We start from the raw sequence: 143352 nt of genomic DNA, 5'->3' as shown, positions 1-143352 counted from the left end.
GTCACTCAGTCGTGTCTGGCTCTTTGTGACCTTATGGACTGTAGCCCACCAGGCTTCTCCGTGCGTACATTCACAATTACAGAGGCAGCTGGCAGAGTGCAGGAATACAGCAGTTGTCCAGGAAACAAGAAATCTGGGTTCCAGTCCTAGCTCTGTCTTCCCATTCCTTGTGTGGCTTCAGCCAAGTCATTTCACGTCAGATGGCCTCAGTATCACTATCTGTGAAGCAAAGGATGGATCAGATGAGGTCTCAGAATCCATATAGCACTAAACATTTGTGCTTCGGTCTCCAAGACAGAGCTAAGAAAAGAGCCTGAAATTACTGAAACGTAAATTAAAACAGTGGGGTGAATCAAGCCAGCATGCTCTGAAGCACTGAACTTTCACATCTGGCCCTCCGCTTCTTCGGAAGACAATCGTCGGTTGCTATTATTAGGTTTCCTGAGCTGGAAGACAAGAAGACTCACTACTAGTGAACATTAGCCACATGCTGGGTGTTACATGTATCGTCTTTTCTCAGTTTCTCAACCCCACTGTGAGCAGTTATCATAACCAGCACTCCCACTTTACAGATGGGGACCGTTGAGTCCTCAAAAGCTTGGGTCAATGCCAAAGGAGATAGATGGGCTCCAGGTTAGACATTTACAACTGGCCTCCTATTTGCATTTCATGGGCCACAAAGAAGTGGGCTTCAGGCTGGATGCTTACAACTCTGAGCACTTCCTACGACAAGCAATTTTACAATCAGCCTCCTGTTTTCCCTCCAAAATGAAAGTAACAACAGAAACAAGGTAAGCAGCCAGTCTTTGTCTCTTGTAAACACCTTACGGTAACAGTCACGACACGGACCACGAGGGACAAAACCCTGTTTGAGTAAAGGATTACGATCTCCGATCCCCCCACCACCACCTTTTTTGGGGACAAAGAAGACACTGCTGCTGCTGCTAAGTCGCTTCAGTCGTGTCCGACTCTGTGTGACCCCATAGACGGCAGCCCACCAGGCTCCTCTGTCCCTGGGATTCTCCAGGCAAGAACACTGGAGTGGGTTGCCATTTCCTTCTCCAATGCATGAAAGGGAAAAGTGAAAGTGAAGTCGCTCAGTCGTGCCCGACTCTTAGCGACCCCATGGACTTCAGCCCACCAGGCTCCTCCGTCCATGGGATTTTCCAGGCAAAAGTACTGGAGTGGGGTGCCATTGCCTTCTCCGAAAGAAGACACTACACATATGTAAATTCTCCTTGTGGCTCAAAAGTCAGGGGATAACGCCAGTCCATAAGTCTTGTTCCTCCCAGAAGCTTTCACTTTAAGATCCATCTTGGCTGAGGGGTGCATGCATACTCAGGGGAGTTTCCTAGGGCAGGGCAGGGCAGGTGTAGAAAAAGAAACCAGATAATTGGCTAAAGGTAAATAAAGACCTGGAAGAACTGACCTATATCAATGACTTAACCACACTTTACTGCGCTCCCCCTCACTAGGGGGACACTCACACCCTTTCTCTTTGGGTGTACATCTCTATCTTACTTCTGTCTTAACTAAACAAGTCATTTCTCTGTGTGCTCTCATAGCACACAACAAATTGTTGTTGTGCTATGTGTCTAGTAATAAATTTTATACCTGCATTTATAGTTTTTGCCTCTGTGATAAATGTATTTTTCACTGGGGGCATTTGCCCCTGGATCTTTAGCCTATATCCATGGTTGGTCTGGTGGCTAGGATTCCTGCTTTTCATCCAGGCTACCCAGGTTTAATTCCTGGGTAGGAAATTAAGATCTCACCTCATGCCTCCACTCACTGCTGCCTCACCAAGATCAAATCCAATAGCTAAGACTGGAACCAAATGGGTAAATCTAGAGTCTGCACTTTGAGCGACATCGGCCATGAACGGGCCCCTTGGTGGGCAACAGGACTTCCCTGCCACACTGTGTGCCCACCCCCACCCCGTGGGAGGGGAACCAGAGAAATCAAGACAGCCCAGGTTTAGAAGCACTCCTGCACAGTACGGGTTGGGCCCCAAATGCTTCCTTCCCACAACACAGGATTCTGTCTAAACTATTAAAGACTACAGACTTCATTTTCAGCAGACACCTCCTGAGGCCTCAGTGTGGCGAGGCCAGGGGGCTTGCCCATGGCCCCTCAGACGGGGGGTAGTCAGCAGCTCCCAGGGCAGAGGAGGGTGTGGACACGGCCACGCCTCTTCCAGCTTCCTCAGTGGGGCTTGGGAGTCTGGCCCATTAACCAGGCTCCTCAAGCCAACTCTGGAGTACAGCCACTTTGCCAATCCCTGGGCCAGGCTGAGGGGAAAACAACCAAACAAAAGACTCAGATTCTAGCCTGTAACGGAGGCTGGAATGTGTGTGTCCCTTTTTCGTTATTTTCTCCTTTCCTGGAGTCCCTTCCGCAGCCATCCTCAGGCCCCGGTGGCCGCTGGCCGTGGCACTCTGAGGTTGAGATGGAAGCTAACCTCCCCTGAGAGGTCCAGCTCCTCAGGCAGCAGCCAAGGGCATGAGGAGGGCAGGTGCTTACTTACTGGCTCCTAAGAATCTCTGCAAAATTCCAGGCCTCTCCCTGCTTCAGAGACAAAAGCCTAAACAGAGTTTCTCAGAAAGCACCCCAAATGGCTCTGGGCAAGTCACTTTAAAAAAAAAAAACAAAAGGACATTCATCATCTGCTTTATCATTTTGCCTCAGATTGACCCTGATGAAAAATAAGAAGGAAGGAACCTCCCTGCCGGTCAGTGGTGAGGACTCTGCACTTTCACTGCCATGGGCCTGGGTTCAATCCCTATTCGGGGAACTAAGATCCACAAGCCACAGAGCACGGATGAAAAAGGAAAAAAAAAATTTTTTTTAAAGAAACAAAAAAGAAGAGTTCAGCTTCATCCTTGGAATTTATTTTCACCGATGCCCTTATAAACTCACAACACACATTCATCTCTATCCCAAGTGATTTTTCAAGCTGAGGCTGACAATTGCCCCAAGTGGCCTCCTGGTGTGAAAAGTTGGTATTCCACATGGAGCCTTCCCGTTCTATAAAGCTCATTTAATGTATGAGCTTAATTACATGGAGAACAAGGGCCTCAGAGGTAAAAGGCTAAGGAGGGCATTAAATTCTGAAACACTTCTGAGCAGCCCCTTCACCTGGCACAACTGCACAGACAAATCACACTTAAGCTCCTGAGCACACGGAGGTCTGGAAGAGCCACCTTCTGTAAGGAATGGAGAGGAGAGAAGAGTAGGGGTCCCCAGGGTACCTGCCCACTCCTGTAGGGCAGTCCTGTAGTCCAGGGCACTGACTGCTGTGAGTAGCTGAACTTGAACTGGTGGACTTTATCATGAGACCAATTTTGGCTAGTTCGTTTATTCAACAGATATTTGAACAGCCCTCAACTCAGCACCAAGGAGAAGGCAATGGCACCCCACTCCAGTACTCTTGCCTGGAAAATCCCATGAATGGAGGAGCCTGGTAGGCTGCAGTCCATGGGGTCGCTAAGAGTTGGGCACGACTGAGCAACTTCACTTTCACTTTTCACTTTCATGCATTGGAGAAGGAAATGGCCACCCACTCCAGTGTCCTTGCCTGGAGAATCTCAGGGATGGCGGAGCCTGGTGGGCTGCCATCTATGGGGTCTCACAGAGTCGGACACGACTGCAGCGACTTAGCAGCAGCAGCAGCAACTCAGCACCAAACCCTGAATTCGGCACTGGGGATGATAAGCAAAATGCAAACATGGTCTCTGTCTTCCTGGCCCCTTGAGTCTAGCACAGGCAACAAGCACTGGACAAATGACCAGGGTAGTAAATGTAAACTGTCAGCTGCCAGATGGTGTCCTGAGAATGGCAAGGTAGGAGAACTTTACTGGTTGAGTGATATGAACAAGCTGAAAACTACAGGGTAAATTATTAGAGAAGTAGGGTGTGTGGGTGCTTAGTCACTCAGTGGTGTCCAACTCTTTGTGACCCCATGGACTGCAGCCTGCTAGGCTCCTCTGTCCAGAGGGATTCTCCAGGCAAGAATACTGGAGTGGGTTGCCATGCCCTCCTCCAAGCAATCTTCCCAACCCAGGGATCAAGCCCAGGCCTTCCATGTTGTAGGCAGATTCTTTACCAACTGAGCCACCAGGGAAGCCAAGAATACTGAAGTGGGTAGCCTATTCCTTCTCCAGGGGAATTTCCCGACCCAGGAATCAAACCAGGGTCTCCTGCACTGTAGGTGGATTCTTTACCAGCTGAGCTACCAGGGAAATCCTGAAGCAGGGTGGGGAAGGTATGTGAGGGAAGAAGGGGAGAGAGATCATCACATGCAAAGGCCCTGTGGGGGGACCAGAAGGGCAGGTTGGGGGAATCAAAGTGTGATGACCACCATGATCCCCAGGTCATGATGAGGGGATGGAGGGACACTGAGAAATAATAAGGTGAGGGGGCCGAGCTCAGAGCTCGAAGGCTGTTAGGTCAAATTCAAGACTTCTGCCCTGACTCTGAGAATAAAGGAAAACAACAGAATGATTTTAAGTGGATGAGTCACATAAGCAAACTTGGATTTTGAGAAGATCACTCTTGTAGCCATTGCAATTTAACCTAAAGAGGAGCTTTGCAATGGAATGCTTAACCTTGGAAAAGTAATAACAATAAACACATGAATTGGGTTTTGTTGCATAGGAGCCTGGAATGTTAGGTCCATGAATCAAGGGAAATTGGAAGTGGTCAAACAGGAGATGGCAAGAGTGAACGTTGACACTTTAGGAATCAGTGAACTAAAATGGACTGGAATGGGTGAATTTAATTCAGATTACCATTATATCTACTGCTATGGGCAAGAATCCCTCAGAAGAAATGGAGTAGCCCTCATAGTCAACAAAAATGTCCAAAATGCAGTACTTCGATGCAATTTCAAAAATGACAGAATGATCTCTGTTCGTTTCCAAGGCAAAACAATCAATATCACAATAATCCATGTCTATGCCCCAACCAGTAATGCTGAAGAAGCTGAGGTTGAACAGTTTTATGAAGATCTACAAGACCTTCTAGAAATAACACCCTCAAAATATGTCCTTTTCATTATAGGGGACTGGAATGCAAAAGTAGGAAGTCAAGAGATACCTGGAGTAACAGGCAAATTTGGCCTTGGAGTACAAAATGAAGCAGAGCAAAGGCTAACAGAGTTTCGCCAAGAGAACGCACTGGTCATAGCGAACACCCTTTTCCAACAACACAAGAGAAGAGTCTACATGTGGACATCACCAGATGGTCAATACTGAAATCAGATTGATTATATTCTTTGCAGTTGAAAATGAAGAAGCTCTATACATTCAGCAAAAACAAGACCAAGGGCTGACTGTGGCTCAGATCATAAACTCCTTATTGCAAAATTCAGACTTAAATTGAAGAAAGTAAGAAAAACCACTAGACCATTCAAACCACTGGACCTTAGAAATTCAAATCCCTTACGATTATACAGTTTAAGTGACAAATAGATTCAAGGGATTAGATCTAGTCTATCAAGGGATTAGATCTAGTCTATCAAGACAGACTGCCTGAAGAACCATGGACGGAGGTTTGTGACATTGTACAGGAGACAGTGATCAAGACCATCCCCGATAAAAAAAATGCAAAAAGGCAAAATGGTTGTCTGAGGAGGCCTTACAAATAGCTGAGAAAAGAAGAGAAGCTAAAGGCAAAGGAGAAAAGGACAGATATACCCATTTGAATGCAGAGTTCCAAAGAATAGCAAGGAAAGATAAGAAAGCCTTCCTCAGTGATCAATGCAAAGAAAGAGGAAAACAATAGAATGGGAAAGACTAGAGATCTCTTCAAGAAAATTAGAGATACCAAGGGAACATGTCATGCAAAAATGGGCACAATAAAGGACAGAAATGGTATGGACCTAACAGAAGCAGATGATATTAAGAGATGGCAAGAATACACAGAAGAATTATACAAGAAAGATCTTCATGACCCAGATAACCACGATGTTGTGACCACTCACCTAGAGCCAGACATTCTGGAATTCGAAGTCAAGGGTCCTTCAGATCAGATCAGATCAGTCGCCCAGTCATGTATGACTGTTTGCGACCCCATGAATTGCAGCACGCCAGGCCTCCCTGTCCATCACCAACTCCCAGAGTTCACTCAGACTCATGTCCATCGAGTCAGTGATGCCATCCAGCCATCTCATCCTCTGTCGTCCCCTTTTCCTCTTGCCCCCAATCCCTCCCAGCATCAGAGTCTTTTCCACTGAGTCAACTCTTTGCATGAGGTGGCCAAAGTACTGGAGTTTCAGCTTTAGCATCATTCCTTCCAAAGAATACCCAGGGCTGATCTCCTTCAGAATGGACTGGCTGGATCTCCTTGCAGTCCAAGGGACTCTCAAGAGTCTTCTCCAACACCACAGTTCAAAAGCATCAATTCTTTGGTGCTCAGCCTTCACAGTCCAACTCTCACATCCATACATGACCACTGGAAAAACCATAGCCTTGACTAGAGGAACCTTTGTTGGCAAAGTAATATCTCTGCTTTTGAATATGCTAACTAGGTTGGTCATAACTTTCCTTCCAAGGAGTAAGCGTCTTTTAATTTCATGGCTGCAGTCACCATCTGCAGTGATTTTGGAGCCCAGAAAAACAAAGTCTGACACTGTTTCCACTGTTTCCCCATCTATTTTCCATGAAGTGATGGGACCGGATGCCATGATCTTCGTTTTCTGAATGTTGAGCTTTAAGCCAACTTTTTCACTCTCCTCTTTCACTTTCATCAAGAGGCTTTTTAGTTCCTCTTCACTTTCTGCCATAAGGGTGGTGTCATCTGCATATCTGAGGTTATTGATATTTCTCCCGGCAATCTTGATTCCAGCTTGTGTTTCTTCCAGTCCAGCGTTTCTCATGATGTACTCTGCATATAAGTTAAATAAGCAGGGTGACAATATACAGCCTTGACGAACTCCTTTTCCTATTTGGAACCAGTCTGTTGTTCCATGTCCAGTTCTACAAGGGTCCTTAGGAAGCATCATTATGACCAAAGCTAGTGGAGGTGGTGGAATTCCAGTTGAGCTATTTCAAATCCTAAAAGATGATACTGTGAAAGTGCTGCACTCAATATGCCAGCAAATTTGGAAAACTCAGCAGTGGCCACAGGACTGGAAAAGGTCAGTTTTCATTCCAATCCCAAAGAAAGGCAATGCCAAAGAATGCTCAAACTACTGCACAATTGCACTCATCTCACATGCCAGCAAAGTAATGCTTAAAATTCTCTAAGCCAGGCTTCAACAGTATGTGAACCATGAACTTCCAGATGTTCAAGCTGGATTTAGAAAAGGCAGAGGAACCAGAGATCAAATTGCCAACATCCGTTGGATCATGGAAAAAGCAAGAGAGTTCCAGAAAAACATCTACTTCTGCTTTATTGACATGCCAAAGCCTTTGACTGTGTGGATCACAGCAAACTGTGGAAAATTCTTAAAGAGATGGGAATACGAGACCACCTTACCTGCCTCCTGAGAAATGTGTATGCAGGTCAAGAAGCAACAGTTAGAACTGGACATGGAACAACAGACTGGTTCCAAATCAGGAAAGGAGTACGTCAAGGCTGCATAATGTCACCCTGCTTATTTAACTTAAATGCAGAGTACATCACACAAAATGCCGGGCTGGATAAAGCACAAGCTGGAATCAAGATTGCCGGAAGAAATACCAATAACTCAGATACGCAGATGACACCACCCTTATGGCAGAAAGTGAAGAAGAACTAAAAAGCCTCTTGATGAAAGTGAAAGAGGAGAGTGAAAAAATAGGCTTAAAACTCAACATTCAGAAAACTAAGATCATGGCATCTGGTCCAATCACTTCATGGTAAATAGAAATGAAACAGTGGCTGACTTTATTTTTGGGGGCTCCAAAATCACTACAGATGGTGACTGCAGCCATGAAATTAAAAGACGCTTACTCCTTGGAAGGAAAGCTATGACCAACCTAGTTAGCATATTCAAAAGCAGAGACATTACTTTGCCAACAAAGGTTCGTCTAGTCAAGGCTATGGTTTTTCCTGTGGTCATGTATGGATGTGAGAGTTGGACTGTGAAGAAGGCTGAGCGCCAAAGAATTGATGCTTTTGAACTGTGGTGTTGGAGAAGACTCTTGAGAGTCCCTTGTGCTTCAAGGAGATCCAACCAGTCCACCCTAAAGGAAATCACTCCTGAATATTCATTGGAAGGACTGATGCTGAAGCTGAAACTTCAATACTTTGTCCACCTGATGTGAAGAGCTGACTCATTTGAAAAGCCCCTGATGCTGGGAGAGAATGAAGGCAGGAGGAGAAGGGGGCAACAGAGGATGAGATGGATGGATGGCATTGCCGAGTCAATGGACATGAGTTTGAGTAAGCTCTGGGAGTTGGTGAAGGACAGGGAAGCCTGGCATGCTGCAGTCCATGGGGTCGCAAAGAATCAGACACGACTGAGTGACTGAACTGAACTGATTGTGTTTTATTAGGAATGAGCCCTCTGTGCCGTGTGTTTATCATGCATGAATATCTTTGGCCTTGAAAACAACATGTAAGGTATTTGTATTACTATGATGCACTTTTCACAGATGAGGGAATCAAGGTTCACAGAGGCTCAGATAGTGGCTTGAGCTCATTCAGTTGGTGAAGTTGCAGAGCTGGAGCTCAAATCAAATTTCATCTGACTTCCGAACCACCGAAAGCTCCTAGGGGCCACAGCCCTGGTCCTCAACCGAGGGTGCACAACGGAATCACCTGAGTGGGGTGTACATATTCAAATCCTCCCCGGTTAGGATGTAATTAGCTCGGAGTGCAGCCAGGACTTTGGGAATTTTTGTGGATAGGTGAGTCTATTGTGAATTCCCTTCCTGCTCAGATTGGCTGTGATTTCACCAGTTCTGCTGTCAGAAGCCTTTCTCCCAAAGTGACTAGGTTTCAGGAACTGACAAATGAAAGCTGAGGGACTTTGGTGACATCAGTTTGGCTTTAATGGGTGAGCAGGGAAAGCCAAGTCCTCCAGGCTGCATCTCTAAGCCCTGTCAGCCACTCACCTTTGGCCCAGACCCAGCCTGCAGACAAGCGGAGAGGAGGAAGAAATGGTCAGCTGATCTCAGGTGGGCCCTGTTACCAGAGACTGATGGACTCCTCTGAGAGCCTCTGGAGCATTAGAAAGTAGTGGGAACAGCTCTTACCTGCCCCCTTGGGCCTGCTTGGCTTCTTGGAGGTTCTGCTGCTTGGAGCAGGATGTGGGTATTTGACCCTCTCCTTTTTCCCTCTCCAGCCACTTGGTCTGCTGCCACTTGAACCTGCCCAGTTCATTCTCTTCCAGGCCTTGATACTTGCTGGCCCCTGGGCTTGGAATGCCTTCCCCTAGCCAGTCACTTGGCAACTCCAGGTCTGGAACCCAGGTGGGGCCCAGACAGAGCTCTGAACAGACTCTGAGTTGAGAGGCACAGAAGCAGGCTCTACCCAAGGCTCCTGCTCCTCCCAGACACCTCCTCTCTGATACCTGGGATAAGTCTTTATCTGCCCCCAGGGAAACCAGCCCCCACCCTGCCCTGAACCACCATCATTCCTGCAGTCCAAAGACTCAAGTCACAAATGCTTACTTGATCCTCTCTGACTCATGACTGCACAACCGCAAGAAGTTAGAAAGAGATGGGGCAGCAGAGAGCAAAAAACAATACCTCACATCTAGGGGCTGCTTTCTGCCTTTTCCAGAACCTCTGGAGCTATTATCTCACTTAGAGACTCAGAATCTGACAGCTTTATGGAGACTGCATATGCCCTGTCCCCATAAGGCAAATACGAAACTTCGGGGGGTGGTTGTTGCAGAGATTTTATGGCTGATGCAAGGTCATGCAGCTTAAACTACAACCACAGATGATGTCGATGCACGTTTGATTTTCAGGATAATTCTGCAAGACTGGCAGAACAGTATCATCAGCCCATTGGACAGATGACGAAATAGAGGTACAGAGATGAACAATCTGCCCAAGGTCACAATGGACCTCACTGGGGAACAGAGACCGGAAATCTGCACCCTTGGCCCTTGCCAGTATGACACCACACAGCTCTGCTTCTGAGAGGGGCAGAGAAAAGGCAGGCAGGGTCCCCATAATGCCAGTTGACGTGAACAGAAAAGTTGCTTTTAAGACTATGAGTTCTCAACTGTTCAGTGTTAGAGTTTGCCTGACAAGCTCAATCACAGCTCAGCTTTTTTCCTTGACCTCTTAGGAGTCTCGGTTTTCTCATTTATTAATGAGGATAGTAATTGTCCTTTGTTCATAGATCATTGTACAGATTAAATGAGATAAAAAGCCCACCAAATGAATAAACTGTACTCACAGGCAACAAAGAATAGTTGCTATTTTTATTTTAATAACCCTTAGTAGAATTTCCATTATAATACTAACCATTCTGGGACTTCCCTATCAGTCCAGTTATTAAGACTCTGAGCTTTCACTGTAGTGGGCACAAGTTCTATCCATAGTCAAGGAACTAAGATCCCATATGCCAGGAGACCCAACCAAAAATAAAAATTAAACATTCTGGAAAACAAACCACTAAAACAGCTTCTCTGAGGATGAGGCCTCCTGGGCTCCCAGCTTGTGAAATCAACCCAGAAGGAGTGTCTCCTTTTTGTCTTTCCTTTTTTTTCCCCTCAAAATACATTGGAATACTGGAGCCAATTTGTACTGGCTTCTGAGGGCCTACTGTTCCATTTTCAGGAACTTTGTGGGCTGGTTGTTAAACACAGCCATTATTAAAAATTAAATTATATAAGCTGTTTGAGGCCAATTCTTTAAGAGTTTCTCTCGTTTCAGTTGGTCCTGTGAGAGGGAGCACTAACAGTCTTTGTTCAGGATTATCTTTTCAAGCTTGTTTGTATCGTGTTTCCCTTAAAAAAAAAAAAAAAAAGGGCAGGTTTGCTTATCGTCCAGAATAATAAAAATAATGTCTGGCTCTGAGCATTATGAAAGATGATTACTCAGCATTATAAAAGATTTGGGTCCCTAAGCTCAGGATTCCTCTCCTATGTACAACTCACAGCACGTGCAAGGGCCAGCTGGTCCATTTTGCATCACCATTTGGGAACTGGGCTCAGGGACCCCGTATAAGACAATGCTGACACTTTAGTTACTGCAGTTGCTGTAAATAATAAAGTCCACTGTCTCTGACCCAGGAGTCTCACGTCTTCCGTCAGCTTCCGTGAAACTAACAATGTATTAGTTGGCAAGTACGGCAAACTCTTAGAACCTCCAAAGTTTTTGACATACACTTAAAATTGAATGTTATATTTAAAATAAAGTTGATAAATACTCAAAACGCATCACCTCCTACCACCTTTTATTATTCTCTATACTTCTGAGGTCATGTGCATCTATTGTAAGTGTGAGTGTATTACATAACAGTGTGCTCCTACGAATGTCTTCGTAACTCTGTGCTCAGGGGCATCCTATTATTTGCTAGCAATCAGCTAGAAGTGTTGTATTTATACCACGGAAACTATCCCTCCCCCACCAAGATCTGGCTGTGAAACATTTACCATCACATCACCATCTAAATCCTACCAATCCCTCCCAGAAATTTCTCAGACCTTGATGTTCCCAAAGATCTGTTAAAACACAGGCTCTGAATTAGACATCCCTAGGAAAAACAAGACAAACAAAAAAATTTCAACCTAATCTCACACTTTATTACACAAAGTAACTCGAAATTGATCATAGATTTAGGGAAATTCCCTGGCAGTCCAGTGGTTAGACCTCTGTGCTTCCTTGGCAGGACTGCAGGAACAGGTGTTTGATCCCTGGTCAGGGAACTAAGATCTCACATGTGACAAGGACATAAAAAGAATTCAGTGAGAGAAAAAGTAATAGGTAAGAAGTGGATTTATTTAGAGAGATACACATTCCACAGACAACAAGCAGTCTGTCTCAAAAAGCAAGAAGGGCTCTGGGAGAAACACATTCCACAGACAAAGTGGAGGCCATCTCAGAAGGTGAGATACCCTGAAATACGGGGGTGGCTAGTTTTTATGGGCTGGGTAGTTTCATAGGCTAAATAGTGGGAGGCTTATACCACTATTTTGGAAGAAGGGGTGGAAATCTGCAGCAATTGGGCCACCACCCACTTTTGGTCCTTTTATGGTCAGCCTTGGAACTGTCCTGGCGCTTATGGGTCTCATTTAGCTTATGCAAATGTAATACAATGGCTTCCAAGGTGGTGCTAGTGGTAAAGAACTATCCTGCCAAGGCAGGAAAAGTAAGAGACTTGAGTTCGATCCCTGGGTTGAGAAGATCCCCTGGAAGAGGACATGGCAACCCACTCCAGTGTTTTTGCATGAAGAATCCCATGGACAGAGGCTAGCTGGCTACAGTCCATAGGGTCACAAAGAATCAGACATGACTGAATTGACTTAGCATGCATAACTATATTACAATGAGCATGTAATGAGGTTCAGGATCTCCTGGAAGCTGAACCTTGCCCCGTCTTGGACCTAGTTGGGTCTAACCAATTTATGTTGTATCCTCAAGGATTATGTCATTCTTTTGCAGGTTGTGCCCAGTCCTCTTGCCTCCTCTTTTAGTTCCAATTTAAAGAAGGGATATGTGAAACATATAAAGACTAGCTATTTTCTTTTTAAATAATTTGACTGATTGATTGATTTTTGACTGTGCTGGGCTTTCATTGCCATGTGGGATTTTCTCTACTTGCAGAGAGCAGGGGCTACCCTCTAGTTGCAGTGTGCTGGCTTCTCACTGCAGTAGCTTCTCTTATTGTGAACTACAGGCCCTAGGGCAAGTGGGCTCAGTAGGTGTGCCTCCCAGGCTCTAGAGAACTGGCTTAGTAGTTGTAGCATATGGGCTTAGTTGCTCTGCGGCATGTGGGATCTTCCCGGACCAGGGATGGAACCTGTGCCCCCTGCATGGACAGGCAGATTCTTTACCACTGAGCCACCTAGGACGCCTAAAGACTAGTTCTTACTGAGTACTCATATGTGCAGCTCTGTTCTGGACAGTGGTGATAAAGCAGCAAACACGACAGAGGAAGATTCCTGCCTTCATGAAACTTGTACTCTAATAAACAGAGGCGATAAACCAGGTAAAAGTATAATATGTTGCGTGTTCTTAATTACTATGGAGAGAGAATAAAATAGGAGAGGACATAGGGAGCTTGTTAGAGGCAGGTAAGGAATTTAACAACGGAAAAGGTGAACCATGCTGTTCTTAGTCATTCAGCTCTGTCTGACTCTTTGCAACCCCATAGACTGTACCTCACCAGGGTCCCTTGGTCCAGGGGGATTTTCCAGGCAAGAATACTGGAGTGGGCAGCCTATTCCTCCTCCAGGGGATCTTCCTGACCCTGGAATTAAAGCAGGGTTTCCTGCATTGCAGTCAGATTCTTTACCAGCTAAACTACCAGGGAAACCCAAGGTGTTACTGCAAAGGTGGCACTTGAGCATTAGCCATCTCACTCTTCAAGGATGAGTTGCAACTATCTGAGGGTGCTACGGGGGAGGGGAGCATTTCAGGCAGAAAGAATGACACAGGCAAAGGCTTGAGCTGGCAGCGCACACCTGTGTTCGGCCAACTGGCCACCTTGGCTAGAGAATCAATGGCAGGAGGTCATTAAAGGCCTTTGACCTCACAGGTTTAGCATGCAGACAGAGAGACTGCAGCCATGAAATTAAAAGATGCTTGTTCCTTGGAAAAAACCTGTGACCAACCTAGACAGTATATTAAAAAGCAGAGATGTTACTTTTCCAACAAAGGTCCATCTAGTCAAAGCTATAGGCCTTCCAGTAGTCATTTATGGATGTAAGAGTTGGACTACATAGAAAGCTGAGCACCAAAGAATTGATGCTTTTGAACTGTGGTGTTGGAGAAGACTCTTGAGAGTCCCTTGGACTGCAAGGAGATCAAACCAGTCAATCCTAAAGGAAATCAGTCCTGTATATTCATTGGAAGAACTGATGCTGAAGCTAAAACTCCAATACTTTGGCCATCTGATGCAAAGAACTGACTCACTGGAAAAGACCCTAATGCTGGGAAAGATTGAAGGCAGGAGGCGGAGGGGACAACGGAGGATGAGATGGTTGGATGGCATCACTGACTCAATGGACATGAGTTTGAGCAAGCTCCGGGAGTTGGTGATGGACAGGGAAGCCTAGCATGATGCAGTCCAGGGGGTAGCAAAGAATCAGACACGACTGAGTGACTGAACTGAACCTGGAGAGTCCCTGGAGCGTTTGAACAGTGGTTTTGCATAAATGATGCACAGGTAAACCGGAAGTAAATGCAGCCTGCAGGTCCCCCTGTGGAGGTGCTGAACGTGTGGGCGAGATCTGACAGGGTTCTGAAACAGGATTCAAGGTGATCAACAAAATAAAGGAAGGGTGGTAGGAAACAGCATCACAGAAATCCAAGTCCCTGAACCTTGTTACGACAAATTATAGATAAGAAGTAACCCTGCAGATGTTTTCCTTCTCCTTTTTCCGCCTTGCTCTGCCAGGTCGCAGCGTAGATAGGATGCCACGGAAATCTTAGCAGCATTCGGGCCTGGGAAGGGCGACACAGAGGGCTACAGCATCCCTTCCTCCCTGGCCCCCAGGTCCAGGCACTCCCTTAAATGCTTTACCTACAACAACTCATTTCTGCTGACTTAATCCTCCCAACAGCCTTATGTGCTGTATCAGGGGCCTCTCTGCTTCACTATAACTCAACACTAAGAAGCAGAATTGCTTTCTGTTTTATTCTTTTTTCATTTAAAAACAAACAGTATTCCTTCAAATGGGTTAATTTTAAGACACACTCTCAATATTAGAAATGTCAAAAAGTGAATGACAGAATTGAGGCAATCTGGAGTCATCCATTTCAGATAATAATGAAGACTCCTGCAGTTAGAAGCGTAAAACCAGAGACTTGAACCCACAATGCTTGGTTCTACCCCGAGATCCCCCATTTAGTAGCTGGCAGAGGAGCCCAGTGGGCTACAGTCTGTGGGGTCACAAAGACTCAGCCTCGACTTGGCAACTAAATAGCAACAACAAAGGTCATTGCATCTGATGCTTGCTCAGGCAGGTCAGGCCGTTCCCTCTATCACAGTGCTGACACACAGCGTTCTTTCAAATCCTCAACTAGCAGGACCTCGGCAGATGGAGCCTCCTACCACAATTCCCATCTGTTGATTTTTTGCTCCATGGCCCAGCTCCTGAATTTTGCTGACATGTTTTAATCTTTAAAATATATGTGACTGACATTCTACTCATTAACATTGTATGAACACAGAAACAATATGTTTTTCTTAGCCAAATCTTTGAATAATATTGAAGTTTGATGGGAAATGGGCCATGGCCTTGGGTGAGCAGAACACATTGATAAAGTCAATCTATTTTCTTGTGTGTTTCCAATTAGTCAACCACAGCTTGCCTCTTGGCAAATATGGGTAACAGATGAAAAGGTACTTTCTGGGTCAGCATTAATGCATCACTGAAAGCAAGTCAGTGACAATTTGTAAGATGAAGCATAAATCTAAGAGAAAGCCACCAGTATCATCAGGCTGAAATCTTTGGTGCATGCACGCTCAGTCGCTCAGTCATGTCTAACTCTTTGCGACCCCATGGACTATAGCCTGCCAGCCTCCTCTGTCCATGGGATTCTCCAGGCAAGAACACTGGAATGGTTGCCATGCCCTTCTCAGGGGATCTCTCCAAGCCAGGGATTGAACCCACGTCTCTTATGGCTCCTGCATTGGCAGGTGGGTTCTTTACCACTAGTGCCACCAGAGTGACTCAACTGATTGACCTTGAAACTGAATCTGGACAAGGTGAGACAGTAGAGAGGTATTAGGATTCAGGACTTCAAGGATTATTGGGGTCTGGGTTCTAGAGGGAGAAAACTAATAAACTGAGTTTATGGATGGGGTGAGACCATGGTAAGGGAGATGGGGTGATTGGAAGATGGGAAGTCAAGGAACAAGAGGCCAGAATCTTGGAAGGTACATCTATCTGCTTGGATATTAAAAATACAAAAATTAAAATAGAAGTTGGTTAGAGAGAGTGACAGTGAGCCAGACAGGCATTAACATCCTCAAGCAAAGAAGTCATGGCCTAGTGGTCAGGAGGTGACTGCCATAAGGAAAGGTGACAGGAGCTGCACTCTGATGACAAGTGGTTCCAAGCCAGAAGGTTTTACAGGAACGACAATGGAGGAAGGTCCGGCAGAGACAAGGGGGAGCAGGGAGAGCCCCCCACCTCCAGGTCCATAAGAAGAGACAGGAGTACCACAACCTCCACCTGCAGAGAGGGCTGAGAAGCTGAGCTCCCTGCAGAAGCAGGGTCGGTGGTTCTCCACCTGAGCCACAGCTGATCAACGTGGGGCACTCTGTGTCTCCGTCAGTGCCTGGACCCCACCATCCAGCATTTTCATTTAATTAGTCTGGTGAGGAGCCTGGACTTTAGTGTGCTTTTGAGTCCTGGCGGTGACTTAAATGTGCAGCCCAGGAATGACAATAGAAGCTAAAGGGGACACAGAGAGGATTTTGAGGATGTGGGGGGCTTTGCCCAGGATTGGCCTGGGGTTAGAGGGAAAACGGTGGACTTTAGGGACAGGTTAGAACAAGGGAGGGTGGTGAGCATGGGGATGAGAGCCTGGGGAAGGGACGGGAGGCCTGGGAGACCTGGGCTGAAGAGGGGGATCGTGTGGTGGTGAAGCTGTGAGTGTTGGGGAGCCGGAGGGGCAGGGTCTTGCCTGGAGCACAGAGAAGGCGGTGGTGCACTGTACCAACGCAGGGGCCTGGAGGCTGAGGGAAGCCTGTCCTAAAGGAACACCTGGGACTCTGGGCCTCCCACTGACTCCCAGCTGCCTCCTTCCCATCAGATTCCCCAGCACGCCACCCTCCCATGAGGCAGGGCAATGTAAGTCCCCCCTTATCCAAGGGAAGGGCTCACTTTCTGCAGTTTCAGTTACTCTCGGTCTGAAAATATTAAAAGGAAAATTCCAGAAATAAGCAATTCATAAGTTTTAAATTGCTTGCTGCCCTGAGTTGTGTGATGAAAGCCGCTGCCCTCCTGCTCCCAGAATCATCCCTTAGCACTCTAGTCTCTGTCATCAGATGGACTATCATGGAATCACGGTGCTTGTGTGTCCAAGTCACCTCATTTTACTCACATGGCTCCAAAGTGCAAGGGCAGTCCACGACGCTGGTGATTCACATCTGCCAAGGAGGAACTGGAAGTGCTTCCTTTAAATGGAAAGATGAAAGTTCTTTACTTAATAAGAGAAAAAAAATACACTGAGGTTGCTAAGATCTGCAGTAAGAATGAATTTTCTATCAACTTGTGACTAAGAAAAAAACACTTGTGCTAGTTTTGCTGTTGCACCTCAAACTGCAAAAGTTACAACCACGGTGTGTGAGAAGTGTTTTGTTAAGAAGGAAAAGGCATTACATTTGTACAAGGCATTAAATTTTGAGAGACTAGATTCATACAACTTTTATTCCGGTATATGGCTATGATTGTTCTATTTTATCAGTAGTTGTTAATCTCCCATTGTGCCTAACTTATAAATTAAACTTTGTCATAGGTATGTATGTGTAGGAAAAAAACGTGTGTGTGCATTTAGTTGCTCAGTCACCTCCAACTCTTTTCGACCCCATGGACTGTAGCCCATCAGGCTTCTCTGTCTGTGGAATTCTCCAGGCGAGAATACAGGAGTGGAGACTTCCCTGGTGGTCCAGTGGCTAAGACTCTGCTTCCAATGCAGGGTGCCTGGATTCAATCCCTGATCAGGGAACTAGATTCTGCATGCCACAACGAAAAAATTCCACATTCTTCAACAAAAATTGAAGATCCTGCAGGCTGCAACTAAGACCCACTCAGTGAGGCCAAATATAGAGATACTTTTTAAAAAGAATACTGGAGTTGTATGTACGTGTAGGAAAAAACATGGTATATACATAAGATTTGGCACTATTCGAGATTTCAGGCCACCACTGAGGATCCTGAAATGTATTCTCCACGGATAAGAGGGTACTGCCACAGTCAGAGCCTAGACTATGGAGTCAGATGAACTTGGTTCAAATCTCTGCTCTGGGTGACTTTAGGCAAATTAATTTCTCTGCACCTCCATTTTCCCAATGGTAAAATGGGGCTAATAATAGTATACAACACAGACGGATTTTGTGAGCATTAAATGAGTTAAATTACGGAGGGGATTAGAAGAATGCCTAGCATACAGGAGGCCCTATTTGTGTTTTTCATTCTTTTCTTTCCTTTTTTTTTGGCCGGGGGCGGGGGGACACTCTGCCTGTGGGATCTTAGTTTCCTGACCAGGGACCGAACCCAGGCCCTTGGCAATGAAAGCACAGAGTCTTAACCACTAGACAGCCAGGGAATTCCCCTGTGCTTTCCATTCTTTATCAAACATATCCCAAATCTCCTTCTCTCTACCTCTGTTGTGATAACACTGGTCCAAGACATCGTCATTGCCCACTGGGAGTCCTATTTTCACTCCCGTTTCTAACCCACTCGCACGCAGCAGCCAGGGTGATACTTCAAAACTGCACATCAATCTGTGTTAGTCCTCTGCTTAAAATCTACCTCTGACTGCTCACCCGTGGCATTTAGAATGAAGTCCCAGATCATTATTCCTGGATTACTACGTCCCTCACCATCTGGTCTTCCTCTCTACCTCATTTCCTTACCTACTACGTCCCAGAGTCACTGACCTTTCCCTTCCTTAACATGCCAAGCACATTCCTGAGTTGGGTCTTTGCCCAGCTGTTTCCTCTGCCCAGGTGATTGTTCTTCCTAGCCTGTGCACGGCTAGATTCTTCTCGTCCCTGAGAACTCAAATGAGGCCTCTTCCATATCCCCAATGTCCCTTTGCTCACTAATTTGGCTCATGCCAATTTCAGTTCTCTGAGGATCCTCGCTACACTGTTTGCTTTGTTTGTGTCTGTTCTACTCTGCATTCCCCCCCCAGACAGAGACTGAGACAGGGATTTGGGTGCAGATGGCTTATTTGGAAGACGTGGCCAAAAAGCAGTAGTGAAAACGCAGGGACAGTGAGGCAGAGAGGGTGCAAATCATGTATGTTTACAGCCTCACTACCAGGGAATTCGATCCCTGGTCAGAAACTAAGGTCCCACAAGCAGGGTGGCCAAAAAGAAGGAAAGAAAGAAAAGAGTGGAAAGTTCAAATAGGGCTTTCTGGATGCTAGGCATTGTCCTAACCCCCTCCACGATAAGTTTACTCACTTAATGTTCACAAAATCCCTCTGTGTTGGATACTATTATTAGCCCCATTTTAAGCACAGAGAACACCTCACAGGGTTGTCCTGCTATATATAGGGGCTACGTCTTCAACTGCTGGCTCTGATGGCTCTTTCACTGAAGGCTGCCTCTGAGGCTTTAATTCCCTGTTCTAGGCTCTGCTTGCCTTTGGGCCAAGCTAGTTTCAGCTGCAAAGCTGTACTGGAGAAGGCTCTGGGCTTCCCTGATAGCTCAGATGGTAAAGAATCTGCACGCAATGTAGGAGACCTGGGTTTGATCCCCAAGTTGGGAAGATTCCCTGGATGAAAGGAATGGCAATCCACTGCAGTATTCTTGCCTAGAGAATCCCATGGACAGAGGAGCCTGGTGGGCTACCGTCCAGAGGGTTGCAAAGAGTCGGACACGATTAAGCAACTAACACCTGCCACCAGAGGCAAGTCAGCACAGGTCTATCTAAACTCAAAGCGAGGCTGAAAGCCTTTACTATAGGCTCAGGTGTCTGCTGCCTGCCTGTCTCCCCACTACAGTGTAAACTTTTAGTGAGAGAAGACTGTTCTTTCTGCTCACTGCTATTTTCCAAGAGCCCAGCATGGTGCCTGGCAGATAGCAGGTATCAATAAATACTAGTTGAAGGAATGTAATCCCTTCATCAATCCAAGTGTATGTATTGCTGTTATCCTCATTTTTCAATGAGAAAATTAAGACTCAGTCTTGCTTACTTCTGGTTGCAGCCATGGTACAGCTGGAATTATCAACCCAAGCACTCTGACTTTAGGCCCCAAAGCTGAGAACTACAAGAACTTCCCTCTTCAGCAGCTACAGTTACTGAGAAAGATCATTAGACTTGGTCATCACATTTAGTTTTGGCAGTATAAGGGTTTTAGGTACTTTTTAGAGATTGTCTTGCTTCTATGGCATAACGGCTTTCATGTGGTATTAGGGTGTGATTTAGAGAATGAATAAGAATAAAAAATGCAAATGACTCAAAGGCCTTGCAGAGCAAGTTAAATACTTGGAGTTGGCCTGGTTTGATATAAGAATAACTGGGGAAGATCTACCACAAACTGGAGGGCACGTGCTCCATTTAGAGGAAGCTCCGGTGGTGGCCCACAGCTGGTGTCTAATAGCAGGGGTCAGTGAACCTTTTATGCAAAGGGCCTGGTAGTAAATAGGTTTAGGGAGCCGTAAAATCCCTGTGGCAGCTACTCACCTCTGCCTTGTAGCAAGAAAGTAGCCACTGAGCATTTGTAAGCAAATAGGTGTGGCTGTGTTCCAATAAAACAACATCCTTTACAAAAACAGATGATGGGTGATGGGCTGTAGTCTACTGACCCTTGCCTTAAAGGAATGTAGTCCAGATCTTCTGATTTTCCAACAGAAGATGGGAATTGGGACTTTACGTGAAATTTCCCAGTTCTGAAAATATCATATAGACTGCCAGTTTGCACTCACCATATACAGTGGCTTCTCATATTGCCTCAAACTTCTGTTCAGGAAGTAAGGCATAAATATCAATAGCCATAATGCAAGTGGCCTGTGAAAGACACTGTCATTCAAAGAGAAAATTCTCTCTGGACTGGGAAGCAGTTACTAAAGCCTTTACGAGAAGGTGGTGCATAGCTGGAGTTAAAAGTTAGGTAATATTTTTCCACGTAAAATTTACAGTGTGGGAGCACTGTAAAGGCAAAGGTAATGGTGTGAACAGAAATATTTGGGGAACCACAAATATTCATTTTGACAGAGAGCAGAGGTCGATAGCCTGGGAGAACAGGAAAGGAGATCAAAGGCTTGCTTGGAGTCTGGTAACAAACTTTGAGCAGGGTGTTCAGAGCTTCCCTTTAGGAAGGTCCCTGTTGGTAGCAATGCCACTTAAAGATCGCACCATGAAGGGACTTCCTGGAGGTTCAGTGGTTAAGAATCCTCTTTGCAATGCAGGGGATGTGGGTTCAACCCCTGGTTGGGGAACAAAGATACCACATGCCACAGGGCAACTAAGTCCTCGCACTGCAACTACTGAGCCCATCACCACAACGAAAGAGCCCGCATGCCGCAACTAAGACCCAATACAGCCATAAATAAACAAACAAAAGATCAGACCATGAAGGGATCGCAAATGGGATTGAATGTTTGTATCCCCCACCCTCAATTCATACATTGAATTTCAAATCCCCAATGTGATGGTGTTTGTAGGTAGGGCCTTTGGAAAGTAATGGGGTCTGAATAATGTCAGAGAGGTGGAGCCCCTACGATGGGATTGGTGCCCTTATAGGGGGACCAGAGCTTTCTCTCTCTGCTTCTTTCTCTACAGCAAGAAAGAGGCCATCTGTAACTAGAAATAGGCTTCTTCTCAAGAATCGGACCATGCTGGCACCCAGAACCTGGACTTCCAGACTCCAAAACTGTGAGAAGTAAATGTCTGTTGTCTAAGTCACCCAGGCTATGGTAATTTGTCATAGCAGCCCGGGGTAAGACAGAGAGTATTGTAATTGGCAATGACGGCTTCTTGAAATGTGGGCTCAGAGGCAAATTTCCAGTTCTAGAACTAGAATCAGAGGATGCCAGAGCTGGGAGGAAGCTCCGAGGTCTAATCGGATCTGCCCCCACAGCCAGGCAGAGACGCTGTGATCTGACAGGTGTCACATGCCTGCAGGTGCACGTCAAGTTCGGGCAGGAAGGGCCTGCACTCTGGCTTCCCAGGTGCGGTTGGAAGCACATACTCTCAGGAAGGGAAGATACGTTTGACTATACGTATCATAAAAATCTAACATAACATTTAAGACAGCAGGAAAAACATTTGCCACAAATTTAACAGTCTTGCTAGTTTTAATATATAACTAGCACTTCCTTTAGCAAAACTCTAATATGCCAACACAAAGATGAATAAAGGGCAGTTTGTAGAAGAAACACAAATAATCACATTTTAAAACTCCAGTCTCACTGGAAAGCAAAGAAATGTGAACTGAAACAGTATTTTCAATTTCATAATCAGTTTGGAGAAAATTTTAACATACTTTCTCTTTAAAAATAATTTTTTTTAATGATAATTTAGTCTTAGTGGGTCCAGGGAAGTAGGTACTTTCTAGCATTGTATTGACAGAGATGTGTTTTGGTAGAACGTTGCTAGAGGCCCATTTATAATCTATTTTAGAAGGCGTAGAACTGTCATACTCTTTATCACAGCAATCTCACTTCTAGGAGTGAATCCTCAGGATAGAATCAGAGAAGTATAAAGACAGTATGTCTTTAGGATTTTGTTTATATTGTACACACACACACACACAAAAGAAAAAAAAAACCACCCCTACAGTGTGTTACCAATACTCTTAGTTGTGTTTTAAATTATCCAAAAATAAAAGACTAATTAAATAATGCTTTGGCAATATGCTAGAATATTATGCAGCCACTGAAAAATATTGTTACTATTTTATTTTTGGCTGTGCTGGGCAGCTTGCAGAATCTTAGTTCCCCATCAATGGATTGAACCCAAGCCACGGCAGTGAAAGCTCAAAATCTTAAACACTAGGCCACCAAAGAAGCCCTTGAAAATGTTTTTGAAAGATATTTTTAACATAGTTCATAAAAATACTCATGAGATAATCTGGGGCTTAGAAGCAGCAGGATGCAAAACTGCATTCAGGTGATTACAACTTCATGATTATATCCTAATTTTGGTTCACACTTAGTACCATCTACATACCAGGCATGAATTGATCTTCATATAACTCTATAAAGGAGGTATTCCTTATTATCCCATTCTACAAATGAGGAATCTGGGGTTAAGTAGCTTGCCTCAGATCATCAACTAGAAAGAAGCAAGGTCAGGATGGTAGCACTGACATGTACACTACCATGTGTAAAATAAATAGCTGGTAGGAAGCTGCTATACAGCACAGGGAGCTTAGCTCCATGCCCTGTGATGACTTAGAGGGTGGGATGCGGGAGGAGTGGGAAGCAGGCTCAACAGGGAGGGGATATATGTATGTATATTTATAGCTGATTCAGATGGTTATACAGCAGAAACCAATACAACATTGTAAAGCAATTATCCTCCAATTAAAATTTTTTTAATTAATTAATAAAAAAAAAAAGATTGCAGTCTGGGCAGTCTCACTCAGGTCTCTGATTGAATCATGGAGCTTTCAGGAGGCAGAGAGGCCAGGGTAGGAGAGGGTGAGACATTAAAAATATCCTGGGTGATAGGATTAAGGTCTCAGGAAATGACAACTTCCACCTTCAGATACTCAGAACTAAAGCCTTGGTTTCATCTTCATTCCCCTCTTTCACACCCCACATCTGGTCCATCAGCAGATCCTATCAGCTCTAACTCCCAAACATGCTCAGAGTCTGGCCCCTTCTCACCTCCCCCATCGCCTCCACCCTGAGCCTCGGACCTGGTTGCTCTTGCCCCCACCATCTATGTCCGCAGCCCAGGACACCATCACACTGATACCGTATGGTTGCCTAGTGGTAGTTGGGGCAGTGGGGTTGTTCAGGATCTTAAACATATTTTAAACATGCTTTAATAATGTTTCATGCAGAGTGATACCTGTGTAACTTAAAAACGTCAAAACAGAAGATTGCCCAGCACCTTCCCCCACACTTGGCCTCAGGGTCCCCAGCTGAGCAACTGCCGCCCTAATTCTTGGCTCTTTGAGCCTGGGTCTCTGAGCACTTGCAAGCTTTGGAAGCCCCTCATGGAAGGAGACTTCGTGGCATCCTGTGGCCCAAGGAAGGTGGTGCAGGCCGCTTGTGGTCAGGACTCTCTCCGCTTGAGGGTGCCATGGGCAGGCCCCAGCAGGCTTGTCTGGTTGCTTTTACTGTCCAGTCTCAGTTTCCTTCCTGTTCATTGTCTGGCAGAGGAGGGGTGTCTGGCAGGCTCAGGGGCTTTTAAGTTAATGAGGGCTTTTATTTCCTCCTGGAATCTGGGCCGTTCTTAGGCTCTTGTTCCATTGTTCCCCACAGACTCCTAGTCAGGCTGGAATGCTCCTTATCACACACCTAGTCCAGAGTTCACAAACTGGGGCTGATTGTGAGTGTGGCCGCAAGCATTAAAAAAACAAAAAAAGGAAACAAGAGATACATGCATCATTTAAAAATGGACATTTAAGTTCGAAATACGTGGGAATTTGTTTAAAGTGTCTTAAATATTAATTTCTCACTTAAATGCTTTCTTCTCTGCAATCACCCTCTGTGTTTTTTTCAGTCTAATTTTATTGAGGATTTTGATGGCTAAGTTGAAGATTTTTCTTGGTAAATCTCACATTGCACTTGAAAATATATTTGGATTATTTTCAAATATCTTTTGATATTGATTTCTAACATAATTCCACAGTGATAAGACTCTATGATTTCGATAACTTTAGACCATGAAATTGTTGCACCTCGTTTTATGTCCCTGGATATGTTCCAGTGTTTCCTAGTTTACAGTCTATGGGAACTTGAATAGAATTTGTATCCTACTGTTGTTTGCTGCTGCTGCTGCTGCTGCTAAGTCGCTGCAGTCGTGTCCGACTCTGTGCGACCCCATAGACAGCAGCCCACCAGGCTCCCTGTTCCTGGGATTCTCCAGGCAAGAACACTGGAGTGGGTTGCCATTTCCTTCTCCAATGCATAAAAGGGAAAAGTGAAAGTGAAGTCACTCAGTCATATCCGACTCCCAGAGACCCCATGGACTGCAGCCTACCAGGCCCCTCCATCCATGGGACTTTCCAGGCAAGAATACTGGAGTGGGTTGCCATTGCCTTCTCCGTGTATTCATTCTATTAATTTTTGAATGTTTGATATTGAAACTCCAACTACAAATCTTAATTTCAGTTCAGTTCAGTCGCTCAGTCGTGTCCAACTCTTTGCGACCCCATGAGTCGCAGCATGCCAGGCCTCCCTGTCCATCACCAACTCCCAGAGTTCACTGAGACTCACGTCCATCGAGTCAGTGATGCCATCCAGCCATCTCATCCTCTGGCGTCCCCTTCTCCTCCTGCCCCCAATCCCTCCCAGCATCAGAGTCTTCTCCAATGAGTCAACTCTTCGCATGAGGTGGCCAAAGTACTGGAGTTTCAGCTTTAGCATCATTCCTTCCAAAGAAATCCCAGGGCTGTTCTCCTTCAGAATGGACTGGTTGGATCTCCTTGCAGTCCAAGGGACTCTCAAGAGTCTTCTCCAACACCACAGTTCAAAAGCATCAATTCTTCAGCGCTCAGCCTTCTTCACAGTCCAACTCTGACATCCATACATTATCTACCTAAAAAAATAATTATTAATATATAGTGGAACTACATGTAGTTCTGTATTTTCCAAGTCTCCTGTAAATGTGTTATCATACTTTCATAATCTAAAAAAACAGGAAGGGAAAGGAAAAAAGCCAGTATTTTAAAAGTCAGATGTCTTAGTTTCTCCTTTGAAAAATCTAACCACTGGTGATAATTGAGCTGGAACAATCAGAGCAGCACAGAGGGGCCTCTCTGGATGTGCCCTGAGCGGTCTGACTCACCTCAGTCCTCAGCACCCTGGTTGTCCTTGGTGGCATGGCTGTTGACCATCAAGCTTGGGCTGCTGCTTTCCTCACAGAGAAGAATACTTCTCCATCCCTCCATCTCTTTCAGAATGAGGAGTGGGGGTGGGGGAGTTACACAGGAGGGCTGGGAGCTTTCTTCCACCCGACAAGATTCTCTCATGTTGATCCCCTTGGGTTTGTGCTCCCCTAGCCCCTGCCAGGATCTAATCCCATCCTCTCCTTTGATTCCCCTCCTTTGACAGAAGGAGAAACTGAGCCCTGTGGAAGAAGTGTTGCTTATCAAGTCCCTACAGTGAGTTTGCACAGTGCTTGCTTCAGGCTCTAAAGTGCCATGTCCTAGGAAGGCTCTGGCATGTTTTGTTATGAGTGACGCTATTAGAGAGCACTTTGTACTTCCACTAACCTTTCTTTTTTTGGGGGAAAAAAAAAAAAGTCTTTAAAATAAATAAATTTAAATTAAAAAAACAAAATAAAAACAAAAAACTAAAAAAAAAAGTTTTCAGTGAATCTTATAAAGAAAAAATTCATTCATTTGACTGTGCCAGGTCTTGGTTGCAGCATGCAAGATCTTTAGTTGTGGCATTCACACTCTTAGTTGTGGCATCCAAACTCTTATTTGCTGCATGTGAGGACTATTTCCCTAACCAGGGATTGAGCCTGGGACCCCTGATGCCATTGGACCACCAGGGAAGTCCCTCACCCCCCTACTTTTCATCATCACAACAGTCTTTTAAGGAAACAAAGTTCCTCCATTCTAAAACCAAAGAGCAGAAGTGTCTGGCGTCACATTCAAAAACTGGGGGTAATGCCTCGCCAAGCCAAAGTCTGAGCCAGGTGATTCCTTCAGACCCTATTAGCTCTGCTAGCTACATGCTCCTCATTTATCTGTTAATTCAGGTAACCTATATTGACCCCCTCCTTTACATAAGGCACTGTGCTTTTCCTCAAGGAGCCTAAATGCTGTAAGGGTAAATACTGAGGGTGAGGAGAAGGGGAAATTTTTGCCCCAACAATTGCCCATGGATGAGGATGGGTGAGTTCAGATTAAGCATTGTAAGGTATACGACTATCTTTGGAAGGAACATAAATGGGTGTCTTACTCCGTTCAGGCTTCTATGACAAAATACCACAGACTGGGTCACTTAGGAACAACAGGAGGGCTCCCCTGGTGGTCCAGGGGCTGAGACTCTGCACTCCCAATGCAGCCACCCAGGGTTCCATCCCTGGTCACGGAACTTGGTCCCACACGGTGCAACTAATCCTGCATTCCACAACAAAGATAGAAGTTTCTGTGTGCAGCAACTAAGACCCAGTGCAGTCAAAAAAACAAATAAACAACAGGAATTTATTTCTCAGAAGTTCAGAAGGCTGGGAACACAAAGATCCACATGCCAGCATGGTCGTGTTCTGGTGAAAGCCCTCCTCCTGCCTCACCGCCAGCACTCTCTCATTGTGTCTTCCACGTGGTGGAAGGGGCCATGGTTCTCTCTGGGGTCTCTTTCATAAGGCACTACCCTCAAGACCTACGTGTATGCCAAAGGCTCCAGCTCCTAACAGTGTCACCTTGGAATGTTAGGATTTCAACATATGAATTTGGGAGGTGGGGGGAGGGGTGGACACAAACGTTCAGACCATAGCAGTGGGTTTCCCCTTAGGTAGAGGTCAGAGGACCAGAGCCAGGAGATAGGCGAGCTCTGGTCCTCTTCAGGGACTAGTGCAAAATGAAAACACAGGGCCCCTTGTTCAAAAAGCACAGAAAAGTGCTGTTAAAGTTATTAAAATATAGTTTTTTTCCACTTCATCTGCCATCTCTCAGCTTGTCATGGTTTTATTTGCTATTTAATGTTCTAAGTTAAGAAAAATTGGGAATTCCCTGGCAGTGCAGTGGTTAGGACTCCAAGCTTTTGTTATTGAGTCCAATCTCAGGATGACAGGCTAATGGATCGGAGATGAGATGTTGAGGTGAGGAATATTATTCAGAGAGCTGATTGACGGAGAAGGTGGCAGATAAATGTCTCAAAATCACTAGCTTATGAGGTGAGGGCCAAATGCCAGGTTCTTCTATAGATCAGAGATGGGGAGAGGTGAGGAAAGAAAGTAAAAAGGCCGTTAATCCTGCAAATATATCCTAGAATGGCAAGCCTCAGGCAGGCTACGTGTTGATTCTTCCTTCCTGCCATCTACAGGTGGACAGGGTTCTGAACAAAGGCACTTCAGTTTAACAGTGAGGCAGAGGGACAGTATTCTCTGAGGCAGGCCATTATGTTTGATTATAAGAACAAAAGCAGTGAAAGGCACGTCAAAGAAACAGTTCCAATATGGAGTCAGAATTGGCTTATCCCTGCAACACTCTGACCGCCAAAGCCACAGTCTCAGGTTCATTCCCACGTTGGGGAACTAAGATATCCAAATGCTACCTGGCAGATCAAAAATTTTAAAAGGAAAAAGAAATTAATTTAAATATTACTGTGATTTTTATCATTCATCTTTATATTGTGCATTCTCACTTTTCACCTCAAAAATGAGAATTTAACTAATAATCAGGATTCCTGAAATTACACAATTCATATTTCACAGTTTGTATGTACATATATATTTAGTTTACATAATAGCAGTGGAAATGCTGCACACGACTAACACCAACTTTTTTTTTTCAGATGGCAGCAGGTTTAATCAGATCAGATCAGATCAGATCAGTCCCTCAGTCGTGTCCGACCCTTTGCAACCCCATGAATCACAGCATGCCAGGCCTCCCTGTCCATCACCAACTCCCGGAGTTCACCCAGACTCACGTCCATCGAGTCAGTGATGCCATCCAGCCATCTCATCCTCTGGCGTCCCCTTCTCCTCCTGCCCCCAGTCCCTCCCAGCAGCAGAGTCTTTTCCAATGAGTCAACTCTTCGCATGAGGTGGCCAAAGTACTGGAGTTTCAGCTTTAGCATCATTCCTTCCAAAGAAATCCCAGGACTGATCTCCTTTAGAATGGACTGGTTGGATCTCCTTGCAGTCCAAGGGACTCTCAAGAGTCTTCTCCAACACCACAGTTCAAAAGCATCAATTCTTCGGCGCTCAGCCTTCTTCACAGTCCAACTCTCACATCCATACATGACCACAGGAAAAACCATAGCCTTGACTAGACGAACCTTTGTTGGCAAAGTAGTGTCTCTGCTTTTCAATATGCTATCTAGGTTAGTCATTAACTTTCCTTCCAAGGAGTAAGCGTCTTTTAATTTCATGGCTGCAGTCACCATCTGCAGTGATTTTGGAGCCCAGAAAAACAAAGTCTGACACTGTTTCCACTGTTTCCCCATCTATTTTCCATGAAGTGATGGGACCGGATGCCATGATCTTCGTTTTCTGAATGTTGAGCTTTAAGCCAACTTTTTCACTCTCCTCTTTCACCTTCATCAAGAGGCTTTTTAGTTCCTCTTCACTTTCTGCCATAAGGGTGGTGTCATCTGCATATCTGAGGTTATTGATATTTCTCCTGACAATCTTGATTCCAGCTTGTGTTTCTTCCAGTCCAGCATTTCTCATGATGTACTCTGCATATAAGTTAAATAAACAGGGTGGCAATATACAGCCTTGACATACTCCTTTTCCTATTTGGAACCAGTCTGTTGTTCCATGTCCAGTTCTAACTGTTGCTTCCTGATAGTGGCCCCCAAAGGTATGCCAAAGTTGTAACCCCTAGAACCTGCAAAGATGACCTCCTTTTGAAAAACAATCTTTGTACATGTAATTGTGGATTTTGAGATGAGATCAACCTGGATTAAGGTGACCCCTTGTTTGTTTGTGCTCAGGTGTGTCTGGTTCTTTGCGACCCCATGGCCTGTAGCCTGCCACACTCCTCTTCCATAGACTTTTCCAGGCAACAATACTGGATAGGTTGCCATTTCCTACTCCGTAACACCATCTTTTTATTTCACTTCTATTTTGTTTGTTTTTGTTTCTTGTTTCAATAATCTACCAGTTTTTATGAACAAAAAATACTGATGCATATTAAAAGGTATTTTTGTCTGTCACTTAAATGTCCCCATTTTCTGGATGGCAAGTTGTCTTCTCCATGGATGTGACTGCCTGTTTCTCCCCAGGGCCCCAGCTACCAGCTACGTGGCTCTGTCAAAACAGGGCAGGAGCCGCCTGTGTACGGGAAAAGCTTGTGGCCCACATCTGCAGCTCTAGTCAGCGTTTTCACAGAGTAAAACTGCTTTTGTGTTCTGCCTGAGAAGGCCACCAGTGAGATTAAAATATCTGCTGCAAAATGGACGCCAACCCAGGTTCTTTACATGAGGAAGGCTAATCTTCATCTTGGAGCCCAACCCTCTGCCTGTAGTTCTCAGTTTAGGACAGTTGTTCTCGGATTCACTTTCTGGCCTTTAAGGACCCAGCTCTCCAGCCGTGCAGGTCTGCACCCGGGCAATGCGGAAGGACAGAGAGAGGAGACAGCTCTAGGGGAGTGTATGGAGGTGGGGCCTCAGGCCACCCAGAGTCAGAGGAGAAAGGAAGTGAGCAGGTGAGCTCAGGGCTCCACATCCTGCCTCTGAGGGCAGGTGAAGCACTGGGCCCGCAGGGGCCAGCTGAGGGCGCTCATTCTCATGCCAGGGCCCGGGCGAGGTCAGGCGTGCGGCAGAGTAGGGTTACCAACCACTGCCCCAGAAGTCGGGCGGGCCACAAGCAATGCCCAGCACCAGGCCCTTCCCCTACAAAGAGAACCACCAGCTGGCCAACAAGAGTGTAGTGGGCTGACCCAAGCCTTCAACAGTGGGCACGAGGTTTCCCTAAAATAAATATTAGTTCCAGCTTATCAGCCGTTGGCCATCTGTGCAGGGCAGGGGTTGGGAGAGCTCAAACTCATTGAGCAGCCCCCTCCAGACAGCCAGACCCAGCTCAGACCCTCAAGGCAAAGAGGTCTAGAGCCACTCCAGATGCTTCCAGAGTTGCTGCCAGTAGGAACGGAGGCCCAGGAGAGTCTTGGGCCCTAGGGCACCTGCGTGGCCAAGACTGAGACTGCTGGCCACACGTCGAATCCCCAGCTTAGGGCAGGCAAGCCCTCGTGGAGGCAGAGCCTCGTCCGCTCCTGGGCCGGGGGCCAGTGGACACCAAGGAGCTCTATCTAGTACCATCTCAGGAGGTCAAGGCTTGTTCTCTTTCTGCCCCATCCTGGTCGCCCACCCTCTGCTGCACCTCTGCTCGGCTCCTTTGTTCCCTACCACCCTCACCCCCACACAAGGCTGCCTGGAGGTGAGGAACCGGTGACTGAGGGACTTTTGTTTTTTAATAAAAACTATATAAAGTCTACAACATGTGTTTTGATATACACATACATCGAACCTAGGTCTCATGCATTGCAGGCAGATTCCTTACCCTCTGAGCTACCAGGGAAGCCTTACCTATACACAGTGAAATGATTACTACAGCTGAGCTAATTAACGTATCCATCACTCCCATCAGAATATATAGTTACCTAAGGTTTTGTTTTTGTTTGTTTTGGTGGTGAGAGCACCTGAGATCCCCTCTCTTAGCAAATTTCCAGTATACAATGCGGTTTTTGTTTGTTTGTTTGTTTTTGGACATGCCTTATGTGGGATCCTAGTTCCCTGATGAGGGATGGAACCGATACCCCCTGCCTTGGAGGGATGGATCCTGGTCTACTGGACCACCTGGGAAATTCCTACAATGCAATTTTATCGACTATAGCCACTGTGCTGTACATTAGATCCTCATAACTTATCCATCTTACACAACTGTAACTTTGTACCCTTTGAATAATAGCTTCCCATTTTCCTTAGCTCCCACTCCTGGTAACCACTGTTCTGTTGCTTCTATGGATTCAATTTTAGTTTCCACGTGTAAGTGATACAGTACTTGTCTTTCTGTGTTTGGCTTATTTCACTTAGCATAATGCCTTCCAGGTTCATCCATATTGTTAACCATAACAAGATTCCCTTCATTTTTATGGTTTAATAATATGCCATTGTGTAAATATACTATAATTTCTTTATCCATTCATCCATCAATGGGCACTTAGTTTGTTTTCATGTCTTGGCTGTTGTGAATACTGCTGCAGTGAACTTCTTGAGATGTACACATCTTATCAATACTCTCTACCTCTGGCTCACTCATGAGTAGGGAAGCTGCTGCTGCTGCTAAGTCTCTTCAGTCGTGTCCGACTCTGTGTGACCCCATAGACGGCAGTCCATCAGGCTCTCCCGTCCCTGGGATTCTCCAGGCAAGAACACTTGAGTGGGTTGCCATTTCCTTCTCCAATGCATGGAAGTGAAACGTGAAAGTGAAGTCGCTCGGTCGTGTCCGACTCTTAGTGACCATGGACTGCAGCCTACCAGGCTCCTCCATCCACGGGGTTTTCCAGGCAAGAGTACTGGAGTGGGGTGCCATTGCCTTCTCCAAGGTAGGGAAGAAAGGAAAGGAAAAGGAACGACGGTTGCCCCATCTTTTCCTTTCCTTCTTTGTCATAATATGTGGTTGCTTAATACAAGTAAGCAACACCAGTAAGAAAGACTGTGATAAGCTTCTGTGGTTGTTCATATTTCTCAGAATGCTACTGCCTTCTGTATGGACTGAACTGTGCCTCCACCAAAGTATTTTAATTTTTATTTGGACATAGGGTTGTTCTAGTTATAGTTAGTTAAGATGAGATCACAGTAGTGGGGTGAGCCCTTAATCTAGTTGACTGATTAGTGTCCTATAAGAACACTATGAAGATGAAGGCAGATGAAGAAAATGCAGATGGAAGCCAAGTCACCATGGGCTGACAGCCACTGCCAGAAACTGGAAGAGGCAAGGAAGTATTCTACCCAGAGCCTCCAACGGAGCATAGCCCCATTGACTTCTAGGCTCCAGAATTGTGAGCGAGTACAGATCTGTTGTTTTAAGCCACACGGTTTGTGGTATTTTGTTAATAGCAGCCTTTGGGAAACTGTCACACCTTCTTTTTGCGTTCAAAGCAAGTCTAGTTCAGGTGGAAAGTAAAGCGTCTCAGGGTTGTCAGTTCTTCCCGCCCTGTGACCTGCAGCTATAGATGTAACACACTTACCTTCTACTTCTTTGGATTTCACTGAACTCCTGTGCCTTGTCGGTCCACTGGAATTCCATATTCCCAAGGCAGCAAGGGATAGCAGATACCTATGGCACAAAGTTCCTTTGTTCACATACATGCTCCTCTGTCCTGGACTTCGTTTACAAAACACAGATTCAAAGATAAAACTCTAAGAATTTCAAGGTGTGACAGTAGAACATAAAAAGCACAAGGCCCTTCTGAGCTTTAGCCCGTACAGCTGCGTAAGTCGCACACCCAGGAATTGACCCAGTGAGAGGGAAATTTATTTTTTCTTATTTCTTTTGTGGCTTCTAGATGCCACACACACTACCTTTTAATTGAAAAAAGTAGTATGGGCCTGCTTTATAAATATCCTAGGTTTCAAGTTTTGTTTGCAAAATGGTGCTTTTAAAAAAATTCATCCTGCTGGGGTCTCAGACCTAATCTGTAGAGTTATAAGTCAAGAATTTCTAATGAAGGATCATAAAGGATTTGGTCAATGTTCTTTTGACTCTGTAGAGCACAGAGCTAGAAAGAGTTTAAAGGGATTGAATTGGTTTTTGGTTAAAGACCAAAGTGGTAAACAAGGCTTATGTCTCAAGGTTTATAGCTCAGATGTCTTCCTTCTGTCCCTATAAACTGAGCCAGGCTTCATGCTTTTGGTCCTAAATGGAGCAATGCAAACCATTAAGACACTAAGGAAATAATGGGGAGTGGGGGGGGGGGGATAAATTTGGAGATTGGGATTTACATATACACATTGCTGCTGCTGCTAAGTCACTTCAGTCATGTCCGACTCTGTGCGACCCCATAGACAGCAGCCCACCAGGCTCCCCCGTCCCTGGGATTCTCCAGGCAAGAACACTGGAGTAGGTTGCCATTTCCTTCTCCAATGCATGAAAGTGAAAAGTGAAAGTGAAGTCGCTCAGTCGTTTCCGACTCTTAGCGACCCCATGGACTGCAGCCTACTAGGCTCCTCCATCCATGGGATTTTCCAGGCAAGAGTACTGGAGTGGGTTGCCATTGCCTTCTCCTAACACATTGCTAGTGCTATGCTAATGCTAAGTCACTTCAGTCGTGTCCGACTCTGTGTGAGCCCATAGACGGCAGCCCACCAGGCTCCTCCGTCCCTGGGATTCTCCAGGCAAGAATACTGGAGTGGGTTGCCATTTCCTTCTCCAATGCATGAAAGAGAAAAGTGAAAGTGAAGTCGCTCAGTCGTTTCCGACTCTTAGCGACCCCATGGACTGCAGCCCTCCAGGCTCCTCTGTCCATGGATTTTCCAGGCAAGAATACTGGAGTGGGGTGCCATTGCCTTCTCCGACATATACACATTACCATATATAAAATAGATAACTAGTAAGAACTTACTGTAAAGCACAGGAAACTCTACTCACTGCTCTATAATGGCCTATATGGGAAAAGAATCTAAAGAAAGAATGTGTATGTATAACTAATTCACTTTGGTATATGCCTGAAACTAACACAACATTGTAAATCAATTATACACCAATAAAAATTTTAAAAGAGACAAAGACTCCAAGGAAATACTACTCAAAGTCTACCCTCAGCTTAGGACCTGCAAAGCTGAGTGCCTGAAGAATTTGTATCATGGACCCCCCTGCCACCCAGGATATTTACTGTGGTGTGGTTATGGCAGCAAAAGGCTGGAGACAATGTAAATGTCCAGCAGAAGAAGATTGGGTCCATATATCATGATGGATGGATCTATACTATGTGACTATGGAGTGACTGTGGAGCTTCCCTGATGGCTCAGTGGTAAAGAATTCTCCTGCAATGCAGGAGATGGGGGTTCGATCCCTGGGTTGGAAAGATCCCTTGGAGAAGGAAATGACAACCTCCTCCAGTATTCTTGCCTGAAGAATTCCATGGACAGAGGAGCCTTGTACAGTACAAAGGGTCACAAAGAGCCTGACTGATCTACTGAGCACACGGGGTAGCTGTGCAGCTCCATGGGCACTGCCATGGGACACGGAGAGGGAAAAACAAGATGCAGAAGGATGTGTTCCATATGCTGCCATTCATGTAAAGGGGGAAAAGCGTGGGTATTCATGTTGGTAAGTGCATGGATCACTTCTGGAAGGAAACATCAGGCGCTGAGGAGATCAAAGCCTGGGAACAGGATGAGAACACATCCTTTTCACCATAAATATACATTTATAATGTGAGGGCTTGTATTCTATGAGGGGGAAAAAGACAAAGGAAAGTTAAAGTGACCAGTTGAAAAAAAAAAAAAAGTGAGCAGTTGATAATATTAGATTGATTTGTCCTCTGAGGAAGATTGGAAAGATCAGAGAAAAAAAAATTATTTTCTCATTTTATACCTGGGAAAGTTTTAGATAGGTAGGATGGTCTTGCTCTAAATCTTTGGTTCCCATCCTGTGAGTTTCAGAGATTGGAAGTGGAAAGGCAGTAATTGGTTCATAGTTCATATTTGATAAAATTGTAGGTTTTGAATGAATGAATGAATACTTCTTGGTTTATTTACTTCTCATAATGCAGTGAGTGGGAGAAGTAACTCCAGTTGCATTTGTCCTCTGTCATCTACCATAGGAAGCCTCTTCTGCTAAGGGCACCGCCATCATTTCTACCTGTGGACAGGACTCACTACCAAAACCATCAGTGCAACATGTCTTCATCTTTCAGAGACACAGGGAAAATGAGAGACTCCTGAGAATGATATACAAAAGACTGAATAATATGAATGATGTTTAGTATCCTCTTAAAATAGCCCTGGGAGAAGAGATCAAAGTCTCTGCATCTTGCTCAGCTATTGGGACTCTGGATAACTGAGAACCTGAAGTTAGGAAGAGAGAACTCCAAATCAAAGAACAATAAAGACCTGACCTCCTTTGGTGTACCCTGAGAAAGAAATAATACTGCTATAAAAAAGATAAAACCAAATCAGAAACAAAACAACCCTGTGAATTGTTATTCAATGGAAGGCCACTCTGTAAATATATCAAGTGATTTTTTTTTAAATAGCATTCATTCTTTTTTTCTGATTGTGAAAGTAATGCATGTTTCTTAAAGAAAATTTAGAAAACTCAGATATACTAGAATAAAAACTAAATTAAAATTTCCCATAATATTACCACTCTGATTACACAGGGTAATGTTTTAAAAGATGCTTGCTCTTTGGAAGAAAAGCTATGACCAACCTAGGCAGCAATATTAAAAAGCAGAGACATTACTTTGCTGATAAAGGTCCATCTAGTAAAGGCTATGGTTTTTCCAGTAGTCATGTTATGGATGTGAGAGTTGGACTATAAAGAAAGCTGAACGCCAAAGAATTGATGCTTTTGAACTGTGGTTTTAGAGAAGTCTCTTGAGAGTCCCTTGGACAGCAAGGAGATCCAACCAGTCCATCCTAAAGGAAATCAACCCTGAACATTCATTGGAAGGACTGATGCTGAAGCTGAAACTCCAATACTTTGGCCATCTGATGTAAAGAACTGACTCATTGGAAAAGACTCTGATGCTGGGAAAGATTGAAGGCAGGAGGAGAAGGGGACAACAGACGATGAGATGGTTGGATGGCATCACCAACTTGATGGACATGAGTTTGCGTAAGCTCTGGGAGTTGGTGATGGACAGGGAAGCCTGGAGTGCTACAGTCCTTGGGGTCACAAAGAGTCTGACATGACTGAGCGACTGAACTGAACCGACTGAATGTTTTTATGGACATTTTTTTTTGAGTGTGTGTATGTGAGCATAATGTATAATTGGGATCATAATCTAATCTGCTTTTTCACTTAATATCTTGTGAACATTTTCTCAGATAATTATTTATTCTCTTTAAAAATGTTGAGCTAAATTAATATTTAACCAGTCCCTGTTCACTATAATGGAAAAGCTTTGTGATGAAACCCCCTGTAAAGAAATCTTTGTACTCATATGCTTATTTTTTTAGAGTGAATTTCCAGAAGTGGAATAGTTGGATCCAGTGATACTTTTTTAAGGTGTTGTTTTTGTTTTGTTTTTTAGTTTGAGGAAGTTTATTGTTATATTTTTACAATAATAGATGAGGCACAATTATCGCCTGCTTTTCCAGCATCTCAATATAAAAGACAATAATCGAGTGTATCAGTGAAAGTAAAAAAAAAAAAAACAAAAACGCAAAAGTCTAAGGTTTTGGAGAGAAAAGTGACTATAAGATATGTGTAGAAAGGCTGTAAATGGTTTTAGCTGAGGCTTGCAAATAGCGATCTTTGTCTCTGATGAAGACTTGAGGGCCAGGCACCTTCCAGGAATAAGATGCCCGCTCAGCTCACCACGAAGTGGAGGAAGCCCTGCTGCAGGGGAGAATGTGGGTCAGTTTTGTGGGCCACGCAGGGCCCAGGCCCTTGGGCTGTGTCGTCTGCTTCCCAGTCAGCTTAGAACTGCGTCTGAATACAATTATATTGTCTCTTAGAAGACGTGTTACTTTTCATTCCCACCAACGTTGTATTTGTCAATCCTGTATATTGTGCTTTAAAAAATTCTTGTCAGAGATACACCCCGTTTCTAAAACATGTTTAATGTCTTGGCTAGTGAGTATGAGCATTTAAAAAAAGCTTATTTAAAAGTGATAACTGTCCATCTGAATTTCCTCTTTCATGCATGCATATTCATCCATTCCTGCATCTCAGGTGTTAGTGTCTTACATAGGGATTTACAAGAGGTCTATATGGTAAGATCAACCATTGTCACATTTGTTAACAACATTCTCTCTGGTTTATCATTTGCCTTTTTGGCGATATTTGATGGCTGAGTGCTGAGTGCTAAGTCACTTCAGTCATGTCCGGCTGTGTGACCCCATGGACGCAGGCTCCTCTGTCCATGTGATTCTCTGGGTTTATTTATTCAAATCTATATACACTCATCCTGGCCTTTTGTTTCTTCCTGTGCCTTAACCTCTAGACCTTCTCTTCTGAAATAATTCACCTATGTTTTCTTTCTTAATTATCTTGTGTTTTTTGTTTTTGTTTTTTTTTATGGGGTAGGTTGTCATTTGTTTGTAGTTCTTTGGGTTTGATAAAGTTAATTTGTTATGTGGAGGCCACCCCAGTGGTCTGGCCTACATCACACATTTAAACCTAAGTCAGCCAGCCCACACTGACTGGAAACATCTCACTGTATAGGGAACCTAAGTACAGCAATCAGAGTCCTCCAAGTGAGCTAAAGCTGGCTCACCCTACCCTAAAAAAATAGGACCTCCTCGTCAATCATGCCCTGTTTCCTGCTCCTTCTAACACTCTATAAATAAACTATCTCCCTTTTAAAATTTCTAATTAGAGGATAATTACTTTACAATATTGTGATGGTTTTTGGTATACATCAACATGAATCGGCCATGGGTATGCATATGTCCCCTCCCTCTTGAACTCCCCTCCCACCTCCTTCCCCATCCCTCCCCTCTAGGTTATCACAGAGCACCAGCTTTGAGTTCCCTGCCAATCACCTCAAGGTGTTTGAGTCAGACACCAAAATCCCACCGGCTATCTACTTTACCTATGGTAATATATATGTCTCAATGGTATTCTCTCAAATTATCCCATCTGGTCCTCTCCTTCCCCCACTGTGTCTGTTCCTTATGTCTGTGTCTCCTTTGCTGCCCTGCAAGTAGGATCATCAGTACTAACTTTCTAGATTCCATTATGATGCATATAAAATTCACTTTTGCCCAAAATTCCTTGGGAAGAATCTTCCACTGTTTGTAAGGCACTGTACTCTCCCAATCCATGAATTATTTTCCCTTAAATAAATAACATCAAACCATCACTAAATTGTTTTAGTTTTGTCATTTAACAGGTTCTTATTTTTAATTTGATGATGGTTTAAATAAATCCCTAATTTTACTTTTTTTCCTCAAATTAACTAATTTCCCCTGGCCAGTTTATTGAAGAATTTATCCTTTTCCCCTTAAAAGTGAAATGCCACATTTATCATAGTTTCTAAGTATGTGGGATATATTTCTAAACTTTAGATTATTCCACTGATACTTATCCACCCATTCTTGTGTCAATACCACACTGTTTGAATCATAGATCTGCAATATGTTTTAAGATTTGGCAACATATAGCTTTATCCCTCATTTTTAAAAGATAAAAATCTTAGCTTTACTCACTGATATTCTTCCATTTAAGTGTTAGAAGTGTTGTCATCCCTCCCCCACTGCCCATCTACCCACAATCGTTAGAATTTTATTAAAAAAGTTAATTTGTGTAAAGTTGGTATTTTCACCTTTTTCTATTTCCTCAAACTTTTCTTATTCTGCTCAACCTTTATAATGTCTTTATTAAAAGCCTATACTTATTAATGCTTATTCATTAATATTTTTCATTTTTACAAGGGTTTTTTTTTCTTTTTAACATTAAAACTTCTCTTTAAGCACCTATTGAAGCTTATCAAAGCTGATTTAAAAATTTCTTTCCAGGTGGGTACCTGCCTGTAGGAAACTAGTCAGAAACCAAAGCCTCCTTAGTAGCAGTTAGTTATTGAGTGTTTTATATTTGCCATGGGGATTATCCCTTTATACGAATTACCTTATTTAATGATGCAGTATCTCCAGCAGATTGGTGTGGTTTTTATTCCCCGTTTCCACGTGAGGGTTCCCAGAGAGTCTGAGGAACATGGCAAAAGTTATCCAGTCGGTAGCTGGATTTGAAACGAGTCTGTCAATCTCCAAATGTATCACAAAAAGCAATCAATCTGTTGCTCCATCAGAGGGGCTGATTCAAGGGAGTGTCTTTCCGAAAACAAATTAAAACTAAATTAAAAAGACAATGCTTTCCATCCACCTGACCATCCAGAAACACTGGTTTTCTCTCAATGTAATGAGTAGATCTATACTTTGCAGGAGCACAAAACAAAACCCGTTGATTTACTGAGCCTCCTTTAGAAACAGGGACTCGTGGATAATCAAGAGCGGGTTTTAGGGGCTTCCGTGGGAATTTTACATTTAGACATTCACCTCCGCATTGCAGGGCTAGTTAAAAAGAAAAAGCAGGTGGAACCGACTAAAGGTAGAACAGCGCACGCGAGAGATAGAACTTTCTGGGGGCATCCTGCCCGCGCCTTTCACGAGTGGCGCGCGCAGGTGGCGCCGCGGTCCCAGCGCTGCCCGCGTGAGCACACGGTGGTGTCCAGGAGACCACCGGGAGTCCCCGCGAAGGTGAGAAGAAGCTTTCCACCCAGGCGGGGGTGGAGTGCGGACAGGAAAAACAGCCAGCTCGGGCGCAAGAAAGACTCCAATTCCCAGCCCCCAGCCCCGCGGGGTGCGGGGGCCGGCGGCGCATGCGCGAGGCCCGGCCCCCAATTCCCCCAGAGAAGGAGGGAGGCCCCCGGCGGCCCAGAGGCTGCGAGCCGCGGCGGGACCCGAGCGCACGCAGGGCGCGGCGGCGGCAGGGGTGAGCAGGCGGCGGCGGTCGAGAGCTTGGAGCGCCCCGCGCCAGGGGCCCCTTCGCTTGCAGGCACCCGAGGGCACAGCCGGCTCGGCCCTGGGAAGGGCCCGGCGCCCGCAGCCCCCCACCTCCGGAGAGGGATGCGTGAGTTTCGCCCCGGCTGGAGGGCAGGATGTGGGAGCAGGACAAAGGCTGGGCGGCGGGGGAGGAGTTGGGGACGGCGAGCCGGTGGCCGCTGCCGGAGCCCCGGCCTCTGGAGAGCTAGCGGAGTCTGCAACTTTCTGTGCAACTTTTGCAAAAAGGAAGATAAAAATTCTGCAAGTTGTTGCAGAGCTCCAGGTCGCCTCAGGTCCCGTGAGTAAAGGGGAGGGGACGCTGCAGCCTTCTTGGGATGGGAGGCGACCATCCTCCGCTGAGTGGGGCAGAAGGGGGCGCCCGGCGGAGGCCCGGGCCGAGGACAAGAGAGGATGGGGATGCCGGGGTAGGAGCTGGGGGGCGCGCTGCGGGCTCTGAAGTTGCCTGTGTCCACTCAGGGTGTGCCCTCAGAGCCCGGTAGCCTCGGAGAGCGGCGCTGCAGACGCGATGATGGATGAGCCGTGGTGGGAAGGGCGCGTCGCCTCGGACGTCCACTGCACCCTGCGCGAGAAGGTCAGTCCCTCCTCGTCCTTGTCACTCGCAGGACTGGGCATTTAAAGTCCCTTTCGCTCTTGACTCCATATCCTCGGGTCGCCCTGCGTCGGAGCTAGGAACTCCTGGTGCCTTTCTTTCCTTCTGCTCTTAGCCTCCTTCTGGGACATTCGCGGGAAGAAGGGGAATGAGAAACGGGACTGGAGAGCTTAAATTGATTTTTCTGCATAGGAGCCCAGAGTTGTTAGACAACTAAACTGTACTCCTTAAGGTGGTATTTCCCATAGTATTGTCACCCGAGATTATTTTAAAGGATACATGAACGGACTTAAAAAAGTTACCATGTATTTAATGTACAGTTTAAAAACATGTATCTAGCAAGCTCTGCGTAGAATAAATGATGCTGATTTTCCATTTATTGTAACGATATAGCAGTTCCTTTAAATATAAGTTTATTTAAGTAAGAGTAGTAACATGGTATAAAGAACAGTTAGGTTAATGCTAGACTAAGGCGTATGTAGTTATGCCCCACCCCAAATGTATCTAGGATGGGACTGAGATTTTAGTGTTTCTAAGATTTTAGAAACACTAGTCTAAAGGAGAGGCTACAAAACTAGGAGAATGTGGTGAGAAAACCAGCACTCCCCTGCCAGTGTGCCTCCACTGGCAGAAGATGGGGACAGCTGAGAGAGATCTCTGCTCTCCCCAACCCCTTAAAGGGAGAGGTGCTGATGGGCTCTGGGAAGGTGGCGGAGTCCAGGTGGGTTAGAGGTATGGCCTGTGTATCTTGTCTCCTGCCCCTGAGCTGAGACTGGGAAGGGTGGTTTGGGGAACAGGTGTGTAGTAAAAGGTGTATATTGGTTTCCTAGGGCTGCTGGACAAGCTACCACAAACCTGAAGACTTAATAAAAATGTGCTCTCTCACAATTCTGGAAGCTGGAAGTCCAAAATTAAGGTGTTAGCAGGGCCATGTTACTCCTTGGCTTTCCTTGGCTGGTAGATGCATCACTCTGTCTCTGCCTCTTGTCACACGGTGTTCTGTCGGTATGTCTGTCTGTGCCTCTGTTTTCTCGCTTTATAAGAACACCATTCGTTGGAATGAGGGCTGCTTGACCTCATCTTAATTTAACTAATTACATCAGAAAAGACCCTATTTCCAAATAAAGCCATTCTGAGGTTCTGGGTGGACATGAATTTTGGGGGGACACTATCCAACCTAGTACGGGGAGGGGGAGGTCTCCTTAGTGGAGTTCCTGGGTCCCTGCATAGACAGGTCCCACATCCAGTGCATTTGCACCCAATGTCTGTGGAGTTCTGCTTAAAAAGTCATTAGCTATTCAGAGTTTTTTCCTCATGAGAGGGTAGCTGTATTCCAGTCCAATTATCTTATCTTTGTTCCTGTACCTACTAGGCAATCTCTGTTTTGCATTGCTTGTCAGGGCTGTGGCTTTCCTCTGCTTCCCTTGGTTTCTCTCCCCAGAACAGTATGGCCCAAGGTGCAAGCATATCAAGGCATATGGAAAAGAAATCCAGATCTTGATGGTTCAGTTAACATGCAGGGAGTGGGAGTGGTAGACCAGGTAATAAGGATTGGTCCTTTTCTGGAGGTGGTGGCTAGATGAATTAGTGAGGCCTGCTGTAAAAACTGGGTTTCCCTGTTCTTTGCAGGTGCCAGTGGTTGTCAGTTCTGCTTGTAGCTTAGGGGAATGGCTTTGACCTCATTGGTTCCTTTCTGGCAGGAAGGATTTCTGCTGCTACTGCTAAGTCACTTCAGTCCTGTCCGACTCTGTGCGACCCCATAGACAGCAGCCCACCAGGCTTCCCTGTCCCTGGGATTCTCCAGGCAAGAACACTGGAGTGGGTTGCCATTTCCTTCTCCAATGTATGAAAGTGAAAAGTCAAAGTGAAGTTGCTCAGTCGTGTCCAACTCTATCGACCCAATGGACTGCAGCCTACCAGGCTCCTCTGTCCATGGGATTTTCTAGGCAAAAGTACTGGAGTGGGGTGCCATTGCCTTCTCCGAAGGATTTCTGAGAGCAGTATAAACTCAACCAGCTCAGTTACCTGAGAATCCTAGACCTTTTGTATATAAATAAGAATGTTCTAATCTCTCCTTCAGCAACTCAAAGGAGCAGGGCAGGCAGTTCCCCATTAATTGTGCCTCACCCATGTTGTATTAGTTCACTGTTGGGCTGCCTACCTTGAGGGAGGATGGGTTTGTCCAGGTCTTACGTGTTAGAGGTTGAAAACTCACTTGAGTTAGTGCTCAGAGTCACCTGTGACTTGAAACTGGTCTTATTAGTTCCTTTTTCTTTTTAATTGAAGTACAGGTGATTTACAATGTTGTGTCAGTTTCTAGTGTACAGCAAACTGATTCAGCTATGCATATATATATACATATTGTTTCATATTCTTTTCCATCATAAGATCGGAGAAGGCAATGGCACCCCACTCCAGTACTCTTGCCTGGAAAATCCCATGGACGCAGGAGCCTGGTGCCCTGCAGTCCATGGGGTTGCGAACAGTCGGACACGACTAAGCGACTTCACTTTCACTCTTCACTTTCATGCATTGGAGAAGGAAATGTCAGCCCACTCCAGTGTTCTTGCCTTGAGAATCCCAGGGATGGGGGAGCCTGGTGGGCTGCCATCTATGGGGTCAAGCAGAGCTGGACATGACTGAAGCGTCTTAGCAGCTTAGCAGTGCTATACAGTGGGACCTTACTGTTTATCTGTTCTCTATATAAGTTTGCATCTGCTAATTCCAAACTTTTAGTTTATTTCTCCCCTCCCATCTTCCCCCTTCAGTAACCATAACTTTGTTTTCAAAGTTTGTGAGTCTGTTTCTGTTTTGTAAGTAAATTCATCTGTATCATATTTTAGATTCCGCATGTAAGTGATATCATATGGTATTTGTCTTTTCCTTTCTGACTTAACTTCACTTAGTATGGTAATCTCTAGGTTCATCCATGTTGCTGCAAATGGCATCATTTGATTCTTTTTATGGCTGAGTAGTAGTCCATTGTATGTATATCACATCTTCATTCATTTGTTGATGGACATTTAGGTTGCTTCTATGTCTTGGGTATTGTAAATAGTGCTGCTATGAACATTGGGTTGTGAATGGTGTTTCAAATTTGTGTTTTTTCTGGGTATAAACCCAGGAGTGGGATTGCTGGATCATATGGCACCTCAATTTTTGTGTTTTTTGAGGAATTTCCATACTGTTTTCCATAGTGGCTGCCCCAATTTACATTTCCACCAACTGTTAAGGAGGATTCCCTCTTCTCTACACTCTTTCCATTATTTTTATTGTTTGTAGACATTTTAATGATGGCCATTCTGAGCAGTATGAGGTGATACCTCATTGTAGTTTTGACTTTCAGTTCTCTAAAAATCAGCATTTTTTCATGTAACTAATGGTCATCTGTCTGTCTTCTTTGGAGAAATGTCTGTTTAGGTCTTCTGCCCAATTTTTGATTGGGTTGTTTGTTTTTTTGTTATTGAGTTGTATGAGCTGTTTGTATATTTTGGAAATTGAGCCGTGTAGGTCACATCATTTGTGAATATTAAAGTACTCCTTTGAGCATCCTACCTGGCCCTGCTGCTTCTGTTGAAGCAGCCTTAGAGCCCTTCCTCATTTAACTACTTTTCTGCTGGGGCCTGGCGGTGCCAGCCAGTACAGGGGAGTCAGGATTCTTCCCCATCACACCTGTGCCCTTGAACTTCTTCACTGAACATGAGAGAGGAGCAGATCATCCCTACCAGGCTAGTGGTGACAGTGAGGCTGTTGGTGATGTTTTTCAGGCATATGGCTCAAGGAGTGTTCGGATTAGACTGACTTCCACTTTTTTTTTTTCTTTTTTTTTTTTGCCAAAAGATGCATCCAGCCATTTAAAATGAGCAGGTTCTGGATACACATGATGGAATTAGGGCTGGGGATGGCTCTCAGCTTGAGGCCCAACTTCGTGGTCCTTCAAGCCTCTCTCCCCTCCCCCAAGTGCCCTGGCCCCAAACTCATGCTTCCCTCATGGTCCTGTTACCTGTGTCCCACTCACCAGACTGTGAGCCTCTCACAGGCGTGTGGTGTGTTGTGTGATATCTCAACTTTACCAGACCAGCGTGTGGTATGGAGGGAAGACAAGGGGTGTCCACTGCTTCACCTGCTGCAGGCACAGCCATTGGGGGAGCACAGAGGCGAAGGATCAGGCTCAGGTGGACTTCCTGGGGCACTCGAATGGTGGTGCAGGAGTGCTTCCCAGGAACCCTCTGTCGGGTCTCGAGCATGCCCCAGGAGGTCGCCCTGGCCTGGCGGGGGCTGTCCATGTGAGTGGCTGCAGTGCTGGCCGTGGTGCCAGGGACAGGATCAGGTGAAGGCCGCCTCCTGGCCTCCTATGGACTTAGACAGTAGATAGTCTCATTCTCTTCTGGGATAATGTGGGAGTGGGAGTGGGGAGGAGAGGAATAGAGGAGGGACTAGGAAAAGAATTCCCCACAAAGACAGATCTACTGACCTGGACCAAAGTCCTGCCTTGGGATTGTAGGAAAAGACCTACAGGTTTAGCCCGAATAATAGAAACCTAGATCATTCCTCCCACACTTCTGCTGGGAGGTTCCATTTTCCTCCCTGAATTTTGTTTTTGGACGAGCAGGACAATAGATAGAACTCACTCTGGTCTCCTTTTGACTTATGTCCATTTTATACATAATCATCATTCCAGTTAGGAGGAAGTGCTTATGTTAGTAAAACAGAATGTTTAATAGCTCTCATCACTGTGATTTAAGGCTTCTTGGGTATGTGGAAGACTTTCTGGATATGGGGATTTCAGAGGAGTACTTGGGGAAGAAGTACCCCCACCCTCCCGAAGCCACGTGGACAGCGCTGGTAGCTTTCTCTTCCAGGACTCTGGGAGCCTGTGTGCCAGAGGCCTCCTTCTCCTCCAGCCCTCTCTTCCTCCATCAGGCATTCACCTTCTCCCAGGATCGGAGTCACGTGGTACCATTGGGGTCTTCTCCATCACCCTCGATTTGAGATCTTCAGAGCAAACAGCCACGGAATGTATATTCCCTAAAACAGCCAGTTTTCTCTTCCCAGCCAGTTTTCCTGAAGCTGGGTTTCTTGTACACATAAAGGCCTTTAACTGTGTGAGACTGTGTTTTTTGAACCAGTGGAGTGTTAAAGGACATTTGTACTGATCTGTGACTAAATTTACCCAGAGAAATTCTGAAACACCAACAGAAATGATGTTTAGTGATGATAATGTTGGTGGCTACCGCTTCTTGAGCACTTCATATGTTTCAGACAGTGTGCCAAGCACGCCCCTGTGTGTTATCTCACACTTCATATTTGCCCCAGTTCTGGGACTGACCCTGTAGATGGAAACTATAAGACAGAGTGTGTCAGTAACTGTCGTGAGATCAAATCCCTGCTTGTATCAGAGCCTGAACATAAATTTGTTTGGGAGAAAACCACCCATTTTAGCCAAGAATGGAAGTACAGCGCCAGGAACAACCAAGGCTCTGCCCTCCGTAACGCTGTAGGCTCTGTATCTTAGTTTGTGGTCCGATGGCTCTCCAAGGGCTGGGTTCTCCCTAAACCATCCTGAGAAACCTGGGCATTGGGAATTGCTGACTCCCAGGGCAGGGCCTCGCTTATCTGGTCCTGGTGGGTCCCCTGCCCCACTTGTGCATGGCGCTTCTCACCTTGAAGTGATCTGGCCTCTGCTGTTTCCTGCCCCTGGGGTGCACCTGGGGGGCTGCTCCTGTTTCTCCTGGCTGGAAAAGGGTGAGGTGCCTTGGGACCTTCCTCTTCCTGGAACTCTGACAGCTGCGTGTGGTAGGGTCTCACCCCAGCTCTGTCCTTCACCTGGATTAAAACCGCTGTCTCCTAGTGACTCCTAAAGTGCGCACATTGTTTTATTTTTCTTTTCCAACATCCGTGGTCCCTCTTCTCACTCCTTCCCTTACATTGCTTGAATGTCCCCACTGCAGAGCTGAACATCTGTCTCCTTATAGAAGGTGTTGACCCAGGTTACCTCTTACTTGGTTTTTCTATTCCCTTCCCCCTCATTTTTGGGTTTCTGCACCCCCAGGGAGCAGTTCTTCCTAAATCATAAGGTACACCCAGGTCCACCCATGAGAAAATGTACCATGTACTGGGATGTGTCTGCCCAGCTTAGTTCCAGGAATGTGTCTCCCAGGCCTTTCAAACCCGAATGCTGGCTGGGACAAGCCCTTGGGGACTGACAGGGGCGCCTTGTGGTGGTGGTCTTCAAGTGGGAAGACAGCCAGCCAGAGGTAAGGGTGAAGCTTTTAGCGGAAGCAGAAGTCTCTGGCATGCATCCTCCAGGCATGCTGCAGACTGCTATGGAGGTGTGTGCAGCCAGAGGATGGAAGGTGGATTGAGAAATGGGGTTCAGAGGCAGGAGGAGATGGCCTTCAAAGTGGCATCTGGCTTGCAGACTCACTGACTGCTCTGCCTTACCTGTATTCTCTAGAAAGCTGGGGACAAAACGGAACCAGAACTTGGCATTTTCTCTCAAGTCCTAGCAGCCTTAGACTGTGGAAGGCCCCAGTGTGCCCTCAACACTCAGCTGAGACTAGATCTTTGCATGTTATCCGTTTTCTGTGGAAGAAGTAGATTATCTCGAAGGCCCCGTTTCATCTGTAAACCAGGAGAGTGATTCCTGCTCCCTGCCTCCCAGGTATCCTGGGAGAAAATGGGTATGGGTATCCTCCTTCCGTCTCCCGGGCCTCTGATTGTGGAGTGGGGAAGGGTCTTGGCGGGCATCCTAGTTGGCTGGGGAAGTCTGTGCTCCCTAAGTGAAGGGAGGACAGTTAAGACTTCGGGTTGGCTCTGTGCCCTTGCCCTTGACTTGTTCTTTGTCTTCTAAACCACACAGCCCCTTGGGTAAAGGGAGTGCAGCCAGCAGTTCTCTCTGAGAGAACCTGCCAGAAAGAGGTGACATTGTTGGTCTGCTGTTTCTTCCTTTTCTTTCTCTCTCTTCTTTTGGCCATGCTGCGCAACTTGCAGGATCTTAGTTCCCTGACCAGGGATTGAACCCATGCTCCTGCAGTGGAAGCACTGAGTCCTAACCACTGGATGGCCAGGGATTTCCCTTCATTTTTTAAAAAAAGTTATTAAACACACAAAGTACTTTTTTTGTTTCTCTAGGAAACTACGAAAATAAATACAAGCAAACAGAAGAAAGTAATATTCCCCCCACAACCCCACTCCTCAGAGTAATCTGTTAACATTTTAGTGTAGGTTCTTCTGTTCTTGTGTGTGTGTGATCACATTTCTGTAGAGCTTTTATTTAGTGAAGATGGAAAATATCTTTTCTTAAAACACTGTTGATTTCATAATATATCATGCTCACATTTCCATATCGTTGTTCTTCACCCAGTCCTGATTATTGGACTTTTGCAAAAAATTTGAAACAATGCATTGTGTTTATTTAGAATAGACAATATAAGAACATTGTAAGAAAGAAACAAACACATATGAAAGGTTGGATGGTGAAGAGGCTCTAGTTCCCTCCCTGAAAGGTACCACTGACTCCAATTTCTCCTGAATCTTTCCAGAGTTATCCTGTGTATGAACAAACCATGTGTGTGTGTTCTGACACAAGTGGTAGTAGAATTTATACACTTCCCTGTACCATTTGATTTTTTAAATGTTTACATTTTAATAATTTAAATGTTTTATGAAACCACCAACAGAAGCCCCATGACCAAAGGGAATTTTTTTGGTCTTTTCTGCTCACTGTAACGATAAAGGTATAGTGTAGATACTCAGTATATATGTGTTGAATGAATGAATGAAATGTTTCTTTTTGGCCATTTTTTATCCAAATGTATACATTTTATTTTATATAAATGTTTTCATAGTGTATTACAGTATATTATAGTTTCATAATTTTTTTGTTAACTGTATATACTAAATAACTTTCTAAGTTAACTATTGGTCTACAGGTTTCATGCATAATGTTCCATTGTATGGATATACCATGATTGGATTAACTTGTTTCTTTGTTGAATACTTAAATGGAGCTGCTTATTCATTTTTTTAAGCTGAAGTTAGTTTATATATGATACAACACACAGATCTTAAGTGATTTTGCAGTTTTGAGTATGCAGCAAGTTTTGACAAATGTATATACATGTAGCAACCACCATAGTCAATAGATAAAACATTGGCATCAACCTAGAAAGTTCCCAGGTACCTTTTCTCAGTCACTCACCCCGTCTTGCTCCCAACACCAGGCAGTCACTGAGCTGTTTTTTGTCTGTGTGGATAGTTTATCTTTTCCAGAGTGGAAATGGAGTTACGTGCATATGCTCTTTTCTGTCTGTCTTTTTAAAGTGTTAGTTTTTTAACACTTTTGAGATTCACCTGTGTTGTGTCTATTAGGAGTTTGTTTCTTTTTTATTGCTGAGTAATATTCCACTGTATGTATATTAGATAATTTGTCCATCCCCCTCTTGATGGCCTTTTGGGTCATTTCTCTTGTTCCATTTGATTTTATGCAACACTGAAGTGGTGATCCTACTCTGCTGTCTATGAGTGTGCTCATGAGAATAAATGCCTAGAATGGAATTGCTTGTCACAGGGTATGATTTTAAGAACTTTGTATTTCACCAGTTAATAATTCTCAAAAGTTGCACCAGCTTTCACTTGAACCAGTGGTGTGGGAGGGTGTCTGCTTCCCAGTAACTTTGCCAACCCTGGTATTAGCCTTTTCTAAAAGTCCAGGGACCTCCCTGGTGGTCCAGCAGTTAAGAATCTGCCTTGCAATGCAGGGGACGCGGGTTCAATCACTGGCTGGGGAATTAAGATCCTACATACCTGGAGTAACTAAACCCACACACCAGAACTACTGAGCCTGCGAGCCAAAACTAGAGAGTCCATGTACTTCAACGAAGAGCCCACATGCTGCAACTAAGACTAAAATAAATGGTAAAAAAAGAAAAAGTCTGTTCCGTTTTAATAGGTCAAAATGGTGTCTCTTGTCTGTGTTTAAAAAGAATCAGGAACTCTGAATAGGAAAAGTACTAAAAGATGCAAAGGAAGCAGTAGAGAACTCTGAACACTTTCCAGGATCTGGGGAGGCCCATCTGCAGCAGAGAACCATCCTGAGACTCATGTCATGCTAGGGGAGGCCTGCTCACCTTGGACTCAGGCCACAGAACTCTCCAGGCTCCCCCTGCGCCCCGCCACCGCAGTGTGTGCATGGAGTCACTTGGAAACTGAATCCTGAGGCTGAATTTGAATTGTCCTGAGGCACTGGCCCCCTTGTAGGTCACTGGAGCAGATGGTACCAGAGCCTGGATGTTCTCTTGGTAGGGACATCCCTGCTGGTAGCACCAGCTACTTACTTACTGAGCTGAAAAATGATCGTCTGGTGACTTGAGTGGGTGGGTTGGGATGACAGGGAAGGGTAGGGAGGATCATAAGAACAGCAAGAAGCATCAGGAATTGGATTGATGGAACTAGTGTAAGGAAAAGTTGTAGAAAACCTCAGTGCGCATCAGAGAGGAATTGGTTTCACTGTGGTTCATCCATGCACTAAAATAGGTGGAATTATTAGATGTGAAGAGGTACATAACTTTATACTTAATAACAATTGATTTTTCTGATCATTGTAAAAGTGATCAAATGACTTAATAGGTCTGACTCTTTGGAGTGAACTTGTCCTTAATTTTTTATTATAGAAATTTAAAAAGATACACAAAAGTAGAGAGAATAGTGGAGTGAATCCCTGTGTACTCTACACCTAGCTTCAGTACCTGCTTCTTCTTTGGACAGCATGTCATTTCACCCATAAATATCTACTGAGATAAAGGCCATTTTAAAAAGACATAACAACTATGCCATTCTTACAAAACTCACTATCATTCATTAATAGTCTTCTATGACTCAGTTCCATGCATTGGAGAAGGAAATGGCAACCCACTCCAGTATTCTTGCTTGGAGAATCCCAGGGACAAAGGAGCCTAGTGGGCTGCCGTCTATGGGCTCGCAGAGAGTCGAACACGACTGAAGCGACTTAGCAGCAGCAGCAGCAGCATGGCTCAGTTCGTGTTCAGTTCTCCCAGCTGTCTCATAAATGGCTTCTATAGTTGTTTCATTTGAATTATGATCTAGATAAGGTCCATGCGTTACATTTTCTTAATGGAATGACAAATGGCAAAATTTCCTTTTCCCTGGTGCTGTATTGCCAGATGACACCACCCTTAGGGCAGAAAGTGAAGAAGTAAAGAGCCTCTTGATGAAAGTGAAAGAGGAGAGTGAAAAAGCTGGCTTAAAACTCAGCATTCAGAAAACTAAGAGGGTTCTTTAAATTCTATAGTGCTATAAAAGTTTCAGAAGTTTCACATACATGATTTAATATAATCCTGTAATAACACTTTTTTAAAATCTGCCTTCTCCTATATTGTCCCTCCTCTTTTCCTCTCTCCATTGGTAACCAGCAGTTTGTTGTTTATATCTGTGAGTCTGCTTCTTTTTGGTTATATTCACTAGTTAACATTTTTTACATTCCACATATAAGTGATATCATACAATATTTGTCTTTCTCTGACTTATTTCACTTAGCATCCATCAATGTTGCTGCAAATGGCAAAATTTCCTTTTTAGGGCTGAGTAGTATTCCGTTGTATATATGTAGACACCACATCTTCTTTATCCATTTAGCTTTTGAAGGACAGTTAGGTTGCTTCCATACCTTGGTAGTTGTAAATAATGTTGCTTTGAACACTGGAGTACACATATCTTTTTGAATTTGTGTCTCTGGTTTTTTCGGCTATCTGCCCAGGAGTGGAATTGCTTGGTTGTATGGTAGTTCTATTTTAATATTTTGGAAAATCTCTATACTGTTTTCCACAGTGGCTGTACCGGTTTGCATTCCCACAAGTAGTGTAGGAGGGTTCTCTTTTTTTCTCCACCTCCTTGCCAACATTTGTTATTTGTATTTTTTTTTTCCTTTTGGTTGTGCTGGGTCTTTGTTCTTACGAATGGGCTTTCTCTAGTTGCGGCAAGTGGGGGGCGATTTTTTGTCGCAGTGGCTTCTCTTGTTTCGAGGCACCGGCTTTAGGGCAGTCAGGTGCTAGGGCTCGAAGGCTTCAGTAGTTGTGGCACGTGTTTTTGTTAGTGGTGGTTCTCAGGGCTTAGAGGAGGGGCTCCGTAGTTGTGGGAACGCTGGCTTAGTTGCTCTGTGGCAGGTGGAATCTTCCCACTCCAGGGATCAAACCCTTGTCTCCTGCATTGGCAGGTGGATTCTTATCCACTGTACCAAGGAAGTCCATTACTTGTGTTCTTTTTGATGATGGCCATTCTGTAGATGTCAGGTGATATCTCGTGGTTTTCGTTTGCATTTCCCTGATGATTATTGATGTTGAGCATCTTTTCATGTGCCTGTTGGCCATCTGCATTTCCTTTGAAAAATGTTTGTTTAGTTCTACCCTTTTTAAAATCCAGTTGTTTGTTTTTTTGATTTGTATTTGATCTGTTGAATTGTATCAGTCATATCATTGCAAATAACTTCTACTATTCAGTAGGTTTTAAAAAATTATTCTTAAGTCTTTCATTCTATAATGGTCTCCCTGCCTCCCATTGCCTTAAAAAATTATTTTTCATGCCATTGAATTTTGGCTAATATGTCCTGAAGGACACCCCATATTCTTGATTTGACCTATTACTTCCTCATGGTGTCCTTAACTTCACTGTTAAGTTTGGCTTGTGTACTTTCCTACTCTGTGGGACTAGGACATGCTGTAACCTTCTTGTTCTCTAGCTGTCAATCAAACATCACTTTTTCAGAAGAACCTTCCCTGGCTGCCACACAAGGTCAATGTGGGCCCCTGCTATGTTCTTAGACAACCTTTGATTATTCCTTCAGCACGAAGCACAATTTGTAATTGTATACTTATTAATGGAATTACTCCATTTGGATCTCCCTGGATGGCAGGTTTGTGAGGACAGGCTGGGACTGTGTCTCCCCAGTTCTGAGCAGAGCAGCTGCTGCATATGAGCAGCTCCCCTCCCCCCATTGGTATGTGCTCATCACTGACGCCTGGTCTGGGGTCTGTGCTTTATAGTCCACACCTCACCTTCCTGGACCTCACTGCCTGGTGGGGTAGGTAGCATGGCTGCCAGTAACTCCATCTGCTGGGAGAGAAACAGCCTCCAAGGACTTCAGCACTTGGACATTAAGTGGGAGAGCTGGGACCTTAAAACCTCGAGATCTGCTGTCCCGAATCTGACTTTCAGCAAGCAGAGTTGCATGCAGCCTTGAAGGCAGTGATATGTAACAGGAACTTCCCCTGGCGGCGGGGCAACACCTGGGCACCCACACAGGGAGGTGAGAAGGCGGGGGCGAGTGGTACAGAGCTGTTGGCTCTGAGTGGAAATCTCTCATGGGTCTCTTGTGTTAACTTTCTGTTTTGAAATAATTTCAAACTTAGCAGAGTTGCCAGCACAGTACACAATTGTAAACACTTTAACACATTTGACTTATCATCACCTTTTTCTTTCTTTAGACATTTTTTTTCCTCTCTTGGATCAAGATGCAGATGCAATTCCCTGTTATCCCTTAACATTTCAGCATTTCTTTTGCATGGTTACTTTTTTTAAAAAATTTATTTGGCTGCACTGGGTCATAGTTTCACCCTGCAGGATCTTTAGTTGTGGCATGTGGGATCTAGTTCCCCAATCAGGGATCAAACCTGGGCTCTCAGCATTGGGAGCTCGGAGTCTTAGCCATTGGACCACCATGGAAGTCCCTACATGGTTTCTTTTAAGATGGGCCATAAATTCTGGGGGAATTTTCGTCAAACCACTAGCAGCACCTTCCCAGCTAGGAATCCTCTCTGGAAGCCTGTTTTGGGTGAAGGGGATACAGCAGTCAGATCAGGAGGAAGGGTGGCCTGGCTCTGAGTCTGGGAAGACAAATTCTGGTTCATTTCCTTGAACTGTCCCGTGCCTTGTTGACTGACCACTTCTTTATCAGGCAGTGCAATGGTTTTTCCAGTAGTCACGTATGGATGTGAGAGTTGGACCATAAAGAAGGCTGAGCACTGAGGAGTTGATACTTTTGAACTGTGGTGGTAGAGAAGACTCTTGAGAGTTCCTTGGACTGCAAGGAAGTCAAACCAGTCAATCCTAAAGGAAATCAACCCTGAATATTCATTGGAAGGACTGATGCTGAAGCTGAAACTCCAATACTTTGGCCACCTGATGTGAAGAACTGACTCGTTTGAGAAGACCCTGATGCTGGGAAAGATTGAAGGCAGGAGGAGAAGGGAACAACAGAGGATGAGATGGTTGGATGGCATCACCGATTCAGTGAACATGAATTTGAGGAAGCTCTGGAAGATGGTGATGGACAGGAAAGCCTGGCGTGTTGCAGTCCATGGGATCGCAAAACCTCGTGTGTTACCTGCAGACACCGAGAAGCTGTACAGAAGATAGCACAGCCCCTAGCCTCACTCCTGGGGGGGAGGTTATTCTTAGTACAACTGAGGATAATCATCTCAGACCACTTCTGGCTGTTGTATTTGTCAGTGGTCATAATAGCCAGTGAAAGTTGGCAAAGCTCTTCCCCATTAATGGGTGCTTGTTGTGTGCCTGACTTATGTTACCTCCCATTATCTAAATCCTCTGCTGCTGCTGCTAAATTGCTTCAGTCATGTCTAACTCTTTGTGATCCCATGGACAGAGGAGCCTGGCGGACAGGGTCCATGGACTCTGTCCGTGGGATTCTCCAGGCAAGAATACTGGAGTGGGTTGCCATGCCTCCCTTCAGGAGATCTTCCCGACCCAGGAATCGAACCTGCGTCTCTTAAGTCTCCTGCATTGGCAGGCAGATTCTTTACTGCTAGTGCCATCTGGGAATCCCCTAAGTCCTCTAGTAGGTACTAAATTATCTTCATTTTACCCCCACTTTACAGATGAGACAGATGCTAAAGTTTACAGAGTTAAATAACTTATCCAAGGTCATGCAGCAGGTAGATGAAAGAGTCAAGATTTGAACCCAGGCAGACTGGCTCCAAAGTGCACACTCTTAACCACTATACCCATGATGACATCCCATTGCCTGGGGAAATATGAAAAGCTTCCAAAAGAAGGTGAGACATAGAGGAATTTCATCTTCTAGGGCCCAGGGCTGCAGCATATGGTGATCATGCATTGATGGTCTGCCTGGGGCAGTCTGATGAGTAGGGGGCGGGCAGGTGGACCAGGAGTATCAGCTCTGGGATGTAGGTCTCGGTAGACATTTACAGTTATCCTGAGACATAGAGAACTCTGAGGAATGGGGGCTGGATCACTGAAAAATATCCTTGGCCTTGAAGACCTAGGTGTTGGCAGTGTTCCAAAGAGATGGCCTCTGAACCAGGGCAGGAAGTGGGAAGACTTGAGAGTATTAGGCAATAGGATCATAGGAACCAGTTAACAAACAGAGTGAAAGACTTAATGTTTCTTACTTGTTGGAACAAAGTGATTTTCCATTGCTGAGGGATTGGCCTTTTTCATTGTGAAGATTGTTGTTGGAATGCTCCTTCCAGCAATTGCTAGTTTCTGTGTAATTTTTCAAGGCTCCCACTGCCCTCTAAATTAAGGGAGTAGGCATTTATCAGGTGCCACATGCCAGATATTGTTGAATGTTTGGTGCACATTATCTCATTTAATTGTTAAAGTTGCTTAATTTGGGAAAGGAGTACTTCAAGGCTGTATATTGTCACTCTGCTTATTTAACTTATATGCAGTGTACATCATGCGAAATTCTGCTGGATGAAGCACAAGCTGGAATCAAGATTGCTGGGAGAAATATCAGTAATCTCAGACATGCAGATGACACCACCCTTAGGGCAGAAAGTGAAGAGGCACTAAAAAGCCTCTTGATGAAAGTGAAAGAGGAGAGTAAAAAAGCTGGCTTAAAACTCAGCATTCAGAAAACTGAGATGATGGCATCCAGTCCCATCACTTCCTGGCAAATAGATGGGGAAAGAATGGAAACAGTGACATACTTTACTTTGGGGGGCTCCAATATCACTGCAGATGATGACTGCAGCCATGAAATTAAAAGACGCTTGCTCCTTGGAAGAAAAGCTATGACCAACCTAGACAGCATATTCAAAAGCAGAGACATTACTTTGCCAACAAAGGTCCATCTAGTCAAAGTTATGGTTTTTCCAGCAGTCATGTATGGATGTGAGAGTTGGACTAAAAAGAAAGTTGAGCACCAAAGAATTGATGCTTTTGAACTGTGGTGTTGGAGAAGACTCTTGAGAGTCTCTTGGACTGTGAGGAGATCAAACCAATCAATCCTAAAGGAAATTAACCCTGAATATTCATTGGAAGGACTGATGCTGAAGCTGAAACTCCAATACTTTGGCCACCTGATACAAAGAACTGAATCATTGGAAAAGACCCTGATGCTGGGAAAGATTGAAGGCAGGAGGAAAAGCAGGCAACAGAGGATGAGATGGTTGAATGGCATCACTGACTTGATGGACATGAGTTTGAGTAACCTCCAGGAGTTGGTGATAGACAGGGAAGCCTGGCATGCTGCAGTCCAAGAGGTCGCAAAGAGTCAGACACAGCTGAGCGACTGAAAAGAACTGAAGTGCCCTGACCAAGGTGGAGTTAGTTGTTGCATGCTGTCTATCTTCATTCTTTCATTCAGCACATGTTTTTTAGCAGTTGATCACATGCCATGCACTGCTAGCCACTGGGGATATAAGTGGTGAGCAAAACAAAATTTTCCACCTTCATGGAGCTTACAGCCGAGCATCAGGCTCACATGAAGTGCCTGTAAAGCGCAGAGAGATGCCCAGCTCCATCCCAGGAGAACTGAGTCAGCAAGACAGGAAATGGGGAGTATAGTAGATTCCTAGGGCTGCGTCAAACTGGGTGGCTTACAGTAGCAGAAATGTATTCTCTTGTAGTTCTGGAGGCCGCAAAGTCTGAAATCAAGGTGTTTACAGCATGGTGCTCCCTCCAGAGGCTTGCAGGGAGGATCTCCAGCATATGGTCATTGCTGGCCATGCTTGACATTCCTTGGTGTGTAGCTTCATCAGTCTATTCTCTGCCTCCATCCTCACCCGGCCCTCTTCCTGTGTTTGTCTTTGCCTGGTCTTCCCTATGTGTGCCTGTGTGTCTCTGTTTTCTCTTCCTATGAGGACACCAGTCATTGGATTAGGGCCCACTCTAATCCAGTATGACCTCATTTTATCTTGATTGCCTCTGTAAAGACACTATTTCCAAATAAGGTCACGTTTTAGGGTCCTGGGTGGACGTGAATCTTGCGGAGATGCCATCCAACTCAGTACCGGGGGGCAGCCTCCATGTTTGAGTAGATTCCCAGGAGATTCCAGTGCCTATGATCAACTGGCCACAGGTGTGGGAGCCCAGGTCAGCCGGGGACTGGAATCCCAGCTGGAGCAGCTGGGGCTTAGTGGTGGTGGTTACCACTACCGACCCATTTCTGGCTGCACAGTAGGGTCAGGATGCCCAGGAGAATGCATCAAAAGGAATCTGGAAATGAGGGCAGGTACGAGAAGGCAATAGCACCCCACTCCAGTACTCCTGCCTGGAAAATCCCATGGACGGAGGAGCCTGGTAGGCTGCAGTCCATGGGGTCGCTGAGGGTCGGACACAACTGAGCAACTTCACTTTCACTTTTCACTTTCATGCATTGGAAAAGGAAATGGCAACCCACTCCAGTGTTCTTGCCTGGAGAATCCCAGGGACGGGGGAGCCTGGTGGGCTTCCGTCTATGGGGTCTCACAGAGTCGGACACGACTGAAGTGACTTAGCAGCAGCAGCAGCAGCTGAAAGTGTGGAGTGAAAGCTGCAGCTTAGGAGTGGTGACCAGGGGAAAAGGAGAACAGTTGTGAGGGTTGGACCTATTGCAAAGAACCAGCGTGGAAGGAGGCACACCATGACCCCTGCCCCTAGGTGACAGAGGGTGTGAAAGAATGAGGGGCTCCTCCAGTATAGAAGGTGTGGGACAGGATCCTATCAGGAAGCTGTTAAGGAAGAACTCAGAGGGGTGCTGGCATTTTATGGGGGGGCGGCAGTGTAAGGGTGTCACCTGGGAGTGGGGCGGGGGACTGGGTGCTCAGACTTGCCTTTGTGCCCAGAAGGGCAGTGGCTCTGTCTCCTGGGAATGAGGAAGTGTGTTTGGAGCTGGCCCTCCTATGATTTGCAGAGTTCAGGGGGGCCCCATGAGAGGTGGGGTGGCTCAGGGTGACCTCTCTCTGCTGGAAGGAAGCTGCAGGCCAGACATCAGCAGGGGAGGATGTGACCAGCCTTGTCGGCTTCATGTACCGCAGGCCACCCTCTCGAGGATGTTGAAATAATGTTCCCGCAGAGAAGTTGATTCTTTACGGAAAATGCCTCCTCAGGCTCTATGAAGCAATCGGTTTGCGAGGGGGAGGGAGGGGTTGGGTGATCCTCTGGCTTTGCAGGGCCTCCCAGGTCTGTGGCCTGTCCTCCTGAGGCCTCTGAAGAATTAGCCCACCCCTCCCCTTTCTTTCTCCCTTTCCATTTGCAAGTCTCCACTTCCTGTTGGTCACCTTGGTTACCCATGGTGTTTCTTCACCGTCTTGCTGCTCTTTGTTCTCTGGCGGACTCAAGCCCTGGAGCTGTTTCCCAAGCAGCTGGCCCGGTGCCTGGAGGCCCAGCCTCCCTAGGGAGGCAGCAGTTGGCAGCAGGGAGGAAGAGCTTGGTGGGAGGCACATGGGACGAGACCCCAAGTGGCTTTCTTTCAGTGGCTGGTGTGGGAGGGCAGCTCGGCCGTGCCCCGCACCTTGGCGTGTTTATGCAGCAGTTGTCACACTCAAAGCCGTGTCCCACCCCAGGCCCAGCCAGCTCCTCTGATGTCCACGCCAGGATTTGCCACTGACCTGCAGTGTGGCCTGGGCCATTGCACTTCTGAGCCTCAGTCTCCTGGGTTCTGCTGGTGTTAGTGGCAGTTCCCCTGCCTGGGCCCACCTCAAGACAGGGAGTGTTGAGAGGAGAGCCTGAATGGGTTAAGTTGTTGGGGGACATCTCTGTGTAGAGAAGCAATGTCAGAAGGGCATGTAACGAGACTTGTATGGGCTCACAGTTATCTCCCAGTGCGGGATTACTGGTGATTTAATGTACTCATCTTAGTACTCACCATATTTTCTAAAATTTCTATAGTGCTGCTGCTGCTGCTAAGTCGCTTCAGTCGTGTCCGACTCCCAGCGACCCCATGGACTGCAGCCCACCAGGCTCCTCGGTCCATGGGATTTTCCAGGCAAGAGTACTGGAGTGGGGTGCCATTGCCTTTATTTTATAAACGGTTTCATATAACATTATTTTGGAAGGAAAACACAAGCCTAAATTATCCCATGGAGGCCCCAAAACATAATGTTAAGAGCACAGAGTCAGAAAGCCCAGACTCAGATATGACCTTCATTACCTCGATGGCCTTCAGCAGGTTACTTAGCTTCTCTGAGCCATCCTGGTCTGGAACACCAGGATGCCAATGATCCCCATCTCGTGGGCCTGTTGGAGGATGAGAGGACAAAATGCATGAGACATAGTGTCTGGCTAATGACATATAAGCTTTCAAATTATGTGATATATGAGATATATATATATATATGATACATATATATGAAATGGACGGTTATATAAAACTATTCGTCATAATGAGCAAGTCCAGATTCTCATGAAGACCAGAGGGGAGGTGTAATCCAGGAGAGAGAGAAAGCTCTGTCCTTGCCTTGGGTAGTATGTACCTCAGTCTATCCAGTAACAGCAGAGTATCAAAGAGGAACCCAGGTCTGTGTTTATGGAGGACAGGATGCTGCCAAATATATTATATATATATATATTTGTGTGAGATGGGCTTCCCTGGTGGCTCAGCAGTAAAGAATGTGCCTGCAATGCAGGAGTTGTGGGAGACACGGGTTCTATCCCTGGGTTGGGAAGACCCCCTGGAGGAAGGCATGGCAACCCACTCCAGTATTCTTGCCTGGAGAATCCCCCCCATAGACAATGGAACCTGGTGGTCTACAGTTCATAGGGTTGCAAAGAGTCGGACACAACTGAGGTGACTGAGCTCGAGTTCATAGCACAGGCATGAGATGGGACGGGATGGGTGGGGGTTAATCTGGCGCCCAGTCCCCGGACCCCTCAAGGCAGGGTACCCAGCACCTGGCTGCCTGGGGCTTCTATGGCTGGAGTCTTTGGCCTCTTGTGCCCCTCCTAGGCTCCTTAATACCACCACCATGTGGAAGTTCTTAGCAGGGGCCATTCTGCAGGTAGAGGCTGTGGTTTTCCATCTCAGCAAACTTTTCAGTTAGTCTCTAAATTTAGAGTTATCAGATTACTAGACAGTGTGCCAGGGATTTTCACCAGAGTCTTGCTTTGCAGATGTGCTGGAGTCCCAGCTGCCAGCACCGTAAATCACCAAAAAGCGTGGGTGGGGGTGATAGTGGTCCCTGGATAAATTTAACTTAGAGTTTCCCAAAACTGTGAGTTTTTTCTGAACAAATGTTTCTGGGCCTCTAATGGGCTAATATATGATGCTTTTTAGGAAGGAACAATGTAGTAGTAGGCTTCCCTGGTGGCTCAGAGGTAAGACTCTGCAGTGCAGGAGACTTTGAGGAAGATGCCAATTTGATCCCTGGGTCAGGAAGATCCCCTGGTGTAGGAAATGGCAACCCACTCCAGTATTCTTGCCTGAAGAATCCCATAGACAGAGGAGCCTGGTGGGCGACAGTACTTGGGATCACAAAGAGTTGGACACAGCTGAGTAAGGACTGAGCATGCACACAGAATGTGGTATGCAGTGTTTCCCAAACGAATGGCCCACAGAAGCCTCTTCTTCAGGGGCCGGGGTGTCATGGGACACATGTCAGCAACCAGTATCTTTGGAGTGACCAAGTATGGAGAGTATGATTTAGATTCTTAAAGCTTCCAGTCCTCTGTAAACACTGACCTGCTTCCTCCTTGGTTACCCTACCCTCCTTGCTGTTGGGTAGACTGAGGGACATGCCACTGCAATGCAAGGACAACATTCTCTTTCCCCTGGAATTCAGCATCACCCCCAACCCCTGCCCCTACACTGCCGGGCTTTGAGTAGTTTGAATTGCCCAGCTAGATGAATAGTTTTATTCAACATAAGATCAGGAGCAACTAGTTTTTTCCTGCCTTTTCATTTCAAGTATTTACCATTCCCCAAATTTGGAGAAGAAGAATTGAGTATCTCTTTTGTGTCAGGCATTGGTGTCCTGGAGCTGAACAAGACGAACCCTGCCCCTGCCCTCATAATGTCTGCAGTCAGGGGTGAAGAAGGACAGTGGATTGATGGATGGAGATTTGGATAGAAAGTCCTGGATGCCCCTGAGTTCTGACAGGGGCATTCCCTGGGGACACTCTCTTCAGAAGTGACTTTTAAGTTGAGATCGGCAGGAAGAGTGGGTTAAGAGGCAATTAGAAAGTAACACAGCGCAGGACACCACGGGGTCAAATGAAGACTTCCTTTCCTCTCATCGTGAGAAACCAGGGGTGACTGGCTGAACTTTCACAGTGCATGTGACCTTCAGAGCCCTCTGAGGTTAGCCGCAAAATGTGAGCAGAGCCTTTGTGTGAGGAGCACACTCTGAATTTCCTGCCCATCTGTCCTGCAGCAGTGACAGGCTGCGGTCCCCACCCAGCTCTCCTGGCTGGGGGCTCCGGGTCTGTCAGACTGCACTTGGAGCTGGCCTCGCTCCTGTTCCCAGACACATCTGAGCACAGCGCAGGTGTGCGGGGTTTGCCACCTCTGCCAAGGTCAGTGCCTCTGTGCTGGGGGTGAGGGAGGGGTCTGCATGCCTGGACTCCGGGCAGCCCTGCCTCCTGTGTGTAACTTGGTTTGGGGCTTCATGTAGGTCGTGATTCCCTTGTCCCTGGTCTTTCTCGGAGCCCTGCCCCTCTCAGGCGGTCCTCTTTCTGCTTTGGAAGCCTCTGGAAGAGCCCTTGGGCAGGCAGGAGAGTGTTTCTAAAGGACTCCAGCCTGTCTTGACACCCATCACCTTCCTCTCCTCCAGGATGGCACCTCTGGGGTTTCTCACCCTGGGACTGTCCCCCAACCATCTTGGTTACCCCCAGGGAAGGGTGCAGGACCAGGTAAGGGAGATCTAGGGGAGGAGGGCAGAGAAGGCTCCAGGTGGAGGGAAGTCCCCCCAGTTGGTGTTGCTTGGGTTGTACCTGTGTTCATCACAGAACACTCCATTCTTTCATTAATACATTCATCCCCTCATTCACCAGATGTTCATTTGCCCTTAACTGTACCTGTACCAGATCAGTCCCTGGCTCGGGAATATCCCCTGGAGGAGGGCATGGCAACCATTCCACTATTCTTGCCTGGGAAATTCCATGAACAGAGGAGCCTGGTGTCTATGGGGTCGCAAAAGAATCAGACACGACTTAGCGACTAAACAACAACAACTGAGATAGCAAAAGCAGGTTTTTTTGCTGTTTTTTTTAAAGGTGGAGTCCCACCTACCTGCCCTCCCCAACCCCATCACAACCATCTGTCTTTGTGCCCCCACCTGCTCAAACTGGGCAATCAACCTTCTGGGAGGGCAGATAAAAGCTCTCCCGTCTGGCTCAGGTGATAAAGGTCTAGGGAGGGAGAGTTTCAGGAAGCCTCTGCCTGCCCCTCCACCCTGCCCCTTCTCAGTGTGGCTTTTGTGCCGGCCACACTGATGCTGCCCCTGGCCCCACTGTGAGCAGGATCACCCTGCCTGGCCTGTTCCTGCCCCCTTTCCGCCCTCGCCAGCAGCTGCCTGCCTGCCTGCCAAGTGCCTGCCTAATCCAGGAGCGCTTCCTGAGCCGCCCCTCGCTGGCTGCCCTTTTGTTTCTGGAATTCAGGCAGCTCAGCAGAGGGGCTGGCTTCGTGCACCCAGCTGCTTCGAGCTGCCTTAGGTCAAGAGTGCTCCGAGAGGAATGCGATCCTTAGAGCAAAGCCCTTGTAATGGATGCTTTCCCCCACTCCCCGGCGCCCCCCCCCTCACAATTGGGTTAGGGGAATAATTGGCCAGACTCTCAACAAACAGGGTAGGCATGCTGGCGTCCTGGTTTGTTGTTCATTTCCCAAAGAATCACGCTGCTCTGAGGTGCTGAGCAGAAGTGAAGGCTCAGAGTCTCTGCAGAGCATGCGGAGGCAGGCAGCTTTCTCTGCCCTGCCACCCCCCTCTCCCCACCCCAGCCCAGCTATAAACCCTCAGGTAGAATGTCTCCTTCATCAGTACAAATCAGGATCCTTTGAGAGCCCGACAGAGGCAGATAAGCTCAACTTATCTGAAGGTTGATTGCCCAGTTTGAGGGAAAGGCAGGCAAGTGCTGTTAAGTGCCACACGCTTTCCATTATGACAGTGTGACCTCCTTTTCAGGTGAGGACACCGGGGTTCAGAATTCACATGTCCAGGGTTAGTAAACAGTAGAGGTGAGATTCCACCCCAGAACTGCCTAATGTTGCAATCCGTGTCAGGCTGTTCCCCTAAATGTGGAGGAGTGTATCTGGAACAGGGAGGGATGTCCTTGTGTTCATTCTTATTTTTTAACTGACTTTGTGTTTCAGGCAGTTTTAGGTTCACAGCGTATTGAACAGGAGGTACAGAGATGTCCCATGTACCCCGCCTCCCCTCCACATCCACAGCCTCCTCCACTATCAACAACCCCCACCAGAAGGGTCCATTTGTTAACAAGTCAGTGAAGCTACAAATCCTCACGTAAAGAGCAGCCAGTGAGGGGCGGCTCAGGAAGCGCTCCTGTAGTGGACCTACATAAACACATTACCCCGAGACCAGCTTACACTGGCGTTCACTTTTGCTGGTGTACATTCTGTGAGTTTGGACAAATGTGGAATGACATGTCTCCACCATTATAGTACCATACCCAGTAGTTTAACTGCCCTGAAAGTCCTCCATGCTCCCCCTGTTTATCTCTCCCCCACCCAACCTCTGGCATCCACTGATCTTTTCTTCACTTTCTCCATAGTTTTTCCTAGTCCAGATTGTCATATAGTTGGAATCATGTATGTATGTTTCCTCCTTGCCTTCTGATGGACGTTCATTCCTTTTTTTTAACTTATGCAGAGATTTTTTTTGAGCACCTGCCCCTATGCCAGGCTCTGGGCAGTTGGTTTGGCAGGGTGGATGTGGCTCCTGCTCTTTGCAGCTAGAGTTTAGCAGGAAGAGACACATAAATAAGTAAATATCTGGCCTTGAAGAACAGCGTGCTAACAAGGGGCACCTGATTTAGAATGATGAGGGATCAGAGAAAGCCTCTCTTTATAAGTGATGATTAAACCTGTCTGAGGGATGAGCAGAAGTGGAGCTGGGGCGCATCACAGACAGCTGTTCTCCTTCCTAGAAGCCTGCACACCCTTGAGAACAGCCTTTTCCATGAAGCCCTACCTGCTGACTCCTTCTTGAGCTATTATTGCCTGTTCCAAAGGTCCATAGCTGTTTTATGTACCAATGGCTTCCTCAGAGAATCTGCTCAAGCCCGTGGGCTCTTTCTGCAGGAGGGTGTGCAGAGGAAAGACATACAGCATCTTGCTTTGAGCTTTTCCTACACAAGGGAGAATGTAGAGGATGGGAGTGAAGCTCTGTCGGGCTGAGCTAAAACCAGAGAGAAGTCAGGACGTTGCATATCTGACTTCTTGTGTTTGGAGCCTTTGAACCACCTGGATGAGGGCAGTGCAACCCGGGCCAAAGGTCACTTCGCTAATTTCCAGCAGCTGTTGCCTATGGAACACTAAGTATCTGAGATTGTTGTTGCTTCTTGTCAAGAGCCTTAGAACCCTCTGCTTAGAGGAAATACCCAAGTAGGCTGCAAGCTTGTGGGAGCTGCTGGAGGGTGGGGAGGGGGTCCTGGTGATGAGAGGGCTGCAACCGCAAATTGGCTGCTGCTACCAGCTGTCTGGCTATAAGCCAGGGCAAGACTGACTGAGAGATCTTCCCTGCAAGGCCACTCTGCTCTAAACCCTTTACTGTCATTGCCCTGCTCCAAACCCTTCACTGGCTCCCATTGCCCACAGGGCAGGCGGGATATCTTACATGTTAAGTCCCTTCAGTCATGTCCAACTCTTGCGACCCCATGGACTGTAGCCTGTCAGGCTCCTCTGTCCATAGGATTTTCTAGGCAAGAATACTGGAGTGGGTTGCCATGCCCTCCTCCAAGGGATCTTCCCGACCCAGGGATTGAACCTGTGACTCTTACGTCTCCGGCATTGGCAGGCGTGTTCTTTACCATCTTAGCAGGACATATAGACTGAGACCCTGTCCAGCCTTGGAGCCTGCTTTGTTCAAGCATACTCTCCCTCTCTGGCTGTTCCAAGGGCTCCAGCTTCCCCAGACGGGACAACAGTGTGGCCTTGCAGGTGCTGTGTTTCCAGCTGAACTTCCTTTCCCCCTTCATCTTCAACAGGTTAGTTCCTAGACATCCTTCCAGAATTTGACTAGACAGGTCTCCTTGAGGTTCCCACTGACTTGCTACTCTACACAAGTGGCCACACCTTCCTCTGGGCCCTGGGCAGTCAGTACTCACCACTGCAGTCCCTCCCTTCTTCTCCCCGTCCCTTCCTTCACTCCTTCACCATTTAATTCCAGGCATCTGACCATGTTCTTGTCACACCAGGGCAGTGGCAAAACAAGCAGGAGTAAGAGCAGATCCAGACTCACACCCTCAAGCAGCTTGAAGTCCTGTGGTGGTAGCATGAATCCATCAAACAATGAAGATGAAAAATACCCAAAGAAGTCAAATCCTTTCCTTAAAGAAGTGAAGATTTTGTCCATGATTTAAAAAGTCTACACATAATAAATGCTGGAGAGGATGTGGAGAGAAGGGAACCCTTCTACACTGTTTTGTTGTTTAGTTGCTAAGTCTTTGCGACTCTGTGAACTGTAGCCCACCAGGCTCCTCTGTCCATGGGAATTCCCAGGCAAGAAAACTGGAGTGGGTTGATATTTCCTTCTCCGGGGGTATCTTCCCGACCCAAGGATTGAACCCACATCTCCTGCATTGCAGGTGGATTCTTTACCACTGAACCACCAGGGAATGGAATGTAAATTGGTACAACCACTGTGGAAAGCAGTATGGACGTTCCCTAAAAAACTAAAAAAATTTGTGATATCATCCAGAAACCCCATTCCTGGGCATATATCCAGAGAAGATGAAAGTTCTATCTCCAAAAGATACAAGCACACCAATGTTCATAGCAGCACAATAGCCAAGACTTGGGAGCGACCTAAATGTGCATCAGCAGATGAATGGATAAAGATGTGGTACATATATACAGCAGATTATTATTCAGCCATAAAAGAGAATGAAATAGTGCCATTTGCAGCAGCATGGATAGACAGACCTAGAGAGTATCGTTATCATGTGACTTACTAAATGAAGTAAGTCGGGTAGAGAAAGACAAATATGTGTTATCACTTATATGTGGAATCTAAGAATAATGCAATTGAATTTATTTGTAAAACAGAAACGGACTCACACATAAAAAACAAACTTTGTTAACAAAGGGGAAAGGAGGGGTGGATAAATTAGGAATACGGGAATAACAGATGCATATAAAATAAAGAATAAAAATTTACTGTATAGCACAGGGAACTGTATTCAATATCTTGTAATAACCTATAGTGGAAAAGAATCTGAAAATGTATATATGTTAACTGAATTACTTTGCTGTAACCTGAAACTAACAAAATACTGTGAATCAACTATACTTCAATTAAAAATTGTTTATTAGAAAAGATTTTCTCATTGATTTAAAAAAATAATAAAAGGTTGAGGAAAAGGATACATTCAAATTCTTCTAGTCTCAGATCTAATATTTCTTGTTAGTTAAGCCCTGGGGTTATAGGACTTTGTCACACTCAGTTTCTTCATGTGTAATGTTAGGGACAGGAAATAATTCATCAGGCATTGGGCACCTTCCATGATCACAGCTTTAGGGCTACTGAGACAGAGGTGTTGTGGCCTCAGGTTCTGGGGAAATAAGTCAGAGAAGAGATCCTAGCATGAAATCTCTACCAGGCTTCGCTTTCAGAGGGCGGGTCTCCCCTCCCTCAGGGAAGACGAGCAGCTTTACCAATGTCCACAGCTTTCCTCTGCAGTGCTGATCATGGTTTGGAATTCTGCAATTGCCTTACTCTTTGATGGTCATCTCTTTCCAACAGGGCCATAAACTCCATTAGAGTGGGTGATATGTCTGTCTTATTTTTTTTTATAACAGCTTTATTGAGATATCATTCACATACCATAAAATTCACCCTTTTGAAGTCACACTCAGTTGCTTTTTAGTGTATTCACAGAGATGTGCAACCATCGACACTGTCTAATTTAAAAACATTTTAATCATTCCTAAAAGAACCCTCATATCCATTAGCAGGTTCCCCCTGCAGTTAACCTTCCCACCTGCCCCCAGCTTCCAGTAATCGCTGATTACCTTCTGTTTGTATGGATTTGTTACCAGAAGGGAGGCCTCTTCCAGGGCCCAAGAGTGGGCTCTTGTCTAACACTTGGAAGCGAAGTGTCCGAGGATACACATGTCCTTACAAAGCAAAAGACTTTATTGAGAAGGGGCGCCCAGGCAGAGAACAGTGGGATGAGAGAACCCAGGAGGGGGTTCCCTCCTCCTGGCCAGAGGGTTCCTCTGCCTCATGGCTCACTCAGTTTTTATGGTAATGGGATTAGCTTACAAGGTTGTCTGTGGCCAGTCATCTTGCTGTGCCCACTTTTGGTCTGACTAGGGTCCTTCCTGATGGCACCAGGATCTCTCTGCCAAGGGAGGATTTCTGGGAGGTTGGCAGGACATATTATGGGTTGGTGACTCCTCTCTCCTTTTGGCCCCTCCCAAATTTTCCTGGTTAGTTTTCAGTGGCAGCACTGTGTTCCTTATGGGGATCTCTGATCTCCTGTTGTGAGACAGCTCATGCAAGTGGTTATTACCATGCCTGACCCAGGTGGACAGTTTTGGTCAGCAATTCCCTAACAGATTTTCCTGTGCTGCACATTTCATATAAAGAGAGTCCTATGATATGTGGCCTTTTATGACTGGATTTTTTTCACTTAACATAATGTTCTCAAGGTTCATCCAAGTTGTAATGCATATCAGTATTTCATTCCTTTTTGTGGAATAATAATATTCCATGGGATGGGTATACCATATATTTCCATTCATCAGTTGGTGGACATTTGTGTTGTTTTCATTTGGGGGCTATTATGAATAATGCTGCTATGAACATTTAAGTTCAAGTTTTTGTGTGGTCATCTGTTTCCATTTCTCTTGAGTGTACACCAAGGATTGGAATTGCTAGGTCATGCAGTAACTCTTTTACATTTTGAGGAGCTGCCAAATCATCCTCCACAGTGGCTGCACCATTTTTCTTTAACACCAGCAGTGTATGAGGGTTCCAGTTTGTTCACATTCTCACCAGCATGTGTTTATTTTCTGGTTTTGTTTTTATAATAGCCATTCTAATGGATGTGAAGTGGTATCTGATTGTGGTTTTGATTTGCATTTTCCCTAAAGTAATGTTGTGGAGAAGGCAATGGCACCCCACCCCAGTACTCTTGCCTGGAAAATCCCATGGATGAAGGAGCCTGGTAGGCTGCAGTCCATGGGGTTGCTAAAGAGTCAGACATGACTGAGCGACTTAACTTTCACTTTTCACTTTCATGCATTGGAGAAGGAAATGGCAACCCACTCCAGTATTCTTGCCTGGAGAATCCCAGGGACGGAGGTGCCTAGTGGGCTGCCGTCTGTGGGGTCACACAGAGTCGGACACGACTGAAGCGACGCAACAGCAGCAGCAGCAGCAGCAGCAGCAGCAGCAGAGTAATGTTGAGCATCTTTTCATGTACTTATTGGCAATTTCTATACCTTCTTTGAAGAAATATCTGTTCAATCATTTGCCCATTTTTAAATTGGGTTGTTGGTCTTTTTATTGAAGATTTGTAAGAGTTCTTTGTATATTCTGAATTAGAGTCTCTTACTGATCTGTGATTTCCAAATATTTTCTCCCATCCCGTGGGTTATCTTTTCATTTTCTTGATGGTATCTTTTGAAAGTTTTAAATTTTGAAGTCTAACTTAGGCAATTTTTTCTCTTTTTTTATTCCTTTTGTTTTGGATGTCATATCAAAGAAACCACTGCCTAACCTAATCATAAAGATTTGTTCCTGTTTTTTTTTTCTTTTTAAGAGTTTTACAGTTTTAATCTTACATTCATGTCTGTGTCTGTCTCATTCCTGATTGTACCCCCTCTGCCTAGAATAATGCCTGATATATAGAAGGTACTTGATACTTATTGAGTGAAATGAATGAATTGATATCTCTTAAATGAGTGAATGAACAGATATCTCCTTGTCCCAAAGCTGTTGCTATTCACAGCCCCAGGGTTAAGAGTGGGTGTTAGGCAGGGGAGGGTCACCAGTTTGTTTTAATCTCATCCCCCAGTTAACCTGGCCTTAGTGAGCTCTCACAGTTCCTTTTCTGCAGCTTCTTCTTTATGTTTTTCCTGGATTTTTGCTTCTTTTTTGTTTCCCTTTTTGACAAAATGTTGCTAAGACATTTCCTTAGTAAACTGTGTCTGGTCTGCTTGGTTAAATGTATGGTAGAGGTATAAGAAAATTTTTTCATTCATCAAAATCTTGGGTGACATAGTTTTGTTGTTGCACTTACTTGTGTTTGACTGATAAATTCAGATGCTGCTACTGCTGCTGCTAAGTCGCTTCAGTCGTGTCCGACTCTGTGCAACCCCATAGACAGCAGCCCACCAGGCTCCCCCGTCCCTGGGATTCTCCAGGCAAGAACACTGGAGTGGGATGCCATTTCCTTCTCCAATGCATGAAAGTGAAAAGTGAAAGTGAAGTCGCTCAGTCATGTCTGACTCTTTAGCCACCCCATGGACTGCAGCCCACCAGGCTCCTCTGTCCATGGGATTTTCCAGGCAAGAGTACTGGAGTGGGGATGACACAGAAGTATATAAATTACGAAGGAAGAGTCACCTCCTCAGGGGACATATGATGGCTGAAACTTACTTTTAGAAAAAGTGTGTATATAGAGAAAGAAAAGGTAAGGTAACAACTGATGAATCTGGGTGAAGGCTATTTGGAGTTCTCTGTACTCTAGTTTTTATTAGGCTGGGCCAGGTCTGAGTTGTGGCACTCAGGGTCTCCGATCATAGTGTCATGCAGGATGTTGTAGTTGTGGCATACACGATCTTTAGTTGTGGCATGTGAAGTCTTAGTTGTGGCGTGTGGGATCTAGTTCCCTGACCAGGGATGGAACCTGGCCCCCCTGCATTGGGAGTGTGGAGTCTTAACCACTGGACCACCAGGGAAGTCCTTATGCTCAAAATTAACAACCTTTCTTACACTGAATTTTTTTCAAAACAGTGTTTCTCACAATCGCACCCATAGAGGAAATTAAGCCGAGGACCCTGAAAGGTTGCTGGGTGCTTGGTGCTTTACATCCGTTTTTCATTTAATCCTCAGCTGTTGGAAAGGAAGCCAAGGTGAAGGTGGGCTGACCAAGGTCATACAACTTGGTTGAGTGGAAAAACCTGAATTTGGACTTGGGACTCCAACTTAAGTCCTCCTGTGTGTTTTATGGCCTTGTGCATCTCAGGCAGTCGACCTTTTGCTGGGAATGACCAGGCTGCTTCCTTTGCCTCTGTCTTCACGTTCTTGACACTTCACGAGCCTGAGCTCAGCGAGGGCAGGAGGGGGATGGTCCAAGAGTTTCTAGAATAGAGCGACTGCCATTTGGGGCTTGAAGGAAAGCGAAGAGGGAATGGAGGGAATTGATGCTCCCTCACCAGCCAGCAGGTGGGCCGTGAGGCTCCTGGGAGGCAGCCCTGACCCCCTCTTCTGCCCTACCTGTTCCAGGAGCTGAAGCTGCCCACCTTCCGAGCCCACTCCCCGCTCCTGAAGAGCCGCCGGTTCTTTGTCGACATCTTGACCCTGCTGAGCAGCCACTGCCAGCTTTGCCCCACTGCCCGGCACCTGGCTGTCTACCTGCTGGATCATTTCCTGGATCGCTATGACATCACCACCTCCAAGCAGCTCTACGCCGTGGCGGTCTCCTGCCTCCTGCTCGCAAGTACGTGGAACCTGCTTCCTTCCCTGTGCCGTGCCCTCCTGCTCCACGAGCCCACGTGCTCCCGAATTGTTCTACATTTCCGTGGTCTTTGTGCATCTTCTGTATTCATCCTTAGCTGAATGCGAAGAAGTGAAGTTGCTCAGTTGTGTCCGACTCTTTGCAACCCCATGGAATGGAGCCTGCCGGGCTCCTCCATCCATGGGATTTCCCAGGCAAAAATACTGGAGTGGGTTGCCATTTCCTTCTCCAGTAGGTCTTCCCGACTTAGGGATCAAACCTGGGTCTCCCACACTGCAGGGAGACGCTTTACCATCTGGGCTACTAGGGAAGCCCTAGCTGAATGCAAGCTATAGTAATAATAATCAACATGTTCTTTAGCATCTAAAATATACCAGGCTATAAGGCATAAGGATTTTAGCAACTTGATCTTAAAAGAATCCACATAATGACTCTAGAAGACAGATCTTTGAGTACCTGCATTTCACCGAGGCACAGAGAGGTTAAGAAATTTTGCTTGGGTCTATAGCAGATAGGATTTGAGCCCAGAAATGCAGGATGCCAGAATCTGTGTCTTAACCCCATGTTACCTCCTTTCTGACATAGGGCCTCTGAATGTGCTAGGTGGGTGGGTGGGGAACTCTAGCAACCACTGTCCTTAGACATGTTTAGAAGTGTGACTGCTTGTGTGGGGCCCAAGCAGGAGTCAGGCCTGGGCACAGGCCTCTTTCAATGAGGCCTCACTAAAACACAGCATGGCTTTGACCATCTGTCTGTCTGCCTGGGTAGGAAATGAACATGCTCCTGATCTGGTCCAAACAGAGTCTGCCATGCCATGCTGCCACTTTAAAATCGCCCTCTGGTTTGCTGACAGTCTTAAAAGGATCAGCCGTCAGGGTCCTGCCTCTCTGACCTCATGCCTTTCTCCTCTTACCTCCCTGGGTTCCAGCCAGTCCCCCTGCTCCCCTGTCACAGAGCTTTGAATATGCTGTTCCCTCTGCCCAGACCCTCCATTCTCTTCCCCCGCCCATCTGGTCTTGGTTAGACGCACTCAGGCCCTGCGCTTGGATCCCCAAGAAAGCCTCCACCACTGCCTGCAGAGTGAGTGGTGCGTATGTAAGGTGTCTCTGATGTACAGTTCCACGGCATCGTGGATTTTTAATTAAAACCCACCTCCCCAACTAAGCAGGCTTCCCTGATGGCTCAGCTGTAAAGAATCTGCCTGCAGTGCAGGAGACGCAGGAGAGTCTGGAGATGCTGGTTCAATTCCTGAAGAGCCCCTGGAGAAGGGAACGGCTACCTACTCCAGTATTCTTGCCTGGAGAATCCCATGGACAGAGGAACCTGCAGGCTATAGTCCATGGGGTCATAGTCCAACCTGCAGGCTACAGTCCAAGAGTTGGACAGGACTGAGTGACTGAGCAGCACACCCCCACTAAGCAGTGAGTTTCAGAGGGGAAAGGAGCACATAGGAAGGCCTCGGAATATAGTATTTGTGGACTAAAGGAAATGAATGGAGCCAAGGGTTCCCTTAGAGTGGGAACATCCACATTTCTCCAAGTTGCCCTTAATGCAGAGGAGCACATACCCTACAGTGACCAGCTGCAGTCACATTACCTTGATATCTAATCAGATTTTGCCTTCGTCGCTGCATTACGTTACTGTCCTATTTTATTACAGGGGGCCCTTCCCCATTCTTTGATTTCCCGCTGATGCTTCAAGAAGACCATGCCCATTTTCTCCAGTGGCTTTGTCTGTCCCTGGCACACTGCTGTGAACCCTTCATCACCATCATGCAGTTCCAAACACATGGCATTAGAGTTTTTAGCATTCTGCCTTGTTTTCCACCCTGACACCTGCCACCTGCTGTTATCTATAATCCCTGTGCCAGCTTTGGGTTTACAGCCTTTCAATTTGTGATTTTCTCTACCTTGGACCAGCTGGCTTTCCCCTGTGATATAGGGGATCTTGGCTTGCTGGGAGACTGGCCTGCTTGCTACTTCAAAGTCCCAAATCAGCACGCAGCTCTCTTTGGTCTTGGGAGGAGCTGGGGGCTGGCGAGACGTCCCTGTCAGTGGAAGGCAGCATGGACGTCGCATTTCGGGGGGCCCTCGGGGAGTCTGCGCCGTGGCCTCTGGCTTGCTGCTGTCTGTGATCTGTGGTCTGCATCGAGGGCCCTGGGGCAGAGGACTTGGATTTCCACGGGGCCACCGAGGCTCCAGCGTCTGTCTGGGGAGCTGGGGTGGGAGGTGTTCACTGGGGACTTCTTTGTGCAGCGGCTGCCACGGCAGAGGGGGGTGCCTTTCAGACAGAGAGGCAGACCCCTGACACACCCGCATGTCTGAGGGTGGCAGCCAGCCTCGAGTGGCAGGAATGGATTTTTCAGGACACCTGCCATATGCTCAGGGGCCCCAGGCAAGAAAAGTTTCCATGACAGCCTGAAATCCTATTCATTCCTCCTTCGCCTCTCCCCAGGCCAACTGTCGGCCACAAGGGAGGTCACCTTGCTCAGGAGGTTCTGAGTTCTGCTCATTTCCTAGCAAATAATTAATTCCCAGATAAGAAGGGTGACAGTTCTTGGGTTTTTGCAGCTGCTTCCAGGTGAGGGTCTTGCATAGCTGGAACCCTCTCACCCACACGCACTTTCTCTGCTCCCATAAAACAGGAGCCGGTCGAGAACCCATGTCTCCAGACTGTGGAAGGAGGAAGAAAAGCAAGAGTTTGTGGGCTGGTCCATGGCGGACCAGGGGCAGAGCCGCCCTTTGCCTCTCTGTGATCAAGTTTTATTTATTTATTTTTCATCCCCTGCATTGCTAAGTAGATTCTTAACCACTGGACCACCAGAGAAGTCCCTGTATGACCAAGTTAACTTCATTTCCTTCCTTAACAGAGGAGAGACTCCTGTTGTTGTTCAGTTGCTAAGTCGTGTCTGACTCTTTTGTGACCCCGTAGACTGTGTAGCCCATCAGTCTCCTTTGTCCATGGGATTTCCCAGGCAAGAGTACTGGAGTGGGGTGCCATTTCCTCCTTCAAGGGATCTTCCCAACGCAGGGATCAAACTCATCTCCTGCATTGGCAGGCAGATTCTTTACCACTGAGCCACCAGGATACCCTGGAGAGACTCCTTCTGTAAGTATAATCTAGATCTAAGTGTGCCATAAATTGAATAGAGCCACTGTCTTCCGGAGTCTTTTGTCTTATACAGCACCCCTCGCTAGCTGTCTTTTGGTTGTTGTTGTTGTTTAATTAAAAGGGCAGTTTGACAACACAGAAACCCCACCACTTGCAGGTGAGTTGGCTTTGACGGTGCCCCATAATCATCGTCCTGATGGGCTGGCTGCATTGTTTACTGGTCCCTTTCTACACACCCAGCCCTGTGCCAGCCACTTCATACACACATCACTTGGAAGCCTCGCACCCAGCCCGGGTAGTCGTGCTGTCATCCGCCCATTCCGTAGGTTCAGAGAGGCCCCAAGTCACACAGTTTGGAATTTTGCTTTGTTTTTTTAAATTGAGGTAGAATTCACATCACAACATAGAATCTACCATTCTGACCACTGTAAAGTGTGCGGTTCTGTGGCATTTAGTTCACGTACCACTGTTGCACAGCCATCAGCTCTCTCTAGTTCCAGAACGTGCCCATCACTCCGAAAGGGGCCCACGTACCCCATTAACCAGCCAGTTCCCATTCCTGCCCATCCCTAGCCCCTGGCAACCACCCGTCTGTTTTGTGTCTGTTCTGGATATTGCATATGGAAAGGAATCATACAATATGTGACCTTTTTATGTCTGCTTTCTTTTAAGTTTTTAAGATTCATCCATGTTGTAGCATGTGTCAGTACTTCAGTACCTCATCCCTTGTTATGGCTGTATGGATACATACAGCCTTGTATGGATGGACCACAATTTGTGTATCCATTCACATATTGATGGACATGGGGGTGGTTTTCACGTTTTGGCTGCTAGGATTAGTGCTGCTGTGAACATTTGAGCACCAATTTTGTTTGAACATTTATTTTCAATTCTTTTGATTATCAACGTCGGAGTGGAGTTGCTGCCCAGATGTGGTTATTCTGTGTTGAACTTTTTGAAGGAAACTTGGAGTTTCGCCTTTGCCTCGTTATTGCCGTTCAGAGATGAATGTGTGCTGAGTCCTTATTCCCAGGATATGGACCGGGGAAAGAGAGAAAGGAGAGAGGGAAGGAAAGAAAATCAGAAAGGCAAGAGGCATGACCAGTGGCATTTTGCTAGGATGGCAAGGCCTTAAATGTAGTATAAGATCTTACGATGATGATATAAAAAGTATGAGATGCAGTAAGTCCCCGACATATGAACAAATTCTGTTTTGAGAGTGCATTCATAAGTCCAACAAAGTTAGTCTAGGTACCTGACTAACACAATCTGCTATGTAGTACTGTACTGTAACGTTTGTAATACTTTTCATATAGATAACACACAAAAACAAAAGCAAAAGATAAAACATTTTTAATCTTGCAGTACAGTACCTTGAAAAGTACAGTAGTACAGTACAACAGCTGGCATACAGGGGCTGGTATCGATTGAACGGGCAAGAAGAGTTACTGACGGGAGGGGGGAGAGGAGGGGGAGATGGTAGAGCTGAAGGATCGTCAGCAATAGGAGACAGAGCAAGCTGCAATTTCACTCATGCCTGGCATTGATGGAACACACATTTGCATCTTTGAATCTTTGCAACTTGAAGGTTCATATGTAGGAGACTTACTATATATATGTATATATATATATATATATATTTTTTTTTTTTACTGTATGTTTTTATTGTTAAAAAGAATCCAAAAGGAACAGAAGCACCTAGCATAAAAAAATTAGTTTCTCCCCAAATCCATAGTCCCATTCCCAAAGTTTGGGGTGTATCAGTCCAGATCTAAATGTACTTATGTATTTTTGTAATTGAGAAAATAAATTTCATTTCTCAGAGTGGGGGAGGGAATGAATCGTAGGTTAACAGCTGAATAAACTGCCCAGTAAACAAAATTGCCAGATTTCCTCCCTTCCTCCTTTTATCATTCCTTTTTTTTTTTCATTGTTTCTTGCCAGCTAATCCCAGTTCCATTATACTTTCTCTTTGCAAGTGTCTGTTTTCTTTCATTGTGACTTTCGGACCCCTGCCCACTCCCTGAGAAAACAGTGTTTCTGAGTGCTGAATTGTTGGTGAGCCGCATCCTGCCCCTGACTTCTGATCTGTGAAAAGCTGTGGGAGCTCAGGGAGATGAATCCATGTGTTTCTTAGGATAAAATTCTGACTTCCATTTTTTTGCAGCTGAGCCTGAGTCCAGTGCTAGCCTTCATCTCAGCTCTCATCCTTCTCCCCAGGAGAGGGAGGCATCAAGCAGGAGGGTGATCCCATGGTCTCTGCAAGGAAAGGACCCCTCTCTGTCCTTGGGTCCTCATGCAGGGCAGGCTCCCTTAGCCGGGCCCGAGTCAGTCTTGCTATTCTGTGCTTACCTGTAGTAGGCACATCTCCCTCTGGTAGAGTTTTAAAATTAGCAGTGGTACACTCACTTGTAATAAGATTCAAAAACTAAAATAAAAAATCTGTTACCCATCCCACTCTCCAGAGACAACTTATGGGAACAGTTTCTTATATCTCTGCCCAAAACCGATTGAATGTATTTTCTAGGAATATTCTGTGTGTATACAAACATACAGTCAGCTTTCATGAGCCAAGATTCCATACTTGCAAATTCACCTGCTCACTGGAATTTATTTGTGACTCCAAAACCAATGCTTCTGGCACTTTGGAGGCCAGCTCTGTGCTTTCTCATTTCGGCTCTCACACTAATAGCAAATACCAGGTGGCCTTTTCGGCTCTGTTTAGTGCCTTGTTTTCTGATTTTTCTGCTTGTTGGTGATTTTGCTGTGTGAAATGAGCCCCCACCATCATGTTGAACTACAGTATTCTGTTCTTGCATTTAGGAAGGCTGTGCTCTGTGTTTCTTAGGAGAACATTTGTGTGTTGGGTAAGCTTTGTTCAGGCAAAAGGTATAGTGCTGTTAGTTGTGAGTTCAGTGATCATAAATCAATGATATATTAAACAAAAATACACAGAAAAGGTTACGTAGCGGGTTTTTTGGCTCCACTGGGTCTTTGTTGCTGCACTCAGGCTTTCTCTAGCTTCTGTGGGTGGGCTTCTTGTTGCCATGGCTTCTCTTTTGGAGCTTGGGTTCTAAGCACATGGGCTCAGGAGTTGTGGCACATGGACATAGCTGCTCCGTGGCATGTGGAATCTTCTTGGACCAGGGATTGATTCTTAACTAAAAAGCTTAGTGTTAGTCCAAAAAAGCTTATGTGTTGATTGATTGTGATCAGACTCACAGGAACCTAACCCTGTATCTTCCCTCTAGGAGCATGGTTCTGTGTTCACCAGATCAGTGTGCACCGTGAAGAATCAGGATCAGTTAGATCTGCACAAGTGGGTTAACACCAAAGATGCTTTCTTTGTGGTACCTTAGGGAATGTCTTTCCCATCAGTCTTTCTGGAGGTACCTTACTCTTTATACTGAGTGCAGAGTTCTCCATGTTATAAACACCGACATCCATAGAATGATTTCTCTGTCAATGGATATTTACACTGTCATCCTTTTTTTCTTTTTACACTGCTTTACACAATGTGACAACAACTGTCTTCCCTGCATCTTTGCACACTGAAGTATGTCTGTGGGATAAATGCCCAGAGATGAAATGGCTTTGGTCAGAGGTATGTGCATTTAAGATTTTGGTAGGCTACACTGAAACCAACAGCTGAGGAGATCCTTTGTTTCTTCAGTTGAACTTAGTGTGCAGGAGCCTTTGGAGCCACACTTCTCCACCATCAGAAGGAGAGCCACGTCCCTCCCCAATCCTGGCCCATCGTCACTGTCCACTAGGGCTTCCCAGCGGGGAGTGCATCCCGCCTTTCTGCCTTGTCCTGTCCAGGATGCCCAGGTAAGAAATGAGTTCCCACAACAGCTACTTTTAAGGCTTCTTAAGCCAGACATCAATAGCCTCATCTCTTAGTGAAGGTACCAAAAGAAGCACTGCCTCTGGGCCTCCGTAGATTCTAGAAGAGACCTGTCTTTCTCTCAGTAAACTGTCTTCCTCTCTCTCTCACCCCTGTATCCTTCCCCTCCCCTTCCCCTGCTTTGATTACTTAGCAGCTGAGAAGCAGCTTCTTTGCCAGCGGAGTGGGGGGATGGGGTCGCTCCCTCTGAGACTTTGAGATTTCGGAAACTTGAAAGCAGCCCTAATCCCTCCTGATGTCCCTCCTGGACAGGGATGAAGGAAGATGCCCCAGCTCGCCCTAAAGCCAGGGATTCTTGGGACCCCACTGGGGCACCAATCACAGGCTGCTTGTGTGCCTGCATGCTCAGTCATGTCGGAGCAACTTTTGCAACCTTTTGGACTGTAGCCCTCAAAGCTTCTCTGTCCATGGGGTTTTCCAGACAAGAATACTGGAGTGAGTTGCCATTTCGTCCTCCAGAGGATCTTCCCAACCCAGGGATTGTCTCAGCAGATGCAAGTGGGGGCAATTTTTCCAGGTAGCCTTGTTCAGGGCTGTGCTTCAAAAAAGTGTGAGACTTATTTATAGGATTAGACGCAAATCTGCAAGGAAACTTGGCTGTCCCTGTTCAGGAAATAATTCGGCGCTCCCTGCCTATCATGCAAGAGTGGTCGGCCCTGTGTTTCCTTCCTGCCGTGGTTTCACATTTCAGAAGTCAGGATGGGTCTCACCTTTGATGCGTGCGCTTGATACGACCAGTGTGTGTTACTTCCTCCAGAAAGCTGCTGCAGTGTCCGTGGTGCGTGTTCTAATCCATAGTATTTCAGCGGTGGCCACACAGCACAAGGCAGGCTAGAAACAGTGGTCTGTCACGTGAGGGCCACGCCGAGCAGCTCCAGTGTTACTGTAGCGAGGACGTGGTGATTTTCCATTTCCTGTTTCTGCAGACTGGCAGGCTTAGAACTATTTGAGGGGAGGGATTCTGTGTGAAGTGCCTGTCAGACAGCTGACTGGGCTGGAAACTGAGAAATTGCGCCATTTGCCCTAGCAAGTCTAGTACCCAGACCTGTTCAGCAAAGGCCTGCTGTTCTGGTCTCAGAGATTTTTTGAGGGGAGGGGGAATCTTGAGCTGCATGAGTTGATTTATCATGCGGTGTTCAAGAGCCCTTGACCCCACATGGGTAAAATAGTCAAAAATAACCTGTATTCCGCCTTTGCTGTATGCCAGACATAGCGGTCAACCTCAGGGAGACGGGGTGAACAGCAGGAGTTCACCTGGAAGACTCAGCAGCACGTAGCGGGGCACAAAGCAGATCAAGCCCGCATCCTAAGCAGGCTTCAAGCCAAGCGTGACCAGCAAGTCCTGGGCACATGCCAAGAACAAGCCAGTCACCCTGCTGAGAAGAGCGAAGTGTCCTTACTGTTAAGAGAACATTTCGGTTCACACCATGACTAGGATATTGACATTGGGCATGGTGTCTGCTCCTCATGCTATTTGCAGTTTGGCTGCTGGGATCTAGGCATCTTTATTTTCTTATTTACAGTAACCTTGAACCCACCGAGCAATGAATGCTCGGTGTCTTACAGTTCTTTCTCTGCTGTCACAGCCAGGATTGCATTATAAGTATCCTGCTAATGCTGAAGGCTTAGAGGGCAGAGTTCAGAATCCTTCATCATTGGGCCACCAGTTCTCCACACCCAGAGTCTGTCCTCCAGGTTAGAGCCCTTCCCTGCCTTGCCAAGGAGACTTGGGCTCTGCGTGGTGGGGTGTCCACACCTCTGGTCACAGCATTCCGCCCTCCATGAGGCACCCACCAATTGTCTGCATTGGTTACAGTAGGACCAGCAAGGCAGCTTTTGGTTCTTTTCTCTTTTTTTTTTCCTCTCTTCAGTATAATTTCCAGGCTTCCCTGGTGCCTCAGTGGTAAAGAATCCACCTGCCCATGCAGGAGATACGGGTTTGAACTCTGGTCTGGAAAGATGCCACGGAGCAGCTAAGCCCATGCACCGCAACCACTGAGCCCGCATTCTGCAAATACTGCAGCTCTCGCGCGCCCTAGAGCCTGTGCTCTGCAAGAAGAGTGAGAAGCCTACGCACTGCAAAAGGAGAGGAGCTCTCAAGGCACCAAAGACCCAGCACAGCCAAAGAAAAAAATAAATAGAAGTATTTTTAAAAAAGAAACGTATGATTTCCATTTTATTGTCTTTTCAGAGAACAGTATTTCTTCAGTCTTTAAGGATTCATCTCCTTTCATGGGCTTCAGTGGAGGTCGTGGAGCAGCACCTGCAGTCTAAATCAGGGTGGTGGTGTTCAGGGTGCGCTTTCTGAGAATGATGCCTGGTTGACTACTTTGCTGTGAATGGTACAGTTCACCCAGTAATGTTGTTTCACGTACAGCTTGGGAAGCACAGAGACGTCAAAAACACTTGATTCAGAATTGTCGTCCCTGATGGCTGCGGCCTCTATGATGTTCTGAATGACAAATTTTTTTTTTTTTTTTAATTTATTTTTGGCTGCACTGAGTCTCTGTTGCTGCGCATGGGCTTTCTCTAGTTGCAGCGAGTCGGGGCTGCCAGCTAGCTGTGGTGCACAAGCTTCTCACTGCGGTGGCTTCTCCTGTTGCGGACCACGGGCTCCAGGGCGTGGCCTTCAGTAGTTGTGGCGTGGGCTTAGTTGCCCCGAGGCATGCGGGATCTTCCTGGACCAGGGGGTGGCAGGGGCCAATGCCCCATGCATTGGGAGGCGGATTCTTAACCACTGGACCTCGAGGGAAGTCTGAATGACAAACTTCTTAATGGCCTTATCCTTGGGCGTGCACTGGGCATAGTTGGTGCTCTGAACAGGCTGCACATGACCACGGCTTTTTTTCTGTAGGACCATTGTTCCTTCTTTTCTCGGTGATCTTGGAAACGAGGCGAGAGAGGAGGTTTGCTTTAAAACTCCTTTCAGACCCAAAGGAAATGTGCCAGCCTAGCCTTCCCTGGGAGGTCAGATGAGATTAATCTTTTTCTTTTTTTGGCAGATCTTAATTCCCAGGCCAGGGATTGAACCTGGGCCCTCAGAAGTGAGAGCGTGGAATCCTAATCAGTGGACTGCCAGGAAATTCCCCCAAGATGAGATTGTATTATTTGTGTTTGCCTAGATTTTCAAGATGGTCTTCAGGGAGCATGCCTTACCTCTTCCTACATCCTCATCTTGAATGAGGGCAGATCCACATTTAGGAACCTTCTCTGGCACTTACTTTGCTGGTTCTGGCTTCTAGAGTCCCAGCAATGGCGTCTTGATTTCTGGGAAGTTGAAACTGTTTTTCCTCAGCGGCAGAATGATATTTGTTCCTTGTAGAAAATTAGAAAGTAGAAAAAAGTAGAAAGCATACAATAAAAGATAGTTGCAAACCCACTGCGTTTTTTCCTACAATCAGAATTTGGGGGTGGAGGGCAGATCCTGGCCTCAGTGATCATGGGATGGTTAAGATTTATTGTTTACAGGCCAGGCGGTGTTTTGAACTCTTTATGTGGATTTGCTCATTTAATCTTCAATGAAGATTTAGGAACCTTCATTGTGAAGTAGGCACTGTTATTTCCTCCAGTTGACAGAGGAGGAAACCGAGACCCAGTGGTTGGGTAACTTGCCCATTGGGTGAGCGGCCCGGATGAGGACCCAGGTGGCCCTGAGTCCTTGCTTTCAGCCACAACACAACATCAGCCTTTGTCACCAAGCAGGTCACTTTCTTCCTTGGCCATAGCAGAAGACTCAAACCAGCAGCCGGAGAGGTTGCTGGGAGATGCCTGGCTCCTCTGCTTTCTGAGTCTGCTGAGCCGCGTTTCACCTGGCCTGGGTGGAAGCTTCAGCCCCAGGGACCAGGCCTCACGATTGGAAGCAGCTCCCCCCCTGACCTTGAGAGAGGCGGCCAAGGTTGCTGCCTTGCTCCTCCTCTTCTTCCTACTCCTCCCCCGCTCCCTTCTCCAAGTAGAGACGTTGGAATAACAAAGGATCCAGAATAACAAAGGATCCAGAACTCCGACATCCACGCCTTCAGCTCAGAAGAGAACTTGTTGTCAGCTTTTCTGCAGCTGGCAGCCCCGTCAGGCCTGGACCGGAGCTACCCGGGTCAGCTGGCAGGGGCATTCTGCAAAGCAGGGGCCTTCATTACAGGGGAGAACTCCCTTCCACTGCACAAAGCACTGCTTGACCCTGGCCCCAGAAACCGGCCGTGTACATGTCAGGGGCCCACATTGCACGCCCCTGCTTTTACACTCAGTGAAATTATTTGAGTCCCTTTTAAAGAGGAGCACAGAGGAGCCCAGGTTTAGCTGGGGTCAGCGAGTGAAGTCATCGTGCCAGTTTGCTCCATCCTGAGACAGGGAAGCCCTCACTGCCAGAAGGGAAGCCGGTGTGTGACCCAGCTGGCCGAATGCCACCTCTGACTCGGAGGCATTTTTACAATTTCCTCCTGGAGAAAGCAACTACCCGCAGCCTCACCTCCAGTCCAGAGTTGAACTCCGGAATTGAGCCAGCCTGTCAGAAATGTGCTTTCAGTCATTCATTCATTGTTTATTGAGCTCTGCTCTGTTCTGGACCCTGAAGATGCAGCCGTAACAGAACAGCCTGCTGTGAGGAGGGGAACGGGGAGGCTCTGAAAGTCAGGGTGAGCCCAGGGACCTGATCATCTCGGGCCCCACCATCTCCCAGGCTCAGCGCGTAGTAGGTATGTGTGTGTGAAAGGAATCTTGAATTGCAGGGATCATGGACATTCCTTAAGGGCCTTTCTTTGTGTTCTGAGGAAGGCAGGGAGCTCAACCTTGGAAGAACCCCACTTTGCCTTCCCGCTGGGTCTCCCAGATGCCCCAGTTTGGCTGGGATCACAGGCTTGTTTCTGCAGGACATTTCCTAACCTCCAGATCCCTGGAGGGGCTGGGGTTCTCAGATGCAGTGCATCTGGAGTAAGTCTTCAAGGACAGACTGGGGATGTAGGATGCTCCCCACTTCCCACCTGCAATGGTCTTTATAGCCTCTTCCCTTCACTGAAGACTGCCACCAATGCACTGTCTTTTTTTTTTTTTTTCTTTAAAGATCTAATTTTAAAAAAATATATTTATTTATTTGGCCATGCCGTGTCTTAATTGTGGCATGCGGAATCTTTAGTTGCGGCATGTGGGGTCTAACCTGAATAGGGATCAAACCTAGGCCCCCTACATGGGGAGTGCAGAGTCTTAGCCACTGGACCACCAGGGAAGTCCCCAAAGTACTGTCTTACAGCGGGAGGGTTTTCTTGCTCTGTCCCTGGCTTTCTCTCTCTCCCACCTGAAATCTCGTCCTCAGGTAAAGCTGTCACTGCACCTGTGCTGACTGCACGGTTGGCTCTGAAGCGAGCAGATGTTTATAAAGCAGTGCATGTTCCAGTGTTTGTTGAGCTCTGGGCACCCTTCTGAGCATGCTGAGCCCTTGTGCCATCCTCGCAAGCATCTGTCTCCCTCTGTCAGTCCTATTGCTCATGCCCTGAGGCTGAGACTCACCCCTAGTCACACAGCCAGTGATCGGCCGAGCCTCCAAAGAAGCTGGGTGGCCCTGCGCGCTGTGCTGGCTCTGGCTTCTCCATCAGATTGCTCAGAATCTGCCCTGCTTCCTTGGAAAGACACTTGTCTGCTGCAGATGAGCAGTGCCTGTTCGGGGATGAATAAGAAGCAACCTTCTGGCCTCAATAACTAAAAAGACCATTTTTTTTTTTTTTAAATGAAAAGCTGGTTTGGGTGGAGAGGAATCTGTCCTTTTTTAAAAATTTCTTTTCATTGAAGTATAGTTGATTTACAATGTTGTGTTAATTACTACTTTACAGCAGTGATTCACTTATACCTACATATATATATATATATATATATATATATATATATACACACACACATTCTTTTCTTAAATATATCCTTTTCCATTATGGTTTATCATAGAATGTTGAATATAGTTCCCTGTGCTATACGATAGAATGTTATTTGTCCATTTTACATATAAAAGCTTGCATCTGCTCACCTCCACCCCCCACTGTACCCCTCCCCTGTCTCCCTCCCCCTCGGCAATCACGTCTGTTCTCTGTGCCTCTGATGCTGTTTGTTTCATGGATAGGTTCATTTGTGTCATACTTTAGATTCCACACATAAGTGACACTATAGGATATTTGTTTTTCTCTTTCTGACTTCAGTTCAGTTCAGTTCAGTCGCTCAGTCGTGTCCGACTCTTTGCGACCCCATGAATCACAGCACGCCAGGCCTCCCTGTCCATCACCAACTCCGGAGTTCACCTCGACTCACGTCCATCGAGTCAGTGATGCCATCCAGCCATCTCATCCTCTGTCGTCCCCTTCTCCTCCTGCCCCCAACCCCTCCCAGCATCAGAGTCTTTTCCAATGAGTCAACTCTTCGCATGAGGTGGCCAAAGTACTGTAGTTTCAGCTTTAGCATCAGTCCTTCCAAAGAAATCCCAGGGCTGATCTCCTTCAGAATGGACTGGTTGGATCTCCTTGCAGTCCAAGGGACTCTCAAGAGTCTTCTCCAACACCACAGTTCAAAAGCATCACTTCTTCGGCGCTCAGCCTTCTTCACATCCAACTCTCACATCCATACATGACCACAGGAAAAACCATAGCCTTTCTGACTTACTTAGTAGCTAATCTCCAGGTCCATCCACGTTGCCGCAGATGGCGTTGTTTCATCTTTTTTGTGCCTGAGTGGTATTCCGTAGTATACATGTGCCACATCTTGTTCATCTGTTGATGAACGTTTGGATTGTTTCCATGTCTTAGCTGTGAATAATGCGATGTGACTGTAAGGCTGCATATATCTTTTTGAATTATGGTTTTGCCTGGATATATGCCCAGGAATGGGGTTGCTGGATCATATGATGATTCTGTTTTTAATTTTCTGAGGAATCTCCACACTGTTTTCCACAGTGGCTGCACCAACTTACATTCCCACCAACAATGTAGGAGGTTTCCTTTTTTCCCCACATCCTCTAGGGGAGGCTATTCTTTATTGCAGAAAGTTTGCTTTGGAAGAAAAAACTAAGTCTCTTTGATCATACACATCTTCAGTGGAAAGGCTCTGGGATTAAATTACTAAATGGCATAAAGAGGAGGATTGACAGAGATGAGTATTTGTGGACAACAGGGTGGTTAGATGGGGAGATTGCAGCTGGCCTGACACCCATGTTCATGGGAATTCCTGTGCCCAGATAAATATACTCTCAGAGACTTTCTGGGATTGCAAGGATTTTTGTGACTGTATCTGAGATTTCTTGCTTGTGGAATAGAAAACTCTGGACTCTGGAACCATTTATGTATTCATTTTAAAAAGAACTACTTAAGTATTAAATTTGTGCTGGCTGCTGTGCTAAGTGAAGGGCATGTATAATGTTACAAAGACGGGTGTGTTCCCATCCTCATGGAATAAGGAGCTACCCAGACTTTTCATTTTGCTCTTGCTCTTCACAACTGGGTGATTGGGCAACTCACTTAACCTTTCTGAGCTTCTAATTCCATGAGGAAAACACTCCCAAACCTCTTGGGTTGTTCCCAGAATGAACTGAGTTTGCTTGGCAGTTCCTGAGTCTGTGCCTCCCTGAGGGCTGCCTGCATTGTTTGATGCCTGCTATGCAGTGCTGGAGCCTTCGAGACAGAGGGGAGCCCAGAGTGAACCACGTGACCTCTGGGGCTCACATTCTAATGTGTGGATTCTCTGCCTCTTGCCAACCAGCTAGACTAGGAAAGTCCCTCCCCTGTGAGGAGGACCCATCCGGGAAAGACCTTGGACCCCACACTGCCCTTGACCTCCCAGGCTCTGTGAACCTTGAAATCACTAGCAGGAGGGTGGAATTCAAGATCACAGTCTAGGGCAAGGAGGCTGGAGCCACTCTGGCATTCTCTCTGGGGGTCTGGTACAGCCCGTCGGGTGGGATCAGTGGGGCTGAGGGAGCCTTTGGTTGGACTTACTTTCACCCCTTTTTCAGACCCCGTAAGAAAATGTTGTGTTGACTGCCAACGCTAGTTTGTCTCTACTCAACTAACACGACTTTAGAAGAAGATCCCAGGTCCAGGGTGCAAAGAATAAATACCAAGTTCAGTAAATAATAGCAGCAGCTGCTACCATTTATGGAGCCCTTGCTTTACCCTGGGTCCTTTGCCAGTCATAATACCTTCTGTCTCCTTGAGCCCTCCCAACCATCCTTTGGGGTGTAGGTTTCCATGTGATTGCCCAGAATCGTGCAAATCATAATAGCAGTGAGGATGGAGAACTAGCACCTAGGCCTGAACTTGAAATCCTTGGTGGGGTTGGGGGTGAGGGTTCAAGAGGAGGCATTCTTGTCTGTTTCCATTAAGGACCCCCCTCCCCCAGAATCTGGGCTTCCCCTGGTAGCAGGATGCTCAGCCCTCATTAAATATCTTGCTCAAAAACAAAAAGCAAACAAACAAAAAAATCCTGCTCTTCCTGAAGGCCACTTCTCTCCCCTCCTTAAAAGAAGAATCTAAGGAAGAATTTGCATCAGAAAGGTCTCCTTTCTGCCTGGCCCAGCCTAGGAGCTAAAGGGTCGAGTACTTCCTCTCCCAGCCATTGGGGAAAAGCCCTTTCCATCAGGGCCTTCTCTTTCCTCTTGGGTCCTCACCTCCTCTACCACCCAGCACCTTCTTCTGTCATGTCAGAAGATCTTAGGTTCACCTGGAGGGCCAGGCAGTCACCAGAGTGGCTCTTTACCCTCCGACCTGCTTACCACCCTTCCCTTTATCATCGGCTGCACAAAGAGCAGGGCCGAGGGCTGCTGGAAGAAGGAGGAGTAGCCGTGGGGTCTCAATCCCTGATCAAGAACATTTTGTTTCTCCATCTCAGATGAAAAACGGGGGCGGTGGGTGTGGGGGGAGACTTTAAAATAGGAGAGTGGCCTTTCTTGAGAAAGAGCAGCTTTGCCTGTTTTAAAAGGCATTGCACTTCTTTAGCAAAGAAGAATTGATTTCATAGCTGTTGCATTAAAACCTGGTCTCTTTAGCCAGGAGGCCTTGGCTGCATGTCTGAGCCTAGGTTTAGCTCCTGAATGAGCAGCAGGCAATCCTAAATGAATCTCAAGCGTGTGTCTTGCCAGGGATGTAGGATTCTTGTAGGAATTAACTGGAATCTGTCTAGTAGAGAGTGGGCAGCACTGAGCTCGGGCATGAGAAACAGGCAACTTTTTATTAAAAGGCCAGTTTTTTAAAGAAAAACTCCTATTCTGTGCTTGTTTACCTTTTTGTTTAAGGATTTTTCTTTTCTTTTTTTTCCCTCTTTTGGCTGTGTGGCATGCAGGATCTTAGTTTTCCAACCAGGGATTGAACCTGAACCCCCTGAAGTAGAAGCACAGAGTCTTAATCACTGACCCACCAGGGAAATTGCAAGACTTTTTCTAAAGACAGTATAAATGTGGATGATCATTAAAGGTTCATAATGCATTCATGGGGTTTCATTATAACATTTTCTCTGTGGGGTTTGTGGGTTTTTTTGTAATATTTAAAATTTTCTGAAATTAAGAGTTTGAGGGGTTTTTTAAGCAATTAAAAATATTGCTTCTCTTGGTCCTACCTCAGAAAAGTCAGTATTATATTTTTATATGCTCTATTTCTGCTTTATTGACTATGCCAAAGCATTTGACTATGTGGATCACAATAAACTGTGGAAAATTCTGAAAGAGATGGGAATACCAGAGCACTTGACCTGCCTCTTGGGAAATCTGTATGCAGGTCAGGAAGCAACAGTTAGAACTGGACATGGAATAACAGACTGGTTCCAAATAGGAAAAGGAGTACGTCAAGGCTGTATATTGTCACCCTGCTTATTTAACTTCTATGCAGAGTACATCATGAGAAACGCTGGGCTGGAAGGAGCACAAGCTGGAATCAAGATTGCCGGGAGAAATATCAATAACCTCAGATATGCAGATGACACCACCCTTATGGCAGAAAGTGAAGAGGAACTCAAAAGCCTCTTGATGAAAGTGAAAGTGGAGAGTGAAAAAGTTGGCTTAAAGCTCAACATTCAGAAAATGAAGATCATGGCATCCGGTCCCATCACTTCATGGGAAATAGAAGGGGAAACAGTGGAAACAGTGTCAGACTTTATTTTTCTGGGCTCCAAAATCACTGCAGATGGTGAGTGCAGCCATGAAATTAAAAGACGCTTACTCCTTGAAAGGAAAGTTATGACGAACCTAGATAGCATATTCAAAAGCAGAGACATTACTTTGCCAAAAAAGGTCCATCTAGTCAAGGCTATGGTTTTTCCAGTGGTCATGTATGGATGTGAGAGTTGGACTGTGAAGAAGGCTGAGTGCCAAAGAATTGATGCTTTTGAACTGTGGTGTTGGAGAAGAGTCTTGAGAGTCCCTTGGACTGCAAGGAGATCCAACCAGTCCATTCTAAAGGAGATCAGTCCTGGGATTTCTTTGGAAGGAATGATGCTAAAGCTGAAACTCCAGTACTTTGGCCACCTCATTCGAAGAGTTGACTCATTGGAAAAGACTGATGCTGGGAGGGGTTGGGGGCAGGAGGAAAAGGGGACGACAGAGGATGAGATGGCTGGATGGCATCACCGACTCGATGGATGTGAGTTTGAGTGAATTCTGGGAGATGGTGAAGGACAGGGAGGCCTGGCGTGCTGCAATTCATGGGGTCGCAAAGAGTCGGACACGACTGAACGACTGAACTGAACTGAACTGAAGGCTTGATTGTCAGGACAGTAGGTAGAATAAGAAAGAGCTAATCTTTAGTCAGTTCCGAGAGACAGAAAGTAGAAAGGCAGTTATCAGGGCCTGGGAGAGGGGAACAGAGAGTTGTTAAGTGGGTACAGAGTTTTCATTTTTGCAAAATGAAAAGAGTTCCGGAGATTGGTTACACAATAGTGTGAATGTACTTAATGCCGCTGATCAGTACAATTAAAGGGTTAAAGTGGTACATTTTATGTTATGTGCATTTTACTACATTTTTTAAAAAAGGAAAAGCTATTGTGTGGATATCCCTTCCAAGGCTTGCTGGCTTGGCAGTGTCTGGCCACTGTGGTGGAGACTGTGGTTTAGGCCTCTTGGTGGACACATGTCACCAGTCTACTAACTGTGACCTTCCAAGAGTGGCTCAGGCTCTCTTTGAACCGGCCCCCGGGAGTGTGGGAGCAGTCAGCCAGCTGATGCGCAGAGCATCCTCAAAGGTGTTGTTTGCACGTTTCACCGTCATCAACACTGGGCTCATGTGCACGCGACTGGCCTCCCAGATTCAGGGCGAGTGCTTTGATAGGCTTAGGATTTCTTTTTATAATTTCATTTATTTATTTTTGGCTGTGCGGGGTCTTCCTTGTCTCGAGGACTTTTCTGTAGTTTCGGCAAGTAGGGGGCTACCCTTCAGCTGCGGTACACAGGCTTCTCATTGTGGTACCTTCTCTTGTTGTGGAGCAGCGGCTCTAGGGTGCGTGGACTTCGTTGTTGCGGCTCTCCGGCTCTAGAGCACAGGCTCAGTAGTTGTGGCACGTGGGCTTAGTTGCTCTTCGGCATGTGGGATCTTGCCCGTCCAGGGATTGAACCCGTGTCTCCTGCGTTAGCAGGTGGATTCTTTACCTCTGAGCCACCAGGGAAGTTTAGGATTTTTTTTTTTTTTTTTTAACCTTAGTATCTTGATAGTGCTCCCACTGTTCAAATTTGGAACAGTGTGAAAAGAAAAGTGTAGATGAAATGGTAGATGAAATGCAGATGAAATTCTTTTTTTTCAACCCCAGTATAACAGTTTTTTTAGGAAAGAATCATCCATGGATGCCAAACCATTGAGTTAAAGGTTGTTGAGAAACAGGGTGTTCACTTCATCTTGAGGTATCACCTGACAGATGACTTATTAATTTCACAGGAGAATGGTACCTTTAAAATAGAGAGATCTGGTTTCAGCTCCTTAACCAAGTGATCAAACGTAGCATCACTATTGCTGGGACAAACTGACCTTGTATAATTCCTAAGGAGACCCAGTAGGAACAAAGCATCGCCTCGTTAGTCTTGTTGATCATGAGGAAACAATCAGGGAAGTCCAGGATATGGGACACCGTACCAGACAACTGGCCCAGATTTATCCAGAGTCGGTGTCATGAAAAACAAAGAGTGTGACCAAAGAGATGTAATAGACACCATGTGTAGCCTTGTTGCATCTGGATCCAAAAAACAAAGGCATTTTCAGGACCCTTGGGGAAAGCCAGATATGGATTGAATGTTAGAAAATGTTACTGCATTAATGTTGATGTTCTTAGAATTGTTAATGGCATTATAATATAGGAAAATGACCTCAGGGATGGACGCTAAAGTAACGAGGGGTGGCATGTCATGTCTGCAACTTAATTAAAATAGTCCAGCAAAACCAATATTTATATACTACATACATACACACACACACAGCAATTTTGTGGCTCTGTGTCAGCAATTGGTGACTCTGGGGAGGGGTCAACTGGGTTCATTGTTCTGTTCTTTCATCTCTCCTGTGGATTTGAAAATTTTCCTAATAAAAAGTACATCAAACAAGTTGGAGGCAAATTGTGGCTCTTGCCTGACTTGGAAAGACTCAGACTTCTGTCCCCCATTCCTCCAGGGACCTGCCTGAAGACTCCTGGCATTAGTTGTCTATGCCCTTTGTCAATCAGGAGCAAGCATCTGGGTGGTGGTGCTTGGTGCTGGCAGGCTGGGGACAAAGGGCTGCCTGGCTCCCAGACCTGAGAAGAAGGATGCTGGGCATATGCAGTGTCAGGAAACTCATAAAATCTTTGCTGGCTATGAAATGTGTTGTTCTAAGAGCATGGGCTGTGAGGTCGCTCCTAGGTGTGGACTTGAGTGCTTGCAGAACCTTTTCCTCTGAGTCTCTGGGGCTCTGAACAGAACCTACCTGGGGCATCCAGCGTGTGTCCAGCACAAAGCCCAGTGCCCAGCCAAGCATGGGGCTCCAACCATTTCTCTGTGCTGGTTATGTCTTAGAGAACTTTGCATACTGCACAGCCATGCTTTCTCCACGTGGGGCATATTCCTAGAGAGGAAATGAACAGCTTGTGGATTTCAGTGCTTTTAGGTCCAGAGTCAACTTGAGGATTCAGACCCAGCTCTGCCCTGCTCTGGCCTGCAGTGCAGTGAGTCCCCAGGAAGCTTCCCCTGTGTGGGGAGCAGAGGGAGCTGGAGAATCAGATTCCTCAGTAATCGTTGGCCCTTCCATTTCAGGGTGATTCTTTGGGTCCTGGTAGCTGTGGGAAAGGCACAACTCTGAAAAGTTTGAAAGCAACAAAGGCTGCTGCTGCTGCTGCTGCTAAGTTGCTTCAGTCGTGTCTGACTCTGTGCAACCCCATAGACGGAAGCCCACCAGGCTCCTCCATCCCTGGGATTCTCCAGGCAAGAACACTGGAGTGGGTTGCCATTTCCTTCTCCCATGCATGAAAGTGAAAAGTGAAGTCTCTCAGTCGTGTCCGACTCTAGCGACCCCATGGACTGCAGCCTACCAGGCTCCTCCATCCATGGGATTTTCCAAGCAGTAGTACTGGAGTGGGGTGCCATTGCCTTCTCTGGCAACAAGGGCAGGGAGGAACTAATCTGATTGAGTACTTCTGCCTGTTGGGATATGTGCCCTCAGAGGCCAGTGCCAGGGAAGGGTGGTCAAAGTAAACTGGGCCTTGGGACTTCCCTGGTGGTTCATTGCTTAAGACTCTGTACTTCTAATGCAGGGGACGCAGGTTTGATCCTTGGTAGGAGAACTAAGATCCCACATGCTGCAGGGTGAGGCCAAAAAAAAAAAAAAGTTAATTGGGGTTCAGTCAACTCCAGGGTGAACAAATTGCCGGAAAGGCCCTGGGAGGTCATTCTGCACCCTCCTCCTCTTCACCCCTTCATCCCTCCACCCCCTCCTCCACTCTGCACTGTGGCATCAATTATTCACTCATGTGTTCATTCTAGGAGCGGTTTTTGAGTGCCTACTATATTCCAGTGCTGAAGATATAGAGATGAATAAGATGCCCTTCCTTGCCTTAGGTAGCCCAGCATCAGAGACAATTAAAGTCAGTGTGGCAAAGGCTCTGATAGGAGCAAGATAAGGTGCTTTAGGAACCCAGTCTGCTGACTGAGGAGTTTGACAAGGCTTCACAGAGTACGACGTTGAACTAATCTAAAGGGATGGGTTGGATGAGAGATTCTTCTACTTCCACAGAACTGCAGGAAGTACAGTGTGCCAGAGCAGGGGTTCTCAAACTTGAGTGTGCCGAAGAACCACCTGGAGGGCTTGCTAGGATGCAGATTTCCAGGCCCCACCTTGAGTCTCATACAGCAGGTCTGGAGTGGGGCTGAAGGATTCACATCTCTAACAGGTTCCTAGGTGATGTTGAGGCTTGTGGTTCTCAAATATGATACGCTGCTTCCCAGCTTCATTGAATAACCTCAGCCTCATCTATAGAAGGAGAAGGCAATGGCAACCCACTCCAGTACTCTCGCCTGGAAAATCCCATGGACAGAGGAGCCTGGTAGGCTGCAGTCCATGGGGTCGCACAGAGTCAGACATGACTGAAATGACTTAGCAGCAGCAGCAGCCTGTTGGGATAGATTGCTCACTGCCAGCAGAGCCATGGAAGGGTCTCAGTGCCACTACCAGCATGATTGATATTTCTGCCAGAGCTGTGACCTTCACCTTCACCTTCCGTTCTGGGAAGAAAAGAGCTCTAGCTATTGAGTGCCTACAAACAGCATTGACTCAAGTGAGCCCAAGGTTCAGGGAAACCTTAATAAGTTGACAAAAAAAAATTTTTTTTCTTAAGTTGCCAAAAGAATATGCGAATCATTGGAGAAAAAAATTAGGGAGTACAGATAATCAGAGAGCATCAGAGAACAATTGAAACGGCCTGCAATTCAAGTAGGGCTTCACTGGTGGCTCAGACAGTAAAGAATGTGCCTACAGTGCAGGAGACACAGGAGATGTGGGTTCGATCCCTGGGTGGGGCGGGGGCGGGGGTGGATCTCCTGGAGGAGGGCACGGCAACCCACTTAAATATTCTTGCCTGGAGAATCCCATGGACAGAGGAGCCTGGCGGGCTACAGCCCTTAGGGTCACAAAGAGTTGGGTATGACTGAAGCAACAAACACAGTTCAACTATCCAGAGAGAACCATTCATTCTCTCCACAAATAGGCATGGGACATCTACTGTGTGCTGGGGACTGTGCTGGGACCTCGGGCACAGCTGAGAACGTGTGGGATGTGGTTCCTGTTCTTCTGGGGCTCACACTTGTTGATGGTTTGGTTGCTAAGTCGTGTCTGACTCTTTTGCAACCCCATGGATTGTAGCCTTCCAGGCTTCTCTGTCCATGGGATTCTCCAGGCAAGAATACTGGAGTGGGTTGCCATTTTCTTCTCCAGGGGATCTTCCCAACCCAGGGATTGAACATACGTCACCTGCATGGACAGGTGGATTCTTTACCACTGAGCCACCAGGGAAGCTCTCATACTTGTTAGTGACCTATTAATGGCCAGGTGCTAGCCACTGACAGTAATATTTGAAATTAAAAAATCTTTAGTGTGAGAAGTGCCTTGATGTCACCGAGTGGCCTCTGATCAAAGCTCTGGAGGACACGTGATAAGGTGGGTGAGGGCATGAGCACACCCCGCTGGAGGAGGGGTCACGTTTCAGGTGTTGTTGGATCCAGTGTTTGGGGAGGGCGTGGAGCCCCGAGGCTGCAGAAGGTGGCAAGCCCTGATCCCCAGGCAGCACCCCCTCCCAGGATTTCATCCTACAAAGGCCTCTTCCACCTGGGGAAGGGGCAGCACTGTCCTCACCTTTTCCTGCCCGAGTTGCCCTGGTACAAGGGAAGGTATGTGCTCTGGAGGCAGGGCCGTGCCTGGCAGGCTGGGAAGGAGATGAGTCTGGGTTGCACTGGTCATTATCATCTCCTTCCCTCCTCCAAGGCGAAGACCGGAAGTGCATGTCATCATCTCTGCCCATCCGGTGGGCTGGCTGTTGCCTGGCTCCCTGAGAAGAAAGATGCAGGCCCCCCAGAGTCGGTATTTCATTTTTCAGTGACGTCTTCTGAGGCCTTGGTGAGGAAATGTGTTGTCTCTGCTGCAGGGCCGCCTGCCTGAAGTGATTACTTCCTTATCTCTCGGCGAGCGAGAGCGTCGGCTGAGAACTGGGTCACAGGGCGCTGGCAGTTGTGCACAGGTGTGTGGACGCTTTGTTGGCTGTTCCCGCTGTCAGAACAGATGTGTGCTCCCAGCTCAACTGGGTCGCCCATTGCCTTTTCCAACACCTGCTCCAGCAGCTGTCCTGCACACAGCAAGGTTGGACTTGGAGGCCAACGTAATGGGACCGAGGTCAGGCCTTGGGGTGCACCATCCGATGTGGGTGTCAGCAGCACGTGGGGGACTGTGGTCAGGGAAGGCTTCCGAAGGGGCGTGCTTTGAGGTGGAGGACAGGCTGAGCTTGGTGAAATGACAGGACGCTGGGAAAGGGTGCTTGGGGCAGAGGGAGCTGCGCTAACCAAGGCTCGTTGGCAAGGAGGGCACAGTGCCTTCAGAAAACTTCAGTGGCCAAGGCCACAGTCGGGTGTGAGTGGTTTCCCTGAGCATTGGTGTGAAGGCTAGGAGTCCCCAGCAGTTTCTCCAGTAGAGCTGCCTCCAGCACAGGCTGCCTGTGGGGCTTCCCCGTGGATGACTGCCCAGCGGCATTACTATGGAAATCCTCCATTCCCTTGACCCTGAGCAGGATAACCCGAGGTTTGTGTTTTATTTTTGTTTGTATCTAGCTCCATTTGGATGTATTTCATGCAGTTTATTTCCAGGATCTTCCAGTATGTAATCATGATCTCAGTGAGACAGCAGTGAGCAGTGGCGTGAGGTGAGAGGTAGCCTGGATGAAAACCAGGAATCCCAGCCACCAGACCAACCAGGGTTACAGGCTAGAAGCTATTTTTCTGTGGATCTTTGCCCCCAGTGAAAAATGCATTTATCATGGAGACAAGAACTGTAAATGTAGGTACAGAGTTTATCATTAGAAACCACATAACAGGTGGGAGAGCACACAGAGAAGCAGTTTGTTAAGACAGAAGCAAGGCAGAGATGCACGCTGGAAGAGAAAGGTTGTGGATGTCCCCCTTAGTGAGGAGGAATGTAGTACAGAGGTGGTTAAGTCATTTGTACAGGTCAGTTCTTACAGGTCTTTGTTTACCTTTAGCCAATTGTCTGGTTCTTTTTCCACATCTGACCTACCCTGGGACCCTCAACCAAGATAGATTTTGAAGTGAAGTCTTCTGGGAGGATCAAGACTCCTTATGGTCCAGCATTATGCCCTGACTTCTGGCCCACAAGAAGCCTTTCTGTGCATGTGTAGTGTCTCTATCCAAAAAAGTGGGGAGCAGAAATTCCTTAATCCTTTACTCCAGCAGGGTTTTGCCCCTCATTGTCCTTGCCATGACTATTACCTTGAGGTGTTTACGAGAGGCAAAGACTGGCTGCTTACCCTGTTTCTGTTGTTACTTCCATTTTGGAGGGCAAACAGGAGGCTGATTGTAAATGCCTTAACTGGAGCCCACCTATCTCTTATCTCAGGAAATGCAAACAGGAGACTGGTTAGAAGTGTCCAGTCTGAAGCCTACTTCTTCCTGCCCCAAGAAATGCAAATAGGAAGCCAGTTGTAACTGTCTAACCTGGAGCCTGTTTATCGCTGGACTCGGTTATTACTTCTTTTAAAAAAATTTTTTTTAATTATTTAATTTTATTTATGACTGTGCTGGGTCTTCATCGCTGCATGAGAGCTTTCTCTAGTTGTGATGCGAGGGCTTCTCACTGTGGTGGCTTCTCTTGTTGCAAAGCATGGGCTCTAGGGTGGTTAGGCTTCAGTATTGTGGTGTATGGGCTTAGTGGCCTCTGAGCATCTTAGTTTCTAGACCAGGGATCAAACCCATGTCCTCTGCACTGGCAGGCAGATTCTTAACCACTGGACCACCAGGGAAGTCCCTGTAGTCATTGTTTCTTGAGTACTTTCCGAGCTATGTGACAGATCTGTCTGTGGGGTTTCACATCTTTTTGTCACTGTGCACTGATATGAGTGTATTCCAGTTATCTGTTCCTGCAAAACAACCCCAAAACTTAGTGATTTAAAACAATAGCAATGTGCACTGCACAGTGGTTCTGTGTTGGTTTCACTTTGGTTCATTCATACAGTTGCTGGAGGATCCACTGGCCTGGAAGGTCGAGAGTGGCCTCATTCACATTTTTGAGACGCAGTGCTGGATGTTGCCTGGGCACGTCTATTCTCATCCTTGTGGCTTCTTTGACTCCAGGAGGCTAAATGTGCTTCCTTACATGGAGGTCTGGGAATGACAGTCCAGGTAGGGCCAAGTTGAATCTGTAAGGCCTCTCTCGACATTCCTGGTAGTCAAGTGGTTAAGAATCCACTTTGCAATGCAGGGGATGCGGGTTCAATCCCTGGTTGGGGAACTAAGATCCCACATACTTTGGAGTAACTAAGACTGCAAGCAACAGCTAGAGAGTCCACGTGCTGCAATGAAAGGTCTGCCATGGTACAATGAAGACCTCGTGTGCCACAACTAAGACTCAACACAGCCAAAATAAAATAATATTTTTTTAAAAAGTTGTAAGGCCTCTTAAAGCATTGTCTTGGAAGTTACATGACACCATGTTTTCCAGTTTCACTGAGATGCATTTGGCATAATGTATTGATCTAAGATGTACAACATAATGGTTTGATGTATGCATATATTGTGAAATCACAATTAGTTAACATTCATAATCATAATTCATAAGGTCCATTCATGTTGTCCCAAATGGCAGGATTTTCTCCTTTTCATGGCTGAATAATATCCCTTTAAGCTCCAGGAAATAGTGAAGGACAGGGCAGCCTGGCGTGCTGCAGTCCGTGGGGTCGCAAAGAGTCAGACGTGACAACAACAAATATGTTATCGTTCAGTTGCTCAGTCGTGTCCGACTCTTTGCGACCCCATGGACTGCAGCACGCCAGGCTGCCCTGTCCTTCACCATCTCCCAGAGCTTGCTCAAACTCATGTCCATTGAGTTGATGATGCCATCCAACCATCCTCTGTTCCTCCCTCTTCTCCTGCCTTCAGTCTTTCTTGGCATCAGGGTCTTTTCTAGTGAGTCAGCTCTTCACATCAGACAGCCAAATATTGGAGTTTCAGCTTCAGCATCAGTCCTTCCAGTGAATACTCAGGGTTGATTTCTCTTAGGATTGACTGGTTTGATCTCCTTGAAGTCCAAGGGACTCTCAAGTGTCTTCTCCAGCACGACAGTTTGAAAGCATCAATTCTTTGGCACTCAGCCTTCTTTATGACCCAATTCTCACATCCGTACATGACTGCTGGAAAAATCATAGCTTTGACTATACAGACCTTTGTGGGCAAAGTGATGTCTCTCCTTTTCAATATGCTGTCTAGGTTTATCATAGCTTTCCTTCCATGGAGCAAGTATCTTTTAAATTCATGGCTGCAGTCACCATTCATAGTAATTTTGGAGCCCAAGAAAATAAAGTCTGTCACTGTTTCCACTTTTCCCCCTTCTATTTGCCATGAAATGATGGGACCCATTGTGTATAAATAACTATTTTCTTTATTCATTATCTGTCAGTGGACACTTAGGCTTTCTTGGCTCTTGTGAATCATGCTGCAGTGAACATGGGGTTTAGATACCTCTTCGAGATAAAATGCCCCTTTGGCTTTCATCCCTTTTCTGTCTTTTACTACTTATAGATCTTCCCTGGGCTCACCTCCCAAGAAAACTGTTTTAAGGGAATCCAAACTCAGAAACCTTGACAGAGTTAAAGCTCAATATTGAGGATACTGGGGAGCCACTGAAGAGCTCTTCCATATCTGCAGGGACAGGCCAGATTTACAAGGTCACCGTGGCTATGGCCCCCTGACCAGTCCTGATGTTGAGTTAGTACAGACCAGACAGGAGGGCCCAGGCCCTTGCTGCTATTGCTAACTGCTGTTGAACATCTTCTGTGATCCACGCGCCGGTCTGTACATTGGTGTGTGTTATCTCATTGAATCTAACAAAAGCTTTAGGAGGTATAAGTTCCATTTTACATAGAAGACAACTGAGGCACAGAGAGGATGAGACATGTGTCCATGATCACACAGCTGGAAGTGATGGTGTGGGGATTCGAGGTCAAATGTGACAGATCTGTAATATGTGCCTTTGGGCTTACTCTTCTCCTTGCCAGCACCATCTGGGTACTATACAGAGGGCCTTTCCAGCAAGTGCTGTCTCACGTAATCTCTGCTTCTCCCTTAGGTAAGTTCGAGGATCGGGAAGACCACGTCCCCAAGCTGGAGCAGATAAACAGCACCAGGATCCTGAGCAGCCAAAACTTCTCCCTCACCAGGAAGGAGCTGCTGAGCACAGAGCTGCTGCTGCTAGAGGCCTTTGGCTGGAACCTCTGCCTGCCTACGCCCGCCCACTTCCTCGACTACTACCTCTTAGCCTCCGTCAGCCAGAAGGACCACCACTGCCACAGCTGGCCCACCACCTGCCCCCGCAAGACCAAAGAGTGCCTCAAGGAGTATGCCCACTACTTCCTAGAGGTCACGCTGCAAGGTGGGGCCAGTGTCAAGGCCTGTCCACCCTTCCCCGCCCACATGGGGGCCAGGGTCAGGGGCCAGTGCACCCACATCACCAGATCACCCCACTTTGCAGGGATAGGCAGGGAAAGATTTGCAGGGGTAAGCAGAGACGGGGTGAGTTAGCAATAATGTGTAAAGGAGGAGTAGCTTGTGTGCAGGCAGCCTGTAGTCTGTCTATTTACCGATCACCTACCTGGTAGTGTTTAACTCACTTGGAACACTGCCAATGATCTAAGTAGCCCAGAGTCACAGGTAGGTCATTCTGAAAGAGTATCATACAGGTAGGATGGGAGAGAGGGTTTTGTTTCCATCTGCTTTAGCAATACACTTTTACCATTTGGAGACTTTTACTTAAAGTGTCTTAAGATCTGGGTATTAAGATCTAGGTGTTAGGTACAACACTAGGTCAGAAATACTGTTGATTTAACCACCTTATAACCCACTCCAGGCCAAAAGGGTTATGAGTAACAATATCAACAATTGTGATATTAAGCAGTAAGTGAACACTTACTGTACACCAGGCAGTGCTCTGCATGTCTTGTTTCATTTGAACCTCACAGCAACTTCACATGAAGATCATTTATGCTGCTCTCATTTTACAAATCAGTTTCCTTAATTGATACTCAAGATGTGAAGTAACTTATCCTAAGGTTATTGCTAGGATTTGAAGCTGGGGAGTCTGACTCTTGACTGTGCTTATAACCGTACCACCCTGCCTAATTCATACTTTAAGAGGCAAATGTTGAAATCATTGAAAGTCATGAACAGTTTAAGACAGGAAAGTAATATGCGGATAACCAGCTATTCTTCCTGAGAATTGTGGAAATTTGAGCAGCTTGCGTTTGCACATATTAGTACCAGCTTTGCCAGGTTGCCAGATATCTTAGTAGGACATTAAGAGTTCTCATATTATTTCAGTGTTTACTTGTACCAAAACATCACACTGTACATCATAAATATATAGTATTTGTCAGTTGTTGGTCAATAAATCTGGGGTGGGGTGAGGAGAAGATTATCCAGTAAATTTATGAATATCAAATTCTTATAGACATTCATTTGTTGGTTCATTCTTCAGCAGATTTTCAGTGAGTTCCTGCTGTGGGCCAGGCTTCGTTACTAAATAGCCTTTAGTCAGCACCCCAAACAGAAGTCTTAGAAATGGTGTGTGTTCACCACTGTCTTTCAAAGGAAGGACAGATGTTTAGTGTTTCTCCTTGTAGCATCAGCAAGTCCCTTGCAGCCCCTGGAAGCCAGGGATGTATTTTGACAATTGCTGCTCTAGGCTGACATCAGAAATCCCAGACCGAGAGCTGAGGTGTTTTAAGAATGAAAATTCATGCTATTTTAATTTTTCATGTAGACCCTCTGCACTGCGTGTATGGTGAACAACCTTGGACCTAATCATTTGTCTCCCGGTTCCCAGGGAGCACAAGGCAGAGCTCCAAGGCCAGGCTTCTGATGGTGACTCTCTCTCTCTGATTCTCCTTCAGATCACATTTTCTATAAATTCCAGCCTTCCGTTGTGGCCGCAGCCTGCGTTGGGGCCTCTAGGATTTGCCTTCAGCTTTCTCCCTATTGGACCAGAGACCTGCAGAGGATCTCAAACTACTCCCTGGAACATCTCAGCACGTGCATCGAAATCCTGCTGGTGTAAGCTCCTCTCCTGCTCCTTTCGTGTTTCTGAAATAGCCAAGTTCCACTTGCTCGTAAGGCCCACCTCAGGTGACTTCCCGCAGTTTGAGGCTTTTGGTGTCCTGGTGGCTCACAGAAAGTGAACCACCATGACTCCTGGTAGAATTCAGATTTGGGGACTTGGTCCTTCCTGTTTTGGGTAGCCTTGGGTTTGCAATTGTCAGGTCAAGAGTGCAGGAGAAGAGGGGCTCACTGCACATTTTTCTGAGTGTCTGGGCTCTTTGACCCAGTGTATCAGTCAGTCTTCTTGGGTGATCACATGGAGAGACCCTCATTATGAGCTGCTTTTCTCAGACATGGTTACAAAGTGAACTCTTAGCCTCCTCAGCCCAGAGTGGCTTCACTTAAGAGACCATAGCCTAGGAATCTTGTGGAGGAAATGTTCAGTGTTTCAGAGAGGATGCTTAAAGACACAGCACCCTAAAACTGATATTGGAGGCCAAAGAATAGTGACTGCAGGGAGGAGGACAGAGAGGACAGAAAGCTCTCACCTGGCTGCACTTGGTCTCTCTTGCATCCAACAGCTGGCAGCATCTCCTGCATGCTGGTCCCACTCACTTTGGGACCACGCCTCTGAAGAGCCATCTCTCACCCTCCTGGTACAGCTGCCTTTGTCTCAATCCTCTGAAATCAGGCATGCTCCCTAGCCCTGATTTTAAAATCTCTGCCTTTTGAAAGCTGGAGAATATGGTCTGACCTGAATGAGGACAAGTGTCCCAGATACTTAGCCACCAGCCCTGCCTCTTCCACAAGGCTCTGGGGTAGCCCCCTGCTCAGACCTGCTACAGCTTCACTTGTTTCTTTCTTAGCAAAGCCTCTAATTGTTTTCCCAAAACAAATTTATTATGGGAAGCTTTTTTTTTCTTTGAGATGGAAAAAAACCTGTTCTATCCTGCTTTTCAGATGGAGACAGTTAGGCCCCTGGGGGCACGCTGTTTGAAATCTGCTAAGTCTCATAACTCCATCTCAGCCGAGGATGGAGCTGACCAAAAGTGTCTTGAAGGCAGAAGGGATGCTCACCTAAGCACCAGGGGCAGTTCCTATGCCCTGTGTGGGGATGCAGTGATGAGCAAAAGCAGACGGGCCCTCCCTCTCAAAGCTTAAACTCCACAGTAGGGGACACGTAGTGACCTGAAACTTACCGTCTGCAGCGTTGACCGCCAAGTGGGGGCAGTGCAGAGGGTCTGCATGAACAGCTGGGTTAGTCTTGAGGGTTGCCGGGCTTTTGTGGGAAGCAGATCCAAACTGAGATCTGGAGCCTGGGTTCAGTCGGAGATCAGCTGAGGCAGTGAGCACAAGCCAGGAGAGGCCAGCAGCACATGGGTCGCATCCCACTCAGGAAGGCAGGTGACTGGCACTGCGGCCTCTGGCCTCCCAAGTCTCACCCAGTCCTTTCCTTTCAGAGCTTATGACAACGTCCTCAAGGATGCCGTTGCTGTCAAGAGCCAGGCCTTGGCAATGGTGCCTGGCTCACCCACCCAGGTGCTGTTCCAGCCACCCGCCTACCCGGGCCTCAGCCAGCCGTCAGCGACGGCACTGGCCCAATTCCAGAACCCCGTGCAGGACCTGTGCTTGGCCTATCGGGACTCGCTGCAAGCCCACCACCGCTCGGGGACCCTGCTCTCAGGGGGCACCAGCTCATCCCTCCACGCCCTGTACCCCACCCTCCAGCCCCTGGACGTGTGTCCTGTGCCGCTGCCCGCGTCCTTCAGCATGCAGATGGCGATTGCAGCCGAGCCCAGGCACTGCCTTGCCGCCACCTATGGGAGCAGTTACTTCAGTGGGGGTCATGCATTCCCCGCAGGCTGTTTTGATAGATAGGGCACCTTTAGCCACACAGGGAGGCCTTGGAGACCCGGGCAGAGGAAGAGGATGCTGACCAGGGGAGCCTAGCCCAGCGAGACACCTGGGAGGGGCCATCCCCACAGAGAGCCTCAGGGCCCTTGAACAGAGCGGGTCTGTGGTCTTTTAAAATAAAACTGACCCAGAGCAAAACAGGCAATGACATACCTCACCTGAGAGCATTCCTCTGGAAAAATGTCTTCCACTTGTGGCTAGGGTGCAGGAGGGTGGCTCGGTGGCCACCCTCTGGAGAGGGGCCCAGCGGGTCGAGGAAGACTTGGGAAGAGGCCAGGAGGCTGGAGACTGGATGCAGACCTGCAGTCCACGAGCACCTCCATGTTTTAGCATCGAAGACACCTTTATTCTTTGCTGATGGCAGCTACACCATTGGAAAGGGCGTGGCCTGACGTGCTCTCAGGAACCCCAGTAGGTGCCGTCTGGCTCCATCCGCAGGGGCCTGGGTGTGCGTCTGCCTCCCGAGACAGAGTGAGCAGCTGTCTTGATTTATTGTGGAGCCTAAAACCTTCTCTAGCCTTTTAGATGTTTCATGTGTTGCTGCTTCCCGAAGTGACCTAGCTTTCTGTTCAGTAAGATGTCTTGTTTACATGCTATATCAGGGATTTTGTGATACTTGAAAATTCCTTAGGAGAAAAACATTGGTGATTGCTACACTGCCTGTCCCATGCGTGGGCTGTAGGTTTTAACCCCGCTTGGGATGGACCCCTGGTTAACCATAGAGCTCCCTTTTGCAAAAGTGTATGGTTGGGGAGAACCACTTTCCAAGCTCTCGGTTCCAGAAGATGCCACATCTTGGATGCTCTGTTCATCTGTAGAAGTTTGATAACCACCCAGAGAAAAAAGACTGTTGAAAAGTAGACAAAGATTTAACACCAGCAACCCCCACCTCCCTCCCTCCACCGCATGCTTCTAGTGCATGAGGTTTAACCCAGCCTTGGCCTTGCATTTGGCTCAGAGCAAAGGATCATAATGTGGAATGTACGCCTGACGCCAGCTGGATTTGGGGGCATGTGGGGTCTGTGACACCACTGACAGCCAGCGATGGGTTGGATCAAAAGCCAGTATTTGGGTCTCTGCAGTGAGAGGGCTCTCAGGAAGACTCTTGGAACCATGTGCAATATGTTTTTATTCTGACTCACGGCTTGTGCTCAGTGTATTTTATTTTTTGGTTGGTTTGGGGTCAGTGGTCACATTGTTCATCCCCCGGGACCGGGAGGTGCAAAGAACCATGGAAGCGTATTTTGGTTTGTTTCTTAAAGAAGAACCCATTTTAGTTTTCTTGACTTGGTTGCCAGTCTAGGAGACTGGCAGAGAGACTGCGGGAAGTCAGATCCGAAGGTGGTTTTCGGAGCTGATGGGAGCCTCAGCACGGAAGCTGAGTGAAAGAAGAACCTGGACGCCGGCACGGAGGGGTCACGTTGTCACACTAGCATAGGAAAGTGCACGTTCGTTTGTTTTCTCTTTTTCCTTGCCAGCCTCCTTCTATTTATGTGCAACTGGTTTGGATTCCGAGTTATTGTGTTTGTCTTTTCTGGGTCTGGCCGTTTGTGAGGGTCTTCCCCCAAATAGAGCCTCACAGCCAGCCCAGCCCAGAGAAAGAGTGGTCCTGCAATAAATACATCACCTGTTTGTGGCCTCTCTGGGTTCTCTTCCTGGCCTTCTCTCCGCTAGCCCTCCCTTCTCTCTTTCTCGTCAGCCCCAGGGATCCACACTGGTACCCAGAGGTTGTCGGGGACAAGTGGGTGACTGCACGATGAGCTCCTGCCCTCTGAGCTGGAGCTACACCTCCCTGGGGCCTGGGCTGGGCTGCAAGAGTCAGCCCAGCACCACCACTGAATTAGGCAGGGCTCTCCAGAAAAACAGAGCTAATTGAGAGTGATTTATTCTAAGAGAATTGGCCAAACATTGTGAATGCTTGCATTAGGATCAGAGCTAAGGTTCCACTTTCTCATGCCCTCTAGGTTCAAAATTCATCTCTCCAAAAGCCATCTGTTCTGTCATCTGAACACTCCTGTCTACTAACCCCTTAATCAGTGGTTCTCAGCAGGGCTCATTTTTGCCCTCCAGGGGATTTTGGCAACGTCTGGAGATATTTTTGGTGGTCACAGTTGGGAGAGGGGCGTGGTTGGCATTTAGCAGGTAGAATCCAGGATGCTGTTAAACACCCTGCAGCGCACAGGACGGTCCCCACAGTGAAAAACAGCCTGGCCCAAAACGACAACGGTGCCGTGGTTGAAAAACCTCAACCCATGGAACACCTTCCAGTGAGGTCTCTATCACCCCCCAGGTCCCTTTCATTACCCCTTTCATTTCCATCGTAGCTGTTAAATCACCTGGAATCATCTTGTCCGTTTACTGAGTTTGATGGCTGTGCCCTAAACCACCTCCAGCCCATAGAATGTATAGATACTTGTAGATAGTAGTGCTCATCACCCAACTGGCGTTTATTATTTGCTGCGTAAAGCACTGTGCTAAGGAATTCGTTCATATTATTTCCTATAATCCTACCAATAAGCCTCCAAAGTAGGAACTATTACCAGCTGTTATCTTACAGACCAGAAAAAGGGCACAGAGGGGTTCTTTGCCTAAGGTCAGGTGAAGGAAGGAGCCATAATTCAAACTCAGGCAGCCAGGAGCTGCCCTGCTACCCTGAGGTGCCTCAGGGGTTTTGGATGAGTACAAGGCTCCCACCGGCCATCCCGCTCACCTGCTGGAAAAGACATAACAGAGTAATGGATATGGGTTTGTAAAAGGGTTGCCAGGCATTCGTGCTCCTGATTGACAGGGTCCCAAGGGGTTCTTAGAGCATGCTCAGTAGCAGACAGAAATGGTTTTGCACAGCTGCCGCAGGCTAATATGATTTACAGCTCCATCTGCCTGCCTCCAACAGGCTCTGACCTAGGAGGGGATCCCCCAGCCTCATCTGTGAAGGTGAAGATCTGAGATCCTGCTTGGGGCATTCCTCAAGCATCCCCTGGGAGGGACCGTACCTCTGGGCTGGCTCTGGCAATAGCTGGCACTGAGTTCCAGTGAAAGAATCTTAGCAGCCTTATTAATCTCATTCTCTGTTCCTCAGGGAAGCCGCTTGTGGCAAATTTCAGCAGAAAGGCCATAGCCTTTAGGAGGAGTGTCAAATCCAAAGGCCCATCAGGACCAGGCAGGTAACATAGTGAGTAGATCAGCTGGATGACTGAGACAGTGTGAGATGGTGGGGACTATTGAAGCCTGTGTTCCCCTGTAAGGGATACGGCTAGCTTCTGTTCAGCACTAACTGACTACAGCCTTTCAGGGATGTAAGCTGTATGTTGCCGCAACTTCAGGTTTTCAGAGAATCTGGAAGTCTACACTTACTATGATATGCTATGCTAAGTCACTTCAGTCGTGTCGGACTCTGTGCAACCTCATAGACAGCAGCCCACCAGGCTCCCCGTCCCTGGAATTCTCCAGGCAAGAACACTGGAGTAGGTTGCCATTTCCTTCTCCAATGCAGGAAAGTGAAAGTCAAGTTGCTTAGTCATGTCCAACTCTTAGCGACCCCATGGATTACAGCCTAACAGGCTCCTCCGTCCATGGGATTTTCCAAGCAAGAGTACTGGAGTGGGGTGCCATTGCCTTCTCCGTCACTTTCTAGGAAGTCTAATTATTTGTAATTTTAAAAACTACCAAAAAAATTGTAATGCAATAGAAGACTAATGAAACACATTGTCGGTTAGGGAGATTCTTAGCCTGGAAACTTGCAACTTCTGGTATGTAGACAAAAGCATTGGACCTAAGAGGTGGAAGATCTGAGTTTGCCTGCCTTTAGCTAGGTGACCTTGAGAAGAGCTTCCTCTCACCTCTGAACTTCTGTCTCGTCATCTATAAAGGTGGGAACGTTGTCAGGCTGGACTGCATTTTAGATTTATGATAAGAAAGCATGGAATATATGGAATCATTATCCAACAGTGTGTCCTTTGAGGACTCAAAAGTGGACCACTCCTTTCTGAGGGGTGGTACTCAGATGAGCCCCAGAGCTTCACCTCCCTCCAGCTCTGACTTCTAAGGGAGAGGAACTTAAGTGGTCAGCCTTCTGCTGGCCCATCTCCAACAAGTGTTTCAGGTTCTGCCTTTGCCAGAGCCACAGCAGACAGCATATACTAGAAGTCAGAACTTCTGCTACCCCCTGGCTGTGTAGACATGGGCAGGTCAGTCCCCTTTTCTGGGTCTGTTTTTTCATCTGCAAAATGGGAGAATTGGACTGGAATGGTTTGCAAGGTCACACCTGGCTGGACAGCACTTCGGAAGAATTACAGCTGTCTGGTCTTCATACCTAAAGTGTCCCATTCAGTAGGTCTGCGTTTGGGCCTGGGCTGCCCTTTTAATATGGCCCCAAGGAAATGTGTGTGCATATCTGGATTTGGTGTTCTTGTTCTAGAAGCTCTGACCCACTGTATGCCCATTCCACCAGTCAAACCACCCATAACGATCCTGTTCAGTGAGCATTTACTGTGTTCCAGGCCCTGTACATGACAGTTTCCTCATGCTCTCTTACCCCCTGCTCCTCTTTTGTCCTCTCAACATCATGCCCTAGCATTATTTACTATCACAGTTTTCCAGATGATACTGAGGTTCAGAGAGGCCCAAGGTCTCACACAACGTGGCCTCTGAGTTGCCCCCCCCCCCAACCCCCCAGAGAACACATCCAACCCACCCCAAGGCCCAATCACTCCGGATTTCACTGGTCAACCACCTGTCCCGCCTCCAGCATACATGCACACCCAGGGGTCCCTGGGACCACAGGGGCGCGGTGGAGCGCCACCTAGTGGTGGTCTTTAAGGATACTTTGGAAGCTCCTGTTAACACCAAGGTGGAAGGGAAGTGATGGATAGCGACGATTCCCAAGCGTCAGGGTAAAGGGGCACCTTGGACCGTGCAGCAGAATGGTGATGCGCGTCTAACTCTCCAGAGGCCACTGGCATGGAAACGCCTCTACAACCCAAGAAGGGAAGGCCTTATTAGCTGTTTTACACATGGACAAGACAAGACCCTGAGAAGCACTGCAGCACGCCCACATGTCTTACACGGGAGTGGAGGGGGCACTCCTAGCACTTCCATCACACTGGCTTGAGAACGATGGTGCTGATGATGGAGGTGATGGTGGTCCTAGTCGCAGTGGCTAGTTAATTCGTAGCATGACATCTCTTATTAGGTAAGTGCAGTTTTTATCCCCACCGACAGTTGAGGAATCTGAGGCTCAGAGAAATGGATGAACTTACCCCAAGGTGACACAGCTTCTAGGTGGCAGAAGAGATTTGAACCCTGGCAATGTGACCCTGGCAGTGTTAAGCGTCAGAGCTCTTAACCTCTGTCCGTTCTGGTTAAGGAAACTTCTTTCCCAAGATGCAGGTAAAATGGATACCTCACCCCATCTCACCTTACTCCACTTACTCCCATAAACTGGAATTAAAAACTGAAGCCTCCATCAGCTGGTGATGCCCAGCCCCACATTTCTCTCAAGAGACTTGCTCAGCTATGTGACCTTAGATAAATCTCTTCACCTCTCTGAGCCTTGGTTTTCATATCTGAAATACAGAATTTAGTTGAGCTCTGAGGTTCTTCTGTTCTCTGAGTCTGTGACTCTGTAACACTGGCTGCAGTGTTTGAATTTGTTCTTAGAGTCCGTTGCCAAAGCAAAAACAGTCTCTCTCCTCCCAGCTCTTCCTTTCTTTTCTACTCTTTCTCTTATCCCTTCTCTCTCTCTCAGTTTTCCACCTAGTTGTATTTAACTCTGTTATTTAGAGACTTATTATCCAAGCTCATTATGAGTAATTATTCAGTCTGAACAGAAAACAGGAACACTGCTAGTTTAATTTAATGCTTATCTAGTTCACTTAATTAGCAATAAGTCTTGGCAAAATGCTGGAATTCACAGGGTCCTAACTTGGTGGGTGGGTAGGGGAGGCTGAGTGCTGTTCTTGGAAAGAAACAAGTTTCAGGGCACGATGTGGGAGGAGGCAAGGACTGCGCTGCCAGTGAGCTGGGCTGTGCCATCTGTCCAGGCTGAGGCAGGTTCCTGAGAGTGGAAGACTAGATTACACAGGCTGCCAGTACCTGAGGTCAGGTAGCATAGCACTTATTAAGCACCTGTTGTATGCCAGACTCTCTAGTAACCACTAATCTGTTTCTGTATCTATGAGTTTGTTTTATTTTGAAATCATGTGGACCACCAGAAAAGTCTTTCTCCCTCTGACTTATTTAATATAGTACCTTCAGGCTTTAGGGCTTCCCTTGTGGCTCAGCTGGTAAAGAATCTACCTGCAATGCGGGAAACCTGGGTTGGGAAGATCCCCTGGAAAAGGGAAGGGCTACCCACTCCAGTGTTCTGGCCTGGAGAATTCCATGGACTGTATAGTCCATGGGGTCGCAAAGAGTGGGACACGACTGAGCCACTTCCACTTCACTTCAGGCTCCATCCATGTTGTTGCAAATGGCAGGATTTAATTCTTTTTTATGGCTGAATAGTATTCGTGTGTGTGTGTGTGTGTGAGAAACATCTTTATCCATTCATCCACTGATGGACACTTAGATAATTCAATTCTTAAAGAGGGTGCGTTCTTCTCTTGTCATGGAGTCCTGCAGGCATTTTAATGAGGGAAGGAGAGAGTTTCCTGTTTGGTGCTACTGGCTATTGTGCGGCTCTTTCCCTTTTCACAAAGGGAGGCCTAAGGCTCACAGCTTTGACAACAGAATCCAGCTCAAAGTCAATATTGTTCAGCTTTGACTTTTTAAAATAGTTTTAATCTATTTATGGAAAATGATGGCTTTCCATGTATGAAAGTGATATAAAGTTTCCTTTGTAGTAAAAACGAATTGTATGGAGAAAAGTATGGGTAAAAAGAAGTCAGGGTGAAGCACTTTTCACCCTGACGTGTGGGTAGTCCACTGATGAAGACTCCACACTTCCACTGCAGGGGGCACAGGTTTGACCCCCAGAGCTAAAGATCCTGTGTGCAGTGTGGCATAGCCAATTAAAAAACAAAAGAGAGAAGAACTCAGGGTGGTACCGAGGAAAGAAGAATGAAAAAATCCCATTCAAGGTTAGGGATGATCTGTCCAAGGGACAGGCAGACCCCCCCTCCTCCTCTCCCATGCCTCTCCCATGCCCGCGATCAGGCAGGGACACTTGCTCAGGCCAGGTGCGGCCTTGGCATCTTCCCTGATGCAGGGATCCAGGCACCTACCGGGGGCTCAGAGTGACCTTTCTGATCACCTTTCCCATCCCACTGCAGCCTCTCCAAGTTTCCCCCTGGCCCCCCATCCAAGCCCGCTAGTTCAATCCATGACGTTTCAGTTCCTGCCTGGTACACACATAACCCCTTTGTCATCTCATAGACTCCCATTTCTCTTCAGTTCCTCATTGGTCCTCCTGGCCCTCTCATACCAGTGGGTAGGCTGAGGCCCAGAGGAAGGACTCCGCAGTGAATAAGCAGAGACCACAGCCACGCTGAAGCACCGCTCCTGGCTGCCGCGTCCATCCCAGTGTCTGCGCAGCCTTGGCGCCCAGCAGCGGCGAGTCCTGCCCCTGCTTCTGATGCACTTTCTTGTGGCCCATCTGAGAGTCAGTGTGTCACCCTCCCAGGGGACATGTGTCTCGAGAAAGAGTGATCTCTCCACCCTGAGTGTGGATGGCAGGTAGGGGCAGGGACCACAGAGATGTGCCCACCACACCTCTCAAGCACCGCTTGTGCCCTCTCTCTGGGGCCAGGGGTCTTACGTCCATACGTGTCCACACCCCAAGTCTCTGTGGTGACATGGGACCCACAGGGACCTCAGGGCCAAGGTGTGGCCTGCACAGCCATCTGCAGGGGTTTCCCATCTCCACTAGCCAGAACTGCCCCAAGACACTAGAGAACAAAGAGAGGGTGTGGAACGAGCAGAAAGTCTTGTTATACCAGTTTTATTGATACGGCTTTACAGCCCCCCGCAGAGCCCTACCGGCCAACTCAGGCCAGCTCAGGCCACCTTCTTGCTCACGCGCTCGTAGATCACGCCTCCAAAGGTGGAGACCTGGAAGAAACAGCGGGAACAGAGGGAGTCACTGCAGGGAGCCCAAGGTGACCATGGGGCCTAGGGAAGGTAGACTGGCCTCTAGTCCCAGCCCTGATGGGATGTGGCACCGTTTCTCTGGGCCTCTGGTTCCCAGTTTGCTGCAAGGCTCACTCTGTTTACTTTTATGTGGCCAAAGTGTTAACATGTTGGCACGATGTGGCTTTCCTTGGGATAAACTTCAACTCATCCATCCATTTCATTTCACCCATGCCAGTCACATTCCCCCCAATACTGAGCTTGTCCCATTGTACAGATGAGAAAGCTAAATGTTAGAGAAGTCAATCACCCCTCTGAGGAAGGCCACACTCACCCTCTACACCATTTAGCATTTATGGGGCCCCTGTGCTCAGTGATGGGGAGATACAGTCTCTGCCCTTGGGAAGTATAAGGTTTTGTGGAAGAGGCTGAAAAGGGGATGCTGTTCAGGAGAGGCCCGCTGTGTGCAGCACCCTGGGCTCAAGGCCAAGACACGCTGTCATCGGATGTACTTATAGCATCAGTTGGTCCTGATGCCCAGCAGAGGAGAGCTGCTTTCTTGTGGGAGGGGATGGGTGGCAAATGGAATTTTGTGGAAGCAGTTTTGCCTAAGGGCAGCGGTAAAGTGATGTGTGATTTTCATATGGGGTGGATGGAGGATGGAGTGGAGGGGGAGGCCAGGGCTCTGCCTAGAGGAGAAGTGATGAGAGAAGGGGTGCTGGTGGTGGGTGGAGGTAGGAAGAGGGATGCTCACAAAATGCATCCCTGTGGGTGGAGAAGGAGGAGGGTGTCCAGAATAATTCTGGGTCTCCAGAGATGGGAGGAAATATGCAACCAAGACCACTTCTCTCTGGTACCTAGTCTGTCCATGTGCATATGTGTGTGTGCATTCTTGTGCATGTGTGTGTGTGATGGCCATGAACTCTGGGCACTGCTCCCACTGTACAGACTCCATGGTCAGGTGCCCCCAGGAATTAGGAAACATTTGTTTCTTTGGGGAAGATGAGTTCTCCTATCGGGCACAAATGTGCTTCATTCTGCCCTGGGTTCTCCTTGTACCCCTCACAGGCTCTGCCCTGGGTTCTTCCTGCACCTCTCCCAGGCTGGGGAGCCTTGCCTCTGGGAGTCAGTGTCCTCTAGCTTTCATCAGATTCTCCAGGAGGTCAATTTCCATCCAGAAAAAAACGCTCGTGCCTGTGTTTAGTTGCTCAGTCGTGTCTGACTCTTTGCAACTCCATGGACTATAGCCCGCGTGGCTCCTTTGTCCATGGGATTCTCCAGGCAAGAATACTGGAGTGGATTGCCATTTCCTTTTCTCAGGGGATCTTCCCAACTCGGGAATCAAACCCTCATCTGCTCCATTGGCAGGAGGATTCTTTACTGCTGAGCCATTGGAGAAGCCTATGCCATATATATGTGTGTATGTATATGTGGGTATACATATATGTACACAGACATATTTTAAAACACTATAGATTTTTTTTTTTAACTAAAATGAAGGGAGGGAAAGAAGACCCATGGCCTGGGAAGAGCAGGCAGAGTTTAGAAATCAGCCAATTTCATCTGCCTCCCCCACAGACTAGCTGTGTGGCCTTGGGCAAGTTGCCTATGTCTCTGAGCCTCTACGGCTTCTCTGTAAAATGGGAGTAATGTGAGGGCATTGAGGCTCTGGAGCCATGTGCAGCTTTTCTCTAGACTGGACTTGGGTGAGGAAAACAAGGAAACGGGGAAGAGATTGCAAGATAGAGAGGAATGAGGGTGGCAGACCCTGCTTCCCTCAGCATGTCCTCCTGGAGAGGCTTGGGGAGGACAGCCCAGACCTCCCCTGGGGGTACTCTAGCCCAAGACATAGGTTCACGAGGGGGAAATGACCGACATGTAGAAGCATCTTCCTTTTTCTCGTCACCTCACATCTGTTTCCTTCACCTAGGGAAACTGTGGAGCCCCTGGGGAAAGAGTTGAATGGGGGATGGAGCACCTCCAACCTGTGTTTACTAAGAGCCCACCTGCCAATGCAGGAGACACAGGAGACAAGGGCTCAATCCCTGGGTCAGGATGATCCCCTGGAGGAGGAAACGGCCTGTGGGAGGGGTCAGTCCACAGGTGTGTGAGTTGGCCCCGCCAACATTTTTTTAGAAATCTTTTAATTAGTTGCCAATATTGGCTAGTCTGGAAATTTCACTTGAAGTGCCAATTTCCAGCTTCTCTTGCAACACCAGAAGATAGAGCATTCAGGGCCTGAAGTCCCTCATGGAAGTGGGGGAGTGGCAGCTATGCTTGGGCCCACCAGGACTCCCTGCTTCATTTATACTCTGGGAAGTCCAGACTTGTGCCCCTGAGGTGGCGGAGTGCGGGCACTGGAGTCTGGCGCCTAACACCAAATTCCTGCTCTGTCAAAAAAGCTCTGTGCCCTCTGGCCAATCTCTTAGTCAGCCCGTGCCTCAGTCTCCTCACCTGCAAAATGGGGAAAAAAACCCTTACCTAACAGCATGATTGTGAAGATCAGATGAAGTCATGTGCATCCAGCGATCAGCACAGAGCCCATGCCTGTGAAGCCAGCTTCCCAGAGGCCTGCCTCTCAGGGCAGAAGACCATCCTCTATATTATGTGGGAACCAGCAGGACACTTACCTCCACCAGCTTGCCATCCACAATCTCTACGGTGTGGTGGTAGTTGGCAGAGTCCACCACCACTTTCCCACCCTCCATCTTCACAGTGACCTGAAAGAGAAGCAAAAGGCAGCCTGAGTTGCAGAGCCCCCACAAATGCAGACCAGCCCTCGGGGGTGAATGGACCTGCCTCCAGCCCCAGCAGTCCCCCTCTAGGAAGTAATTTGTCCTATAGACATGTGATGCTACAGTCCATGGGATCGCAAGGAGTTGGGCACAACTGAGCAACGGAACAACAACAACAACAAAGACATGTGATTGCATATATCCAAAGATACAGATAATCTGTGCAAGCCACTGGACCTTCCTGTGCCTCGGTTTTCTCATCTCAATAATGGGGGTAGTACTGGTACCTACTCCATGGGGTTACTGTGAAGATTAAGTGATTTACTGTCATATATGTGGGCTTCCCAGGTAGTTCAGTGAAGAAGCGAAGAATCTGCCTGCCAATTCAGAAGGGGAGGGTTCGATCCTGAGGTCAGGAAGATTCCCTAGAAGAGTCAGACGTGACTGAGCAGTCACACATGATATCATGATATATGTAAAGTGCTTAGAGCAGTGCCTGGCTCCCTGCTAAGCACTCCTTGTTAGCTGCAGACTCTGTTACGATCATCATTATTAAGTGATGCTGATGTCATCCGAGAGTGTTGATTGCAGCATTGTTTGTAACAGTGAACAACCTAAATATTCAACTTATGTTATCCTCCAGTCAATAGCCTAAATATCTATTAATGAGGGAATGGTGACTAGCATTTCCGTACTGTTGGACACAATACCACCATTAAGAAAAGACTAAGGCAACTCAATATGTGCTGACAAGGAAAGATACCATGAGAAGTTGTTAAATTTTTAAAATACCCAAGTGGCAGAATATCAATATTATGACTGCTTATCCCCACCCTGGCAATCTGAGGAGCGGAATACTTTCTTGGTCAGGGTTGGGGGCTACAGAGGGGACCTGGGATGGGTGGAAGACCTGAGGGGCCATTCTGGGTAGGAAGGGGATAAACAGCCAACTTTCACTTCTTTGCTACCCATGATTGCAGTTTCGAACCCAGATGAGTCTAGTTCTAGGGCCTGGGCAAGATTAATCTCTAGGTCACACTACAGGCAGCATAAAAATGTGGTTATGCTCTCTGGAACCAGACTGCCTGGGTGTGCAGGCCCAGCCTCGCTGTGGGATCTAGGCAACTATTTAATCACATGACTCAGCCCAACTCCCCCATCTGTAAAGTGGGGCAGTAGTTATAGCAACCTCACGGGCTTACCTGCATTAAGATATGGGACAGATCCAGCTAGTGTTGGGGATATATGTGTGAAGGATTCGGCAGATGGGAACAATTTTTATCATCATTATTGTGTCCATTATTGACGTATCATTAAAAACCAAGAATGGCTAAGTTGCCAAGTAACTCAAGCTCTTAATGCTGTAGACTAGACTTGAGAAGAAGGGCATCCCCGGTGGTGCTAGTGGTAAAGAACCCACCTGCCAATGTAGGAGACACAGGAGACCTGGATTTGATCCCTTGGTCAGGAAGATCCCCTGGAGGAGGGCATTGCAACCCACTCCAGTGTTCTTGCCTGGAGAACCCCATGGACAGAGGAGCCTGGCAGTCTACAGTCCATAGGGTCACAAAAGAGTTGGATGCGACTGAAGCGACTTAGCACTCACACACAGACTCAAGAAGAAGCCTCAGCTTAGGGAGCAGCCCCAGGGGACATGGTGGGGACCAAGAAGTCAGCCAGAGGCCTGGGGAAGGAGGGCGGGGTAGCCAGCAGGCTCTCACCTTGAACTTCTTGTTTCCCACGGTCTCCATCTCAGTCTCCTTGCCAATGGTGAAATTGTTGGAAATGGAGTGGCCCCCAGGGTAGTGCTGGGACCAGGTGAAGTTCTGCCCGTCCTGCTGTATCTCCGAGATGACCTTGAAGTTGCGGCCCTTTTCAATCCTGTCGCTGGAGAGCCCTGGGCCCAGGGACAAGCAGAGTGGCCGTGTAAGAGCTGCCTACAACCTGTGGCTTTGGGCACGAGCTTTCTTCCCCCATGGCAGGTTAGTGTGACAGTCAAGAGCACAAGCCCCAGTTCTGTCATGAGCCATGTGGCCTGGGCAAGTTACTATCTCTCCAAGGCTCAGGGTTTTCATCTGCAAACTGGGGATAATAAGGCCCATTTCTCAGGACTGTTGCAGGGGTTAAATGACAGTGATTGTGTCTGGTAAAACTGCCGGCATGAAGTTGACAATAATAGCTGCTCTTCTTAACTATACTAGAAATTTACTACTGTACTACTAGAAACTAGTATAGTAAAAAGTAGTATGCTAGAAATTTCCCACGCTCACAAAGTCCTAAAATGAATGAGACCTGCAAGACTGTCTTCTAATGCTCTTGTTTTACAGATACGGATTCCTGCAACTAGACTGTTGTAGGTGAAGCCAGGTCACTGTTCCTTCAGGGCCAGTCCCAGTACTTGACCCACAAGGGCTCTTTCCTCCCCATGGCCCCAGACCCTGCTCTTGGGGCCCCTTTCCTACCTGGACCCAGGTAGGGCCCAGGTCCCCTGCGGCTGTCCTCTGAATCTAGACAGCTGCACTGCCTCACACTTGGCTGACACACCAAGATTTCTGCAGGATTGTCAAGTCCACTGTCTCTTTGGTCCCTCTCAACCAGTGTTACAAATCGAGCAGTCAGAAGAGTGGGGTGTTTGATCTCCACCCATGGTGCCTAGCACTGTAAGAGGCCCTTGTTTGCTGAATGATGGAGTGAACGAGTAGCTTGTCAACCCTGGTCTCTGTGTTCCCACCCCTTTGTCACCTCTCCCCAGGCAGCATGTGGTGACATCACTCATCTCATCCTGGGCTCCGGGGGGGTCTCATGACCTCTGGCACTGATGCATGACCGTGGGCAGTTCTTGCTGAAATGCCCCATCGGTAACATTAGGTTGGCCCATGCATACAGCAAGCATTCAATAAATGTTTGAGTGAATAAACCAATCAACTCTCCATCTCACCCATTACTAGCTTTGTGACCTTGCACTAGTCACTCGACTTCTCTGAGCCTCATGGATTTTGGGTTCCCTGTGCAGAGCTGGCTGTGACGCCCAACCCCAGGAAGGTGCTCTCAGGAGCTCACTCACCCAGGCGCTTCATGAACTCATCATAGTTCTTCTCACTCTCAGTCTCGTACTTGCCAGTGAAGGCCATGCTGCCGAAGAGCTGGAGCCTCTGGAGCAAAGGATGAGAAGGAAGAGCTGTGGTGCTGAGGGGCCTGGTGCCTCCGCTTATAAACCCTCCTGGATGCTGAGGCTCAGCCCCAAAGTCACCCCACTTCTCCTTCCCACCCATGAAGAGGAAGCACTTGCAATTTTATGATGTGGGCAGGACGTGGAGGAGCAGAAACCCCGAGGTTATTCACCCTGGGGACTTGCTGGCTGGAATCCCATTGCCACTGGCAAGGCTAGGGATGGCTCTGCTGCAGGGTTTGAGTGATCATCCATCTCTGCCCAGCCCTCCTCCATCCAGCCATCCATGTCCTCCATCCATGCTCCCAGCATCCCTCCTTTACTCAGTCACCCCTGCATTCACTGACCGGAGTGTGTCAGGTAGCTCAGTGTGGGGCCAGCACTGAGGAAACAGTGAGACATACCCCCTTCCCCAGAGAGCTTCCAGTCTGGTGCAGTGGCAGAACACACCTGCAGAGAATCCTCGTGCACACAGGATGGGGTGTGTTCTGGGACGCCCAGATCTGGGGAAGAAGCAGTGGGGTCCCGCTGGCTGGTGCAGCTTTGCATAGCAAGTGGCATTTAATACAGGTCTTGAACGAATTTGGATGTTTAGAGAAGTGGTAAGGTTGGAAGAGGCAGATAACATTTTAAGTTGAGATCAATGTGATGAAGGTGGGTACGGCCACCAAGAAAGGAAACAATGAGTTTGTCTGTAGCAAAGAACACTTGCAGAAGCGCAGGCATGAGATAGGTATAGATGGTGTGATCATCTGCACCCATGGAGTGTAGCCCATGAGCCAGGGAGCCAATTGGAGGAGGCAGTGCCAGTTGCCCTAGAGACCAGCTATGTGCCAGGCATGGGCTGGGAGTGTGGCAAATTTCAGTCTGTTCCAGCTAAGCAACTGGGAGGGCCAGGCATCCGGCCCCAACTTCCTGTCCCTGTTCTTCTGTGGTTGTGCTGGATCTCCATTGTAAGGCACAGCTTCTCTAGTTGTGGCACACAGGTTTAGTTGCCCCACAGCATGCAGGATCTTAGTTCCCCGACCAGGGATCAAACCCGTGTCTCCTGCATTGGAAGGCAGATACTTAACCACTGGACCACCAGGGAAGTCCCCTTGTCTCAGTTCTGACTGACACCACTTCACACTCAAGGGCTCCATCCCCTCGTGATAACTCCTGCCCTGCCTGTCTCGTGGGACTGCTCTCTGGATCAAATAGATTGGCCATGCAAGTATGAAGCACTTACAAAGGCTTTCATGTTTATTATTATTAAGGAAAGTTTTGCATCTGTCTCCTTTTTTAAAGTCCCTTAGAATCCCCATCATCTGTATGCAAAGCAGAATTCACCACAGTCGCTAACCTCAGACCTGGGACTGAGTGGTTTCTGAACTGATGAAACCAGTTTTGCCACATTCTGCAAATCTACAATTTTCAATTTTAGAATTCCTTACCCCAGCCAAGGGTCTTATTTTAAAAACAACAACAACAACAACATCAACACATACCCATAGTGTCTCCCCTCCACCCTATTTTGGATTTTCTGATGCTAAATTATATATATTAAAATTTCATAATTCAGAGCAAGTGACAGTTCTGGCAGAGATGTCCTTGATAACAGTTGGTATCTGTCCTCTCAGACTTTTAAGTGAATACCTATACTTTCTTCTGTAAATAAGATTATATTGTTCTGTCATGTATTCTTTATGTAATGATGTAAGTACATGTGTGAATCATTACATAAAGGTATATCACATTCTATGGTATGTATATTTCACAATTTATGTAACTATTGCTGGGCCTTTAGGTTGTTCCCAATCTTTTTCTGTTATAAATAACTCTGAGACAAAATTCTCATTCACTCCCCTTGGTGTACATGTCGGCTTATTTACTAAGATTATTTGCTAAAGATGAATTCCTAGACATGCAATTCCTAGAACAAAGGGATTTTGTACCTAAAGTTATATATAAACTTAGATGTAAGTTAAAAACTGTATCTATACTAGAACAGTTTACACTCCTATCTAGAGCATATGAGGATTTCCCTTCATTGATCCATTTCCCCTTATCCCCAAATGCCGCAACAAAGGATACTGAACGCTGCAACCAAGACCTGGCACAGCCAGGTGTATATGTATTTAATGGCAGCTTTATAGAAACATGGGGCTGTGTTTACAAAGCAGTGCTGAGCAAAGAAAAAGAGAATGGAATATTGCATTTACATGGTGCCTGTGGCTATTATAGGGCTTCCCAGGTGGCTCAGTGGTAAAGAATCCAACTGCCAATGCAGGACCCAGGAGATGCATTGGCGACGTAACGATGACAGTAATAGCTAACACCTACTGAGTGTTTATCATCCATTGGGCGTGATGCTGAGTGTTCTACACGGATTCTCTCATTTAATCTTCCAAACAACTCTATGAAGTAAATACCATTACTGTCCCCATTTTTTCAAGGAGGAAACCAGGAAACCAAGGTTCAGAGAAGTTAAGTATCCCACTCCGAGTCACAGAGTCCCTGTGTGTAGTTCGTATTTACTACCAAGACAATTTTCAGCATCATTTAAAGACATTTCCAAAAACCTTCCATAATCCCATTACTTTTTCTTTCTCTTATCTCTTTGGCTCCTCTCTCTCCTCTCTCATCCTTGCTTTCTTTCTCACTGACTCTAATTATAACAGATATATAATAGCCATAGTCACCATGTAAATGCAATATTCCATTCTCTTTTTCTTTGCTCAGTATTGGTTTGTAAATACAGTCCCATGTTTCTGTAAAACTGCCATTTATATATCGATATAGGTTTGGCTGTGCTGGGTCTTGGTTGCAGCATTCAGAATCTTTAGTGGTGGCGTGAGGGATATAGTTCACTGAGCAGAGATCAAACCTGGGCATAGAGTCTTAGCTGCTGAACTGCCAGGGAGGTCACAGAGCTGCCATGTTTATTGTTAGAAACGGCTGCATAATGTTTGCTGTTGGAATTTTAGGGGGTGCCCAGGTTACCCCTTTAAATGTGAGGCCACAGTGAGCTTGTTTACATGTATTTTCTTGCATTAAAGGATTACCAAGTTACGGGATCTGGAACATTCTTAACAACTCTTAATATGTGTTGCCACATTGGGACTGAATTGGGTTAGCCCCTGATTGCCCAGTTGCTGATATCTAAAGACACTGTTTTCCCTTGCCTTTTCCCCCACCTAGCAGTATATCATAGACATTAATGGATCTTATTTCTTCATGGAAACTGAAACTACCCCATTCACTATTTAAAGGGACTTTCCAAACGGAGATATCCACTGGTCTAGTTACTTTTCACTTGCATGCATTGGAGAAGGAAATGGCAACCCACTCCAGTGTTCTTGCCTGGAGAATCCCAGGGATGGCAGAGCCTGGTGGGCTACCATCTATGGGGTAGCACAGAGTCAGACATGACTGAAGTGACTTAGCAGCAGCAGGCGTAGGAAGCCAATAATAGCATTTGCCGTCTCCCAGGAAAGCTTGGAGGAAAGTAATTCCACAGTAGTATTTGGGATGTAGGTTAGATGTAAGATAAGCTAGAGAGGTTTAGGGGATGGGATATAGTCTCCTCAAATCCCCTGGGGTCTCTAGGAAGTATGCCCTTTTACCTTTGTGCCTTGGCCTGCCTGGAATGACTGCTCACCTTTCACCTGTCTTTCCAAATTTGAATTGTCCTCCCAACTCCACCTTCTCCAGGGAGCCTTCTTCCATTACTCCAACCTATAGATAAATCAGTTACAGGAATCTGCCTGGTGTGTACCAGCTGCTTGTAATGGCTCATGGGGAAACCTGGGCTTTAGAGTCACAATATTAACCGAGACTTCAGACAGAGTCTTTATTCATTCAGAAAACACTATCTGAGTACCTACTGTGCACTAGACCCTGGAACTACCAAGTACCTGTCCTCAAGTCTTGTGAGAGACCCAGCCTAGTAAACAGGCAGTTGCCACGTGGTGTGATAAATGAGATAAGTCTGTTACATCGGAGTGTTTTGAAAAACAGAGGCATCACTCTTGTCACCTCTTAAGGGTCAGGGAAGGCTGGTGTGAGGAAAATTGGCAAATAAACCAGTAGTAAGTGGGAAGCCGAAGCTTGAGTCTGGCGCCTTAGACCACTCGGGCATCCTGACAAGCTGGAATAAAAATACCCGTTTTCTGGGACTTCCCTGGTGATCCAGTGGTTAAGACTCTGAACTTTGAATGCAGGGGACTTGGGTTCGATCCCTCATCAGGGAATTAGATCCTGCGTGCTGCAACTAAAATCCTACACGTGGCCACAAAGATCCCGGGTGCTGCAACTAAGACCCAGTGCAGCCAAATAAACAAAACAGAATCAGACCTGTCTTCCAGAGACTAAATAGGATTAAATGAGAGTATATAAATAAAGGGCTTAGCACAGGATCTAGCATTTTGTAGGTGTTCATTGGTACTATTATTTCTGTGTGTGTGTGTGTGTGTGCTTAGAGGCTCAGTCATGTCTGACTCTTTGCAACCCCCTGGACCATAGCCCACCAGGCTCTGGAGTGGGTTGCCATTCCCTTCTCCGGGGGATCTTCCCAACTCAGGGATCGAACCCAAGTCTCCTGCATTGCAGGCAGATTCTTTACCACTGAGCCACAAGGGATGCCCGCTATTTATTGTAGCATTAGTTTAACTCTTCACAAAATGTGTCTTTTATCTCCCAATCAGATTATAATCCCTTTAAGGAAAGAGGCTGCATTTCCTACTTGTTTATGGCTGTGTACCTAGTAAGCACTGGGACATCTCTGATTTTGTTTTTTTGGTTCAGAGCAGTCTGGAATAGGCTGTGAGACTGTTTTCCAAGTGTGGTCTTAATCATACACTGCTAAGGGTGCAGGAGAGGAGGGCTTGTGAAAAATGGAAACCTATGGGCCCTGCCCCACAGGAGTTCTGATTTGATCAGCCTGGTGGGGCCCTGGAATCCCCGGTAGTCATGCTGTAGTACCCCAAGAAGCTCCAGGCCAGGGTTTGTGGGCAGCGGCTGGCAGATGGACCAGATGGATTCACCAGACCTCGACTTCACTCTCTCACATGGACTTCCTTGTGAATGGTCAGAACCGTTTTCTCCTCAGTAGCTCATCCAAAGCCAGCAGCACAGACAGGATGGGAGGGGCAGGGGTGTGGGAAGGGACAGGCTTGGCACCAGGACACCTGACTCAGCTGTGTTCCTCTTAACTGGAATCCCTGTGCCTTCCACCCCCCCTCCAGCCTTCCACCCACCCACTCTCTCTCTCTCTCCCTCTTCAACTGAGGTTCACCTATTTGTTCAGACACTCATTGAGAACCTTCCAAGAGGAGTAAATGAACTCAAACTGCTTCCGTGTAACAGTGAGGTTTTATGGGGGCAATTGAACCCCTAGAGCAGTTATTCCCCATGGAGATAAAGAATGGCCCCAAGGTTAATCCCCCCTGGGCCACCCCAACTTCCCACCTGGACTCTGGCTCCTGCGTCAAATCAGCCACCATTATTTCTGAGAATAACTAGTGAAGAAAGTAGCAAATGCAGGTGCTTGAGTCCACAGTTGGAACATGAACCCTTGACCTCCCCCTAACCTCCTCACCCCAAGACTTTCCAGGGCCATGTATGAAGTGAGTGATCCATCAGAGTTATAGATTCCTTGATCAGCCACCCATCCCCTTCCTCTTCTTTCCTCAACCAAGAATCTGAAATGCTAACTAGGGTTAATCCTGGAGTACTCAGGCTGAGTGGGACCTCTGATGGCAATTTATTCCACGACAGTTCTCCTAGCTTTGCTCTCAATGGTCAGAGAATAAGAAATTAAGCATTCTCTTGGAAAATCCAGTTGACACTTGGTTTATCCACAAATAGAACCTAGAAATTTAAAATTAGAGGAGACAGAGGCTCTGAGGTCAGGCTCCCTAGGTTTAAATCCCAGCTCTGCTACTTGCTGGCAGAGTGTACTTGGTTAAATTAGCTATCTTCCTGTGTCTCAGTTCTCTCATCTGCAAAATGGAGATAATAATTGCTTCTAACTTAAAGGGTTGCTATGAGTATTAAATGAGTTAATTTTCATAAAGCAACTTTTTCAGAGCCTGGCACAGTATATAAGAGCGTGTTAAATTAATGTTGCTGGGGCAGGCTGGCTATGCAGCCTCAGCATCACTGTATCTGGTCACCAGCTTTGCAGTGACAGTTATGTCCATCATCGCTAAGCATCCAGTGCCCCCGAGTTCAGTCCTCATTCTTGCCTTTTCTCTAAGCACTTATTTCCTTGGTGATCTCATCCCGTCCATGGGCTTATTATTATTTTTAATGCTGAATTTTTAGCTGGTTTGTTGTTGTTGTTTTAATTTTGGCTGTGCTGGGTCTTTGTGCAATGCATGGATTTCTCTTGTGGTGCAAAGGCTCTAGAATGTGCAGGCTCAGTAGTTGAGGCATGTGGGATCTCTAGTTGCCCACAGCATGTGGGATTTTAGTTCTGTGACCAGTTTTATAACCCATGTCCTTTGCATTGGAGGGGAATTCTTAACCACTGGATCACCAAGGGAAGTCCCCAGTTTATTGGCTTGAAATATCAACTGTATGTCAATGACTCTCAGATATTTTCCCCATCTGAGACCTCCTCTCTGAATTTACATTCAACTGCCCACCTAACAGCTCCACTTCATGTCTTGTGCCATCTCAGACTGACAGGTCCAAAACTCCTATTCTTAGGCCCTCAACAAAGCCAAGTCCTCCTCATCTCCAATAATGGGGAATCCTAGCAGCCAGCATCTGTTGTGCACCCGCAGCATGCTAAATGCTTTACATAAATTATTACTCAAATTTTCCCAACCAGTCTATTGGGTAGGTCTTGATATTATCCCCACTGTATAAATAAGGAAACAGGCTCAGAAATGTCACGGTTAGTTGACTGAGAAAGCAGTTTTACTTCAGGTCTTGAAGTCGTGACCTCTAACCAAATGCAGCAGTTGAGTTCGGATGCAGCCTCCAGAACCAGGCAGGGTCTTGGAGACCATGATTCCTCCTATGGTACTTAGCAGGTGATCCCTAAATGCCAGACACAGTGCTAAGGACTCGACACATGGCATCTCATTTAATCCCTGCAACAAACTTCTGAGAAATCTGTCCTTATCCCTATTTACAGAAAAGAAAGCCTAGGCTCAGAAAGGTTAGGTGGCTTGTTTAGGGTCACACAGCTTGTTGTTGATCAAGATTGGGTGTGAACTCAGTTTTCTCTGACCTGAAGTGATATCTGCCACCACTGTGGCTCTCTGATGAAAAGCAGAATGCCAGTCTCTGGCTCTAACATCAGAGTTACAATCCATGCATTCATTCATTCAAAATACATTTACTGTATTTCCCTAACAAACCTGGCTGTGTTAGGGAAGAAAGATACACAGCAGAAGAGAAAACAGTCCCCACCCCATTGAATGAATCTCCTAGCCTCATGGCTCATTCCCTTTCCCCAGGTTCATCTCCTACTCTTTGCCTCATTTCCCTTCCTATCCAGCCCGTGGGTGCTTCACATTTGTTTATTTGGTTGCACTGGGTCTGTGTTGTGGCACATGGGATGTTCGTTGTTTCACGTGGGATCTTTCGCTGCAGCACACGGACTTTCTAGTTGCAGCGTGCAGGCTCAGTAGCTGCCTCTCGTAGACTTAGTTTCTCCACGGTGTGTGGGGTCTTAGTTACTGGACTGGGGGTTGAAACTGCATCCCTGCACTGCAAGGCAGACTCTTAGCCACTGGACCCCCAGGGAAATCCCAGATGCTCTACTTCTTTTGCTAGGACTCTCAATGTCCTTTGGCCACCCTGGCTTCCCAGGTCCCATCTTTGGACAAAAAAAAAAATAGTCTTTCCACTCCCCTCACTAGACTGCTGACTACAACCGGAAGAAAACATGCAACTGAAGGTGGGGGAGGAGCACACCACCACTACAAATTCATGGTCAGCTCTCAGCCAAGTTTTGAACAGCTCAGTGGTATTACCCTCATCAGTGGTGGTTCCCAACTCCATTATCTATGCCAACTACCCTTATCAAGTCTTCTACATCACTCCCTCTGCCTGCCTGCCAGCCCTATCCCCTGCTATCACTTTAATGACCTTAAATTAATCCACCATATGAATATACTGGGGGATTTCCTGGTGGTTCAGTGATTAAGAACCCACCTGCCAAGCAGGAGATGCAGGTTTGATCCCAGAGCTGGGAAGATCCCCTGGAGAAGGAAATGGCAACGCACTCCAGTATTTCTTGCCTGGGAATTCTTCATGGACAGAGGAGCCTGGTGGGCTACAGTCCATGGGGTCACAAAGAGTCAGACGTGACTGAGCGACTGACATTTTCACTTCACTCCCTGACCAAAGATTGAACCCAGACCCCCTGCTTTGGGAGCATGGATTCTTAGCCACTGAGCCACCAGAGAAGTCCCCCACCATCCCTTCTTATAGTCCTCCACTGGAGACTCAAATTCCCAGCTCAACCAATTACTGGCTATATCGACAGGTCACTTAACCTTTGTGTTTGGGACTCCTTGTGGGCAGAATGGGGCTAACAGTTAAACCTGACTCCTGGAGACATGGGGAGAACTGGATAACCCAACACATGAAGGTATGTAGGAAGGCGAATGCTGCTGCTGCTACTGCTGAGTCGCTTCAGTCGTGTCCAACTCTGTGCGACCCCATAGACGGCAGCCTACCAGGCTCCCCGTCCCTGGGATTCTCAAGGCAAGAACACTGGAGTGGGTTGCCATTTCCTTCTCCAAGGAAGGCACATAAGACCTAGCAAATACTTAATAGATGCTACCTAATTTAAAGGACTATTTTTTAGTGGTCATTTTGACTTTTCACCTTGTGAGCCTCTTTTCCTTAAATGATACTGAATCATATTAATGAATACTATTAATATAAGAGAATGTAAAAATTCTCCTGAAAATAGAAAAAGATTAAAAATAGCTTTTAAAACAGCCAGTCAATTCAGCCAGTATCATTAAAGCAGGCAAAGTCTCAAGGTGCTATAGTGTTATTTATGTTATGATTTCCAAGTCTTAATTGGAAATTCCATTTATAGCAAATGACCTAGGAGCCTCTTGAGTCAAGTGGAATCATACACAGAAATGCATAGCTGTTAAAAATACCATGACCTTTTGTTACAGTGGTAGTTTTGTGCTGGGTGGTGCTAGTGCTAAAGAATCCGCCTGCCAATGCAGGAAACGTAAAAGTCGTGGGTTCAACCCCTGGGTTGGAAAGATATCCCATCCCTGGAGAAGGGGATGGCAATGCACTATAGGCAGGTATCCTTGCCTGGAGAATCCCATGGACTGAGGAGTCTGGTGGGCTACAGTCCATAGGGTCACAAAGAGATGGACACGACTGAACCGACTTAACATGCATAGGTTTGTATTGTGTGTATTTTTGTCTTAAATTGCACATAATACTATAAATAATTTATTACTGAACCAGTAATAAATTATTACTTCCCAGGTGGTTTAGTGCTAAGGAATCTGCCTGCTAATGCAAGAGACACAGCAAACTCAGGTTTGATCCCTGAGTTGGGAAGATTCCCTCAAGGAGAAAATGGCAACCCACTCTAGTATTCTTGCCTGAAAAATCCCATGGACAGAGGAGCCTGGCAGGCCACAATCCATGGGGTCACAAAAAGTCAGACATGACTGAGCAACCGAGCAAGCTCGCTTAAAAAAAAAAAAAGTACCAGGAGACAAAGTTCTGTTGGCCTAACTAGGTTGTATTCAACTCCTGGGGGTGGGTGGAAGGTCTTGACTGACAGTCCCATGAAGACCCACGTGCAGCAGGGGCCGAGGCAGCCCTTCAGGGAACAGGTAAGGCCTCATACAGAGGAAGGGGGAGTGCATGCTGGGCAGGCAAGAACCCTGAATCCTCTTCATAATTTCTCAGCAGCTCAGAGCCACCCCGCCATGTCTCCCGGTCTGACCCTTGCTGGGGCCATAGCCAGCAAGGAGGAGGAAGCAAGGAGGATAGACCCAACAACATCCAAACAACCTGCCCTCCAAACTTAGAACCAAAGCAGCCTGTGACCCTTGAAAAATATTGCTTCAGGCCAAAGTCAGGTGCCGAAAGGTCTTCATACAGTTCCTGTGCAGTTATTCATTGCCCCCTCTCCTGCCGCTGGCTAACCATGATTAATACCTGTGGCAGCCATAGGAATCACTCCTAATGAATTTCTAATGAACTCATTTGGTGCTAATGCGGTATGTAATTCCACGGGACACTCATTATAATTTAGCCTTATTAAGTCTCTAGTAATCGGGAACTACTATTGCTCTAAGCTCATAAGCAGGAGAAAAGTAATTACCCAGAGCAGGCAGTTAAATTATGGAAAGGATTGAACACTCAGAGAAGGCCAGGAAGTGGCCACTTCTATTTTTTTCTCCTTGGGTTGTACTGCTCTACAGTGGGGATCCAGCTGTGTGGGTCTTTGAGTGAAGACATGAATGCCCTTCCTGAGTTTATGTTCTGTATGTAATGTCAGAGCTGAGCAGGCTGCAGTCTGTGTGGTAGGATTTTTAAAGACCATCTAAAGGTGGTTCTCATGCTCAGTCACTATATCATGTCTGACTCTTTGTGACCTGGTGGACTACAGCTCACCAGGCTCCTCTGTCCATGGGATTTCCCAAGCAAGAATACTGGAGTGGGTTGCCATTTCCTCCTCTGGGGGATCATCCTGACCCAGGGACCAAACCCATGTCTCCTACACTGGCTGGCAGGTTCTTTACTGCTGAGCCACTAGGGAAGCCCCATCCAAAGGTGACCCTGCCCCACATGGCCTACAGCTTGAGTCTGAATTTTCATCATAGGGATGGATTCCTTTACATTAGAGGCCCTGTTGCAGATTGACAGGTGACCTATGGCACCCGTCAGAGTTCACAAAGCTGTCACAGATAGGTTATCTCATCTGATCATCACAGTATCCCAGTTATCGTCATTATACCTCTGACAGATAAGACACTGAGGTTCACAGAGGTGAGGCAACTTCCCAAGGTTGCTGGGTGCCAGAGCTGGGAACAGAACCCATGTCTCTTCACCCCCAGCTGACTTAGCTCTCTAGCTCACCTCTCATTTACTGCCAGGCATGCATTTCCTGCACATGTGACTCAGGTTGCCACCTCAGTGGCATCAGACGATCCTTGAGGTGGCAGCTGTGTCTATGACCTTCTTTACCTATTTGTCTGGCCTTGGTTCAGAGCATGGCTTGGAGACTCTGGCGATAAGGATTAGGTCAGGGCTCTAAGGACACCTGGAAAAGTCTATCATCCACAAGTTGATTTCATGTTTCCTTTCCCCATTTCTCCCTGAAATTCTCTCTTTATTCTTCCTTTCTAAGAACCAGCTTTATGCATTTGGCTAAAAAGTAGATAAACTCCTTAAAAACATATATTATTTTTATTTATTTATTTGGCTAAGTGGGGTCTTAGTTGAGGCACATAGATGCTCAGTCTTTGTTTTGGCATGTGAGATCTTTTAGTTGTGGCACATGGGATCTTCAATTGCAGCATCTAAACTCTTAGTTGGAGAAGGCAATGGCACCCCACTCCAGTACTGTGCCTGGAAAAACCCATGGATGGAGGAGCCTGGTAGGCTGCAGTCCATGGGGTCGCTAAGAGTCGGACACGACTGAGTGACTTCACTTTCACTTTTCACTTTCATGCCTTGGAGAAGGGAATGGCAACCCACTCCAGTGTTCTTGCCTGGAGAATCCCAGGGACGGGGAGCCTGGTGGGCTGCCGTCTATGGGGTCACACAGAGTTGGACATGACTGAAGCGACTTAGCAGCAGCAAACTCTTAGTTGTGGCGTGTGGGATTTAGTTCCCTGACCAAGGATCGAACCCGGGCCCACTGCACTAGGGGGAATGAGGGGAAGCACAGAGTCTTAGCCACTGGACCACCAGGGAAGTCCCTAAAATCTTTTTTCAGTTTGACTTCATTTTCTCCTGATGTTAAAAGTTATGGTTTTTGCATAAAATTTCGAAAAATGCAGAAAAGCTTAAAAACTAGAAAGATCATTTGTAATCCCATAACTCAGATATGACAGTTGTTTGCCAGTTGGTGTATGTACCCATCCAGACGTTATTATGATATGCACATAAATATACATGCCAACATTTTACCCAAAATAGGATTGTATCATACATTTTATTTTAGAACTTGTGTTTTATTAAACTTTAGAAATATGAAATTTCTGAAAGATGAGTTTACATTATCAGATGATAAATAAAAACTAATTTAACAAAAATATCCTTGGTAGATCGTCTGGGTTATAGGAAGATACAAAAGAAGGGGGATTGAGAGAATAAAGTCCAAATAACCTCATTAGAAAGCCAGAAAGGAAATTTGCTTATTACTACCTTATCTCCCAAAACATCTGGTTTATCAGTTTGATGTAGGAGTTTGGCATGAGAAGACCAGTGAATGGAGGGTGAGGCCTAAGTGCAGAGTTGCTTGGCGCTGGGAGTCAGGGTGATTGAACGGAATTGCGGAGTTTAGAGATAAACCCAGGGGCCTGATGTGGCCCTTGCCCCCTCCCCAGCCTCATTTTCTGCTGTGCCCTGACTTTGCTGCAAACCCATGGTCACTGGGACCCCACACACTCACGATGCTGTTTTGCACCACAATGCCTTTGCATGTATTCATCTTTAACTGGAATGCCCATGGCCATAAATGGTGAAAATCCTCTTTCATGCAGTGTCAACTGTTTGCCCACAGAGAAAGCCAAAAGAGGCCCTTGGAGGGCAAGCTAGCTTGGGCTTCCTCACAGCACAGGTTTTTGTGTTAGTGTGGAAGAAGGTGCTGGGCAGCTGTGGGGGAGGTTTTCTTTCCCCTTTGAGGGTAGAAACAAGTTTCTCACAGCCTTCCTTGGTGCTGTGTTGAGTTCAGCCTCCATGACCATGAGGCTGCCATGCATGTCTAGGTCACTGGAATTGACTTCCCACCTCCTGAGCCATGTTCTGGTCTGCAAGTCCCTCTTCCTATTTCCAGAACTTTCTGTCAGTCCCACGTGAGGTGCTGCTGCCCTCTGCCAGTGGCTTCTCACTGCAGCCAGGGAGCCCCTCAGAGCTCTGTTTGTTGTTGCTATTCAGACATGGGCAGGAATAGCTAAATTCATGTTGACACTAATGTGGCCAGTGTGTGTGTCTGTGTTCTCTGTACAAAAATGCACATTGCCCAGGAGCATTTGTATCTGCGGTACTCTACAATGACACTGCATGCATGTCCTGAGAAAGTATGTGTAGTGCCCCTGTATCTGTGTATGTAGAAGGATATATACTTCCTTTGTGTGTAAGTGTGTATCATGGGGTATCAGATCAGATCAGATCAGATCAGTCACTCAGTCATCTCCGACTCTTTGGGACCCCATGAATCGAAGCACGCCAGGCCTCCCTGTCCATCACCAACTCCCGGAGTTCACCCAGACTCACGTCCATCGAGTCAGTGATGCCATCCAGCCATCTCATCCTCTGGCGTCCCCTTCTCCTCCTGCTCCCAATCCCTCCCAGCATCAGAGTCTTTTCCAAAGAGTTAACTCTTCGAATGAGGTGGCCAAAGTACTGGAGTTTCAGCTTTAGCATCATTCCTTCCAAAGAAATCCCAGGGCTGATCTCCTTCAGAATGGACTGGTTGGATCTCCTTGCAGTCCAAGGGACTCTCAAGAGTCTTCTCCAACACCACAGTTCAAAAGCATCAATTCTTCGGTGCTCAGCCTTTTTCACAGTCCAACTCTCACATCCATACATGACCACAGGAAAAACCATAGCCTTGACTAGACAGACCTTTGTTGGCAAAGTAATGTCTCTGCTTTTGAACATGCTATCTAGGTTGGTCATAACTTTCCTTTCAAGGAGTAAGCGTCTTTTAATTTCATGGCTGCACTCACCATCTGCAGTGATTTTGGAGCCCAGAAAAATAAAGTCTGACACTGTTTCCACTGTTTCCCCATCTATTTCCCATGAAGTGGTGGGCCCGAATGCCATGATCTTCGTTTTCTGAATGTTGAGCTTTAAGCCAACTTTTTCACTCTCCACTTTCACTTTCATCAAGAGGCTTTTGAGTTCCTCTTCACTTTCTGCCATAAGGGTGGTGTCATCTGCATATCTGAGGTTATTGATATTTCTCCCGGCAATCTTGATTCCAGCTTGTGTTTCTTCCAGTCCAGCATTTCTCATGATGTACTCTGCATAGAAGTTAAATAAACAGGGTGACAATATATAACCTTGATGTACTCCTTTTCCTATTTGGAACCAGTCTGTTGTTCCATGTCCAGTTCTAACTGTTGTTTCCTGACCTGCATACAGATTTCTCAAGAGGCAGGTCAGGTGGTCTGGTATTCCCATCTCTTTTAGAATTTTCCACAGTTTATTGTGATCCACACAGTCAAAGGCTTTGGCATAGTCAATAAAGCAGAAATAGATGTTTTTCTGGAACTCTCTTGCTTTTTCTATGATCCAGCGGATGTTGGCAACTTGATCTCTGGTTCCTCTGCCTTTCCTAAAACCAGCTTGAACATCAGGAAGTTCACAGTTCACATATTGCTGAAGCCTGGCTTGGAGAATTTTGAGCATTACTTTACTAGCATGTGAGATGAGTGCAATTGTGCAGTAGTTTGAGCATTCTTTGGCATTGCCTTTCTTTGGGATTGGAATGAAAACTGACCTTTTCCAGTCCTGTGGCCACTGCTAAGTTTTCCAAATTTGCTGGCATATTGAGTGCAGCACTTTCACAGCATCATCTTTCAGGATTTGAAATAGCTCCACTGGAATTCCATCACCTCCACTAGCTTTGTTCGTGGTGATGCTTTCTAAGGCCCTCTTGACTTCACATTCCAGGATGTCTGGCTCGAGGTCAGTGATTACACCATCGTGATTATCTGGGTCATGAAGATCTTTTTTGTACAGTTCTTCTGTGTATTCTTACCATCTCTTCTTAATATCTTCTGCTTCTGTTAGGTCCATACCATTTCTGTCCTTTATCGAGCTCATCTTTGCATGAAATGTTCTTTTGGTATCTCTGATTTTCTTGAAGAGATCCCTAGTCTTTCCCATTCTGTTGTTTTCCTCTATTTCTTTGCATTGATTGCTGAAGAAGGCTTTCTTATCTCTCCTTGCTATTCTTTGGAACTCTGCATTCAGATGTTTATATTTTTCCTTTTTTCTTTTGCTTTTCGCTTCTCTTCTTTTCACAGCTATTTGTAAGGCCTCCCCAGACAGCCATTTTGCTTTTTTGCATTTCTTTTCTATGGGAATGGTCTTGATCCCTGTCTCCTGTACAACTATGGAATGTCACGAACCTCATTCCATAGTTCATCAGGCACTCTATCTATCAGATCGAGGCCCTTAAATCTATTTCTCACTTCCACTGTATAATCATAAGGGATTTGATTTAGGTCATACCTGAATGGTCTAGTGATTTTCCGTACTTTCTTCAATTTAAGTCTGAATTTGGCAATAAGGAGTTCATGGTCTGAGCCACAGTCAGCTCCTGGTCTTGTTTTTGCTGATTGTATAGAGTTTCTCCATCTTTGGCTGCAAAGAATATAATCAATCTGATTTTGGTGTTGACCATCTGGTGATGTCCATGTATAGAGTCAGTAGGTGCCCAATATGCTACTGGAGATCAGTGGAGAAATAACTCCAGAAAGAATGAAGGGATGGAGCCAAAGCAAAAACAATACCCAGCTGTGGATATGACTGGTGATAGAAGCAAGGTCCGATGCTGTAAAGAGCAATATTGCATAGGAACCTGGAATGTCAGGTCCATGAATCAAAGCAAATTGGAAGTGGTCAAACAGGAGATGGCAAGAGTGAATGTCGACATTCTAGGAATCAGCGAACTGAAATGGACTGGAATGGGTGAATTTAACTCAGATGACCATTATATCTACTACTCCGGACAGGAATCCCTCAGAAGAAATGGAGTGGCCATCATGGTCAACAAAAGAGTCTGAAATGCAGTACTTGGATGCAATCTCAAAAATGACAGAATGATCTCTGTTCATTTCCAAGGCAAACCATTCAATATCACAGTAATCCAAGTCTATGCCCCAACCAGTAACACTGAAGAGGCTGAAGTTGAATGGTTCTATGAAGGCCTATAAGACCTTTTAGAACTAACACCCCAAAAAGATGTCCTTTTCCTTATAGGGGACTGGAATGCAAAAGTAGGAAGTCAAGAAACACCTGGAGTACCAGGCAAATTTGGCCTTGGAATATACGGAATGAAGCAGGGCAAAGACTGATAGAGTTTTTCCAAGAGAACGCACTGGTCATAACAAACACCCTCTTCCAACAACACAAGAGAAGACTATACATCATGGGGTATACATGTGGAGTATTATTATGTGCTGGTGTTTCCATGCAAGGCAGAGTCCACATGTGCTCAGCTGTGACTTTCTGAGCATGACCCTGGATCTGTTTGTATATAGTTATGTGAGAGTGTTTATTTACTGAAGGGAGGGTAGATATTAGTTGGATGCCTTAGACTTCAAGCAAAAACAAGCAAACAACCCTTCCCAAACAATAAATAAGCTTTTATCTCACGTGACTGGAATTCCAAAGGTGGGGAAGGAGGACTCTCAAGCTGACTGACCGCTTTGATCAATAATGTCTTTAAGGGCCTGTTGACAGAGGTGCATACATGTATGCTTAGCTGCTCAGTTGTGTCTGACTTTTGCGACCCCATGGACTGTCACCCACCAGGCTCCTCTGTCCGTGGGTTTCTCCAGGCAAGACTATTGGAATGAGTTGCCATTTTCTTCTCCAAGTGATCTTCCCAACCCAGTGATCCAACCCAGGTCTCTTGCATTGGCAGGTGGATTCTTTACCATCTGAGCCACCAAGGAAACCCCTATAATCAAAGCTATGGTTTTTCCCATAGTCATGTATGGATGTGACAGTTGGATCATAAAGAAGATTGAGCACCAAAGAACTGATGCTTTCAAATTGTGGTGCTGGAGAAGACTCTTGATAATCCCTTGGATAGCAAGATCAAACCAGTCAATCCTAAAGAAAATCAACCCTGAATATTCATTGGAAGGACTGATGCTGAAGCTGAAGCTCCAATACTTTGGCCACCTGATGCAAAGAACTGACTCACTGGAAGAGACCCTGATGCTAGGAAAGATTGAAGGCATGAGGAGAACGGGGCGACAGAAGATGAGATAGTTGGATGGCATCACTGACACAATGAACATGAGTTTGAGCAGATTCCAGGAGATAGTGAAGGACAGGGAAGCCTGGTGTCCATGCAGTCACAAAGAGTCAGACATGACTTAGCAACTGAACAACAACCACCTCTCCTCTTGGCTTAATTCTGCATTCTCATGGTCACAAAATGACTGTAGCATTTCCATATCCCACACTCAGACATTAAGAATCCAGTGACGGGGACTTCATTGGTGGTCCAGTGGTTGGGAGTCCACACTTCCCCTGCAGGTATATGGGTTTGATCCCTGATTGGGGAACCAGGATCCTGCATGCCTCATGGCACAGCAAAAAAAAAAAAAAAAAAAAATCCAGTGTTTCTGGGGTGGCTTTCTCTGGAGAGGAAGTTTTCCCAGAAGCTCAAGCCTGCCTCCCCCCATGTCTCACGGGGTAGAACTAAACATGGCCAAGCTAAGCCTATTTGTTGAGGGGATGAGACCACCAAGTTTGGTTTAGACTCATCAGGATCCCTCTCCTGGAACTGAGGATGCAAACAGCCTTTGAAAGCCCAAAGCTGCTTAGTGGAATGGTAGTCAGCTGACAGTTCAGTCAGGAAGGAAGACGAGTAGGAATGGGAGTTGGATAGACAGTCAACAGTGTCTAGTACAGGAGTTCCCTGGTGGTCTAATAGGTTTCTAGGCTTTTACTGCCAGGGCCTGGGTTCAATCCCTGGTCAGAGAATCCTCCTAAATGCATGCTGCTGTGCTGTGCTCAGTTGAGTCCAACTCTTTGTGACCCCATGAACTGTAGCCCACCAGGCTCCTCTGAACATGGAATTTTCCAGGCAAGAATACTGGAGTAGGTGGCCATTCCCTTCTCCAGCAGGCTGCATGGCACAGCAAAAAAAAAAAAAAAGATATCTAGTACAAAGATATGTGCATGTATGCAGGTATGCCTTTTCAGAAGTGTACATGAGTTTTTGTATATGTGAACATAAGTGATTATGTGTTGCGTGTGGTTTTTTTGATAACCTACTGTTGCATAACAAACTGTTCCAAAATATAATGGCTTAAACCAGCAAAGTTTTATTTATTATTTCCCATCATTCTGTGGATCAAAATTTGTGCAGGGTATGGCTGGATGGTCATTTCCCCCAAATGGCATCATCAGGGGTCACTCACAAAGCTGTATTCCTCTAGTAAGTGGGCTGAGCTGGAAGGTCTAAGTTTGCGTGTCTGACATGTGAACGCCCCTCAGCATGGCTTCTCTGTCTTTTATGACTAGCATGGGCTTCCTTACAGCATGGTGGTCTCAGGATGTCTGCACTTCTTATATAGCTGCTGACTTCCAGCTAGGAGGAAGTAAAACTGCCAGTCCTCATAAAGCTTGGATTCAGAAATCTCAGAATGTTACTTCTTCCACAGATATCCAAGAGGAAAGGAATAGAATTTACCTTTGGATAGGTAGGGCAGCATGCACACGCAGAGAGGAAAAGAAGTAATGGCAGCCAGCCATCCTTAAAGACGTTCTACCACAGCAGGAGGTTCAGCTCTACCTGAACAGGAAGGTGGGTGTGTGTGGTCATGTGCACTTTTGCTTGTGTGTGTTTCTTTTAAGGAATGTGGGTGTGTGCAGGGCAGTGTGTATATGTGTGCGTGTGTGTATGTGTCGGTTTACACACACACACCTGCTTATGTGCATATATGCACATGTAGGTGCACACGTAGGTACTCAAGTCTGTGTAGAGAAAGGTGCATATACACACAAATATATAACGTGTATGTGCGTGTAGGTGCAAGCGTCCACTTGAGCCAGGAGCTCGCGTGTGGGCACACAAAAAGAGGAAAAGTCAGTGGGGTTGACCTGCTCGAGCTGTGGCTTTCCTGGGTGAATACGCTGAGACTGCAAATCCTGGCCAAGGGTAACAGTTGAATCATCACTGGGATCTTGCCCTTGACTGGGAGGCCTTGGGTCCCGAGCCAGGAAGAAGACTCAGGCCTTATCAAAAACTAAAACCACACTATCAGCAGTGGAGGAGGGGACCCACCACATTTTTTGATTCCCTGAAAGCTTGCAGTTTTCTACCTGGGACACCACCATTCTCCAACAGCCAATGGGCAAGCTTAGCTGCCATGGGACACCACCATTCTCCAACAGCCAATGGGCAAGCTTAGGTGCCATATGGCTTCCCTCCATGATCCCCACCCTAGCCCCACCCAAGGGGCTGTAAACTTCAGGTCGAGATTTCAGAGAGAGCAGGAAGTGGAGCTCAAGGCTGCTGGCCGGGTGCCTCCTACCCTGGTGGGCCCTGAACCCTGGGCTTCTCTTTCACTCTACAGCACATTTCCCAGGAAGGACAATATGGCGGGGTCAGGAAGCAGGGAAGCCTGCAACTTCCCTATGGAATTTCACCCCATTTCAACAGTGAACTCTGAAGCAAGGACTCTGTGGGTCTTTTTTATAGAGGAGGGAAACGATGCTTGGAAAGGGAGAGAAATTTCCCCACTCACAGCCCTTATAAAGAGCAGAGGTGGGATTTGAATTCCAATCGGCCTCGTTCCAGAGCTCACACTCTGTCAAACAGGAACACAGATGTCGAAACATGTTTTTTGTTTAATATTTATCAATTTACTTATTCAGTGGCACCGAGTCTTGGTTTCAGCACTTGGGATCTTTAGTTGCTGCATGCAGACTCTTAGTTGCAACTTGTGGGATCTGGTTCTTCCACCAGGGATTGAACCCAGGCTCACTGCTTTGGGAGTGTGTAGTCTTAGCCACTGGACCACCAGGGAAGCCCTTGTCTGAACATCTTGAAGGAGATAAATAACTGTTCAACCTCCAAAACATGAAAGCACAGTTCAGGCTCAATGGGAGACCCAGGTATTCAGCTGGAATTGTTTTTTCACTGCCCACAGATCATCTCTCAACATTGATTAAAGCCACTCACGGGCTATGGGCTTCTCTTCTAGTTCAGTTGGTAAAAAATCTGCCTGCAATGCAGGAGACCCTGGTTCGATTCCTGGGCTGGGAAGTCCTCTGGAGAAGGGATAGGCTACCTTACCCACTCCAGTATTGTTGGGGTTCCCTTGTGGCTCAACTGGTAAAGAATCCACCTGCAGTACAGGGACCTGGGTTCGATCCCTGGGTTGGGAAGATCCCCTAGAGAAGGGAAAGGCTGCCCACTCCAGTACTCTGGCCTGGAGAATTCAGAGTCAGACACAACTGAGCGACTTTCACTTTCACTTTTCTCACAGGCTACTTATTGCTATAAGGGTAAGGTTCAAAGCCAGAGTCCTTACTGCAGCTTACAAACCCTTAGATGGTCCAGCCGCTGCCACCACCCTTCTCTTCTTTGCTTCGGCCACACAGGTCTTTTATTTATATATATATATATATATAAATATGTATATATATATATATATATATATAAATATATATATATATATATATATATAATGCCCCTCTCTGCCTCAGGCCTTTGCACCTGCTTCTCCTGCTCTAAGCATAATGTCACTTCCTCTCCTAAGGAAACATTCCTTTTGTTTAGGCATGATGATGGTGTTGTGATTTTTGTTGTTGTTGGTTAGTCACTAGCTATGACTGACTCTCTGGCAATCCCATGGACTGTAGCCCACCAGGCTCCTCTGTCCATGAGATTTTCCAGGCAAGAATACTGGAATGGGTTGTGATTTCCTTCTCCAGGGGATCAGGGATTCAACCCATGCCTCCTGCATTGGCAGGTGGATTCTTTACCACTGAGATATTTTTCTTTTTAAAGAGTCCTTATCTTTTGAAAGTGAAAGTGTTAGCCACTCAGTCGTGTCTGACTCTTTGCGACTCCATGGACTGTTGCCCACCAGGCTCCTCTATCCATGGAATTCTCCAGGCAAGAATACTGGAGTGGGTTGCCCTGCCCTTCTCCAGGGAATCTTCCCAACCTGGGAATCAAACCCAGGTCTCCCACATTGCACGCAGATTTTTCTTCCTTATCTTTTAGAGATACATAATGAAGTATTTGGTTTTCCCTGGTAGTTCAGCTGGTAAAGAATCTGCCTGCAATGCAGGAGACCCCTGTTCAATTCCTGGGTCAGGAAGATCCCCTGGAGAAGGGATAGACTACCCACTCCAGTATTCTTGGGCTTCCTTGGTGGCTCAGATGGTAAAGAATTTGCCTACAATTTGGGAGATCTGGGTTCGATCTCTGAGTCGGGAAGATCCCCTGGAAGAGGGCATGGCAACCCACTCCAGTATTCTTGCCTGGAGAATCCCCATGGACAGAAGAGCCTGGTGAGCTGCAGTCCATGGGGTCCCAAAGAGTCAGACACGGCTGAGCGACTAAGCACAGCACAGCACAATGAAGTATTTAAAGACGAAATAATAAGACGCCTGGGATTTGCTTCAAAATAATTGGGTGAAGTGGGGGAGTGGGTGGTGCAGAAGCAAAACAAGATTAACCATGCTGCTCATTGCGGGAGCTGGGTGATGGCTGCATGGGGTTCATGATAATATTTTCTATACTTTTGTACATTTTTTAGTTCTTTCAAAAGAAAGTATAAGAGCTTGTTCAAGAATAAAAGGGGTGGGGGAGTCACTTCCTCAGAGAAGCCTTTCTAACCCTGGAGGCTAGGTGAGGTCCATTTTCTGTGCCTCCACGTTACCTCTCTGCCACGGCACTCATACTAATTGCAGTGACTCTGTTGGGTAGTTGTGGGTTCATAATCTCTCTCTCCCCCATAGACAGCAGAAAGTAGAGTTATGTCTGCCTAAATCCTTCTTCTGTCCCAGAGCACATTTGGTGAATAGATCAATGACAAGTGAATGAATGAATGAGTTCTGAGACAGCTCACCATCTGGGCTGGTCCAGAGAAGGCAGTTCCCTGAAGAGAGGGAGGAGGAAGTAGAGAAAGGACGGAAGAAGAGGATGGAGAAGGAATCCCAGATGAGTTCTCTCCAACCCAAATATATTACATTATATCATGTCCTATCATATTATGTTATATTATATAATTTTGCTTTGGTCACCATTTTCTTTCATTAAAGAGAGTTCTAGAATTAAGCTTCAACATAGGTAATATATTCACATGTTTCAGTATTCAAGAGTAACAAAAAGGGCCACAAAGAAAATCTCCCTTGGGAATTCCCTTGCAGTCTGGTGGTTAGGACTCCGCAATTTTCACTTCCAAGGGCTTGGGTTCAATTCCTGGTCAGGTAACTAAGATCCCATAAGCAACCAGAGGTGACCCTTGCCCATCAGAGGAAGGGCTGGGGCCTGAGTGAGAGGATTCTGGGCCAAGGTCTGCCACCTTGGCTTGACAGGTGGCCTTAAGTAGGCCACTTTCACAATGATAATAGCTCTCTCCAGAAACTGAAAGTAGTAGTCTCTCAGTCGTATGGACTCTGCAACCCCATGGACTGTAGCCCACCAGGCTCCTCTATCCACGGGATTCTCCAGGCAAGAATACTGGAGTGGGTAGCTGTTTCCTTCTCCAGGACACCTTCTCACCCAGGGATCGAACCCAGGTCTCCCACATTGCAGAAAGATTCTTTATGGTGTGAGCCACCAGGGAAGCTCCAGGCACAGCGATAAACATGTTGCATGTGGAACTTCCCACATCCCTAAGAGGCTGGAACATTTGCAGCCTGAGCTCAGAGATTAGGGAACCAACTCAAGGCGGCCCAGGTCTTAAGTGACAGAGTCAAGATATATATCCAGTCTTGGCGGTCCAGCAGTTAAGACTCTGCACTTCTACTGCAGAGGCTTGGGCTGGATCTCTGGTTGGGAGCTAAGACCTCACGAGCTATCAGGACGAAAAAGAAAAATTCCAGGTTTAACATCTTGTTTCACTGCCTTAGATTCACCCTCAGTGAGGTGAAGCAGAGAGACCCCGACAAGCCTTTTCCATCTCAGAAAGTCACGTGGCCTGTGACTGCACAGTGAGGGGCTCAGAAAGGAACTGGCTGCAGGTAGCGGGTGAGGATGTGGAGTTCTCTCCATGGAGAAGGCCATGTACAGCCCCACTTCTTACAGGAAGACCTGAAAGAGAGCCAGAGGGAGAAGGAAAGGGAGATGGGGAGAGAGAGAGAGGCCCCAGCAGGTGGGACAGGCAGCAAAACCCAGCCCCGCTGCCTCTGGCGGCCGCTGCAAGGAGATGAGGTGACCTGGAGCGCCCTCTGGTGGTGCGCTCCGCAGGCTGTCCTGGGCAGGCGGGGCCCAGGGGAGGAGGGGCGACCCCTTTTCCCCAACAGGATCATCTCTGGGCACAGGCGGGCACTACGCCCAGGATTGTCCTTCCGTGTGGAGGGAAGCCAGCTTAATAATAGTAACACTGAGGCACTCTCAAAAAGAGCGCCCCTGACGAAGGGAAAGGATTCTTGAAGCTGTGGAGTCATCATTAGAGTCTTTCTGTGTGTAACTCCCCAAGTGTCCCCCTCCACTGTGACCAGGGACATCTCACATTTGCCTCTGATGACATCTTCACCTGTTCACAGGGCTGCTGAATCTGTGCCTCTTGCCCCATCACTCTAGGCTGAGCCAGCCCTGCCTGTGAGCCTCACTGAGCCCAAGGCCACAAAGCCTATGATGAGGCACAGAGCTGTCAACTACAAATCGGCACTTACCAAGAGCATTGCCAATGACTGAATAACGAAGGCATTTACCGTCTGCCTCCACGGAGATTGAAGCCCATGCTGCTATAGCTGTTGACCTTCAACAATCCCTGAGAGAGTTCAGGGTGGACTGAGACACTCTGTGCTCCAGGGAATCTGGTGGGACGGGTCTTTAGATAGATGGATGTTTATAGAGACAGATTTTATGCTCTCAATCCTTGCATCTCCTCTTATCTAGAGAAGCACTAAATCCCTTCATGGTCACATCAGACCCTCATGACTATCAAAAAACCTTTTGTAAATTGAGTGCTTCACGGTATTGAACTCCCCCTTCACCAAAACCTTATATGTTGACTTTCCCTCACTGCTGCTTTCGGGCAGTCTCTCAGAGCTCTCTGAGATGCCGCTTCCCCGGCTGCAGTCCTCATTTTGCCCCAAATAAACCTTAACTCGCAGCTCTCAAGTTGTAGGTCTTTTTTCAGTCGGCAGAGTCATAGCAAGGACAGGGGCTCTTGAGACCATCAAATTGTTTATTCTTTTGTTTATTCAGTAAGTGTGTATGGAGCCCCTACTATGTGCCAGCCACATGGGCCCTGTGGATGCAGGAATTAATGACAGACAAGGAATTGAGATTCCAGGCAAGGCGAGCCAGACAAACCAAGAAGGTAAGCCGTGTGGTTCAAAGTGCCTTGAAAAACATGCTACGGGAAAAGTGCCCACGTTTGAGGGAATGATTTAAGGTGAGGAGGGAACGGAAGGCCTGTCTGGCCAGGCATGCTGCAGACACAGGACTGGGGAGAGCAGGCAGCAGAACATCAGGTAAAAGCTGGGGGCTGAGGACCACATCTGCCTGAATATGTGCCAGGGGTTTGGATGTTTGGCTTTGATTCCGGGGTCCAAGGAATTCACTGGAGGGCTGTGAGCAAGGATAGCGTGATCTGAACTGCAGTTTTAATAATAGGTCATTCCATCTGCTTGGAGAACAAATGATAGGAAGGGTGAGGGTGGAAGCAGGGAGGCAGCTAGGAGAGGACTCCAGGTCTCCAGATACAGGAGGGTGGTTGCTGAACCAGAGTGGGGCGGAGTCCGATTCTGAGGAATCTGAGAGGCCAGATGGAAAGGAACAGCTGGTGGGCCGCAGGTGGAGGGGCGAGACCAGGCTGGTGCCTCCTCCTCCACACTCCATCCAGCCTGAGGATAGGGCCACTGAGTCATCTCCTGGGCTCACTTAGAAGAGGGGCAAAGGACCCTAGACTCTACTGCCATAAGCCCCCAGGGATATGGCTCAGAGAGTTCAGAGGCTGGGGACCTGGAGGCCAGAGGGGCTTCCAGCCTCACAGAGCTCTTTCCCCCTCGATCAGCAGCCTCTCTCATTCTCATACCCATCACTGTCTCCTTTCTTTGTCTCTTTTCTTCCTCCCTCTCTCCCTTCCCTCTTCAGCTCCTACACACACACACACACACGCATGCAGTTTACTGCAGCCTTATCAGAAGGAAGCCTCCTGCAGAGACAAAGGGTCTCCTGGGACAGAGCAAGAGGAGCTGACAGTGGAGTTTTGCAAGGAGGGGGATGCAGGCTTTGCTGCCTTTCACATCCACCTCCTGTTCTTGCTGCCTCCACGCCACCCTCTCGGCTCCTGCGGCATTTTCCCTGAGATCCATGATTCTGAGCTATATCCAGTTGTGTCTCTTTGGGTAATGTGGAAATACCTGTAAACATTTTTGGTTATCATAAATTGAGAGGGGATGCCACCAGCCTTTAGTGGGTGGGAGCCAGTGATGCTGCTAAATACCCTTCAAGGCTCAGGATGGCCCCCACAACAAAAGAACGATCTTGCCCCAAATGTCAACAGTGCTGAGCCTGAGAGGGACTATCACGCTGTCATCACGCTGCCATTTACCAGGCAGTTGCCCTGTGACCATACTGCGCCTGTGTTCTCTCTTTCAGTCTCTTGTTACAGTGGAAGGTAGGAAGCCGCTGAGGCAGGGACCAAGGGAATGTGGCCACGAGTGGGAGACAGGAGGTGGCTAGAGCTGGGCTAGATGGCACACTGTCCTGTGGGCTGGGGAAGGTTTGGGATCTCATTCCAAGTCAGCTAGGAAAGCTCCCAGTGTTTTACTCTACATTTTCAAAAGATCACAGTAGCCCTAAAGCAGCTCTTCTCCCTCCCTCAAATGATAGGTTCCGGATATATTTTCGAGGATGAATCAAAACAACTTGCCAACACGGACGTGGGGGAAGGGACAGGAGGAAACCCAGCCGGGGCTTGGGCTTGGAGCCTATTTAACCAGTTACATGGAAGCTGTTCTCAGTCAAAAGGGCTCGGTTTAGGGCTCAGCCAGGCCCAGACTTCAGTCTTCAACCTCTTCAAGCCTCAGTTTTCTCTTCTGAAAAAAATGGGAGCAAAATGACAGATGCACATAATGGGAATTAATTCTCGTCCTTTGACCAGAGAGATTATAAATGTCTAGAAAAATAGTGTTCTGTTTGAGATCACATTGCTAAACTAAGCAACTCTAAGTTTTATCAAACAGAAGAACAAGGAAACAAGGAAAGGGGTTCTGATCTAACATCCAGTTCAAATCTGGGCTCTGAGTCTCGGCCTCCTCACCTGTAAAGTAGGAATATGTCATCTTGTTAACCCCAAACTGGGTTCACCTCTTGGTGGATGCTGAGCCAAAAGACACAACCAAGCCCCAAAAAGGGAGAAGGAAGGATTAACACTGGAACATAGGAGCTTCTCAAGTGGCTCAATGGTAAAGAATCTGTTTGCCAATGCAGGAGATACAGGTTCAATCCCTGGGTCAGGAAGATCCCCTGTAGGAGGAAATAGCAAACCACTCCAGTATTCTTTCCTGACAAATCCCATGGACAAAGAAGCCTGGCAGGCTACAGTCCATGGAGTCTCAGAGTCAGACACAACTAAACAAGTAGATGATAACAATGAGAACACTGGGGATTTTTCCCAAAGCAGTGTCTCCCAACAGCAAAATTGGGTAAGTTTTAAGCTAAGTTCAGTTCAGTTCAGTAACTCAGTCACGTCTGACTCTTTGCAACCCCATGGATTGTAGCACGTCAGGCTTCCCTGTCCATCACCAACTCCCAGAGCTTGTTCAAACTCATGTCCATTGTGTCAGTGATGCCATCCAACCATCTCATCCTCTGTCATCCCCTTCTCCTCCCGCCTTCAATCTTTCCCAGCATCAGGATCTTTTCCAGTGAGTCAGTTCTTCATATCAGGTGGCCAAAGTATTGGAGTTTCAGCTTCAGCATCAGTCCTTCCAATGAGTATTCAGGACTGATCTCCTTTAGGATGGACTGGTTGGATCTCCTTGCAGTCCAAGGGACTCTCAAGAGTCTTCTCCAACACCACAGTTCAAAAGCATCAATTCTTT

General features: G+C 46.8%; 2 protein-coding genes and 1 long non-coding RNA gene across 4 annotated transcripts; 2 read left to right on the top strand and 1 right to left on the bottom strand.

Annotated features, from left to right (window-relative positions):
• Positions 1-40158: 40158 nt before the first annotated feature.
• CCNJL (cyclin J like) lies at positions 40159-103867 on the top strand. Of its 2 annotated transcripts, none has more exons than XM_061424236.1 (6): positions 40159-40252; positions 40780-40894; positions 70801-71014; positions 98351-98653; positions 100170-100329; positions 101775-103867. In XM_061424236.1, exons 2-6 carry the CDS (start codon positions 40829-40831, stop codon positions 102190-102192), a joined length of 1161 nt encoding a protein of 386 aa, XP_061280220.1. In that variant the 5' UTR covers positions 40159-40252; positions 40780-40828; the 3' UTR covers positions 102193-103867. The 2 variants fall into 2 exon arrangements, with proteins under 2 accessions (XP_061280220.1, XP_061280221.1); XM_061424237.1 differs by lacking the exon at positions 40159-40252 and adding an exon at positions 40303-40390.
• LOC133251589 (uncharacterized) lies at positions 72614-81427 on the top strand. Its single transcript, XR_009737695.1, has 2 exons — positions 72614-74140; positions 79922-81427. It is a non-coding gene; the product is annotated as an uncharacterized LOC133251589 (long non-coding RNA).
• Positions 103868-110151: 6284 nt separating the features above from the next.
• FABP6 (fatty acid binding protein 6) lies at positions 110152-116236 on the bottom strand. The gene is made up of 4 exons (XM_061424238.1): positions 116095-116236; positions 114752-114927; positions 112926-113015; positions 110152-110277 (listed from the first exon to the last, which is right to left on the bottom strand). Exons 1-4 carry the CDS (start codon positions 116159-116161, stop codon positions 110224-110226), a joined length of 387 nt encoding a protein of 128 aa, XP_061280222.1. The 5' UTR covers positions 116162-116236; the 3' UTR covers positions 110152-110223.
• Positions 116237-143352: the final 27116 nt, after the last annotated feature.

The sequence above is a fragment of the Bos javanicus genome, chromosome 7, assembly GCF_032452875.1.
Source record: "Bos javanicus breed banteng chromosome 7, ARS-OSU_banteng_1.0, whole genome shotgun sequence".
In the NCBI taxonomy this organism is placed as follows: Eukaryota; Metazoa; Chordata; class Mammalia; order Artiodactyla; family Bovidae; genus Bos; species Bos javanicus.
Note: the sequence above shows the minus strand (reverse complement) of the source record. Positions and strands in the feature narration are given on the sequence as shown.

Bases quoted from the DNA above. Each gene is read 5' to 3' on its own strand.
- CCNJL (XM_061424236.1), top strand. From the start codon at position 40,829: ATGATGGATGAGCCGTGGTGGGAAGGGCGCGTCGCCTCGGACGTCCAC. The intron at 71,015-98,350 runs GTACGTGGAACC...CTTCTCCCTTAG, and splicing joins CTCCTGCCTCCTGCTCGCAA to GTAAGTTCGAGGATCGGGAA. The intron at 100,330-101,774 runs GTAAGCTCCTCT...CTTTCCTTTCAG, and splicing joins TGCATCGAAATCCTGCTGGT to AGCTTATGACAACGTCCTCA.
- FABP6 (XM_061424238.1), bottom strand. From the start codon at position 116,161: ATGGCCTTCACTGGCAAGTACGAGACTGAGAGTGAGAAGAACTATGAT. The intron at 114,928-116,094 runs GTGAGTGAGCTC...CCCTGGGCCCAG, and splicing joins TGAGTTCATGAAGCGCCTGG to GGCTCTCCAGCGACAGGATT. The intron at 113,016-114,751 runs GTGAGAGCCTGC...CTTCTCTTTCAG, and splicing joins TGGGAAACAAGAAGTTCAAG to GTCACTGTGAAGATGGAGGG.